The following is a 144,179-nucleotide window of genomic DNA, read 5'->3' on the forward strand; positions in this document are numbered from 1 at the left end:
GTGAGCGAATAGGGGAGAGCGTGCTGCGCCTATTAATCAGCTCCAAAGGAAATTGGGTGGAGCTTTTGCTCGGGAGGGAGGGCAGGAGGCATGCAGCCCGCCCCTCCCTGTGCATTTTGGGCTGGGGGAGGGGCGGAGCCCCCCCAAACGAATTTTTGAGGGGGCTCGGGCCCCCTCAAGCCCCATGGAGTCGGCGCCTATGCTAGTAACTGAAGGGAAATGATCCTCCTTCACATTCATCGGATCAACACATGCACACCCATCATTAAAAGACAGCAATGTCAAATGATCACTGTGCGATGACGAGGGCTGTCATGTATGAATGCAACAGCACAGGTAGAACACCATGGAGAGAATGTTCACGTTGCATCACCTAATTTCAGAAATCATGCTTTTCAAAAGAGTCATGTTCCCACATCCAGCCACTGGTCACCATGTGCACAATCATCAGGCAAGAGAACAAGCAACAAATGTGTGAAGGAGCCCATGGTTTTCTTGATGTCAAGTTCAAATAGGGTATTCTATTTTAAGTCTTTCCTCACTCTCTCTGGTTTATACCTGTGAAGAACTATGGCCCTTTTTTTTGCTATAAATTTCAAATTTAATTGCCTTTTGCAGTAGTTATTTACGTCTCATATTTTATTCATTTTTCAAATGTCAGGTAGGACACCAGGGATGCCTGGAATCTTTCTCCAAAGTCCCAGGTGAGCCTAATTAACATTCCTGGCACAAATGCAATCCTAACTAATTTGTTATTGAGCTTAATCAAGCTATCACATCTAATTTCATCTTCCTGTAAAAACTCATTTCAGGTGAAATTATTCCTCTGTGCTTCAGAAAGGGCAGCATTGGCATGAGCAGCATCAGTCTTGGCCCCCTTCTAATTTCTTGCTCTGGACAAGACCCCAACTTTGCCCTCTTACTCCACCCTGTTTTTCTAATTGTTGCCTACTGAGCAATTACTCAGAACCGTGGAGGCACACACACATGCAATCCGTATTAAGAACCAGTCACCTTTCTTCCCTTCTGGTATGTAATCATTTTTTTGATTATTGCATTTTTAAAGGTTGTGAGCTGTTTAGTGCCTCTGGAGAAAGGCAGTACACCAACTGGTATGTTCAAACCGCCGTTTGACTAATATCCTGCTTGTTCTTACAATCAAAGGGAGTATGATTCTCATTTTAATCCTTGGGAAGGGAGGTTGGGCGTTCTGTGTAGAGTTGCCAGCTCCCTTTTACTGGCCCTGCTCCCATGCTTTTAACAGTAGCATGATGCTACGTGTCTTTCTCCATTTCTTTTTGCCAGGAAAAGCTTCCCTTGATGAATTTCCTCACTTTGGCACAGGATGAAGGCAACTTGAATAGAAGTTGGCCACTCTTCACTACTTCTAATGCCTGTCATATCCATTGGATCTGATGGTTTGCATAACTTCTGAAACTTCTGACTCTGCTCCATTTTCTATGTATTAATTTAGAGTAGCTTTCCCCAACCAGGAGCCCTCCAGATGTCTTGGACTGCAGTTCCCATCAGCCCCAGCCTGTGGTGGCAAGGGTTGAGGAAAGATACAGTTCCCAAACACCTTGGTACCTGGACATTTTGGCTCCTGAACGCTGCAAACCCAGAAGTGAGTGTTCCGGTTTGCAAATGTTCTTTGGAACCCAAACATCCGACGGGGCTTCTGCAGCCAACCAGAAGCTGTGCTTTGGTTTCCGGACATTTTGGAAGTCAAACGGACTTCCGGAATGGATTCTGTTCAACTTCCAAGGTACAACTGTATGTTTGTATGTTTGCCACCAATTGCCAAAAGGCACAATTGTTTTTTGAGAAAAAGTTGGAAATGAGTGTGCTCGAGGCCTATGTTCTTGGGAGTGGTTCCAAGATGGATGCCAGACTAAAAGCTGCATAACAGAAATCAAAACCAGCTATTTCTCTTGTTTCTGGTGTAGCCTAGATCAGTGTTTCCCAACCTTGTGCCTCCAGCTGTTTTTGGACTACAATTCCCATCATCCCTTGCCACTGGTCTTGCTAGTCAGGGATGATGGGAGTTGTAGTTCCAAAACAGCTGGAGGCACAAGGTTGGGAAACACTGGCCTAGATCATAGCTGTCAACTTTTCCCTTGTCTTGCGAGGAATTCTATTCGGAATAAGGGAATTTCCCTTAAAAAAAGGGAAACGTTGACAGCTATGGCCTAGATACGTTATAGGAGTTGTAGGCCGAAACATCTAGAGGGCACCAGATTGGGGAAAGCTACTCTAAATATTAGTAGTGGTAGAATTTATTAATTTTCTATACTGCCCTTCACACAAAATATATAATATAATAATAGTACATGGAAAAAAAGACAAATACACCCCAAACACTTTAAAAGGCCATATAATGAATAGTAGCCAAAAAGGAATATTTTCACCTGGCAACTAAAGATACTCAACGAAGTCACCTGGCGAGCCTCCCCCTCAAATGGGGAGCAACCTCAGCAAAGGCCCATTCTTGTGTTGCCACCCTCTGGATCTCAAATCATTTCCAAAGCAAAAAAAAGGGGGATTTCTTGCTAGCCATTGAAGGATCATGTAGCTATCATGTTGAGATCACAGCATTATGTAATCAGTCATATTTGGCTTGGTGCTAGCAGCATGAAGCCAAATTAAATAGAGGGCAAGCTTCTTGTTTGCACTCTGGATGGGAGAAACATTTCACTCCATTTCCTAGGTCCAAACAATTATTGTCAAAATGTGGAGTGCATTTTGCAGGAAGTGTTTTTGTTTTGTGAAATGTGACCCCTACTATATTTTGGGCTCATCTCTACAATAGGCATGCCAGCAATGAACTATTATCTCTATTGTAGAGTCAGGGAGCTGTCCACTGAGATTTTCTGATGTGCAAGCCCTATGAAGTAAATGGGAACTGTGTACAAGAGCAGGGAACTGCTTCCGTTAGTTTCAAATAGGTTTGTATTGGATAGCCTCCCAGTGGATTATGTCCTCGGTGTATTTCATTTTCATTATTCAGTAAAGTTTCTTGAATCTATTCCCGGTGTCAGGTGGCGGCTGTTTCCTGAGATGCCTCTTTCCTGAACTTAAAACACGCACCCTGTAAAGAAGTGAAAAGTTTCTAAATAATTGGACAGATGTGTGCAAAACAGCAGAGTATTCCTGAACAGGAAATTGGAATTTGCACTACAAATCCCAGGAAAGGTCAGTCTCCTGATGGAATTGTGATATGTGTTAACAGGGGTTGGGGTGAGGGGAAAAAATGCTTGAGCATATCAAGGGATTGCAGAAGTGCAAAAATGTGCTGTCCCTTTGTGTTCTGTTTTTTTTTTGGGGGGGGGGACTTACAAAAAATGTATTTATTGCATTTATATATCACCTTTTCCTCCAGTGAGTTCAAGCTCATGTACATGGCTCTCACCTTCAAAGTTACTCCTCACAAGGTTACCCAGTGAGTTTCATGCATACGTTGAGATTCTAATCCTGACCTCCTAGGTCATATCTCAACACCAGGGCTGGTCCAAGAAGTTTTGCCACAGTAGGCAAAATGCCCCAGTGCTACCCTCACCCCCCATGCAAATCTGGGTACCTCTGCTCCCCTCCCGACCCCACCATCAAGTCATGACAAAGGTTCTTGAGAGCAGAAGCAGGCAAGGCCTAGGCAGTGCGGCCTACGAGGCCTACACAAATCTCTCAAGCCTAACTGTTAGCAGTAAAATGCTGTGCCACTGTGACTCGTGACTCATCTTGGGTTCCCTATAGATGTAACCAGCCATCTCTGTGGGCCTCAGTGCAGTGTGTGTGTGTGTGTCTCAGCCAGTATGTTGTGTTGTTTGCAGACAGAGCGGCTGCAGGACTCCAGTTAATCATTAATTCAGATCTGTGCCTCTGTGAAGAGTCAGCTAGTTATTATGAGCACTCTGTGTATGCTCTTTGGCTATGCTGTTTCTGAGCAAGTTTATTTTCTTCAGTAAAGTTTCATTCTGTTTATGAAGAAGACTCTGCGTTGATTAATTTACTGCTGCGCGACACATCATGCCCCATCATCACAATTGTACTCTCACCTGCAGCTGCGCCCATGCAGTGGCACAGAGCAGGCGGGGATGGGGCTGGTGCGTGTCCTGGGGTCATGGTGCGCCACCCACAGGGTCGTGGCGCGCGTCCTGGGGGTGTGGACGGCTGCCTGTGGGGACATGGCACCTAGTGCAGGCAGGGGGGCAGCCACTATGGCACCCCACTGGGATCGCGCTGCCGGGGGTGGTGCACTCCCCCCACATTCCTCTTCCTCCGCCACTGTGCCCATGCTGCCACCATGCTGCATTAGCAGTAGCAAGGGCAATGGGGCTGTGTTGTTGGCATGGGTGATGCTCCAGTGTGGCTGGCAGCACAATGGCAGGGGCAGGATCTGCCGCTTGAAGCAATGGATTTCACTTTGCCTAATGGATGGGCTGCCGTTCCTCAACACTCAGTTATACCACACTGACTCTTAATGGCAGAATCCGTCAGCAACTGATGCTTCTAATTGTTTGGCATTTCATGATGTATGGAGAGAAAAGCACAGGCCATTCTGTTGGCATCTAAAGCATTTCTTTCCGTCCCCCTTGTACTAAAAGTATTGACAATGGAGCCTGAAGTAGTTATCTCTAGTGAACAGAGAAGCATTTCTTTTCATGTGGGTGCCCTTAATGGTTCATAAATGTCTGCATAATAATACATCTGTTGACTTAACATTCATATTTATTTATTTTAACCATTCCTGTCTGTTACTTAAGTTGCTGTATGGTGCAAATTATTTGCTGCTCTGAAGAGAGAGGAGGAAAAATATTAGCTTATCTCTCGACTTTCCACCACAATCTCTTTGCATATTTTTCACTATGAAGCCTTTGCTTTTGTGCCTTTCAGAAACGATAGATTGTTCCAGCATTAACTGAAAATAATATGCAAACTGTACATTTTCATTTTAAGAGTGGTACAATGTAAAATATGGTCGTTCTAGGCAAGTTAAAATAACTGTTGATCATTCCCAAGTTTAACTACTGATCAACAATGGCTGGTAGGGCTGGCACCTAGAGCTTTCCAGTTAAGTTTGTTGCTTTTTAGAATGATTTCTATTATAGAACTGAATAGAGCAAAAGTATTTTGCTTTCCAAACCTTCCCATGCAGTCAATGAAACATGGAATTGATAGAAGAAGAGTGGTCAATATCCACTATTGGCAGTTCATTTGCACTGAAGGTGAGAGATTGCTAATCTTTTTAGAGGCTGGGGGCACATTTGGAATTTTGTGAGTGTCATGGGTGCTTGCCACAGAATATCTGATGTGGAGTGTGTGTGTGGCAAAACACAAAATGGCTGCCACATCAAAAAGAACAGAAAAAGAGACAGGGAAACAAAATGGTGTAGGCATGTCCCTGGGGGAAAGAGAAAGACACCTACATCAGCCACTACTGCACAGAGACAAGCTATTTGCACCTCAAAAAGGGAAAGGTGGGTGGGTGTCTAATCCTTGAATACAAAGAAATGTGGGCATATTTAAGGGGCATGTTAAGTGTAGGGGTAGCCAAACTAGAGCAAACAGAAACTGAGCAGGAAGCACAAACAGTCTCATGTACATTGTGGATTTTGCGGAAATATTTATTAAGACCTTTCTCAAGTGCAACAGAATGTACTGTTGGCCTGTTTGACATTGGGATGGATTGGTTTGGAAGATGGTGGACTCTCCTTCATTGGAGGTTGTTAAACACATGTTGGATAGCCATCTGTTAGGGATTCTTTAGCTGTGATTCCTTCATTGTAGAGGGTTGAACTAGATGACTTTTGGCATCCCTTCCGACTCTACAATTCTATGATTCTATGAAAAGCTCCAGGTTTGTTTGGTTTTTGTCTTTGGTGTTAGGGAAGGGGTAGTACCTCTGGTGGGGGACATGTTTCCTACCTCTGGTCTCCACTCTGCACTTAGCTCACAGCTGGGGCTCCTAGAAGCTGTCAGCATGCGACACTGGCAACACCAAACGAAAGGGTTTTGATTGGCTGGCTAAACCAAGTGAGGGTAGCCAATGGGTCTCAAACCTTTGGTGAGTTAGGGACTTCCCTTACATGTGAGCCGACAAGACCAATAGGGGGTCCAATGATTCAGAAGGCAGTTTGGAGCGAGGGGCAGATGAGGCTCATCAACCTAGGCAGGTAGCCAATCTAGGAAAAAGACAACTCTGATCCTAAACCTCCTCTGCCTTAAGGGACATCTTCAGGAGAAGAAAAGGCTAAACCCTGCACAGTCCAGAGGGGAGTCCCTGAGATGATTGGATGGCACCTTCTACGCCTCCTTCTGGCAACTCCTGCAGCCAAATGGATTGCTCTGCTTTCCTTTGGACCACATCAGCATGGCTAAGAATGGGATCTTGGTCATCTGGGCAGCTCAGGACCTCCCTACACACTGCCCAGACTTGCACTCCAGGGAAGTCATTTCAGTGCTGCTAATGCAGTGGTTTGTCTTCACCCCCAGAGGTGCACTCCATTGTCTCCCGAGACAGACAGATTCCAACAACAACAGTATTTCTCCAGATGGCAATGATGCACTGACATTGGGGAAGCATTGCAGAACAACTACTAAAGTGAAATGATGTATTGAGGGTCCGGTAAAAATCCTGTCATTGACATGTTGGCGAATCTGGAGGGGTCCATGATTCTGCTGGCTTGCAATATCTGCTGCTATGGTTTTCGGTTGCTATGACTGTTTCAGATTTGGTTAGACCTTCCCATAGCATTTTCCTGGCTGTGATGATCAGATCACCTTCACTCCAGATGGTTAACACAGTGGTGCTTTTTTGACTGTACAGTAGTAGCAATAGAACGAAGCAGGAACCATTAGGAGTTGTATAGAAGGAAACAAAAGCAAAAAAAGAAGCCCAGGTTTGTCGTTTTCTTATGAGTTGCACAGTGTGCCTTGCTTTTCGATTGAGGTCAGCCGTGTGCATAGTTCTATAATCCTCTGGGGCAAAATGCTCCTGTGGGCTTTGAAAGAAGAGTTGCTATCTGGCCCAGCCGTATAAGGATTCCATCAGTTTTATTTTTGTGCCACACATTGCTGATGCTGTATTATATAACTTAGTTTTAATGATGCAGTAAAACTCTGGAACAGGAAATGAATGGGCAGGAAAGTGATAGCTATTTAATACAGTTCTAAAGGTTGTAGGCTGGGTGATAATGCTGAATTTAATTACATTCACTCTGTCATAAACTATGATTGTTAGTCATAATATTATTGTACTCTGGTGTGTTTTAATCAGAACATTATTATTTTTTAAGTGCAGTGGACTGGATTTGCACTAAAGGCATAAGATTGTAAGAAGAGCTTTACTGGATCAGGCCAAAGACCTTATTACTCCAGCATCCAGTTTTTTCAGTGGCCAATCAGATGCCTACAGGAAGCCCACAAGCTGTATCATATCTTTTCTTTTAAAATTTTGTTATGATTTTCAGTTATATACATTTCAATAGTTTTACAATCATTTAAAAAATTCAAACTTGACTTCCTTCCACCTCTTTCTGCAGTTCCTTTAATTTTTTTATGTTTCCTGCATATTCCAGATTAACTTAACCTATTCATTTATTCATTTTGTTTTAATATATACTCTTATAAAACTGCAGGTTATGACAATAATCCTGCAAAGTTCTTATCTGTTTATTGTTTGTTTGTAAATATTCAATAAACCATTTCCATTCTTTTATAAAAATTGTTATATTGATTTCTTATTTTTCCAGTAAGTTTTGCCATTTCTGCATATTCCATAATTTTTTGGATCCATTCTTCTTTCGTCAGGACTTCTTCTTTCCATTTTTGGGCAAATAAAATGCTTGCCATTGCAGTCGCATATATGAATAAATTTATATACAGTTTGGGTAGTTCTCTGGCCCAATAATTACCAAAAGGAAAGCTTCTGGTGTGTTTGTTTTTGTACAAATATTATTTTAAACATCTTTTTCAATTCATTATATATCATTTCCCAGTAAGCTTTAACCTTGCTACAAAACCACTACATATCATTAAAAGTACCTTCTTTCTCTTTGCATTTCCAACACTTGTTTGATTTTGATTTACACATTTTTGCCAATTTACTTTGTGTTAGATACCATCGATATAACATTTTCATATAGTTTTCTCTTAAACCATAGCATGCTGTGAATTTTATATTCATATTCTACAATCATTCTCATGCTTCCATATCTATATTTTAAACAATATCTATTGACCAATGTATTGCTGAGGATGTTACTTGCTCATCCTTGTCTCCCATTCCAATAATACCCCAAGCTGTATCATTGGATAGGTGTGAAATGGAGTGGGAAAAGGAAGGGATTACTTAGATCTAATGGAGTCAGAAGCAGGGATGGTAGAGAAACTCACACCACTTTGTGTGAGAACTCCCAGAAGTGCAAGCTGGATTTTGAAGGGGCAGAGGAACCAGAGACCAAATTGCAAACATGCGCTGGATTATGGAGAAAGCTAGAGAGTTCCAGAAAGACATCTACTTCTGCTTCATTGACTATGCAAAAGCCTTTGACTGTGTCGACCACAGCAAACTATGGCAAGTTCTCAAAGAAATGGGAGTTCCCGATCACCTCATCTGTCTCATGAGAAATCTCTATGCGGGACAAGAAGCTACAGTTAGAACTGGATAGGGAACAACTGATTGGTTCAAAATTGGGAAAGGAGTATGACAAGGCTGTATTTTGTCTCCCTGCTTATTTAACTTATATGCAGAATTCATCATGCGAAAGGCTGGGCTGCATGAATCCCAAGCCGGAATTAAGATCGCCGGAAGAAATATCAGCAACCTCAGATATGGAGATGACACAACCTTGATGGCAGAAAGTGAGGAGGAATTAAAGAACCTTTTAATGAGGGTGAAAGAGGAGAGTGCAAAATATGGTCTGAAGCTCAACATCAAAAAAACGAAGATCATGGCCACTGGGCCCATCACCTCCTGGCAAATAGAAGGGGAAGAAATGGAGGCAGTGAGAGATTTTACTTTCTTGGGCTCCATGATCACTGCAGATGGTGACAGCAGTCACAAAATTAAAAGACGCCTGCTCCTTGGGAGAAAGGCGATGGCAAACCTAGATAGCATCTTAAAAAGCAGAGACATCACCTTGCCAACAAAGGTCCGTATAGTTAAAGCCATGGTTTTCCCAGTAGTGATGTATGGAAGTGAGAGCTGGACCATAAAGAAGGCTGATTGCCGAAGAATTGATGCTTTTGAATTATGGTGCTGTTCAGAGTCTTATGGACTGAATTATGGTGCTCTTGAGAGTCTTATGGACTGCAAGAAGCTCAAACCTATCCATTCTTAAGGTAATCAGCCCTGAGTGCTCACTGGAAGGACAGATCGTGAAGCTGAGGCTCCTATACTTTGGCCACCTCATGAGAAGAGAAAACTCCCTGGAAAAGACCCTGATGTTGGCAAAGATGGAGGGCACAAGAAGAAGGGGATGACAGAGGATGAGATAGTTAGACAGTGTTCTCGAAGCTACAAACATGAGTCTGACCAAACTGTGGGAGGCAGTGGAAGACAGGAGTGCCTGGCGTGCTCTGGTCCATGGGGTCACGAAGAGTCAGACACGACTAAACGACTAAACAACAACAACAACCTAATTTATGCTTTCTAAAACATCTATAAAATGCATGTATTAATGACAATAACATACAAAAATGCATTTTGTTTAGGGGAAAGTGCACCAGATTTTTATATTTTTAATATTTTTAATTTTTTTTTTGCATATTAGGAAGAATTGTATGCAAATAGGTATATGAGGAGAAAAATTCACACTAAAATGCTGATAAATTTCCAGAAGGATTCTAAAGAAAGAAATTAGTAAACTGATACGGAAATGTGAAGAACAGAACTGAAGTCTGTAAAAATGAGAAAATTGAGAGAAATCATAGCTGACAGATTTGCCCATCCCTAGTCACAATGAAGATGAGAGGCTTTAATAATTTGGGGTGTGGATGAATTGTTGCATGCTGTATTTACACACACACACACACTCCACAAAGTGAGCCTTGAATTAAGGTTGTAGCAATATCTGGTGCTTTATTTATTTTTAATTCCAAATGGCAAACAAGCAAATGTTTCCAAAGTTATTGCAGATCTGTGAAAATGAAAGAAACAGCTGTGACATCAGCCTTGGGAGCTTAAAACCTGAGATGTCTCGGTGTCAGTTGAGGATTGACTTATTGAAAATGTATATTGGTTTAGTAGCTTTCCAACTTCAAGGACAATCAAAAAGTCAGGTGAGGTGGGGGGAGAGTTAGGTTTCCTTTCTGGAACTAAAGTATGTGCGTGTACCTGTGATGGAAAGATACCTAGAGCTTATTGTTGAAGTTGGAAAGATACACGAGTGCTCTTGATTTTCTTTTAAGCTCCCTAGAACTGCTTATGACTATGATTTATTTATTCACTGTGTTTTTTATCCTCCTATTCAGCAGCTATGTGGTGCAGAAAATTTTCCAGTGATTTATTTTTCCACAGGAAAACTGTTTCATAAATTCATTAGTAACAATGAATGGATGGCAAATTTGGCAGTTTCAAAGTTTTTAGCTGTGCTTAATAAACACAAGTAAAGTAAGCTTGATGAGGTTGATCACTCTCTGGGGTATCAGGAAATTTTCTGATGCAAACTGATTTCTTTCTTTTTTTCCTGCTGCAAATTGCCCTATACAAATTGTCCTAATTTGCATAGGAGTTCCACCTGCCCTGAAACCCACATCACTGCTTTTCAGGCGATTTGAGAATTGTAATGAATGATTTATTCACATGGAACAGTGAGAATTTTATGGGTGAGTTGAGCTGCATCTACTAAAGCTGGCCATGAGCATCCTTAAGAGGTTGAATTTACGGAAGTGATTTTTCCATGTTGTTAGTAGCCCATTTTCATGCATTTACTCATCCTTGAAGAGGAAGTCTGGGGGTGGGTGGCAATATTCATATACAGCATTCCAAATTGGAACTGGAGAAGCTAGTGACTGTTTCAAGATATGTGTAGCTGTTGTTTTGTTTGGCTTTGTCTCTTTGGAGCAGAAGCTATCAGGTGCTACACTACAAGGTCATCACAGAATCATAAAGTTGGAAGGAACCACCAAGATCATCTAATCCAATCCCCTGCAATGCAGGAACATTTTGCAGACCTTCCAAGTGTCCCTATTTTCCAGAAGGTCACGCTTCCCTTTTTTAATCCGAGAAATGTTGGAGGGTATGCTTTTGTCCAAGAGACGCGGGTGGCGCTGTGGGTTAAATCACTGAGCCTAGGACTTGCCGATCAGAAGGTTGGCGGTTCGAATCCCCGCGACGGGGTGAGCTCCCGTTGCTCAGTCCCTGCTCCTGCCAACCTAGCAGTTCAAAAGCACGTCAACATGCAAGTAGATAAATAGGTACCACTCCGGTGGGGAGGTAAATGGCGTTTCCGTGCACTGCTCTGGTTCGCCAGAAGCGGCTTAGTCATGCTGGCCACATGACCCGGAAGCTGTACACCGCCTCCCTCGGCCAATAAAGCGAGATGAGCACTGCAACCCCAGCGTTGGCCACAACTGGACCTAATGGTCAGGGGTCCCTTTACCTTTACCTCCTTTACCTATGTTTTTGTCCAACATGTGCCTTGAACCCACAGCCTTGAAATTAAGAGTCTCAGGCTCTACCAACTGAGTTATATGCATGAGATGTTGAGGTTACAACTGAAAAACTAGCATGATCCTAGAAACAGCCCCTCAGAGGCCACTGAGGCCGTAGGAAGTCTGTGGAGGCAGAGCAAATGGCAGGTAGAGCCAACTATTTTTAGCTTTGTCCCCATCCTTATACCTGTTGACTTCAGCAGTTGGCAACACTGAAACTAAGGAGGAAGAAACTGACTAGCTGTGCCACCCACTGGCAGACTATAAAAAAAGATGGCAAGTAACTGGGGGCTGACTGAGGACAGACTGAAAATGGTGAGTCAGGGCCCCCCTTGCCCTAATGGACCATCCTCTTCTACAAGGACCAAGCTGACTAAGGTGTTCCACCTTCCTCAAATTCATAGGATCAAACAATGCAATAACATTTCTCTGCATGTTACTCTAGTGATATGCCACCTTACTTCGGGTTTGTTTCTTTGGCCAATTTCAAGTGCTGGTTTTGAACTTTAAATGCTCCAAATTGTCTGTGACCAGGACACCTTAAGGACCAGTAACTATCTACCTATATACCTGGATAGGAAACCTCCGGGCCCTGAGCCTAATTAGGTGAGCCAGCCCTCCCCATTCAGTCTGACAGGCCATTTTGGCCAAGCCATGCCCACCTATCAATCACCTGTTGATACGATATCACATGTGGGCTGTACCAAAAGAAACTTCAAAGAACAGCACAGGGTTCTTTAAAGCCCCTTTCAAAGAGCCCTGAATTGCACGATGAAGCCCAGGCAATCAGAGGTGTATTCGGACTTCCTAGTGCTGTGTCAACAGGTGACTGACAGGTCGGTAGCCCTACTCACCTGATGAACTTGGCCCACAGTGGGTAGGAAAGATACGAATATGGCTCACTGGTCAAGACCCAGTAGCCCACCCTTGTTATATATGAACTTGCTTGGTCATAATGTGACGAGTCTTGGCTGGCTGTGTAGATAGGGCCTTTTAAGTGCTGCCACATAGAAGTTCGAAAGCACCTCCGGGTGCAAGTAGATAAATAGGGACCGCTTACCAGCAGGAAGGTAAACGGTGTTTCCGTGTGCGGCTCTGGCTCGCCAGAGCAGCGATGTCACGCTGGCCACGTGACCCGGAAGTGTCTCCGGACAGCGCTGGCCCCTGGCCTCTTGAGTGAGATGGGCGCACAACCCCAGAGTCTGTCAAGACTGGCCCGTACGGGCAGGGGTACCTTTACCTTTACCTTTACATAGAATGGAACTGTTTCAGGGGGAAATTGGGGTAATAGATAATTTTGTGACCCTAAAGCCCAACCTGGTGATGTTCAGCTTGTTGGCTGTCACTTGTTTTGCTTTTATGAAGTTGCTGTTTCAACATGTTTATCATGTTGCTTTGTTTTATGATTGCTGAGCTGCCTTAGGAACCTAACGGGTGGCTTGCCATTACTAATATTTTAGATGCAGATTTCTATTAAATGTAAGCTGGCTCTCATTGACCTGACACATGAAACAGTGGGAATTTGTTTGGTCTTTTAACTTGATCTACTTCCCCCTATATTTTGCTTTCATTAAAATCTGGTATGGACTACTGTGATCCAGATAAAAGGATTGTGTTTCTTTTTTCCTGGTTTCTCTCTGTGTGTGTCTGCTGGGTCTATGCAAAGCCTAATTATCAGTTGCCATAATTTCCAGATTCGCTCAGAAGGAAAGCCTCTGCTTTGCGTCCCTTTATTTGTGTAGCTGGCTGCTGCTGTACCCAGAAATAAGGCAATAAATGCTTTTAGCTTCCATTGCTGCCAAGCAATATTCCGTTTGGAAATAATCCATTACTTAGCAAATACACTGCAAATATGAGGATGGCAAAGGTACAGCCATGAGATGAGACTACAATATTGGGGCTTTTGGATGTGGAGCTCTCTGGCCTTTGGATTCTATCTTTCATTTTTTAGGTACAAATGTGAATTTGATATAACTCTTTGTTGAAAGGATTCAGTTCCTTCCCCTGACAGTAATCCACCGCTTCGCTCTTTGTTCAAGGCTATAATTTATCTGCTTAACAGCAGCAACCATCTGTTAGAAAAAAAGGACTGAAACCAAAGCTTAGGTAGGGACAGAAAAAGAAAACAAAACCTGTATAGCAGCAAAGCAGGATTTGTAAAAAGAATGGTAGCAGAAGATTGTACGAAAGGTCCGTTTGAGAGCAAATGATTTTATTTTGGGGAGGCGACTCACAAGCTCAGTATGAATGCTATAAGTTAGGGGTGAGGAACCTCAGAACCTCAGCACCAGTTTGGTATATATATTGCAGTGGCATGCAGAAATAAATAGTGTGATAAAACTACTGGTTGAAAGAATAAAGAACGCTGATGGTATAATACTCCTGACAGACAAAGCCATTTACATGTGGTCAATATGGAGCAGTTAATACTAGCACAGACAAACAAAGGTTATGGGTAACTGAACTTGGAGAAGCCAGAAGGAAGTAAAGCTTGATAAAACAATCTACCAACAGGTATTTAATGAAGAATCAGCAAAAGAGGAATAGGCTGCTTCTCCCCACCACTCCCCAGTTCAGGTAACGTATTGCAAGGGCTGTTGCTTTATTCCCAGTGCTAAGCATGTTTACCTGGGTAGAAGAACGTGTCCCTGAATTGTGATATTGCCTCTTGCTTCTTTTGATGAAGAGGCTGTGTGTGCATTCACAGAACCTTCTGACTTTTGTGTGGCTGAATTGAAACCTACTGTACAAAGGTCAGGGTTGCACCCATTGCTCCACCCTTTTGGCCACTGTCCCTGCCCACCACTAGAATTCAGCCTCCAGAATCTTGCTCATGAAGGAATGTGTCAATTGTGGGATTAAGGATCCCTATCCCTGTTATAGGTAAACTGAGCATCTCAGGAATACCTGGAGCAGATCCACACCATATGTTTAAAAGCACATTCAATGTGCCTTTAAAGCACATTAGTTCCCCCAAAGAATACCAAGCACTGTTGTTTCTCCCTCACATAGATACAGTTCTCAGGCTACATTTCTAAGGTTCTTTGGTGGACGTCATGTGCTTTGAATGTGCATTGGATGTGCTTTTAAATGTATGATGCAGCTCAGCCCAAGGAAGAAAGTAGAAGGACAACACATATTGGAGGCCTCTGAATGACAGTTGCAAGAAATCACAAGTGGGGAGAGTGCTGTAATGCTCAGGTTTTGCTCTTGAGCTTCCTGTAGGCTTCCCCTGTTGACCATAACCTTGTGCGGAAATCTGTTGACAGTTATTTTTGTCTGGAGTTAAGTGCTCAGTGTAGAATTTGCAAAACATTTGGCATTCATAAAGGCATAGCACGGCACGGTGCCATAGATGCCATTTATGACTCCTCAGACCTGCTAGGGACCTGTGGGTGCAATCCAACCAATACTTGGCATGACATTTAGCCTGCATAATAGACTTCATTCAAAAGACACATTATACTAAACCAAAATTTAATATGCACTGCTGTATGCTGGACAAGCACTGCCACTCCCCGCCCCCTCCCTTAATGGAGGCTCTGTGTCTGCCTGTCAGGCAGACAATCAGTAGATTAAGCTAGTGCCCTTCAGTGCACCACAGTATAGAATTGCAAAATTCAGCCCTGCAAGTGGGAACTGAAGCATTCAGTCCATGATTAAAATATCAGATGTGACAATGAAGGTGGGTAAAATAACTACTCTGAAGGCAGAGAAAATAAATGAACCTCCCTGGGATCTATGGATTAGGGCGCTATACAAATTTTTTAAAAAACAAAAACAATAATAAAATGTATTTCACTTTTCAAGCTTTAGAAGGGGCTAGAAAAATTCAGTTAGGTTTTCCAATAAGTTGCTATATGAAACCTCTAGATTCAACAGCAGTATTGAATGCAAGATGCTGTGGAGCAACAGGAGAGGTCTGTTGGCTTCCCAGAGATACCAGGTTGTTTACTATGGAAAACAGAATGGCAGGTCAGATAGATCTTTGAACTGATTTAGCGGGGCTCTTCATCTTCTTGGGCATGCTATGCTTGCTAAGTAGATACAAATTAAAGATGAGCCAACATTTCTCAGAAGATATTTCACTGACAAAGTTTCAGGTTTTCTTTTTTCTCAACACCACCCAACCCAGAAAAAGAAGGCAATTTTCCAGAATATTTCAGAATAAAGAATTTTGAGCCACAGATTACATTACCAGCATTTGCCATCCAGGTGCCCTCCAGAAGCTGTTACAATGCAACTCCAACATCTGTTGTCCAACATCTGTAGGACACTAGGATAGTGAAGGCTGACACATATGTAATGGCGTTGTTCTGCAGAGAAGTTCCCAGTTTCTACTTTTGCAACTTTATTTAGTAGGATTTTGGGTAGCAAGACTGAAAAAGGTATTTCTGACAATTTGCAATTGTAATGCAGTAAACTCACAACTTACCCAGAAGTTGCGCATTTGGTTCAAAGGCAGATGGGATTGTTAATGTCATTTATCCGAGGATCTGGCCCCCTTTCCATCTCCCCCTTTAATTTTTATTTTTGTCATGTGCATAAAGCTGAATGTTCACAAGTTAAATGTGCATAAGTTATGGCCTTACTGTAATCACGTTTGGGAAATATGAGACCATGGTTTGCCTCTTTAAGATGGGTTGGGGAGGATATGTGGCCCTACGTTGTGTTTCAAAGAGCCAAGCCCAGTTCTTTTGGCAGCTGACTGATTGCAGCCAATTAGCATATGTTGGTCCAGGAGCGCCTCTTGATTAATGCCAATTGTTTGAATTATAGAGGAATCAATGACAAATCATGCCGGAGATGGAGGCTTGTCTGTGGCAGGGACACACTCCTAGGTTGCACTTGCTCTGCCTTTCAAGTTGGCAGGCTTGAGAGGCACAGTGGGATTCACTGAGCATCCCTGACCACACTGGGTAACATTGCCAGGATTTTTGCCTCATGAATCCTGGCTTTTCCTTGCCTGAACCTGCTCACTGCCTGTGGAGGGCAGTGAGGAGTGACCACTACTGACTCGTGACGACGCTGGAAACCTGAGATGGCTTAGTCCTTAACCCACTCTATTTCGAGCATAATTTGCAAGACCCCAGCTAGTCCCAAGAGACTGCAAAGAAGACTGAATCAAGAAAGTCAAAGAGCCTCCTAAATACATAAATAAAATCTCCAACATATTTTACAGGGACAAGAACCATTTTGTCACAGGTGTGTGTGTGTGTTAGTCACTATGAAAAACAACAACAGTGTCTGTTGGGCTTGTAATAATTGCTTTTATTAGGGTATAAGTGAGAGCTGGACCATAAAGAAGGCTGATCGCCGAAGAATTGATGCTTTTGAATTATGGTGCTGGAGGAGACTCTTGAGAGTCCCATGGATTGCAAGAAGATCAAACCTAGCCATTCTGAAGGAAATCAGCCCTGAGTGCTCACTGGAAGGACAGATCCTGAAGCTGAGGCTCCAATACTTTGGCCACCTCATGAGAAGAGAAGACTCCCTGGAAAAGACCCTGATGCTGGGAAAGTTTGAGGGCACAAGGAGAAGGGGACGACAGAGGATGTGCTGGTTGGACAGTGTTCTCGAAGCTACCAGCGGGATGCAGTGGAAGACAGGAGTGCCTGGTGTGCTCTGGTCCATGGGGTCATGAAGAGTCTGACACGACTAAACGACTAAACAACAACAGGGTATAAGGTTGTGTAGGTCAAATCCTACACACACACACACACACACAAACTACATATACCATCTCTATCTCTATCTCTGAATGATTTTATTGAGGTTAAAATAATTACAACAGATCTTATAACAAAGAAAACAACCACAGTTTTGTCTCCATGTGTTGTGGGGTTATTATTGTTTTGTTGTGCCAGCCTGAGATTGTTTTGTACTTAAATTATTTGGTTCATGAGATTAATTACTTTATGATCTGTAATTGGATGACCAGGAAGTTGAGCCGACGACTCTATATCTACATTGTGTCTGATTTTTCACTCATGCATAGGTCATTCCACTCCCCACCCCACAAAATTGGAAAGTCTACACCCCCAGAATAAGGAAATTCTTTTGTCTGCATATGCCCAGTGGGGGGGGGGGGGGATAGTACAGAGAACCTACTTAACGAGAGATGCTTTTGAAAGAGCTGTTAAGTAGAATTTAAGTACTTTAAAAGAAACAAACACTCAGCAATTCTGTTGTGAAGAAAAGCCAATCAATTGGAAAGTTACAGGAAAGGATTTAGCAGGCACCTGAGATTGAAAATCGGTAGAGGCAAGCTGCTTTATGATCTAGCTTGAAAGCACTTTAGAAGTGTAGAAAATTTGTTCCTTCCTTAACCACAGGGTACAAAGTTTTTGGGCTACTCTGAGAGGTTATTGTCTAAACTATTGATATGAATATATCAGACCTTCCAAATGTCCCTATTTTCCAGGGACAGACCTGGATTTACAGAAGCCATTCCAGTTTCTGGTTTGATCCCAGAATGTCCTGCTTTTCCTTAAAGGTAAAGGTATAGGGACCCCTGACCATTAGATCCAGTCGTGACCAACTCTGGGGTTGCGGCACTCATCTCGCTTTATTGGCTGAGAGAGCCAGCGTTTGTCCGCAGACAGCTTCCGGGTCATGTGGCCAGCATGACTAAGCCGCTTCTGGCCAGTGGCGTAGCGTGGGTTGTCAGCACCCGAGGCAAGGCATGTAATTTGCGCCCCCTAACCCGTGGATTTGCGCCCCCTAACCCTAATGCCCAGATGTTGCGCCCGGTGCGGCCGGCCCCCCTGCACCCCCCACGCTACACCACTGCTTCTGGCGAACCAGAGCAGCGCCTGGAAACGCCATTTACCTTCCCACCGGAGCGGTACCTATTTATCTACTTGCACTTTGATGTGCTTTCGAACTGCTAGGTTGGCAGGAGCAGGGACCGAGCAATGGGAGCTCACCCCATCACGGGGATTTGAACCGCCAGCCTTATGATCGGCAAGTCCTAGGCCCTGTGGTTTAACCCACAGCACCACCCGCGTCCCTTTTCCTTAGGATGTCCCTATTTTCATTGTAGAAGTGTTGGAGGGTATGGTATATATGAGCAGTTATACTTTCTGTTGATTAAATGGGACCGAACTGCAACTAACTTGGTCAGCCCAGCCCAATATTTTTCTTCTTTATTTATTTGGAATATTTATACCCTGCCTATTGATCAAAGTTGTTGAGGCTGCTTATAATATATTTTTAAATGAAATGAAATTAATTAAAACAAATTAAATTAAAACAAAGAAGAGTTACTCGGAACTGTGATCTAGTTGATTGCAAGGGAATGCATCTCAGGATCCTCTTTCAGGATCCTTGCTTACTCTAACAAGTGTATGAGGTGATAACAAGGCTTTAGAGTGTGGCATTTTTCATTTACCAATAAAAATATTGTTAAAAACTTGTTAAAAACAAGTTGACATGAATTTTATATAAATGTAAGTAAAACCAACTGTTTTAAAACAAATATACCTTAAGAATTACATGCTAAAATTATATGGCTGGGTAGCCTTGCCTAAACTGAAGTTTTTAGCAGGTGTGGGAAACAGTACTGTGAAGCTGCCTGCCTAATATCAGTAGATGTTGAATTTGTGTGTTTGCTGCACTAGGTACATTTGGGAAGAATGGTAGGATAGACATTTTATTAATAACAACAAGCAAATGTTTTATCAGGCATTGGAAATAGTACAATGAAATCACCTGCTTAACATTGATAAGCAGGAAGTTCCAGAGGCTAGGTGGTGCCACTCTGAAGGAACAATTCCTTGCAAGCATGGAACAAAAATTATGTGGCACTTGTGAAAGTGCCAGTTCCACAGACTAAAGTGGTCAAGTGGAAACTGCCTGTCTAGACAGATCCTATACAATCATACCTTGGAAGTTGAACAGAATCCGTTCTGGAAGTCCGTTCAACTTCCAAAATGTTCGGAAACCAAAGTGCAGCTCCTGCAGGCAATCAGAAGCCACAGAAGCCCCATCAGGCATTTGGCTTCCAAAAATAGTTTGCAAACCAGAACAGTCACTTCTGGGTTTGCGATGTTCAGAAGCCAAAACATTTGAGAACTAAGCTGTTTGAAAACCAAGGTAAGACTGTACAATGGTACCTCTGGATGTGAACAGGCTCCATTCTGGAGCCTCATTCGCATCCTGAAGCGAAAGCAACCTGTGTCTGTACGGGTTGCGATTCGCCACTTCCGCGTACGTGTGTGACGTCATTTTGAGCGTCTGCGCATGCACGAGTGGCGAAACCTGGAAGTAACGTGCGGCTTTACTTTCTGGTCGCCGTGGAGCGTAACCTGAAAATGCTCAACCTAAAGCACGTTTAACCCGAGGTATGACTGTATGTAAACTGGGGGGCCTGCAGTATGTTGTTCTTCACCTAAGCAAGCAAAATGTATTGGGCTGTCCTTGGACTCCATAGCCTAATTTGGAAGGGAAAACATTATTTTTGGGGGAGGGGGAGGGGAGGGAAAGTGCTGTTAAAGAATTGAGAGTTGGCATTTTTGTGGTGACCTAAAGGGACGCGGGTGGCGCTGTGGCTTAAACCATAGAGCCTAGGATTTGCTGATCAGAAGGTCAATGGTTCAAATCCCCACGACGGGGTGAGCTCCTGTTGCTCGGTCCCTGCTCCTGCCCACCTAGCAGTTTGAAAGCATGTCAAAGTGCAAGTAGATAAATAGGTACAGCTCCAGCGGGAAGGTAAACGGCATTTCCGTGACTGCTCTGGTTCGCCAGAAGCGGCTTAGTCATGCTGGCCACATGACCCGGAAGCTGTACACCGGCTCCCTTGCCCAGTAAAGCAAGATGAGCGCTGCAACGCCAGAGTCGGCCACGACTGGACCTAATGGTCAGGGGTCCCTTTACCTTTTTACTGCAAATCACACAGATATCTACTGGTAAATCCTCACCTACCATCTACCCCTCCAGTCTAAATTTACCCAACTGCATCACTGAATGCTGTATTTTGCAAAAGGGGAAATTCTATAAAGGGAGTTGGCATTTGAGAAGTCTCTTCTCTCTCTCTGACATCCTTGATCCTTTAAGTTGATAAAGCTGCACTTTGATCAGGCTGGCTCAAAATCTTTTTGAAAGGATAAGATATCCAAAAGACTGCTAAGTCTTTTTTAATGATCTGTTAATTGTTTACATTCAGTCTGAACCTGTCCAACAACTTGTGGCATTCTCTCTCTCTCTCTCTCTCTTGCTTTTGCCAAGGCATTTTTGGCCCTCCTGCTCTGTTCACCCTCAGGCAGAACACCCCCCCCCATTGAAGTGCAGGTGTGCTTAGCAGGTATCATAAAACTATCATAAAAAGTGCAGATGCGCATAGCATGCCTGTCAGGTGACATGCTCCTCTACGTTAAAAAGACACTGGCTGTGTATAAATTAAGAACCAATTTGCTAGCGTGCCACCTTTCTGATTGCCCTGCCTGAGTAATTTTCTCTGCAGCCCCAGACTGAATATGCTATTTCACCAGAGCTGGCTATGACTCATTTCCCTGCATTAGTTTCCTCTCACAGATGGCATCATTTCATCTCCTGCATTGAGAGTGACAATTGACATTGTGGAACTGAGGCGGCAGAGAGTACCTCCATGATGAATATATAATCTGCATGATAAATTTTCTCTAGTTTTGTGTTTTAGGGAGCGGGGGACAGCGGGGGGGATTAAAAACATAAATGTGCACATATGCGCATGCAAGCGGGCTCACACATATCTAGAGAAAATGACTTGAAGCTGTTAATTTGATTCCAAAGGCACTTGGTGATATGGATTGTTGGTCTCTCACATGCCAAAAATAGGCTAAGGGGAGGGGAGAATGGCTGCAAAAGATGTGAGGATGATCCAGTTATTCTTGGTGCATGAAAGTTGGTTATTTACATCTATTGCCTTCTTCTTCCCTGTTTACCCCACTGCACCTGACAGTTTCTCTTGAGGTCATGTTTCCTCTTGGACCCTAAAGAGTGACATCACTCTTTGAAATGGTGACAAAGCAAGCTGATTTTCTTGGCTGCTGAAATAATAGCCTTCCCAGGAGCTACTGTCAAAAGGCATAAAAATGTATCTGAATACATTTGGGCAAAATATCCCTCAATTGCAGGGAGCTGGACTAGAGGACCTCTCTGACCCTTACAGTTCTACAATTCTATGCTTCTAAGACGATGTTGAGGGACAGTCACAATTTTGGACTCTTACGTTCCATCTCTTTGCTCTCAGATATGCATGTGTTGGCACCATCTCAAAAAGAATTTCTGGAAAGGGGTGTGTTTGCCAAAAATGGCTCCAGCCTCTGCTGAAATGGTTGGATGTGGTTATAACACGCCTCCTCCTCCTCAGCTGGAAGCAGCTTTTTCATTACAGTGTCTTCCTTGATTACCTAGGTTGAGCATTGCTTCTTTGTTTAAATGGATGGATGTGCAAAACAACCAAGTGTGAAGATGCTGGGTGTATTCACTTCTGGGCATCAATTCAAGAAAGACATTGACAAGCCAGAGGTGATTCAAAGCAAAGATTTAGAAGGCACTAAATCTATCCTTGTTGCTGTTTATATATATTTTTTCTTTTCTTTTCAGATTTACATCCTAATGCCCACTTAGCTCCTTAAGCCTGCTAGGCAACTCATAATATGGCACAGCTTATTAACACAAGAGAGGTGGTTGTTATGGAAAAAGTCAGCATGGGGTAAGAGTAGTAGACTAGGATTGAATTGGAAATCCCATTCTGTTATGAAGCTCATAGGAAGTGGGGAGACTAGGGAAATGGCATGGGAAGAAAGGCTCTAAACACCTCATCTTGCAGAATATAAGGCTGGGGTAAGATACACATTCCACAGACTTGGAGCCACCACCCAAAAGGGCCAATGCTCTGCAGAGTGGGGATGCACTTTTAGCCCCATGTCCTGTAACAACCGCGCACTGTGTATGGTTATCTGCAGAGAAATCTTAGTGAATGAGCCCCAGCACCTAGTTGCATGTAGAAGATCACATTTCAGAATATCTCTGCAGACAACACATGGTTTTTGCAGGAAGGTGGTGCAGTTTGTGGTATGTGTGTGCTGAAACACACAGGCAACATGGCTATTTCCTTGGTGTAAGCAGGAAACATCAGGCTAGCTTGGATGCAGATATCAGAGGAGCACAGTGCTGATCTTTGAGGGGCACAGTTTTATTCAGATTAGTTTTTGTTATATCTTATAAATTCCCAATAATATTTTACTTTTATATTTTGAAGGATTTTATCATTTTTGCAGTAAATCATACATTAGAGTTGTTGTTTTTTAAATGTATATATGAAATAGAGAACTTGTAGAGCTGAGTGGAGGTCAGTGCAATATAGTGAAAATGCACTTACTTTTAAATCTTGCAGTCAAATCTTAATCTTATTTAGAAAATGCATTCATTTTTCTATGAGCTATGGGTGATTTTTTTTAAAAAAACTATCTGGCGCTCGGTACTGGAAACGAAAGGCAGAAAAAGCTAAAGAGCAAGCAAAGCAAGAGGGGTTCTTCCTGCAATGCCTTTGAACACAGAAAGCCATTGAAGAACAGCACAACTATACTTTTGTTGAAACTTACATAGAGGGAGCTGAATGTAGTGTTCCTACTACCAATGATGTAAACTCTAAGACAGAAGTTTCACAAATTGGAGATATTTCTAGAAAACACACAGAGAAAAAGGAGGATGTCAAGAAAAGTGAAAATACTGCAAAGTCTGCAAAGGAAGATTGTATTGTGCTTGACTTGAATTACAGGGACCCTGCTAACTGGCCTAACTATTGCAGTGATAATTTTCGACAGATTATGACACAACACGAACCACAGCAGATAGTATCACATGAAGTGTGATATATTCAACTTCAAAATATGTGAGGTTTTTTTTTTTGATAGATGGTAGTCAGATTGCAAAGGAGCAAGGAATCTACCAAACTTTGTGACGGTAGGTTTCTACAGTGCTATATTAGACATAGCCATACATTCTGTTGAAGAGAGATTCCATCAGTTACAAATAAAATAAAAATAAAATCTACTGAAGATGTACTTAAGGCCTACATGAATTTGGAAAAAGCACTTGATGCACAATGGAAACAACTATATTGATTCTGAAGATCTTTGCTGTGAACTTATAGCAATAGCTCGAAGACTTCCAAAGTCTATGCTGCTTCAAGGAGTACTTCTCTTCATACTACAACAAAAACACCTGGATAATATGCCTAATGTTTCTGTTGCTCTAAGGATTATCCTCACATTTCCAGTGTCTGTGGGAAGCAGTGAATGCAGGTTCTTAAAGCTCAAACTTATAAAAACTTACATACACTGAACGATGTTGCAAAAGAGACTAATTGGCTTGGCCGCTATATCAGTTGAAAATGCCCAAGCACCAGCACTTGAGCCGAAAGAATTGGTGACAAATTTTGCAGAGGAAAAGGCATGGAAAGTAAGATTTTGATGTGCCTGAAACTGAAACTTAAATGTTAACATCAAAATCCACAAGATTATTCAAAATTATTTGTATGCTAAAACATTTTCTTTTGTACAGTATTTGAGAAAGGTAATCAAAGATGGTTGTATTACTTATTCTCGCAATTTAAAATAAATTTAGCAGTTTCAAGTTTTGTGCATTTCATTTTTTCTACAATACATATGTTTTGAAAATTGAAGTTAACTCTGTGTGTGTGTGTGTGTGTGCATGCGCACACCTTACCTAAGCTGCAAAATAGACTGGCACTGGCACTGGTGGATGAAGAGGAGTGCGGGGGAGTGCATCACCCCTGGTAGCATGATCCTGGTGGGGTACCATCGCTGCTGCCCCCCCGCACTGGGTGCCATGTCCCCGCAGGCAGTGCCCCCTGCCCCACCCCACCCCGCCTGCTCTCCGCCCTCTTGGTGCTGGAGCATGAAGCTCTGCCACTGGGCACCAGCACTGTAAGTATCCCATGGAAAGGCCTTGTAATAGATTGTAATCTGGCTTCTGGAATCTGAACATGGGCCTCACTTAAATAGGAGGTTCCTATGGAAGAGGACGGGATGCGGGTGGCGCTGTGGGTTAAACCACAGAGCCTAGGGCTTGCTGATCAGAAGGTCAGTGGTTCGACCTTCCCGTTGTTCAGTCCCAGCTCCTGCCAACCTAGCAGTTCGAAAGCATGCAGTGCAAGTAGATAAATAGGTACCGCTCTGGCGGGAAGGTAAATGGTGTTTTCTTGCACTGCTCTGGTTCACCAGAAGTGGCTTAGTCAAGCTGTCTGTGGACAAACGCCGGCTCCCTCGGCCAGTAAAGCAAGATGAGCGCCGCAACCCCAGAGTCGTCCACGACTGGACTTAACTGTCAGGGGTCCCCTTTCCTTTACCTTTGTATGGAAGAGGACATTTTAAAGTTCTGGTGCCATTTGTGGAATTCTCTCTTTGAGGACTTTCACTCAACATCTACTGTTATCTCTTCATTGCCAGGTGAAAACCTAATTGTAGGTTTCCCATACTTGCAAAATTTGCTAGAACAGGCATCAGAATCTCACTAATGGACACCTATTTTAGCCACTCTTTTTTGTCACCTTTATATCCATGCCATTCTTGCTCTGGGTGATAGTGTGCACAGGTTGAGCCAGGTTGATGACTCATTCATGAATCCATCAGCGGCCAAGAAATACAAGATGCAAACCCAATGTGGAGTTAGTGGTGGCCTGAGACACCTGTGCTTAGGGGGTTAACCCTGAACAAAAGGAACATAGTAATGATAATAATCATAATCCTCTCTCACTTGGTGTCTAATTATGGCAATATCCTATTGATGCCCTCCATTACTACAGCCAGTTGCAATTACTCTTATCGGTTTTCTGCCACAATTTAGTCCCATTGTCAAGTCTGTAACATTGTGGAGTTAAGTAACGTTTTCCTTCCCTGTTGATGTCAGTTGCCAGGGTAGCTGCATGCATTAAACTTAAAGGTTACGCTTTCTCTGTGTAAGAGATTTCTCTGAAGTGTTGAACTTTAATCTTTCCAGCACCAAACGTATCGGTGAATGTGTTACCTTTCATTTTTCTCCCCTTGAAGTTTGTGCAGCAGAGGTTACATCGCTGAAAGCCTGCACGTTTAAAAATAAAAGAGGGATTTTTTTGTTTGTTTGTTTGTCTGAAAAGAAACTCTTTCAGCTGCCTTTAAACCCACCCACTCCACCCCTTGGCAGACCATGGTCATTGCAAACCTGCTGTAGCCTTTTCCTCCAGCACGGATATCACCCCTGGGGCAAAGTTCACACCTTATTTTTAAGTGCACACCTATGATGTTTTAAAGGCATAACTTTGCTTTATGACAAACAAGGTTGAATCCTTCAGATTTAGTGTTTTGTTTTGTTTTTTAAGGTCACATCCACATCATACATTTAATTTTGGGAATTGTAGACCTGGGCCCTTGAAGACATCCTTTTTATTGTGCATTCATGATTATTCATGCTCATGGTGCTATTGGGGCAGACATATGTTTCCTGCTTTCAATATTGTTTGTGCCTACAAAAGTATTTGGATAGTCACACTGCAGTCATACTGCTTCATTTCCATCTAGTGAATATGTAGCGCAGCCGGCTAGTTTCGGGCAGGCTAAACATATGGCTCAGTTCCCAGTAGAAGGAAATACTTGCTCCCCCGCCACAGCATTCAGCTCCTAAACTGATTGCCTCATTCTGACTAATGGTAGGCCTGGCTGGCCTGTGGCCCTCCAGGTGCTGTTGGATTCCAACTCACCACAGCCCTAGCCAGCATGGTACTGGTCAGGTGTCAATAGAGTAGTAGTCCAGCAATAGCTAAAAGGTAAAGGTAAAGGTACCCCTGCCCATACGGGCCAGTTGTGACCGACTCTGGGGTTGCGCGCCCATCTCGCTTAAGAGGCCGGGGGCCAGCGCTGTCCGGAGACACTTCCGGGTCACGTGGCCAGCGTGACGAAGCTGCTCTGGCAAGCCTGCACCAGCGCAGCACACGGAAACGCCGTTTACCTTCCTGCTATAAAGCGGTACCTATTTATCTACTTGCACTTAGGAGTGTTTTCGAAATGCTAGGTGGGCAGGAGCTGGGACCGAACGACGGGAGCTCACCCCGCCGCGGGGATTTGAATTGCCGACCATACGATTGGCAAGTCCTAGGCGCTGAGGTTTTACCCACAGCGCCACCTGCGTCCCCAGCAATAGCTAAAGAGTCTCAAAAGGGCTTCCCATAAGACCATTAAATTCACAGCCAGCACCGGTTACCTGATCCTCTTAATTGAAACTAGCAGGATTGAACCTGGGATTGTCTACAAGCAAAGCATATATTGCGCCATAGTTGTTATTATTTGTATTTATTTTTCATTGATGAATTGCTTTCCATAAAGCAACCTGAAGAAATCTATAGCACAGTAAATGCCCCCCCCCCCATGGAACAACTGCATATATAAAAACCGCTAAAACATTTGCATATATACTGTGGGTATCTAGGATATTGCAGTCGTACCTTGGAAGTCGAATGGAATCTATACCGGAAATCCATTTGACTTCCAAAACATTTGGAAACCAAGGCACAACTTCTGATTGGCTGCAGGAAGCATCGGACGTTCGGGTTCCAAAGAATGTTCGCAAACCGGAACACTCACTTCCAGGTTTGTGGCTTTCGGGGGCCAAAACAGTCAACTCCCAAGGCGTTCGGGATCCAATGACTGTACTTGATTTATTCCCCATCATCCGGGGGGGGGGTATCCTTAGCTGTCAGCTGCCTCCTTTTTAGTCTCAGTGTTGCCCATGTAGGGAGATGGAATGGGATAAAACTTGTATTAGTTGACTTTGCCTGTCATTGGCTGTTGCTTCACGTAGTTCTGGTCTCCTTGCCTTCCACTCTGCCAGGTGCAATGGGCACCAGCTATCACTGCAATGTGGTTTACACTGACAGCGGGTCTCCAGGATTCAGGCAGGATTCTTTTCTAGCCCTCCCTTACTCAAAATGCTAGAGATTGAATCTAGAACCTTCTGCAAATTAAGCTATGGTCCTTCTCCTTTTTTCAAAAAGTGGAAAAAGGAAAAGGACTGCAAATGGCAGATGACATGATCTAGTCCAAGTGAAGTCTTTTTTTTTTTTTAAAAAAAAATCCCATTAGTTTTAACAGGAAAAGTTCAAAGCACCTGTTTAACACTTTCATTGACATCAACGGCAATTTGAATTGCCTAACTTTTGACAGCATCACATCCTCTTTGTCTTTAATTTAGCTTTTGGGTGACCTCTATAAGTTTTATGCATTAATTTGTTTGCAGTGTTTCCATAATGAAAAATAAAGCTAAGTTAAATAATACTTCCCCTACATTTTATGAGCTCCTTTTATATTCTGAAACAGAAGCTTAATGGTCTCTGACTGTAGCCATATAAACTAATGAGAGCCATTAGAAGCTACTAATCTTCCAACAAGAACTTGGAAATGTTGCTCAACACTGTCAAGGCTGTCAACTGAGCAAGCTGGACAGCCACCCGTGTCTCCTTGCTTGGGGATCAGTTGGGGATGGTGATGGGGAAAGCAGTCATCAGTTTGACCCTCTGCTCTGCCTATGAAACTGGTTCAAAACTGCAACTGGGGGGAAAAGAGGAATGATAGAGCTGGAAGGTAGCAAGAAGTGCCAGCACTAAAAGCAGGAGGCATTGTTTCTGTGGGCAGCAGCCCCATGTGGTGAGCCGGAGCCGTCTTTCCCATAGGGCTTAGGGGTGTGTTGTGCCAGGGCGCCGGCCTCTCATGGGCACTCCAGTGAGTGGGGGAGCTGCACAGCTTTGCCGGTGGCCTCCCCTTTCCCTCCTGCATGCCTGCCAGCTGCGCCCCATCAACCATATGGTTGGCGGGCGTGCAGCTTGCCTCCCAAGCCTCTGCAGGAGGAGAGCGGTCCCCGCAGAGGCTTAGGATGGAAGCTACGCCATGCCAGCTATATGGCTGGCAGATGTGTAGCTTCCTTCCCATGCCCCCTGCAGGAGGAGAGTGATCTCTGCAGAGGCCTGGGAAAAGGTCAACAACTCTGGGAAACGGGGGGGGGGGGCGTAGGAGGGATCTTTGCACCATGGCGCTAGGTATGCTTAAGATGGCCCTGTGGTGAGCTATCCAGAATGGCAGCTTAGAGGATTTTGTGGCCGCACACACACACACAGACCATTGGGTCTCCCTAGGCAGGAAGGACAATAAAGGGCTTCCTGTTTGGGTTGGGATTTTGCCTAACCACCTATGATCTTGCTGGCTATGATGGGTTTCCCCATCAAACTCTAGGTTTGGTTCCTCTGTCCAGGCTCAACTCCCAGAAGTGGAACTTAAGCCTAGTGCCCATGTAATACACGTGGTGTGGTAGCTATAGCAGGACTGTTCTTTCCAGCATCTCCGGGGGAATGAGCACTCACACTTTACATCGTGGGTGCCCTTTGCAGGATCGCGTGCGGCACTTTGGACTCCGGGGAACGTACCGGTTGTGTGGGCTGGCCTGCATCTCAGGGTTATTCTTTGGAGGTTCACGCCCAGCCTCAGTTAAGTCAAATTACACTGCTGGGAGGTGAAGCCAGTCACATAAATAGGGGGTGGAGCTGGCAGCAGCCAGGCAGTTGTCTCAGGAGCTTCACCCACCCAACCCTCCCTTAGTTTAATGTTTCTTGTTTGCAAATTAACCTTTTTTTCTTTCTGTTTAACGGGCACTGCTACGGTCTTTGACTGGTTGCTGTTGAAGAACCGGGAAGAATTTTTCCTGCATTGGCAGGTTTTGTCTTCCCTGTAGCAATTCATCACAACTTTGGCGGTTTAAGACCTTGGGCAGAATCCTTTAGTCTTTAATTCCCTAAAATTGGGGGAGGGGGTCTGAAGTGGTGCCCCCCCACACGGCGGCAGTGATTCTAGGGTCCTTTCTTAAAAGGGGTTGTAATATGAGTGTCACTGGTCATACACTGAAAGGTTGTCAGTGAACTACCCTGCGTGTGGGGATATGGGGTGGGCTGCCTGCTTACATGTGTGTCTTGCAGGGCACCCCCATATCCTATTTACCCTGAGGCGCCCCAGCCAAGGTCTTCCTACATTTGAAAGTTTAATAAAGTTTGTGGCCAAATTTTAATTCCATAACACGTTGTCACAAGTCATTATTCCTTTCTGGTGGTCCCTGGGGGCTGGGGCGGTCACTGCCTGGTCACACAAAGTAAGATTGTTCACAAAGAGCCCGCATGGTAGTTCCGACTAGAATGGCCACTTACAAACAGCTGAAAGAAGAGAGGAAATGCATCACTGAAAGAAAGAGGACAAAAGAGGATGTTCATTTGTGTAAAAAAAAATTATATATGCCCCCAAAACTCTATATCTCTTAACAACTCTGAGGGCTAGAGACTTAAACCATCTTTTACAGCGAGATCACCAGGAAGCTAAATTCTGTGCCAGATACTAAATGGAACTTGGAACATATGTCTGAAGTTGAGATTACCTTCCTGGAAAGCTTATTGGTTACAATCCTATCTGGATTACTGTAAATGCGCTCTACGTGGGGCTGCCTTTGAAAAGTGCTTGGGAAATTCAGCTGGCTCAAAAAACTGCAGTCAGATTGTTAACTGGGGCTGGTTACAGGGAGCCCCACTGACACTGGTGTGTTTCTGGGCACAATTCAAAGTGCTGATTATGACCTATGAAACCCTACATTGCTTATGTCCACACTATCTGAAAGATGATATTTCCTTATATGAACCTGCTCCAGTTTTGAGACCTTCAAGGGAGATCTTCTCTCAGTCCTGCCACCCTCACAGGCATGCTTGGAGGGGATGCAGGAAAAGCTCTCCTTGGTGGCTGCTCCTAGACTCTGAAATTCCCTCCCTGGGGAAGCTAGACTGGCTCCTTCCTTGTTGTCCTTCTGCCAACAGGGGAAGAAGCCTTGTTCTAACAGGCTTTTGGAAATTGACTGCTTTTAATCAAAGTGCTGGTGACATGATTTTATTGTAATTATTTGTATGTTTTAAAAAGAGTTTATATATGTATATTGTTTTAATTCTATTAATGTTCAGCTGTATTTTTAATGATTGCTTTTTCTATGTTTTTAGCAATTCTTGTTTTTATGTGTAAAAAGGAAAAAGGCAGAGTATAAATAAATATATATTAATTAGTATTATTATCATTGCTTAGCAAATCTGTAGTCAAGGATACTGGAACCATTCATTTCCACACTGGATGCTCACTTTCCTGGACTAAACTCTTATTCTATAAAATCAGAGTTGCATGTCCTTCTTGGCTATATGTGACTTTCACTGTTTTTCTTTCTTTGTTTGTTTTAATATCGCTTATCCAACTCTGTCCCCAGACCACATTAAAAGCTTAACTACCTGATACCTCTGTATGTCAGAGTAACTGCCTCATTTGATGCTCCTGTAGATCAGCTGATTGCCTGGCTGAATTGCATAATTCACCAATATGTTAGCTAAACATATGAGTTCATCACAACATACATTCCAACAAATTAGCTAGCCTTGGTCAATAGACATGAAAAGTTGATAAATCTCTTTAGGGCTTCATTAAATTAATCTTGCAGGGGCACACATTAAAATTGCTGAATTTGATGTTATCTGTCCTTTAATAAGGGCAGCATTGGTTGGTAGGACTGTAATCAATAATTAAAAGATGTTATCTATTTGTTTGTAGTGTACAATAAACAGTTTCTGCGATTGAGTAGCAATCACTGCAAAGCTGAGGCATTTAATCAATCACTAAACTTGCTTCTTGTGAGTTTACTGCAAAGCAATATAGATTATAGATAGCGGGCCAGAGCTGCAGTGAAATTGCAGAGATGCTTTTCCAGGGGACATAATAGTAATCTACATAATATTTGCAAAGTATAACAATAAGGATAAGAAATACTTCATTGTAAAGGATGGTCATCACTATCTCATGAAAGATGTGAGGGAGCAAAACCTAACGGTGCAAGACACATTTGATGGGCTTTGGAGTTAAAGCTCCACAAAGATTAATATCATCTGATATGGACTGCTTACTTAAAATGTGTATTGTTTTTCAAATATGTAGAAGAGCACTAAAACGTCAATTCCATACCTTGCATTTATGTGTCTAAAGCATCTTCATGTTTTGTTTTATTTGCCCTTTCAGTTCTTGTGCTTTCCATCTCTTTCAGATATAAAATAAGCCTGTCTTTCAGAGAACCTTGCCCACAGATCTTTCTATCAGTAATTAGAAGGATTTCAAGTCACCATGTCTGCGTACAACTGGTGACTGGATTATTGACGTAACCAAGGCCTTATCTGCACTACACACTTAAATCAGTATCACACCACTTTAAATGGTCTTGGCTTCTCCCAAAGAACCCTGGACACTGTAGCTTATTAGTAATTATTATTATTATTATTATTATTATTATTATTATTATTATTATTATTATTATTATTTTATTTGTACCCTGCCCATCTGGCTGGGTCTCCCCAGCCACTCTAGGCGGATTCCAACAAAGATTAAAAATACACTAAAATGTCACACATTAAAAACTTGCCTAAACAGGGCTGCCTTGAGATGTCTTCTAAATGTCAGGCAGTTGTTTATCTCTTTGACATCTGATGGGAGGGTGTTCCACGGGGAGGGCGCCACTACCAAGAAGGCCCTCTGCCTGGTTCCCTGTAGCTTTGCTTCTCACAGTGAGGGAACTGCCAGAAGGCCCTTGGCTCTGGACCTCAGTGTCCAGCACCTCAGTAATAGTGCTGAGTGTTGTTAGGAGACCACTGTTGCCCTCACAGGGCTAGCGTTCCCTGGGAAAAGGGACTTGCTGTTAAACCATTCAAGGTTTAAGCTGATAATTAAGCAGCAACAGTCCCCATGTAGGCTGACACTATGAAATGCAAAATCCCATTTCTGCCTCTATCTGTTTTCATCTGCAGCTTTCCTTTTATTTTGGCATTGGAGTAAACAATAATTAGTGTGTGTCAATGTGTATATGTATGTAAATAGATGGGGATGTGTGGAAGGAAGGAGGAGATGTCTGTGGATGGGTGGGGATGTGTGTGTATGAAGGGATTTGTGTGGTTAGATGGGGTGGATGTCTGTGTTGGGATGAGGGGATGGTGTCTACAGATGGATGCATGGATGGATGCGACTGTATATATGTATGGACTGGAGGATGTGTGTACATGTGTCGTTGATTTAGGAGATGCGTGTACTGGGATGAGGGCATGGTGTGTTGTGGATGAGGGGATGGTGGCATGTCTGTGTGCATAGATTAGTGGTGTGTATGGACTAGGGGGGTTGTCTCTGGGTGTGCATTTGTGATGTGTGTGCATGCATATGCTATGTGCTTATGGATGGGGAATGTGTGAGTTGTGGTGAGGGCTTGGTGTGTGTATATGGACAGGGGTGGTTTTGTGTGTGTCTATGTACGAGATGGACGGGGGTGGCGGCTTACGGTTTCCTGACCATGGGGAAGGATGGGTGTGTGCTTGAGTGTGCATGGACTGGGCTGGGATGTGAATCCCAAGTTTCCTCAAATGCTTATACTTATCATTTATGCCAGAAACCTACAAACAAACAAAAAAACCAAAACCAAAAACCAAAAACAGTATCAATATTTTACGTGATAAATGCTTTTGCCTGTATAACAAAAGAGTGCAGACAAATCTAACATGTCAATCTACCTATTAAACCAGCTAACAAGATTTACAGATGGAAATCTGAAGGACAACCCTTTAAAAGTAAGGTCCTTAAAACTCTATTAAGATCAAATTATTCTAGTTTCCTTTTTTTGAAGGCCTGGAAAATATACTAACTTCTCACAGCTCTCCATCTCTAAAAGTTAACCTGCCAAAAACTGCTTCCTGCATTTATTCACTGTTTATGAAGAAAACCTGCAATAAAAAGTATGACTATTGTGGCTTTTCTTGCATGAAGAAACACAGTCAAATTTAACCTTCATACTCACCAAATCTCTTTACATAAAGTACTAATGTTTTAAATGCCAGACCACTAAGCATAGCTGTGAATATATATAGAGAGAATATAAATCCAAAATCTAAATATAATACATAACTAAACTAACAATGAAGTTAACTAGCTAATGGATTTAAATATCTAACAGGTCTGTAACCCAGTATGCTCCCCAGCTGTACCTTTAGCTCATTTAGAAATAGGATTGTGTGATATCTGTTGTTCCTTCCATATTTGCTCTGGGTATATACATCAAACTAAACTCCACCTGTGAACACAATTACTAATGAAGTACATATAAATTTAACTAATTCAAAATATATAACCAAAGTAAATGAATGAAGCAGGTAATTATTTCAAAATTAACCATCTCCTTAGCAAACACATCCAAGCAACAACTGCTTGGTGACATCAGCTCCAGATCAGAACATCGTTTTGCAAGCATTGTTGTGACCGTACACAGTTAACACAAGTATTTATTTTAAATGCATGTGCTGCTTTTCTGCCACAAGAGCAGGGAAGGCCTCTTACACTTTAAAAAAAATAAAAAATCCAACCAGTAGACAGGAATTTTGCCTGGTTTGCTGATAGTAGATGCAAAGCAAGGGATGCTGGAGGCTGGGCATTATTTGTGTGTGTCTTGGGGGTGATGGAGGAAGTATCTGACCAGCAAACAGGGTATGAACTGCAGCAAGCATCATAGGGGCATCCCCAGAAAGGACAGATGTTAGGGAAAGTACAAAAGGTCAAGTGAGCTGGTGGGCAGATTGTGTGTTAGCGGGACTGAGAATCCAGATTTCCCTAAATGCTTTTTTGTATCATCTATGCAAACACTTTATAATTAATAACTGCCTAAGGTATTTAGCTGTACAACTGTTGGTATGCCTTCTGGGAAGAGCACACAGAGAAGAAACACCATGGTGCATCTGTAACAACGAAACTGGGTGGCTTCATCTGCCTCAGCTGCAACAAAACATGTCTCTTCTGTATAGGTCTCTACAGCCACAGCAGGTGCTGTAACTCTCCAGTGGCTTCACTTCATGCCCCCCCCCCCGATGTGGCACTCTTGCATTGCATCTCATGCTGGACAGATGCCAACAAGCAGGTATAAAGGAAGTAAACATTAACCCTGTCTGTAAATACAGTGCCTAGACAAATGCTATCTGCAACCCAGTTGCAAGCTAGTTGTTATAAATGAAAAGCAACAGCTGGGGTGATGTCAGTTGGAACTCAGAGCACTGATGTTTGGCTGAAAGCATCACTCAAAGGCATGGCTTAGTTTTAAAGTTATAGCTCGTTTACCCCTCTGCAGCAGTCTGTGAGGCAGCTTACAAGCTTCAATGAACAACAACAACAACACAGAGCCAGAGACATTGTCTAATTTTTGCTGGCTTGCTGTAAGATGAAGGTTTACTCCAATGCCAAAGCAAAGGAAGCTTGGGATATGGGTGCCTAGGGCTTGCCGATCAGAAGGTCGGCGGTTCGAATCCCCATGACGGGGTGAAGTCCTGTTGCTCGGTCCCTGCTTCTGCCAACCTAGCAGTTCAAAAGCACATCAAAGTGCAAGTAGATAAATAGGTACCGCTCTGGCGGGAAGGTAAAGAGCATTTCTGTGTTCTGCTCTGGTTCACCAGAAATGGCTTAGTCATGCTGGCCACATGACCTGGAAGCTGTTTGCGGACAAACGCCGGCTCCCTTGGCCTATAGAGCGAGATGAGCGCGTGACCCCAGAGTCGTCCGTGACTAGACCTAATGGTCAGGGATACCTTTACTTTTACTTTACACAAGAAATGAATGAGAAGAGCAAGAGGCAGTGGCACTTCATAGTGTCAGCCCGCCATGTTAATCCCAGTGGCATCAGGATCAACCCAAAACGGGAATGGCTGACTATAGTTAAGCAGGAATGACATTAACTAAAGTGTTTACTTTTCTTGCTCTTCTGCCCACAAGATAGTGCTCCACTGTTGGGCTTCTTGCCATCTGTGCTACCAGTTGCAATGGGCATCAGCCAGCCCTACTGTTAGCTTCAGAGAACAGATACTGCTTTGCAAGCTGGCATTTTCTGCCTGCATGTTTTTCTGTCTCCAGTGAATACACACACTCACTCTCTCATCACATGGCAAGACTGAAAAAAGGTGAACCTTGTGTCTTACTACTTAGAGAAGCAGAGGTGGTGGTACTAATTTCTTGTAACAATATGGAATCCACCTACATTTGAGTAAAATAGCAAGTGTCTGAGAGTAACAAATAATGTATCACTTCCCTTGTTTCTTTGGAAAAGCCTATGTGCTCATTGACCTTTGACAACTGCTAAAAATCTTACCACAGTAAGGCTAATGCAGAGCCCTTCTTATTTCCTTTTATACATTCAAATTGGAGCTGTTTCATTAAATGACCATTTGTTCTCTCTCTCGCTTAAATGAATTTACATTACTTGGGGATTGCAAAGACAGCCTTTAACAATGAGTGCTGAAACTCATTTGATTTAAGCAGGCATGGATTTTATGTTGAAAGTTTGATGGGCTTTTGGTTTTGCAGGATGACTTCATTAAATGGATCGTAACTATATATTTTAAATGCACTTCTTTATTCGTCTCCTTCTCTTATGTTGTACGGACATAAGGCATGATGGGCTATTTTCACTGGATGCCCTAAGTTCACTAGAAAATAATTTGAGCAGTGTGCTGGGTCTTGATGTGTTGTTCCCTCATTCAAGCCTTTATATGTGTCTAAACACACAAATACACACAACATTTTACTAATAGAGTCTAATTAAGACTGCAGTCCTAACTACTTACCTGGGAGTAAGCCCTACTGAGTTCAGTAGAATCTGCTTCTGAGTAGACATGATTTGGTTTGGGTTGGGTTGTGCTGTTACTTATCTTTAAAAGAAAGTGAGATTGTTATTATTCCAATTGAATGTGTGTGTGTGTGTGGGGGTGGGTGGGTGGGTTATTGTTTATAATGGCAGAGATACATTTATGCTGGGATGATATATTGAGGTCTATAATAAATGTCAATATCAATTGCTATTATATTTCAGTGGATGCTGGTCCATTAGGGCAAGCAGGGTGGTAACCAACCAACCTCAGTATGCTCTTAGCCAGCCATCACTTGTCTGTCTTTTTATTTACTACCAGTCTGGGGAGGGTGGTAATAGGGCACAAGCTGTCAGCTTTCTCTGTCTTAGTCTCAATGTTGCTGTTATAGAACTTAGCAGCAAGTAGGCTGAGGTCAAAACTTTGGGGAATTAAATATCTGAAACCCTGTGGACCCACATGTGTGGGTGAACAACAAAAGAAGTGGCTGTGTGCCTGGATTCAAAACATGGGCCTTGCATACAGAGAGCCCCAGTAGCAGAGTATTAAACTCACAAAAGTTGAGCAGTAGTATAGCACTAGGAATATAGGTTGGTAGACCTCTTTATCTCCCTTAGCTGCATTTAGCCCTTTTGCAAGGAACAGGACACACACTGCTAAGTAAGTTAAAAATGCTTTGCTTACAGATATGTAGGTCTGGTGCATGTGTTGTTCCATGCAGCTGTAAGGAGAAACACAGGCAGGACACTCTTGGGTAGAAAGTACAGAATATAGTTCCAAACACATGCTGTAAGCTTGGGAACAAGTTTAAACATGAAATTCTTGTTACATGATGCCGAGGGAGAGATGAAGAGGAAAGGTTTCAATTCTTCTCCAGTTGAGAGGGAGCATAACCTGAGTCTATCTAGAATTACAACTCTGTAGTCTTTAACCCCTTCGTGCACTAACTAGCAGTCATGCATAATTATGTTTGACTGTAATCTCCCACAAAAACTAGTTGGCTCTGCCTGTCATTGGCTCTGCATCAACTCCTGTTGGGCTATCAGCCTTCTGGCCTACTAGTCTCAGTGGCCACCAGCCATTCCTGAACATAGATTGCCAGATCATTACTCATTCCATTCCTCTCTCCATAGCACACCTTTCTCCATCAACCTTTTAGTTTTAGAATAAGCTAATATATTAATTTGATCCATTGGTTTGAAGAAGAGAAGCTGATCCATAGGGAGCCCAGAAGGGAAAGTGGCTGCAAAAAATCACTGCAGAGTAAGCAGTGCTTTATTTCCAATCAGTGCATGCCCAATAGGTTCCTGCTAAAATAATGTGACTCGTTGTGTCACAAATGTTCCAGGTTATTCTTTCCTCCTGCTTTTGTTGTACTACAGTGCAAGAATGCCCCTCCAGCTGGCAATAATGAGATAATACTGAGAAAGCACCACAGAACAGTTAATAAAGTGAAATGATATCTGGATGGTCTAGTATGAATCCACCACTAATGCACCATTATTGTGTCAATGGCATGTTGCAGAAAACACCCACAAAAAAACAAAGAGCAAAGTAAACAAGTACCAGTGCTGAGGGACACATACACTGAAGGTGAATGAATAAGATCCTAGGAGCTCTTTGCTAAGCCCTATACTGTACTATGAGAACATTCACACTCACTGTATTTACAGCCAGGATAAGCCAGTTTGTTCAACTAGCAGCGACAGTTGCAGTAAAATGATCAACAGTATTTTAATAGTTTGCAATCGGAAATAACTTCCTCCTCCAGGGTGGAACTGTTTTAACAATATAGGTGTTACTTTTAGAAAAATGTTTTGGCTAGCCAGCCTGGATTTCAACTGCTGTCAATCAGTGGCTTAAACAGTCTGGATGGCAAAACTTAATTGAAATATTTTCTCTTGTGTCTCATACCAAGTGTCTGGATATGAGACTTGCCAAGGTCTTTAAAAAGAAGAGGTAGACAGATGGTACTCATGCCTTGATGGACAACGGCAGAATGCCAAGTTTTCAGCTTCCAAAATAGCAAGGTATTTCTTGAAAAGCTGTTATATTCCATTTCTTGATATTCTTTTTTGCATGAACTTTCAGTTTTTAAGTACACACACACACACACACACACACACACACAAATGTACACACCAGCATGGAGTACTGGCACCTTCTTCTACTACTTACAGAAGCATGGAGTAGACCACCAGTGGTCTGTGAGGTTCGTTTAGGTGGCCAGTAGCTTGTCTATGTTAAATATTCATATTGATTGGAATTGCATTTTTATCGCTTCTTTTATTTCTTATATTGAACTGCAATTCAAATTCTAGGAAATGCAAATTGGAATAGAATAAAAGGCAATGTGAGGATAAAAGAAGTAAAAGGAACACAATTAAAAATCATATAGCACCTAGCACATTACAATTGCTACCACAGCCAGAAAAATCAAGTAGTTTGCCAAGACCCTCAGCAGTGGTCTGTAGTATATGCAATATAAGACACAATAGAAACAATACTAAATCATTGAAATGATTGGCTGAGTTTATACAATTAAACAGTTGCATAAGCCTGTCTATATAAAAAGTTATTCAAGACACTCCTGAAAATCAAAAGCCTGCTGAATCTCTGCTGGAAGTGCATTCCACAGCAGAGGTCCAGTGACACCAAATGCCTGAGGAGGTACTATGTGGTTGAGTATTGTGGCTGAGTAGCTGATTTGAACCCTCCACTCCAAGTCTGGTTGGCTAAACACACACACACACACACACACACGCGAGAGAGAGAGAGAGAGAGAGAGAGAGAGAGAGAGAGAGAGAGAGAGAGACTCTCAAGACTGGCTGTCAGACTGGTCTCACACATTGCAAATCTTATTGAAAGATAACATTTGGAGAAGAACGGGAAGCATTTTCCATCTGTACCACTGATGGTCAAAAATACCCACTCTGCTCTCATTTCATGGAACTTTATGCTACACACGGCACAACACATCTCAGAAAGATGTAGGCTTCCTGGGCCGCCAAGGGGAGGAGTGCGAGAAATAAAATTTCACAACTTCTGCAAGAGTTCTAAAACAGACAAATCATAATTAAAGCAGGAATTATGGCATTGCTCTGCCTGCCCACCCCCTACCAAACACTCAATCCCAAATGATTGCTTGTTATACTTTAAATAAATAAATAAACCAAGACAAACCAACCAACTACTGGGACTTAAGTATTCATGTCAGTAGCAAATAAAATAGCACAAAAATCTTGGCAGAATTACCCTTTGACAACAGAGAAATTTTCCATCCCAGCTGGTCATTAGGCCTTTCCAACTGTCAGTGTCTCCTGCAATCTGCTTTAATAGCTGCATATAATTAGCTTTGTACAGATCACAGGCTTTGGGGGGTAATATTCAATCCAAATATCAAAATCCAAAGAAAGATAACTCAAAGGGACATATGTTTGAGGCAGCCTCCTCAGTGCTGTCTTTACTCCTAAAGACTGTAGTTGTGTTGATTTATGCATATTAGCTTTGAATCCTGATATGGAAATCTATCAATTACTTTCCTTACAGGAGTTCTGGAAAGAAATATAGGATGCTGATATAAAAAAGCAACATGTCACCTGGATACATAGATATCTTTGGGGGATATAATCCAATAATGATTTCAGAGGTGAACCTGATTTCATTAATCTCAAGGTAGAGGGGTTTTTTTTGGGGGGGGGAGGGTTGGGGAGTGCGGCAGACTTGTAGAAGAGAGCAGTTCTGTTTGGGATTCCCAAATTGGGATTAAAAAGTTTCAGTGTTTTCACCTGAACCTAATGGGTATTCACAGACCAATTATAATTGCTTCACCATGTTGAACTTGGGTGTCCATTGCAATAGCTAGAAGAGGCATTAGCTAGAAGACACAGCCAAAATGGTGCCCCTTCCCACCACCCTTGACCATTGGCCAGGCTGCTGGGACTGGTGTGAGCCCAATAACATCTGAGGGGCACTACATTTGCTGTCCGTGAACTGCATTGTAAATATTTTCTTGAAATAAATACAAACTTTGTCTGATGGGATTGGGTCTTTTCAGAAACACAGAGGTTGTGGAATGCATTATTTAGGGAATGCTGTCATTGTGCAAAGTAGATGAAAAGTAGAAGGGACTCAGGAGTCCACTGCATATTCCTCTGGCATTTCAGAGACCAAGCACGTGGTTCTAACCATGTCTACTCAGAGGTAAGTTACATCTAATTCAAAGGGCTTACTCCCAGGTAAGTGGGGTTATGATTGCAGCCTAAAATAGGGACATGCTTGTAACATTTCAGTTCTCATACTAGGAATCCAAGCCCAAGAACTCCCTGCCGCCACCACAATAGGTTCTAGTCTGCCTTCAGTAGACTGCCTTTAATCACCAGTATTCAACCAATTTGAGTCAGCAGGGGTGTAGTGTGTGTGTGTGTTGGGGGGAACAGTGGGGAAGTGCAGTTCATAATTTTTTTCAAAGCAGGAGTGATAACAGCCATCTGAAGGAGCACTAGGGCAATTTATGGATATAACTTGCTTTGGCAAGTGAATGAAGTGATATGAAGCTTTTATGTTTGTTTATGACAGATTTGCATAGAAGAAGCCAGTGAATGGGGGGAGGGGAATCAAGTAGAGGCCATATACTTCTTTCCTTTGATTGGGTTCCTACTTCACACTAATGAAGCTGAAAGGTTGCAATTTTTCTATATGAAGATATTTTGCTAAAGCTCACTATTGCTTACAAGTTTAAGAGAGCTTATGATCATGTAGCTATTTGGAGAACCGCAGTCATGTTCAACCTAGTCAAGTGGGGCATAGCTATGGGTTTTCCTCTGGTGCTGTCATGATGTACACCTGCACTTCAACATTACCACTGCACCATTGAGAGCCAGGAAAGTGTTCATTCTTTAGGTTCAAGCAGAAAACAAAGGGTTATATCCAGCTGTATTCTACTCCGAATAGACCCATTGAAATAAATGGACCTAAATTAATCAAGTCGTCAACTTCAATAGGATTACTGTGGGAAATAACCTATAATAGTGTGAGAATTGCATTGGTTGCCTATATGCTACTGGGCTTAATTCAGTGTGCCTATGTTAGCTTACAAAGCCCTAAATAACATGTGACCCAAATACCTATAGGTGTGTCTCTCCCTATATCAGCCTGTTCAGGTCTGATTCTTGAGGCGTTCCCTGGTCTGATTCTTAACTCATTCATTGATAATGTGAGAGAGGACATCCTCTGTAGTAACACTTTGATTATGCAATTTCCTCCCCTCAGAGGTGCATACAACACCTTTGCTACTAGGGTTTGATGCTATTTGAATATACATCTTGTTACCTGGGCTTTTTTTTGGGGTGGGGGGGCAGAAAACGTCTGGTGGTGAAAGATGTAAGATGCCTTAGTCGTGCACCTAGAGGCTCTGGTTGAAGATCCTTGATGCTTTTGAGATTCATAGATTTATCTGTACTACTTTCCAAAGCATCCTGGAAACTTCAATTGTTTTCAGCTAGATTTTATTTGTCTTTTCCCCTTCCTTCTCTCCAGATGATGCCAACTTTGCCTGATCAACCTTGGCTTGTCCAATTGGCATCCTCACAGAGGCAAATATTGTTTGAAGAGGCATGCATATTGACTATGAGACATTTAGAAGGCTGCACTACAGTGAGTAGATTTCTGAAAAATGATGTGTGTCGTCGTATTTTTCTAAATAAGGTACCCCCTAAGTGGTGCAATTTTTAAAGTCTGCAGGATCGCCTTGGTGATTCAGGCAATCCTAATGCACCACAGCTTTTATTTCTTTAATAAAAGGATAAAATTAAGGGGGGAATTATTTGCCTTCATCATGTTAATCTGTCTAAAACCTTCAAATGAATTAATCACAAAGTATTCTGCCAGCAAGGCTGGTTCTGCAATATTGTTTTGCGCTTTGTAAAAGTCTTAACATTTTAATCTGCAACTATAGATATAAAAATAAATGTAATTGTACCATAAAAATCCACATCATAAAAATGTTAGAGATATTAAAAAGTGATGGCTAATTAAAAGTAAAAAAGTTGGGTGAAATGGAGTTCCAGAAAGTGCTAGGATTTCAGTATAAGAGTAGCTTAATCCTTGGGTCTTCTTGGAAGCTGCTCTCTCTCTCTCTCTCTCTCTCTCTCTCTCTCTCTCTCTCTCTCTCTCTCTCTGTGTGTGTGTGTGTCTATATCTATCTGTATCTATCTATCTATCATCTATCTATCTATCTATCTATCTATCTATCTATCTATCATCTATCTATCTATCTATCTATCTATCTATCTATCTATCTAATCTATCATCTATCTATCATCTATCTATCATCTATCTATCTATCTATCTATCTATCTATCTATCTATCTATCATCTATCTATCTATCTATCTATCTATCTATCTATCTATCTATCATCTATCTATATCTATCTATATCTATCTATCTATCTATCTATCTATCTATCTATCTATCTATCATCTATCTATCATCTATCTATCTATCATCTATCTATCATCTAAGTGTATACTTCTTTATAAACATACCTTTATGGCTAATTTGTGACCACCTTTGGGACTATATCTTTGAAACATACCAATAATACTAGTTATGGATCTAAAGAAAGTGGGTATTCTAAAGAAAGGATCTAACGGATCTAAAGAAAGTGGGTATATCATATCAAAGGTAAAGGGACCCCTGACCATTAGGTCCAGTCATGACTGACTCTGGGGTTGCAGCGCTCAGCATGTTTTATTGGCCAAGGGAGCCGGTGTACATGTGGCCAGCATGACTAAGCTGTTTCTGGCGAACTAGAGCAGTGCACAGAAATGCCGTTTACCTTCCTATTTATCTACTTGCACTTTGACGTGCTTTCAAACTGCTAGGTTTGCAGGTGGGGTATATCATATATCTCATTCCAAAAAACTGGAAGCATTGGATATCCTCAGAATATATGGTGAAAATCTGCCCACAATGAACTAAACTTTTATCAGTCTGTACTAACAGGGCTGGCTCTATCATTAGGCCGAGTGAGACAGCAGCCTCAGGCAGCAGATGCCAGGGGGTTGGAGGGGGGGCAGTGACAGCAGTCTTTCCAGCCCTGCCCCTGCCTGCTCTTCGCCCCGGTGCCAGAGCATGAAGCTCCGTCACTGGACTGAAGTAAAATTCAACTGCCAGCCATGTCTAGACATTCCACCCAGTTGATCCCTGTGCTCTGCAGGTGAGGGTGACCTGCTGAAACCATGGATACAGTTATACAGCTGCTAATAAAACGTTTTAAGTGTGTTTTTAGTGTAGTATACAATGTGGCACTAGACTGAGAGGGTGAGCCTATATGGAAAATTCAATGTATTTTAAAAACGCTTTTAAAAATATATATTTCAGAACGGTTTTTATGTGTGTATATTCCACCCATCTTATCAGGAACCCCATTTCACATGGTACAGGAATGGGGACACCTACCCTTTGGATTCCCCCTCCCATTAATATATTAGGCAGGTGCCACTTCTGTTGTCTTTTTGACTTCTACTGAAGGCCTGCCTCCTCCAACAAACCTTTCGAGTAGATATATTTCCCAGTCTGCAGCTGTATTATAATTGTTTTAGATGTTTCCATTACTTTATTGTTTGTGTGTTCACTGCCCTGGGTGCCTTTGGGTGGAAGGGCAGGAAAGCAAGCAAGCAAGCAAGCAAGCAAGCAAGCAAGCAAGCAAGCAAGCAAATGTGTGTGTGTTTGGAAGGGGGGCACCATATTGTCCTTTGGTCTAGGTTGATCCTACTGGCTAAAGTTGCTTTGAAGTGAAGGGCACAATCCATCCCATGAGTTTCACTGCTGTACTAAATAATATTGACGGTCATGTGCTATGGGCAATTATGTGAGCGCCCCCCCCCCAGTTGTTGCTATAAAAATGAATATAAATGGCAAGCCAATGTTCCAGATAGCTTCATAATCAAAGCAAACTTCACCTTCTTATCTTTTGCTTGCTTTTCAGCTGAAGGTTCAGGTTAAACACCCAACCTGGCAATGAAAGTTAATGGCCAGCGATTTTTCAGATACATTACTGCGAGGCGTACTCAGTATCTGTATGGATAGAAGCAGAGAGAAAAGGCAGGAGAGGGAACAAATGTAAATGGTGAGCTCATTTTCTCCTGCAGGTGTATTGATTTCTTACATCTCCTCTGATAGATAGTATGACTAAGCAGAAAACTACATTCAGAAGCATCTTTTCAACAGGAAATGGGAGGGTGGCAGGAGTGGAGAGGAATGATGAATGCTGCTTCGTTAGAGGAAGCCAAAACGCAATCCTTCTTCATGAGGGATTTATCATTTCCCACCTTGTTCTGCAGTCATCTTAATAAACATTTGATAAATGCCCATTTAGTGGTAACAGAAACATCATGCTCAGAATCCCAGTTCATGGGTCATCTTTCAAAACAGCATCTCTTTCCAGGCCTGCTTAATGTGTTTAGGTTTCAAAACAAGCTCTGGGAGAAAACTGTGTGTGTGTGTGTGTGCGGATCTGTGTCTGTAGGTTGGTAGTAGTGTCATTTTATCATGAGTGACAGAGTATTTGTGGCAAAATGGAGCATGATATGTTAATAAGTGTATATCTATGTCAGTGCCAGACTGCTTATGTGAAAACTGCAGTGGAAGAATTGGTCTCAGTGGAAATGCATGTTGTTAAAAGTAATGTGTATTCTGGATAAATGTAAAACTATCCTCAAAAGGGGCTTCTGTGGTATTAAATGAGGACATTAGCGAACACTGGGCGGTCAAAGGGATGATAGGAAAGATGTCTCTACAAATATTTCTAACAATTGATTTAATGTACCGGTCTTGATTTGCTAGCTTATGGAGGCTTAGAGGAGAAAGAGAGATAGATAGATATCTATTACTGGGCCTTTTTCTTAATGCATTCCTCCTATTGCACCAACATCCTCCTAAAAGCCACGAGGGAAAATAATAAGATAGCTTCCTTTCCCTTCATTTCAACACAACACGATCAGGAACTCTCTGCAGGGATAAATCTTGAATTATTATTGTTTTTTAAAGTCTTTATGGAATATACAGATGGTGCAAAACAATGAATAATTCCATTGCACGTAACATTATAAATTAGGTTGCAAACCATTTTGAGAGCTGAAGAGTTGTCTAGCTGACTTAAGGAGCCACATTCTCCCTTCTCCTTTGAATAGCTGAACCTGATGGCATATTGAATTCTATATTTGGAATGTCATATCAAATACTACCTTCCTTCCTTCCTTCCTTCCTTCCTTCCTTCCTTCCTTCCTTCCTTCCTTCCTTCCTTCCTTCCTTCCTTCCTTCCTTTTTAAAAAAAGCATAACTATAAAAAAACATGTCTAACAGCCCAATCCTATACATGCCTACTCAGACATAAGTCCTATTGACCTCAGTTAACTTACTCTTAGGCCAGTGGGCATAGAATTGCATCTGGAAGTCCCATAGGGCTTCATTCAATAGTGCTTTGGAACCTTGCCCTGTTTACTATTTCAATATTATTTAAATCACCCCCCCCCCAAATCAATACATTGATTTCTGCTCGGATTAAGAGCATTACATGTTTGTCTTCTCTCTTTTTATCTTTGTATAAACTAATCACTTGTGACATTATAGCTGTATTTCAAAGTTTATGAAGCCATTTGATAGCATTGTGAGCTTTATTTAGCTTTTGCTGTCTGGCAGAATCAATTTTGGCCATCTTAAAGCATCAGTGTCATAATACAGCAAGGGAGATTCTTGATGGACCAAGGGCAGCACAAAAACAACAACCGGAACACAGATTTGCACGGTTCTCAGTGTTTGAGCTACTTCTTTATCTATGGGGATTTGAGTGGCTTTTAAAAAGTTAAACAATGATATTCTAATATGCCATCCTGCTTGACTTGATAATCATTCTGGTATTAAAACTCATGAGGAAGTTAAAAGAACTTTCCTCTTTGAGTCTTGTAGCCCATTTCTAAGCATGCTTTCTTGAGAATACAGCTATGAATAGGCAGGACATCTATCACGTGATTGTCTCTTTTCCACTTTACATTTGAGGGGTGAGGGAAGGACTGATCCAGACTGAAACCATGGAGTATGAGTAGCTTTTTAAAAAACCCTTCCTCTGTGCAATTATTCCCAATTAAATATCCCCCTGAAGTTTCCATTTACCTTCACTCCTGAAAGTGCTATTTGTTGAAATGACATATTTGTGTATGTTTAGGGCAGAAACAGTGTGGTGGAATGCTGTCTCTGTCTCCATGGTCCTGATTCATATCTCTTTCCCCTTGTCTATGGCTGCTTTTTCTTTTAAAGGCCTAAGATGATAGATGATAGATAGATGGATAGCTGATAGCATTCATAAAGTTGACCAACTGATATAAATGAACCTAAGTTAGTTGTGTCTATTAACTGGAGAGCCAGTGTGGTGTAGTGGTTAAGAGCGGTAGTCTCGTAATCTGGGGAACCGGGTTCACGTCTCCGCTCCTCCACATGCAGCTGCTGGGTGACCTTGGGCCAGTCATACTTCTTTGAAGTCTCTCAGCCCCACTCACCTCACAGAGTGTTTGTTGTGGGGGAGGAAGGGAAAGGAGAATATTAGCCTCTTTGAGACTCCTTAAAGGGAGTGAAAGGCAGGATATCAAATCCAAACTCTTCTTCTTCTTCAATCGGTGGACTCTGAGTGGGACTAGAATTGGATGCAACCCAGCATGTCTACTCTGAGTAGGACTTAGTGTGATTTAACCCATTTTCAAAACACATTGTCCATTCTGAGCCTAAATTCCACAAAAATCAACATTTTATTATTAATTTTTACTTTGCACATAGCCAGAGGCTATGGGAACATGTTTCCAATTTTAATGGAGTTAGGAATAGAAAGTATGGGCTTAGAAAAAAGGTTGTGCTCATCTTTCCTCCTACCCAAAACATGTAGTCAGAGCAACTTGTACATAAGAGATTTTTATTCAGTCAAATGGTACAGCCTCAGCAGCAGAGTGCTCAGGAGTCATGATTCAGGAATTCAGGAGCAGGGCAGGGAGCTCAGAACTGAACAGAAGCAACAAAGATATCCTAGCAATTTTTCTCTTTCCTTCCTACAAAGCTTTAAAAAATGAAATGTGGCATGCCTACTCATGAGACTCTCCCAGTTTGCAGGAATGCTGAGCTTGCATGCTTTGCTGGGTTGAGTGGGTCTGCTATCTGCAGAGGTAGCACCTACTGTTCGGTCATGGCCACCTCCTATTTAACCTCTCCCATCAGCTGATCAAAGCCTTCCCCAGCCTCCACTGACTCCCTCCTCCAGAAAAGGGTTGGAGGGGAGACCCGGCATCCCTGTTTCCCCTTCCAAACCAGCTGAAGTTAGGACAGAAAGGGGAGATTCCCATCTCCAACTCAGGTTCCTGCAGTTCAGCCCACCTCTGGTTCTTCCTCCTTCTCCATCTGGGCCTGCCAATCCAAGTCCAATTCCAACAGCACTGCAAGGCTTATCACAGTGCTATTCTTGCTGAGGAGTTGGCATCTGACTAGAAACATTTGGACTTGGAGCATTGTATCTAGCATTTAGTAGCACTTATTCAAGGGCAAAAGTGTTTACAACCCATTTTCCCCTAGCTTATAGTTATGTGCTCCCAAATTCTTCAAGTGGGGAAAATTGAGCACACTGCTTTATGGAAGTGAATTGTGGACAACTTACACCCACCAGGAATGATGCCTCAATGCCTTCCATATGCTCTGTGTCAGGAGGCTTTTGGGCATCACATGGCAGGACAAAGTTTCAAAATAAGATGTGCTCTTCCAAGCCCACATTCTCAGCATGCTTGCACTTCTGCCTCTGCAATGTCTATGCTGGCTTGGTCATGTACACAGAATGGAAGACGGCAGGATCCCCACAAGCTGGCTTGAGGCACCAGGTCTGTTTGTGCTACAAAGATCTCTGCAAATGTGACGTGAAGGCTGGCAATATTAACCCCCGCCATGTGGGAATCCCTTGCAGATGACTGCAGTGCCTGGGGACACACAGTCAGTATCCAGTGACCAGAGGAGGAATGCCCTCTGGAAGGAGCGCAGAGAGAAAAAATGCCATGGTGCATCTGTAACAGTGAAAACAGATGCCTAACTGCCTCTGCTGCAACAAAGCCTATCTCTCCCATATTGGTCTCTATAGCCACAGCATGCTCTGCAACTCTCCAATGGTGTGACTTTACCCCAATGGGACATTCTCCCATTTTCTCTCGAGACAGATGGATGCCAGCAACATGTGAGAATGGCAAGTTACCACATCAGAGAAAATGCTAGTTATTAAAATGCTCTCTGATGTGGTGGTACATAGAATGATAATGAAAAATTCTGAGTATCAAAGGGAAAGTCATGTTACCTGGCCTTATGATTCTGCTTCCATTACCTGTCCTTCTACTTCTATACTGAATTTCATACACGGCTGCCTAATATAGCCTCATTACCTGTAATCACAGGCTACAAAGCAGACTTGGTATTGTTTGAAGGAATCTGAATGTAGCAGATTTTCTTGTTTGCTGACTTACTTTGACTCTCTGTCTCCATTTCCTTTCAACTATTTTTGGCAGTTGGCACCTGAAGATAATTGTTAGGTATGCATATGATAGTCTTGGTTAGCAATGGGATTCATCACAAGCTCACAAGGAAATGCCAGTCTTTGATCACCCCATTTGGAAAAGTGACAGATTGACATGCAGATATTTTTTTTTTTTGACCGAAATAGATTCACAGCAGTTAACCCCCTCAACATGGCGAGGGATATCATGTGGTTTCTTAAGACTAGGACTTATTCCACAGCTTGTACATTTTCAGGTGGGGTTCCTCAGCCGTGCATCTTCATATAGCTGCTGTAAAGCAGTGTTGCCATATCGTTGGCCCCGGTGAAGCCATTTTAGGCAAACCATGCCCACCTGTCAATCACCTGACATTCTAGGACATCAGGAGGCAGAGATCTGTTATCTCAAATCTCAGTGCTAAAATAAGAGACAGTTCTCTTTGATCTTAGTGCTAAGCACCACAGCACTGAGATCAGAGATAAACTTAGGGACAGGTTATGGTTCCATGGTCCAAGTAGTTAGGAGGATGAAATTCTTAACAAAGCAAGAAAGATCACATGTAGTAAGAGTCTATGAGACAGCACTAGGACTGAAAAAGATAAGCAGGTTACGCCCTTCTCAACTCAGGAAGGATGTGTGGCCTGCTTGTAGACAGGATAAAAGCAAGTTGTTTGTTTTTAAGCATAAATAAGGAAAGTAGATGCAAGAAGAATAACAGTATGTTTTCCCTTAAGGATTTGAGTGTAGGGAGCTATCCAGAATGCTGTGGTGCTGAAATCAGACTACATCTTGTCAACTTGTTTGCAGACCACATTGCATAAAACCAGTAGTTGTGTGTTAGAGAACAATACTTAACTTTTGTGGGGAATGGAGAAGAAAGCATTCTAAAGCTAATGCTGAGAATGAAGAGTACAATTCTGTGTACATTTACTCAGAAGTAAATCTCACTGTGGGCCTTAAAGGTAAAGGGACCCCTGACCGTTAGGTCCAGTCTTGGCCGACTCTGGGGTTGTGGCACTCATCTCACTTTACTGGCTGAGGGAGCTGGCGTACAGCTTCCAGGTCATGTGGCCAGCATGACTAAGCCGCTTCTGGCAAACCAGAGCAGCGCACGGAAATGCCGTTTAACTTCCCGCCGGAGTGGTACCTATTTATCTACTTGCACTTCGACGTGCTTTCGAACTGCTAGGTTGGCAGGAGCAGGGACCGAGCAATGGGAGCTCATGGGGATTTGAACCGCCAACCTTCTGATTGGCACTCCCTAGTAAATATGTTTAGGACTGTGACCTGAATTAATATAGCCTTATTCACAATATTGGGACGCAGGTGGCGCTGTGGGTTAAAGCCTCAGCGCCTAGGACTTGCCAATTGAAAGGTCGGCGGTTCGAATCCCTGCGGCGGGGTGCGCTCCCACTGCTCGGTCCCAGCACCTGCCAACCTAGCAGTTCGAAAGCACCTCCGGGTGCAAGTAGATAAATAGGGACCGCTTACCAGCGGGAAGGTAAACGGCGTTTCCGTGTGCGGCTCTGGCTCGCCAGAGCAGCGATGTCACACTGGCCATGTGACCCGGAAGTGTCTCCGGACAGCGCTGGCCCCTGGCCTCTTAAGTGAGATGGGCGCACAACCCCAGAGTCTGTCAAGACTGGCCCGTACGGGCAGGGGTACCTTTACCTTTACCTTTACCTTTACCTTTACCTTTCACAATATTATGATTTAATTCAGTCCTCAGCATTAGCCATATAAACTTCAATATCTTGTTGTCAGCAGTGTATAAAATAATAATATATACTCCAATCAGGTTTATCCATTCCACTCATAAATCATAGAGAACTTGGTTGTGTAATGGAAATGTAAGATTGAATTGTAACCTTGATCTTCAATCAGGAAGCATGCTTTAATATTGATTGCAAGAGAGTTATCAAGTTAGGGAAATGATTTGTGGAGGAGCAGCACAAGGAGAACACTGTGCTCTCCCTCATTGGTTACTTACATATATCTCCCTTCTAAAGAGCGGAATTGTACATATTTTACTCAAAATGCTTGAAAGAATAATAATAATAAAAAGATTCTCAGTGGTAACAGGAACATATTTTATTACTATATGCTATAAAGTTGGGGTTTCAGCTGAGAATGGGCTTAACTGAGTTGTTCCTGGATCTGATAATATCATCTGCTGTTGCCACATCACATAAGATATCTAGGGAATTGTGGACTGGTGTTTTTTTGTTTTTTGTTAGTTTCACCTTGAAAATTTTTGGCAGCTACAAGATACTGGAGGGAAAGGTGATTTCTACAGCAAGCGAATTGACATGGATTTTTTTTTTTTTTTTTGCAGGCCACTAAAATATCAATATTGCAGAGCATATCTCAGTGTGAGAATGTCTTTCACTTGATTATTCTTGGGGCAAAAATCACGGAACCTATTTGCCCCCTCTGCCACCACTGCTGACAGAACTAAAGGGAGGAAAATAGAGGGTTAATTCTTCTCCTTTGCAATTCTTCCCTGCCTGTTAGGTTGTTACAGGTCCCCTCAATACAGGTCCCCTCCCACAGTCTTAAGCCAGAAACTTGGTTTCTATATACATTTCTCTGTATTAGTGCTGAATCTGCCCCATTCCTGCCACATGGTTCATTATTACGCCTTTCTAGAGAGGCCATGGAACTGTTTGGTGGGTTTACAGACAGGACCAGATTTAGGTCTGATGAGGTGAGGCCCTAAGCTACTGAAGGTAACGGGGCCCTTTATATGTCCAGCTGTCCTTTGTCAACAACAAATTGTTGCAGTTTTTTGTTGTTGAATATATGCTATATGGTAATTTATGGACCTAATAGGTATCTAAAGCCATTTGCATGTAACAAAATATGTGATATTTTAGGGAGCAGGCTAGCAGGCCAGGCACATTACTTACATCATAGTAGCCTACACAACACAAAACACTGTTGCTGTATGTACGCTTTATTTTATTTATTCTTTATCTTATATTTTGGAAATGTACATCCAGGTTTTTTCCTTTAAATTTGTTGGGAGCCGCCAAGGGAGTGGGGCCCTAAACTATAGCTTGTTTAGCTTATACATAAATGCGGCACTGTTTACAGAGCAAGTCTCAGATAGCTATCTTGCAGGGGGCCCGGTAAGATAAGGTGCTGCTTCTGCACTGGGTGGGTTCTGTTTTTTTCTTTTGAACTCATGGCTTCCTTGAGCAGTTTTTGCTTCTTGCGTCCCATATGTACCAAGGCTACCTATATGGTCCCTCTCTTCTTCCGAGGTTTTGTTTAATTCAGGACTGGTACTACCAGGAAGATGGTGGGACACAACAGAAATATACCAGCATCTGGAGGCACCTGACATTGGCCTGGGAACCACACTGTAACCACACAATCAGCTCTCTTCAGACATTGGCAATGATGTTGCTGTGTAATGTGGCATTGCTGGTAATATATGAATCAGACTTGAGATGCTGAGCTATTTTCTTAATAAATGAAATAAAAATAATAAATAAAATTTCCTAATAATAAAATGGACTATAAAATAAATAAATATATTAGCTATAACTTGTTTATTTTAGGATTTAAATGAGTAAAACAAGCTACAAAAAACCCTCCCCTCTAAAAAGTGATTACAGACAAGTGGCATATACCTGTGTGAAATAATTGGATGTAATTGGTTCCTTTAACACATTTTCTTTTAACATTTTTAATCTTACTTAATTTTTCATTCTCCTCATGTGCAATAAAATTTCATTTTTCAAACACCTTAAAAGAGAAAGAAAATGTCTACCTTCTATTTTTTTCTTCCCTAATTATGTTTTCTTCTTCTGAAATGGGGCCAACATGGAAGAAAAAACCCTACATGTCTATTTTCAGCCAAGTACCCAGGATCCATGATTATTATTAATTCAGAATAATCTTGAGGGGCTGGGAGCTGGGGGCACTGTCCTACAGTGGTTCCGCTCCTTCCTCCTGGGCCGTGTTCAGAAAGTGGTGGTGGGGGATGAGTGTTCAGACCCCTGGGCTCTCACTTGTGGGGTGCCTCAGGGTTCTGTCTTCTCCCCCATGCTTTTCAACATCTACATGCAGCCACTGGGAGAGATCATCAGGAGGTTTGGGCTGGGTGTTCATCAGTATGCAGATGATACCCAGCTCTACCTCTCTTTTAAATCAGAACCAGTGAGGGCAGTGAAGGTCCTGTGTGAGTGTCTGGAGGCGGTTGGAGGATGGATGGCGGCTAACAGATTGAGGTTGAATCCTGACAAGACAGAAGTACTGTTTCTGGGGGACAGGAGGCGGGCAGGTGTGGAGGATTCCCTGGTCCTGAATGGGGTAACTGTGCCCCTGAAGGACCAGGTGCGCAGCCTGGGAGTCATTTTGGACTCACAGCTGTCCATGGAGGCACAGGTTAAATCTGTGTCCAGGGCAGCTGTTTACCAGCTCCATCTGGTATGTAGGCTGAGACCCTATCTGCCTGCGGACTGTCTCGCCAGAGTGGTGCATGCTCTGGTTATCTCCCGCTTGGACTACTGCAATGCACTCTACGTGGGGCTACCTTTGAAGGTGACTCGGAAACTACAACTAATCCAGAATGCGGCAGCTAGACTGGTGACTGGGAGCGGCCGCCGAGACCATATAACACCGGTCTTGAAAGACCTACATTGGCTCCCAGTATGTTTCCGAGCACAATTCAAAGTGTTGGTGCTGACCTTTAAAGCCCTAAACGGCCTCGGTCCAGTATACCTGAAGGAGCGTCTCCACCCCCATCATTCTGCCCGGACACTGAGGTCCAGCGCTGAGGGCCTTCTGGCGGTTCCCTCATTGCGAGAAGCAAAGCTACAGGGAACCAGGCAGAGGGCCTTCTAGGTAGTGGCACCCACCCTGTGGAACGCCCTTCCAGCAGATGTCAAAGCGATAAACAACTACCTGACATTCAGAAGACATCTTAAGGCAGCCCTGTTCAGGGAAGTTTTTAACGTGTGATTTTACTGTATTTTTGGTTTTTATGGAAGCCGCCCAGAGTGGCTGGGGAGGCCCAGCCAGATGGGCGGGGTATAAATAAATTATTATTATTATTATTATTATTATTATTATTATTATTATTATTATCTAACACCCCCTGGTTCTGTTTTTTACTTTACTCTTTCACCTCCTTTTTGTGAGTTTAACAGGTACTGTGTAATAGAGAGCTAAGCTAATCTATTTTGTTTGTTTGTACAGTGGTACTTCAGGTTACATACGCTTCAGGTTACAGACTCCGCTAACCCAGAAATAGTGCTTCAGGTTAAGAACTTTGCTTCAGGATGAGAACAGAAATTGTGCTCCGGCAGCGCGGCAGCAGCAGGAGGCCCCATTAGCTAAAGTGGTGCTTCAGGTTAAGAACAGTTTCAGGTTAAGAACGGACCTCCAGAACGAATTAAGTACCTAACCCGAGGTACCACTGTACAGGTTTTTAGTTTTTTAATGGAATAAATAAATGATGGGGAACCTGTGGCCCTTCAGATATTGTTTGACTCTGAACTCCCATCAGTCACAGCCTGGCCAATAGTCAGAGATAATGAGAGTTGTATTCTCGCAACAGTTCAAAGGTTCCTTACTCCTGGAATAAAGTGCCAGTTTTTGAATCATTTTTCATTGTCTTATTTGAAGATTAGCTGTGTCTTATTTGAAGATGCACTATATTCTGTGGGGCTTTCTCCCTATTAGGTTACATGTAGATCAAGCTGCACCCTAAGATAGAGTGTGCATTTGTCTAGGGAGAGCAAGTTGAACTGTGAATAGGTTCCTATCCAAAACGTAACATTGAGGATATGGAGGGAGTCCTTGATACTGGAGGTTTCCCCAGGTATAGTTATGGCAGGGGTGGGGAACTGGATCTGGCTAGTGGATCAGACCCTGCAGGCCATGTTTTTGATTCCGTAGATTCTAATACTGATTGATTCCAAAAAGTAGGACCCCCCCTGTTTCCAGGGAAAAGGGAAAGACATAACATAGTTGAATAGTATCTGCTTTGCATGCAGAAGATCCTAGGTTCAATCCCTGACATCTCCAAGTAGTGCTAGGTGAGCATTCTTCCTGAAACCTGGAAAGTGGTTGTCAGTCTGTGTAAAATGCACTGAGCTTGATGGACCACGGGGATGACTGGTGGACAACTGTAATTTTCTATGCCCCTAAATTTACCAGCAGTGGATTTGATAGCAACTTCTCCACCTCTCCTTTTTCACAACTTTCCCCACATTCTTTTCCATTTGCATCTGGGTGCACTTCAGAACTTACATCTTGTAGTATTTGCTGGAATTGGTGTTTAGGAGTTCCAGATTAGACATGTAATAAGGTAAGATGAAGTATACATGATGGAAATCTCTTACTGCAGGATGAATTAATTTATCTTGACTTTCCTATTACTTTGGGGATGGGAAACCTGTGGCCGTCCAGATGTTGTTAGAATTTGCCTCCCATCAATCCCAGAGAGCATAACCAATGGCAAGAGATAATGGGAGTTGTAGTCCAAAGATGTCTGGAGGGCCACAGGTCCCCCACCCCTGTATTGATATGGCAGAATGGAGCCAGAGTTTTAGAGTATGATATCAGGAGTGAAAAGTATGCTGAAGAGATTAAAGAACAATATAAAGAATTCTAAGCAGCTTGAGTATTTAAAAAGCTCCTTGCATGTGGAATTTAGCAAATTATGCTGCTGAGGATTGAGAAAGATTTAGATGGGAATTAGAGCTGTTTATGATAACAAGCCAAGCAAATGATAAGCCAGATGTACAGAAAATAACAATATTGCCAAGCGGTGCTGGGGAAGAAATCATCTATATTTTGTTTTTAAGAAATAAATCAGTTATGTAGTGAAGCTTGCAGCACTTGAAGGAAGATGTAATGAAACCGTAATAGAAGGGAGGGTGGGAAAAGGGGCAAAGAATGTATCACATTCCTAGGGACAATCAAGCATAAGATTATCCATCTTTGTTCTTTTAGGCAAGTGTGCTGTAGAAAAGCACATGAAATATTTGTACCCAGGCAATCTAAATCACGAGATGAAAAACTGAAAGCTGCAATTTGATCTATTCTGTCCTGTTGCTGTCTGGTCTGGTCTTATTCTGCTGAAGACAGCCTAGGGCAATGCAAGTTGGGTGCTTCAAAAGCAAGGAGAGCTCCTAGTAAGAAACATGCTGTACCCCCTTATGGGAGAAATGGTGTCTCTTAAAGAGCCAGCTCTCTGGTCTGAATATTGTATTGCTCCTGTGCTCTATGACTTCTTACCTGGTGTGCTCTCTGCACCACTGAAGTGATAAGGTAGCATGTAAGTCACTTGATTCATTGGGCCAAGAAGAAGATGCTCAAGAGGCTCCTGGCTCCATATCTATATGGGTATGAGATATCATTATCACTAGCGTCTCATCAATTTATTACGGTCAGCATACCAGAAATACAGTCATACCTCTTGTTACGTTTGCTTCAGGTTAAATCTTTTCAGGTTGTGTCCCATGGCGACCTGGAAGTAACGGAATGGGTTACTTCCGGGTTTCGCCACTCGCGCATACACAGATGCTCAAAATGACGTCACACGCATGCGCAGAAGCAGCGAGTCACGACCTGCAGACACACAGACGCAGGTTGCATTCTGCTCAGGTTGCGAATGGGGCTCTGGAACGGATCCCGTTCGCTACCAGAGGTACCACTATACTATGATATGTGGTTCAGCAGACTCCTGCCTACCAGGTTGAGTGGCCCTCTGATTGGCAGCCTTAGGGTGAGACCCAGGAGCTCATTCCTTAGCTGGCAACACTGTAGCCTTGGATTCAATGCTGGAGTCATTCCTGGAGTCATGACAGATCCATGTGAAATGAGAAAATGCCCATGTTCCCTCCTAGATTCTGGACCATGCAACTGTCATCCCACTTCCCAGCTTCTGATGCAAGCTTCAGATTTCTTCATTCAGTTATGGTGATTCAGCTAGCTCTCCTACAAGATCTAGATTCCTTTCAGGATACAGAATCTCTGTTTCACCTGCCCAGCTAGTTGTGCAAATGTAAGAGAGGGAGGCAGCCAGCCAACTGCTTTGCTCTGATAGAGGGGACCAGGTAGAAGGTGGAAGACTGTAGCTTTTCTTCTCTTATGAAGGATACACACCTGAGGTAGTGGCATGCTCAAAGCCAATCTGAATGAATAGCATATTCTACTGTTATTCACTGGCAGGGAAAATAATCTTTTTTAAGAACACTAAGCCCCTTCCCCAACCCCCCCTTCTGAGATGAAGCATTGAACCCACCACCTACCTGTATGCCTTTATTTTAAACTTCATTTAAAGCAAACTGAAATATGGTGCTCTTGGGTAACTGAATTATGTGCCCAAGGTCACATTTTATGCAGTTTCTTACCTGCCACAGATTCAAGTTATAAACAAGTTATAAATCTACCTCCTATTTTTGAAACTAACTTTTTACTCCACCCCTCTTCCATTTTCTTCCATCTTCATGGCAACCCCATGAAGTAGTTTAATCTGAGAGATGGTGACCTCCCCAAGGTCATCCAGTGAGCTTCATGGCTGAGTGGGGCCCACCTTCTGGAGCTAGTCCAGAGAGCTAGCTTATCTATGATACTGACTAAGCTTGGAACTGTCCAAGCAGTTCAGCAATGGAACCAGTTACTGTGGGTGTTCACTCTCCCACAACAGAGGTTTTCAAGTAGAGGCTGGACAGCCATCTGTTGTGGGATGCTGTAGCTCGGAATTACTGGCATCAAGCAGATGGACTTCTGGACCCTTGCCAACCCTATTTTTCTATGACTCTGCATGTAGAAGCATTATGGCTCTTCGCAGAATATGGCTGTGACAACATACGGGAGTTGATGGCAATCTCGGCAGAAGTTTTATTGACATGTGCACTCCCCCAAGTCTATAGGAATTGCTAGTGTTTTCTAGGGAGAAAATGTTGGATGTTGGGTGGAGAAACTCAGCTTGAATTCCCAGCTCAGATGGTACAACGTGGCTTCTTGACTGGACAGCTCCTTTCCTGCTACAGCAAAACTTCCCAAGGAGCTGCCCCTTACCGTGCTGGACAGCTCCCCAACCCGACTTGTTAATAAAGAGGAACTTGAGCCACACCACTCAGGGTTGGCAGAAACAGGATACTTGTCCAAAGGCCCCTGGAATCTGAGTGCTAGCTTTGCTTATAAAAAACGAGGGGAGAGAGATTTATGGAGCTTGCAGGCAGCTGGATATCAGCTTGTGTGTCAGCTGGACACATTTTTATCACTCCAGTGTCTATACAGTTGATGGCTGTAGTCAGATAACAATGGAAAAGTAATAGCCTGGCAGGCAGGCAGGCAGCCTAAGCAAGTTATGTCTATCTAATGGGGACAGATTGTCCTTGGTGAAAGAATTTCTAAACCATTGGATCCAAAACAATGACTTTCATTAGTGGAGAAAGCCAGCCAGATCTGTCACAAAGCAGTTTGTGTGTGTGTGTGTGTGTGTGTGTGTGTGCGCGCGCGTGCATGCATGCATGCAAGACCACACACACACATCAGCATTTTCCCAAGTGCAGAGCAACCAGAATTGGAAGATGGCTTGTTGACTCAGCATATTAATTTACCACAGCCCGTTGCCAAAAAGACTGGAAATCTGAAGGCAGATGATTTTCAACTTTAGGAGAGGAAAGAAAAATTCCACTGCCAGTTGTAGGCTTTAAAGGGCTGTATCTAATTTATCACCCTCTAAAAGCTGCAATAACTCCTCAAGGAGGTAGTTAGGGTGGGTAAAGGGAAATCCTTACAGCAATTCAAAAATAAAACAAGACGCCCAGAGAGAAGAGCCTCTTTACTTGCAGGATCCAGAAGAGTTTCAGCAGACCTGTCCAGGAATGCTTTAGGCATAAGCATTATTCTTGTAGGACAGAGGGTCAAGCTTACTACAGGTCATGACCTTGGGAGTATGTCAGGCAGGGATCCAGAATCCTTGCCATGTTCTGGCCAAAAATGGGAGCTACAAGGTATCAAGTTTGGCCTCTCCACAAAAAATCTCTTGAGCATCAATTGGCCAGAGCAAATTATGTGACAAGGCACAGACATATATTCAAGCCATTGGTCCATCTATGGTCTGTTCTGGCTTGCAGCAACAATCCAGGGGAATTTTCTAGCTCCTCTACCAGAGATCTTTTGAACTATATGTACTGGCTAGTGAATCTGGCTTCCTATACAGTCAAAGTACATACTCAGCTGCTGAACTACAGCCCACCCACCTTTAAAAGCTTCTTGACAAGGAGTAACCTCTGTCCTAAATGATCAAGAAGGGAAGTTAGCTTGCTCCTTACATATTTGTCTGCCTCACTCATTGAGAGTCATGCCCACAGACTGAACAGTGGGTTGTATCTCAAAGCAGGGGGTGACCTATTCTTAACCTTTGATTCTTTTAAGGGAAAAAAAAAACAATTTCTGAAGTTAATATATTTTTTAAAAAGCTTTTATGGTTAAGGTAGGTCTCCATTTCTGAGAACTGCAAAATGCCGGTTAAGCCACAGTTGCTGAATGATCACAAGAACAAAAGAAAAGTCTGCTGGACCAGGCCAGGCTGGATCTAATCCATCATCCTATTCACTCTGTTGCCAACCAAATGCCCACTGGAATTCTGAAAGCAGGACCTCGGTGTAATAGCTCTTTCCCCACTTGGTATTCCCAGCAAGGGTTATTCAGAGGCATACTTCCTCCAACCATAAAACATAGTCATTGTCGCTAGTAGGCATAGTTAACCTGTGGCAGTTGTTCTCGGCCCCCTTTTCAGTGGTTGCCCTATCCCTCTATAATACCCTCCCTTGGAATATCCATATACAGGTGGTACCTCGGGTTAAATACTTAATTCGTTCCGGAGGTCCGTACTTAACCTGATACTGTTCTTAATCTGAAGCACCACTTTAGTTAATAGGGCGTCCTGCTGCTGCCGCGCCACCGGAGCCCGATTTCTGTTCTCATCCTGAAGCAAAGTTCTTAACCTGAAGCACTATTTCTGGGTTAGCAGAGTCTGTAACCTGAAGCGTATGTAACCTGAAGCGTATGTAACCCGAGGTACCACTGTCCCTTAGAAGATTGGAAAAAAGACTTTTTTATTCTGGTTTACATTTGGGTAGCTTTATGGTTATTGTTGTTTCCTCTTAAGAACTTACCGGTAAATTTTATCTAGTTACTGTTTTCATGTTGTTAACTGCTTCGACTGTTATTTCAAATCTTGGCATTTTAATGTTGTATTTTATTAATTATTTGTAACCCACTTTGGGAAGGTGTATAACCTAAAAGGTATGTTAGAAATCAATTGTGTTAGTGGTGGCGGCAGTGATTAATCATCCCAATCATAATCAAAAGCTGATAATGCAATCTACACTGCATGAAACATTTGCTTTGCTATGCTTACCAGATGCCTTGCAGAGGCTTGTGCAAAACTCTCAATGAGCTTGATAAACTCTTCCCTGGATATTCTGTTTCCTTAAGTCTCAACTTGGTGCCCTACAGATGTTTTGGGCTGTGATACCCATCATCACTGGGCATTGGCTATTCTGACTGAGGCTGATGGGAGTTGGAATCATAGAATAATAAAGTTGGAAGGGTCAGCTAGTCCAACTCCCTGAAATGCAGGAATCTCTTAACACACAGTCCCCCTTACAATTTGAAACCATACCGGACCCTGCTTAGCTTTGCAAATATGCTAGTAGTTTTATTGCTGCAATTAACCCTAATCCTTGCTGTTGTCCAAAATGACTGCAGGGTTGAGGAAGGCTGCTTTAAGCTATCCAATATTCCCCTAGGAGTTGCTCCTCTCCACTTCAAGCCTATGTGGCTCTTCTGGCTGACCCATGACTAATGTTGCTGGAATACAACTCCCATCATTTATTTTATTTGAATAATTTATATGCCACTTTTCATTCAGAGAATAGTAAGGCAGTCTAGCCAGCTATGCCGAATGCCACATGAACAAGTCTGCCCACACGTAGCAGAATCCAGGAGTAACATGAATTTTTTTAACTTCCTGAATTGCTGCTGAAATGGTTGCTTTAGCTCCACGTGGTATTTTTTCAAGAGGACTGCATTGGAATTTGCAACATTTATAAATCGAATGACTGAGGCGCCTTGTTTGAAATGTATGTTCCGTATAAAGAGTATTCCTTTTTAGCTTTCTGTGTTACATTGAAAACAGTTCATGAATGAAGGAATGGAGACCAAAATACATGCTTGGTGGCACTTGAGAAAGAATCTTGCAAGACTCCTGGGAGGCACATTGCTGCAAATGAATTGCAATGGCAGAATAGTCAATGTAATGGGGGAGTTGAAAGTGGGTTTGAGGATGTTAAACATTGGTGCCTGATTTCCATGCAATAAGAATGCATCACTGTATGTTTTACTTGGGGAGAAAATAATCCATACTAAAGGAAACTGCTTCTTAAAGCCCTAATGCTGCTTTGATTTGCCAGATGAGGAATGCATATCATAATAAGCCTGCATCTACTATTTTTATATCATTACATTATTGAGCCACACTTACTATGGTTATCGCATCTGAATTTTTAGAATTGTTTCACATAGATGTGTACCATTGAGTGTTTCAATTTATTTTTTCTCTGACTCCACCTATATTAGAATGGGAGATTCATAGGTCATGATTTAGTGCGCCTGGAGGCCCACATGTTCCCATCCCTGTCTATCTTATTGCAATCATATGGACCATAAACAGACCAAAACACAAGGGAAGCTCTTCATGAAGGAACAGTGACCAGCACTGCATAGAATCAGATTCTCCATCTTAAGCAGAAGAATCCAGTTCCTGTTCATCACCCCTCTCAACCCTATTTTAAAACCCTATTTTAAAGGTAAAGGACCCCTGACAGTTAAGTCCAGTCACAAACGACTCTGGGGCTGCAGCGCTCATCTCACTTTTCTGGCCGAGGGAGCCGACGTTTGTCTGCATACAGTTTTTCTGGGTCATGTGGCCTGCATGACTAAGCCGCTTCTGGTGAAACCAGAGTAGCGCATGGAAATGCCGTTTACCTTCCCGCCGTAGTGGTACCTATTTATCTACTTGCATTTTGATGTGCTTTTGAACTGCTAGGTTGGCAGGAGCAGGGACCATGCAACAGGCGCTCACCCCGTTGCGGGGATTTGAACTGCCGACCTTCTGATCGGCAAGCCCTAGGCTCAGTGGTTTAGACCACAGCACCACCTGCATCCCCCTTCTGTGTGAGGCAAGGGTTCAGCTCTTTGAGAGAGGACTTTGCCCAAGTGCATTTTCTTCCTTTTCTCACTCTTTCTGTTTTCATTTAGATTACTTTGTTTCTTATTGTATTATGAAAAAGCCTTAATAAAATTTCATGAAAAAGAAAAAGTGTGGAGAAGTTTTTCTGCTTGAGAATCACATTCACTTCTGGGCCGCCTATGGGGGGAGGGCAGGGCCAGGCCGGACACACATGCCTGTGGTAAATAAGGCCGTAGCAAGAAAATATGAATCTTGATGTGTGTAGCTCAGACTCTTAATATCAGGGTCATGGGTGTGAGCCCCATGTTGAGCAAAATATTCCTGCATTGCAGGGGGCTGGACTATAAATGGCCCTTGTGGTCGCTTCCAACTCTATAATTCTATGATTCTTCCTTTGTATAGAAGACTAGCTTGCACACAAACTCACATACTCCGTTCTGCCTTACAGCCAGGCAAGCAAGAAAAGCATGACTATAGTTCATGGACATATTCAAGCCAGGCAAAAACACTCAAGGAGCATGCAAGGCAGAGCGAGTGAGGTTTGCAGCTTGAGAGGAGGGGTGATTTGAGGAGAGTCCTGAGGACCAGATACTGGAGGAGCTGCATTTTGCACCTGGGCCTGAGGTTTTTCATCCTTCTGTTAAGTCCTAGTTCCCAGAGGGCTGCTGGTGCAGGGGGCACTCTTCTTGATATACTTTTTCATGGTAGAAATAAATTGTTCAGTGTGTGCATAATGTCTATGTCAGTGGAGTGTTTTAACAGCCATCTTTATATCATACCTTGAATAAGCTGCACTTCTTATTGTGTGAATAAGTGATAAAAGGGAGTAGTAAAAAAGAAGGAACCTAGGCTGCCATGATATTATACACATTTATCTCCTGCTGTAAATTAGATGCCGTTCAGTACTGCAATTAATAGGTAAAAGAACACACAGAAAGAAGGAAAAAACACATTAAGGGATTATGACCTAGGCGCATGCGCGCATGCACACACACACACAATGCACACACTCTCTCACACACATAAATCTGGCTTCTTTTCTTAGACCTCTTAAATATTCAGGCTTTGTAATTCAGTTGAAGCAGTTTAATGCCTAATATTTAATGTAACACTTTGAGCCACTTAATTTCATATTCCAAAGCTTTAATGGGCATAATACTAGATAGATGATTGTACTATTAGTCTAATCTTTGACAGTATCCATATGGTGCTCTGGAAATGATGTACGTGTTTGGCTTTTCAAGCAGGTTTTTGAATTCAAAATAATGATAACCACTGAAGGTGTTTCTGTCGTAAAAGTAAGTTACAGTGTGATCTTCAACTCTGTATTGCCTTATACATGCCCTTTTATTTTATCATTATTTTCACAGAGATAGGGAACAATGAATCTTTTCAAGATCTAAACAATGAATCTTTACCAATCATTTGGCAGTCTATTATGAACTAGGGTAATAGCAATGATATCTGAGCCTCTGAAGTAAAGCATCCCTAATTCCTTTGATATTGACTCCCTCAAATTTTGTATTTTGGGTCTGGCAATGGTGGTTCATATTGACTGAAAAAGGTTCAGGATAGATGATTGCTTTAACTATATGTCTAAAGACCTTCACAGCAGATCACCATTGGAAACAAGTTTAAAAAGGGAGAAGGAATCTGTGGCCCAGCAAATGTTGCAAGACTCTAACTTATATCAGTTGCAGCCAGCATGGCCAAATAGTCAGAGATTATAGGAACCATACTTGAACAACAACTGAAGAGATGGTGCAATCATTGAAACAGCTCTACTGCAGGCCGAACAGCCAAGAGGTACTGGAATATTCACAATCAATAAAGGAAATGTTTTCTTACTTGCTTGTTTTATCAAGTTGTTTTTTAAAAAATAATCCACTATCAATCTAAATCTATATCTGCATCACCTATGTTGTGTCTTGAAGCTGCGTTCATTTTGAAATTTGGATGCCAACTGGTGACTTAATCATTTGGCATGTCACTGCTTTCCTCAGTGCAACTTTGAGATGTTACAAATGGGGAAGGCCAGAGCTTAGTGGTAGAATACCTGCTTGTTATATAGAAGGTCACAGGTCCAATTTCTGACACCTCCAGACAGGGATGGGAATGTCTGCTGCCTGAATTTTTGGAGAGCTGTTGGAGTAATTATGATTTTACTTATGCTTGTGGATTTAAATATGTTATAAGTCTTTTGGATACATTTTTGTATAGCAAGCGGCTGTAAGCTTAAATAATGACAACAATAATTACAGCTGAAAGTGTTGCGATTAGGATACAGTTGTATTTTTCTTTAAGTTCTCTTTGGAATGTTGCTTGAATATTTTCAATCTGGAGTCAAAAGAGTTGTGGCTTGTTTGGCTGCTGACAATCATGAAGGGTGAATCAAAACCACCTTGAAAAATAAGCTGTCTCAATAGATCATACAGACAAACTCTAATTCTCACAAATTTTGGCAGATGTAGACACTGGTGCATCGGAGTGCAGTCATTCTGCCACAAATACTTTCAAGGAAAACTTGTCAAAATTGCTGCCAATTTCTTCTGCGGCTAATGCAAGAGATGTGATTGTCTTCAGAACAGAATCCTCACATTCAGCAGTAAATAAGCATCATTCTTTGGTCACACAACTCTCAGTGAAGAACATTATTATTAAATTTAATTAAAGCATGTAAAAACCATCGGAATTAACAGTACTTTTCTTGTTTGCAAACCAAGTTCAATTATTTTATTTTCCTGGACAAATACCTCAGTTTGAACTGGTATTGCGCAAATTGTGAAATTAATCAAATTGAAAGTTCATGGCGAATATTAATGTCAGCTGCAATTAATATGTTGGAATGAAACTCATTTCCTTTTGCCTTGAAGCAGATGGAAGCTGGGCCAGAAAGCAAGAGTCCAAATATTTACTAACTCCAGCAACAAGTTTAGAAAGGAAAAGGTTACAGCAATATAATTTGACAGTTTGAAAATGTATTCCCCCCCCTTCATTTGCTTACTCTTTCTGTCATGAACCTGTTTGCCAGTTAAAGTTATCGTCAGAGTATCTTTTCAAGTCTTCTCTACCTCCAGAGTATATGAGTAAATGATCACTCCCCTGGCGGAGGAAGAGGAGTGCAGGGGGAGCGCACCGCCCCTGGAAGCACGATCCCGGTGGGATGCCATCGTAGCTGCCCCTGTCCCTGCACTGGGCACCATGCCCCCAGGACACACACCATGCCCCTATGGGCAGTGCCTCACACCCCCAGGATGCATGCCAGCCCTGGCCCCGCCTGCTCTCCGCCCCCCAGTGCCGGAACATGAAGCACTGCCGGAACATGAAGCACTGCCACTGGGCATGCCAGCTTTGGAAATTCTTCATTAGGGTCTGTCCAAGCTGGGGGTTTTTTTTGGGGGGGGGGATGGATGGACAATGTAGGTGTATGATGCAACATGCCACTCACGCAATAATAGTGCATTAATGGTGGATTTATACTGGATTGTCCACACATCATTTCACTTTCTTAGTTGTTCTGCGATGGTTCCCCTATGTTACCATATTATCCCCCATTTAGAGGGGCACTCTGGTACTATAGCACAACAAAAGTGGAACAAAAAGGTGGTTTGTAGTCTAAAAAGTTACAGGATTTTAGGAAGAAATTATAAGACATGCATCTGATGCAAATGAAGCAAGAGCTTCATTTTTTTACAAGAGCAAAGTATGATCGCCTATACAGTCATACCTCGGGATGAATATGCTTCGGGTTAGGCAAATTCGGGTCGCGCTCTGTGGCGACCCGGAAGTAATGGAGCACGTTACTTCCGGGTTTCGTCACGCGCGCATGCAAAGACCATCAAAATGGCGTTACGCGCACACGTAGACATGCCGTCAAGTCTTGCATTCCATTCGGGATGCAAACGGGGCTCTGGAATGGATCCTGTTTGCATCCTGAGGTACCACTGTAAATTTAATGATAACATCCTGAGCACAAATAATCATGATTCTTCAATAGAAAGGACACCTGGAGGGGACCTTTGGGCTGCTACTGCTGTGGCTCCTTTCCTCTTTATCATCTGCTCCTCTTAGAGGAGGGGAGGGGAGCCAGTCCCCCACCCACGATGGTACTGAACTACAACTCTCATCAGTCCATGACAGGGATGATGTGACTTGTATCCCAGCCACATCTGGAGGACCAATTCTGTCTTAGAATCTTAGGCTTCTTCAACTTTTACTCCTTTTAGACCACTTGCCCATTTTCAGTCTTTTATCTTTTGCCTCCACTCTTGTTATTGCCGAAAACAAAACAAAAAATGCAAGCTCTGTTGGCCAGCGTGCTTTTGATTTTCCCTGGAAATTTTACCTATATTTTGTTCAAATCCCTTTTTGGCGCAGCAAAGTCCTTGTATTGTATTGTTCTGTCCCTTTTCTGAATAGGTGAACTGTGGGCTGTAGGCCTGCTGAATCTCTGTACAGACTGCTGAAAACCTGCTTCCTTCCAGCTCCCATCATCTCCTCCATGGCCCCTTTCTCTGCTATGCACACACACAGAGAGAGAGCTTTATTGCAGTCCATAGACCCAAAATACACAGTACAACAGTAGTACATATCTACAGTTATTAAAGTGTAAGATTGGCCTTGCTAGCCATATCTTCTAGCAATAATTGTAGCCACTTACATATAATGTGTGTGTGTGTGTTTTTGTACAGTGGTACCTTGGGTTACATATGCTTCAGGTTACAGACTCCGCTAACCCAGAAATAGTACCTCGGGTTAAGAACTTTGCTTCAGGATGAGAACAGAAATCGTGCGGTGGTGGCGCGGCAGCAGCAGGAGGCCCCATTAGCTAAAGTGGTGCTTCAGGTTAAAAACAGTTTCAGGTTAAGAACGGACCTCCAGAACGAATTAAGTACGTAACCAGAGGTACTCATTCATGGCACCCACATACAAAACATTAACTTGTTCATAAATAATATAGTTTGGGATGAGCAGTGTGGCAGCCATGCTTTCTGATGATACCAGATTGTCCAGTCAGTTAAAACAAAATGATCTCCAAGAGGATTGCTCCAAACTGGGTGAATGGGCAGTAAAATGGAACCCACAGTTCAATGTAAGCAAAGTAAAAGGGTACAGATTGCACCATTCTACTCCATTCAAGGGATAGATCCCATCTCCTTTCACCCGAACCTGGCTGCATGCAGTTTCCATGGCACTGTGGCTTTCCACTTCCCTTTAATTCCTTTCTGAAAATCAGTCACATAGATTACAACGTGCAAGAGAGAGAACGTCGCTAAAATTGCTGAGGCCCCAAATCATGCAGAGCTGATGTTCAGAAAATATGCACATTCACGCAGCACTGTCATTTGTTAGCAGAGATGCTTAAAATATGATGTAAGGGGAAGCCAGGCTGCCGAACTCCCTTCAAACGTGCCTAGGAATTACAGCAGTCTTATGCAAGCAAAGGAAAACTTTAAACCAATTACAAATCTTGCTTGGAAGAAGGGCCTCTTAAAAATAAGAACTGTTTAAATGTCAGGTATTAATAAAAAACCCTGTCAATTTTAAATCCTATTTAACTTTCATGTGCTGGTTCCTTGTTGTCATAGCTGCTCATTAGGAATTTGAAACAAATGGGGGGGGGGAGAGAAAGCTCTGTGGAATAAAAGCCACTGAGTAAGAGAATGAAGCAGTGCATACAAAATATAGTAGAAAGTAGCACAGCAAGGTATGAAATCGTTAAAATGCTCTTCACAAATTTGTTTTCTTAATTATGATTTTAAACTATGAATGCGTTTACATAAGCAATGTGGGTTTTCACCCAACCAACAGCCTCTTTCCTTTATAAATTTTACAGCTCTATTAATTACTCTTTAGAAAAAGCATTGTTCTGAGTTTTATATATAGAGAGAAACGGTGGTAGGGCTTATTATTTTTTTATATTCTTTGCAATTTTATACCACCATTCTTCCAAGGAACTCAGGGTGCCATATATAGTTGCTCTGTCACAACAACCATGCGGAGTAGGTTCAGAACCTAGCTCTAAAACTGATTTCTTTTTAGGACATGACCCTTGTTTCCAACCACCTCATCCTGGTTCTACACCTCTGTTAACTGCAATAGGAACATAAGTAAAGCCTTGATGGATCATTCCAAAGGGACATTTAGTTCAGCATCCTGTTCAGACCTCCTGTATTCAGGTTCTTTGATCTCATGCACTTATTCCACCTTCCCTGTGTTCCGTCTGGCTCTGTTATCCCAAAACTGCTGGCTACGAGCTTGTTACCAATATTAATGAATGATGGACATTCATTTATATGAGAGTGTGGCACTAGAAACTGGCTCTTTTATGTACGGAAAGGTCATTAATTCAATATTCTAGGGTCCCTCCAAATGTTCTTTTTATTGTCCATTCATGATGACGTGCTGATATAATGGCATGGCCCTTGCTATTAATACTGTTTGCAACTGCATAGGTTTTGGGGCGAACATACTGCTTTGTTTCCAATTAGTTCATTTTCCATATCTTCCTGCTGAAATTCTGTAACTCTTCATGTCACAAATGTTCCAGCTCAGTCATTAATCTTGATCCTTCCTTTGTTGTTCTATACTGCTAGATTGCCTCTGCAGATGGAAATAATGTGGTAACATTGGGGAACCATTGCAGAACAACCTGTAAAGTGGAATGATGTTTGGACAGTCCAGTATAAATGCATCACTAATGCAGTATTATTGCATCAATATGTTGAAGAATACACCACACACCTGGCTAGTGAGACTTCCCACCCACTAATTTAAGTTTGAAAACCAAAAACCTTGGAATTTCTTTAAAATAATAAGAGGTGAATTCTAGGTTGGCTTATGTGTGTCTTTTCGTTTGTTTTCAAAGTTTCCAATCCTGCTGTCACCATGTAAGGCTCCATTTTGTCCTAAAATAAATCCTCTCTCATACATAATAACCCCCAGTTGTGTTAACTTTCCTTCCTTAAAGTAGCCAAAAGACAACACCTGTCTCTCACAGCAATTGACCGTGAAAAATGTAGGGCATTTCTCTTATATGTTTTCCTCTCCTTCCTTATGGAATTAATAATATCCACCACTCTGGTGTGCGTTGCAGATCTTTCAGCAGATTTAATCTGCTCTACAATCTTTTCTGTTGCTCACTTATTCTTTTTGCTTCCTCCTTTGAAAAGATTGCTGATCTTATAATCTTTAGCAAAATTAGGTAATTTTAGGCTAATTAAATAATCTATGGCGTTTTAAACTGTGTGTGTGTATGTGTGTGTATTTCTGCTTGTTTCTATATTGTGAATTTTTGTGTTTTTATATTGTAAACCACCCTGTGATCCTTGGATGAAAGGTGGTATAGAAATTCAAAGAATGAACAAATGAATGAATGAATTTTCAAGGGATAGTGGCAAGCAGGCTAGACTTTGTTTCCAGTCATTTAGGGTTTTGTGTGTTTTTTAAAATCTGAATGGCAGTTGCCCAGTTTTGAGTTCAAATTCCAATGGCTGCAAGTATCTGGAACACAAAGAAATGGACCCAGTTGGTGTTTTGAGCCCAAACATAGGAGCAGCTCAGCACTGCAAATCTGGCACAACCTTGTGGATCCTCTAGGGTAGATGAGAGAATCAACCAGCAAGATGGTTAGAAAGGGGGCAGACTGGGAGTTGTACAGAAGATAGCCTTCCCACCTGAGGGAACACTCAACATGAAGCCAAGGTCTTAAGTTAGAAATCTGCACTGTAATTCTTCTTAAATAATGCTTGCACTGACCATGCACACTTACTTGGGAGTACGTCCTCTTGAAATCCCTGGGAAATAATTCTTAGTAAACATGGAATAGGTTTGCATGTATGAAAAAATAATAATTCCAAGGAGGACATTACGAAGGCAGCTTCAGACAACATGGTATTTGGCCTTGGGAGGCTGAATAGGTCAAAAGTCACTCACCTGCAGGCAATCATGATTCACAATCACCTCTCTCTCTCTCTCTCTGTGTGTGTGTATGTGTATGAATCATAAAATTGTATAGTTGGAAGGGACCCTGGGGATCATCTGGTCCAACCATCTGCAATGCAGTAATCCTGCACATAGCTGTCCCTGGGCCCAAACCACCAACTTTCTGGTTAACAGCCAGGCACACTAACCCATTGCACCACAACATGTGTGTGTGTGTACACACACACATTTATACACACACTTGTAGCATACTCAAGCCTATTCTGGCTTCCCAGTACATGTATACATAGCACAACATGAGCTATAGAAATGTAATAAATAAACGTGCCAATGTTTGTGTATGAAACAAGTAGTGTAATTACAAGCGCCTGCATTTTCATGACACCCCCTCCCTTTGCCCAAATAAACTTTCAAACTTGCCTTTAATAGTTTATACATTGCTTCAGGCACTTTTCATGTTGTTGCTGTAGTGGAAGAGGCAACTTATAACACATTTTACAAATAATGATAAACATCAGCTCGCTGAGCCTGCGAAGCTTTGAATTAATTCTGCTTTTTGTCCCCTACTGCAAATGACTTTAAAAATTCATTTGCTAAGTGTTACATAGCTGACCACAGGCAGCTGGACTGAACAATCACGCCAGATTTCTCTCTGCATCAGAGGCAAGCGCTGAATATGCTATTAGCAGCACATTGAGCCTCTGTAGCTCGGTATTGGACACAGATGAAAAACCCTTCCAAATGGCTTTCCCTTTGAATACAGCACTTCCCTGTGGATCTTACCTAATACAAATTCCTGGATGATTTCAGCTGTGAGATACAGTATTGGATTATTTTGCTGGGCATGTCTGTTTTATTGTTGTCGATAAAGGCTCCAGCATGGAGGAATAGCACTGTTCATGTCTCCTGCGTTGCCCACAGCATGAACTTGATTGTGCACTCCATTACTGAGAAAGTCAGGGGAAATGAAAGATCTAACTTGTGAAGCAAAAGCAACCCCCCCCCCCACAAAAAAGCAGAAGAGGTGTGTGTGCGTGCATGTGTGTGTGTGTGTGTGTGTGTGTGTGTAGTGTCAGCATAAAGGTATCCCAGAAATCACTGTGCTCTCAGAATACAAAGGAAGAAAAGGCATTTGCTTCCATTGCATTCCTGCAGTACTTTTGCTAAGAGCTAGAGCTGACAAGGGCAACATGTTCTGGCCACCGCCCCAGACACCACCACTTCATATTTCCTCTACACTTGTGCCTTTCCACCATGGACAACCTCAAAGTGGGCTGCACTCCCACAACCAGGGAGATATCTAAAGCATAGAGATACCTAAAGCAAGCTCTCCCTCCCCAGCCATGGGCAGGGGGTGAGGAGAGAGTGGGAGAGAGTTGTGCCAACCAATACTCCCTCCTTCCACATGACAACAGCAGCAGCAGCAACAATGGCAACAATTTCTATCCTGCTCTTCATCCAAGGATACAGGGCAGTTTACAATTTAAAAGCACAAACATACATAACAACAGTGGCGTGTGGTCAGTACACTGGGGTCCACTAGGTCCCTAAATGTTCGCCTGACATCTCCTTCCCAAAGCCCAGGAAGCTTCCTTCTGGTTTTGGGAAGGAGGCAGGGGGATGCAGCATCCTGTCAGAGGTCTGGGTTCTCCTTCCCAAAGCCCGTGAAGTTTCTGCCTGGCTTAAGGAGGGAGGTACAATTCTCGTGCATGCAACGTCATCATCCCCACCACACAATCCCCCTTGCAAGCTGGTCCTCTGCCCCTAACTGTTCTCCTGTTCCCCACACACCACTGCATAAACATGGGAACAAACCAAAACAATACCCCTCAACAGTTTAAAAGGCCTTAGATTGTTTAATAAGCCAAAGGCCTGGGAGAAGAAGAAGGTTTTTGTCTGGTGCCTAAAGATGTTTAACAAAGGCGCCAGGTGAGGCTCCCTAGGGAGAGCAGTCCACAAATGGCGAGCCACTGTTCTCGTATTGCCAGCCTCTGGACCTCTCATGGGGGGGGGGGCACACAATGAAGGGAATCAGATGATGATCACAGTCTAGGTTGTATCATGTGGGGAGAAGCAGCCCTTGATGTATTGCAGTCCTGAGCCATATAAGGCTTAATAGATCAAAATTGGGCCTGGCAACTAATTGGCAGCCAGTGGAGTCAGGCCAGTAGTGGCATAATATGCTCAAATATGTGTTCTTGCACAATGAGCCTGCTCCACATGCCATAGCTGTCAACTTACAGATTTGAAAATAAGGGACCAGCAGCCAAAATAAGGGACCTGCAGCCTCACCTGTTCCAGGCACTCCAGTCTTCCTGTCCTCCTGCACTCTGGTCAAACTCATGCTGGTAGCTTCGAGAACACTGTCCAACTAACTTTGTAACCAGAGGTTCAATAGAATCTGAATCACATGTAGTACAAGGCCTATGCAGCCTCAACTTAAGATGGCCTGGCTTTGCACTGCAAAGTTTGCAGCAGCACGTGCAACAAAATGGCGTCCAGCATTCAAAAAAATCCTCAGCTTGCATTAACTAGCCACACACAAGGCATGCAAGCTCCACCCTCCAGTCGTTCTTAGACTTCTTATTGGGTGAGCAACACAGCCAAGCAACACAGTTGGAGCCTCCCTCCTCCCTGGCCGGCAGGGAGGGAGGGAGAGTGCTTCCTTTGAAATTTAAGGGACATCATTTAAGATACATTTAAGGGACATCCATCAATGAGGGACAGCAGCGGGACATGGCGCTGGAATAAGGGACTGTTCCTTTAAATAAGGGACACTTGACAGCTATGCCACATCCCCATGAAAAGAAATAAGAATTTTTGCAAGAAGGAAAGTTACAGGAAAATGCAGTAGAAAGTGGTGAAAAACAATTGCTTGATGCAACATTGTGTAACCTCCCAGGTAACAAATCAGAAACAGTGTTAACTGAGCTTCCTACAACAACATCTCATCTAGAAACAAGCTAAAAAAAGATGATTTTTTGGGATATGGAAAGGCAGCTTGTATATTCCAAAATAACGTTTATTGAAATTCTACCCTCCAAAGAGAACTCCACTATATTTTAGGGTTGGGGACACAGCCATGTTTGTCTTGGTGAAAATTATTCTCCCAGGGAACCCAAGGCAATTCCCTTGATTAAGGTTCTTGGATCCCATGCAGAATTAATCAGTGTGAAATTACAGGAAAGTCTGCTCTCTGCCCTGTACTGGCAGCAGGAACACTGCACAAAAATAGACCTGATTCGTGACTTCTGCCTCTCTGCAGCTCCGAATGGATTAGCAAATTAAAGTGCCAGGAGGGAATTCTATCGGCTAGTGAGAATTTCAATGTGTTAAAGGCAACCTGAGCTAATGGTTTGAAATGTATGAAATGGTTCTTTGAGATACTTGCTTTCAATATGCAACCTAACCATCTGGGCGGTGCTGGGCCAAAACTGGACAGAGCAACAAATGTAAATTTACCATTGGCAGGTAGTCTACATTCCACACATGCTCACCCAGCCCTGTCTGTCACCATCCTGACAAGCAAGAGGCATTATCAGAGTTCAATGACATGTGAAGCAGGGACATTGAGGAGTGTGTCCTGAGCAAATGTTTGATAGCCAGGTGTAGAGGCCTGGAAGATCACGTTCAGCCTCTGGGTCCAAGGTTTCCCATGCTTGCTCTAGAGATCTTTATTTGTTTTTTGAGGGTGTGATTGCACTCCTTCTTGTTCATACTAGTGATGGAATGTGTCTGGAATGAGGCGTCTTACATCACACCTCTCCCATTGTATTTTCCTTCTACTAGTAAAATTCATATTTACTGGTGTGCACCTGAGTTATTGACAGATATTTGTATTTAGAGTGGAACCTCGCAGAGGCAGAGCTAGCTGCTCTGGCACCCAGAGCAATGCACATGCTGTGCACCCAGGGGTGGGGTGATCTGCCCATAGGGGTGGGGCAGCAATGTCACCCCCCTCACGGATGACACCTGGGGCGGGCCACATCTCCCTCCTCCGCCAGTGGAACCTTGGTTTTTGAGCATCTCGGAAGCTGAATGTTTCAGTTTTCGAATGCCGAAAACCTGGAAATGAATGCTTCTGTTTTTTAACATGACTCAGAAGTTGAATGGCTTCCGAAGTGTGTTTCTCCATTTTCTCAATGGAATTTGCTGACTGCCCATTGTGCCTTGGTAGTTGAATGTTTCAGAAGTCAAATGGTCTTCTGGAATTGATTACATTCAACAACCGAGGTACCACTTTGTTAAAAAAGGGTAATACCCAACTAAGTTTTACTCAGAGTTTTATTCTGAAAATCTGTCCCACCAGGTCCTCCAGAAGATCAGATGGAAGAAAGAAGCATTCACCATACTGAACAGTGGAGGATTTGTTCTATTCAGAGTCTACCTGGAGCTGCTGATTAATGAGTAGGCAATGATTGGGACACAGTTGTGACAACTGCTGCAGAGGGACCTCAGTATCTCCCTGGAAAAAGGCACCTACTGGAAGTTGCAGAAAATGTCACCTATCACCACAGTGACTCAAACACTAGATCACTAAATGTAGATGATTGTTGCATGCTACCCCAAGTAGTGTGAGATTTCAGGGGTTTGGGGTGCTTACCCAGGAATCAGTTTCCTTGGAATGAGGGACAGTGGAGACTGTTTTATGTTATATGGTTTATTTACACACATATGCAACCTGAGTCTACAGTGGAAGGCTCATAACATTAATGGCCCAAGAAGGTCTTGCTTCTTCCATAGCCACAGCCTTGTATTCTCTCATCTGCCCAGCCTGCAACCTGCTTCTAGCTTCTAGCTCTCTCACACAACTCTGGATTCTGTTCTTCTAACTAACAGCCAGGTGAGGGAGCGGGGTCCACCCATTTGTCCTCTGGCAGAGTAGCTTCCAGTTTTTTTTACCTTAATGACCCATACTTATGCCATTATTAAGAAGTTGGCCTGGCTAGTCCAGCAATTGAATCCTTGTTGGGTTCAGGAATTGGAAGGGACTCAGGTATGCAGCCCTCCCACAACAACTCACAACAGTATTGTGGAAAAATCAAATAACATCTACAGCAGGACAGTTACATAACACGAATACAGATAATTCAGAAATGTCAGATTCTTTTGTAGTAGGAGGAAAAATAGGATTGTATGGGAAATAAACTAGAAAAACAACACAACAATGACAATGTCACATTGCCCTCAGTAAAAAAAATAAAATAAATACAAATTATAAACCCAAAATGAAGAGGACAATGCTATGAAAGTAGATCTGTAGAAGCTCCCAGTCAGCTGATTCTCAGGGGGAGGAGTATGCTTTTTTAGGTACTTGGGATACAAGTACCTAAAAGCAACACCACATGTGCCCCAATATCAACCATCTTGGGCTTCTATGATCAGCAGGGAGGCAATGTTTGTGGTGACACCACTGGGAGTTGCCCATGTTGGTGGTAACTTATGACAGAGGCTTCTTGCTGGTGGTTCCTTGTTTGTGGAACATTATCCCTTGGCCAGTGAATCATTTGCACTCAACTTTTTAAAATAAAAGTTCTAATTATATAGTTTTAATATGGGCATATTTGCCACCTTGGGCTCCTTTGGAGGAAGACCGAGTGAGCCAATGTGAACTGAAGGATGGAACCAACTGAACCCAATATGGAGAAACGGACTCCTATTTTCAGGACATCTAAAACACAACAGTCAAGCAGAGAAGTGAGGCTTTTAGGGTTCAGGCTCTGAGTGTGTGGCAATCACTAAATCTGGAGAAGCAATAGGCTTTAACTGGCTGAAGTGGTGTGCAAACAGTGGCCAGCAATTCTTCTTTCCCTTCTGAAGTCCTGGATTGATGTTTAATATAATGCTTTAATCGGGATGTCAGAGAATACGACACAGCTGTGTCAAGAAAAGCATGTGTCCCAATGAATGCAAAATAATGTACAACAGCCACCTATTTTAATGCTGCTGGCACAAACTAAACAGGACAAATGTCCCAGAGAACAATCCCTTTGTGGCTTTAAAGAGGAAGAAGGGATAAAATAACCCCCTAAGTACCTGTTATACTGAAGGAATTGCTGAAAGAAGAGACTTTTCTTTTCTCGCTTGCAGGACTCCTCAGAACTGGTAGTGGCACATCTGGGACCACTTGTATGGTGCATCAACAGACAATGCAAGGTTTCCATCTCTCCTTTTAAACTTGTATTTGCTCTGATATAAAAGGCTGTAAAGATCTGATGGTTAAGGAAAAAATATAAAAAGTCAGCTTCTTTCAAGAGGAGCTTGTCTTTGTCCTTTACCTGGTCGTTGTTTTTTAAAAAAATGTTTTATAAATTACTGCATACAGTACAACAGGTAGTTTTCTGTTGCACCAACCCAAGTGCATATAATCCTACACAATGAATTGTTTGAATTCAATACATACTGGCCAGAATTGACTAGAAAGCAAGTGATGCAGTTTAGATTTGGAATGGGGGAAACTGGAGCAGAAAGTTTCCTAGTTCAGTTTCCTAGGTAGAGGATAACCACAGACTACATTTGAACATCTCAGCTCAACAATATTTAGTTTTCAAAACCCTAGATAAAAGGTAAAGGGACACCTGACCATTAGGTCCAGTCATGGCCGACTCTGGGTTGCAGCGCTCATCTCACTTTATTGGCCAAGGGAGCCGGCGTACAGCTTCTGGGTCATGTGGCCAGCATGACTAAGCTGCTTCTGGTGAACCAGAGCAGCACACGGAAAAGCCATTTACCTTCCCGCCGGAGCGGTACCTATTTATCTACTTGCACTTTGACATGCTTTCGAACGGCTAGGTTGGCAGGAGCAGGGACCGAGCAACGGGAGCTCACCCCTTCGCAGGGATTCAAACCGCCGACCTTCTGATCAGCAAGTCCTAGGCTCTGTGGTTTAACCCATAGAGCCACCTGCGTCCCCAAAAGTACTCCTTTTCTTGTCCTAATGGAACCCCTCCTCTTTCTAGGGCAGATACAACTTTGTGGGGAGGGACTTTCACAGCTTAAGACTTGCTGCAGAAAAAAAACCCTTCCAGACTTCCAACCCTGAACTCCCAAAGATTATGGAACTACCAAGAGAATTCCCTCTGCCAACCTTAACTCTTGAGCAGTTGGTTGGAATGTGTGAAGTATCCTGCCTTGATGGAGGATAGAGAGTGATGTGTGTTTGACCACACCCACTTCTGGCATATTACCTACTGGCATGTGGTCCCTGGAAAATTGTCCAAGGGGGAATGCAGCCCTCAAACGGAAAAAGGTTCCTCACTTCTGGTCCGTTATATGTTGTTACCCAAGCACATTTCCCTGCTCTTCAGTGGACCCTTACCATGACCCAACCCTCACTCTTCGGTAGGCTATTTACTCAAGAAGTCTCTCTCAGGGTCAAGGGAATGGATTTATTGGTAGAGTAGAGTTTCCTATCTTTCAGGCCTGCTGCCGCTTCCTCCTGCAGCTCTCCTTTCCACACATACCTTTGCCTTTTACTCCCTCCCACTTTTACAGACCTGACCTCATTCCTGCATCTGGAGGCTTTGGTAAGGTGGCACTTGATTCCACAGTAGGTACAATAAACAACCTTCATCAACCTAGTGCCCTCCATATGGTCTGGTCTGCAACTCCCATCAACCCCAATTCCTACTCTACCAGATATTGCCAGGATTTGAAATTTGGATCTTTTGCATGAAAAGCATGTGACCTACCACGAAGCCCTTCTCCTTCATTAGGAAGAACATATGAGTCATTTCCTAGTTTTATGGTTTCAGTTGTTGTTTCCTAGATTTTTGTTCTATTTTGCAGTTGTAACTGTGTTTCACTGCTCCCAGGCAAATGACTTAGGTCCCAAATAGCTGAAGAACTACTTCCAGGCTTTTATCAAAAGACAGTCTTTAGAATTTAAAATTACCAATGAAAACAAATATTTAAAATGTGTGTGTGTGTCTTAGTTATTTTAAAGCTATTATATTTACTAAACTAACACGTTAAAATTATTGCATGCTCAGATTACATGCCTGGGTAGTCTTGCTGAGTTTAATTATGGAGGTCACTTGAAAAGTAGGACATAAACATATTAAAAAAATAAATTATAGTAAGCTTTAAAAGGCTGTACCTGAGATACTAAAGAGTGTGGGGGGGAGACGAATTTTGCAATTTAGTAAATCACGCAATTCAGTTCTCTTGGGTCTTTGCTTTAAAAAACAAAACAAAAAACCCTACTTATTAAGTATCCAGCATATAGAAATGTGTAACAGATTTCTAGTTTTGCTTGAGCTGTCTGAAGTGCCCTGGTGATCAGAAAAAAGTAATTGCAATAATAACCTGACCAAACTCTGGAGGTTGTTTTCTGAGGCACATCAGTGCCTTTGAGATTTTCAAAGATCCTCAGGCTTGCAAGCAATAATCCAAATTATTATGCTGCATGTTCTGAAGTGTGTATAACATTGACTACCTTATTTTTTTTAAAAAAAGATGTCTCTTTTTCTGTTTGTTTATGTGTGTGTGTGCTCCAATAGATTTGTTGGAAATGTTAATAAAAACTATTTTAGCATAATGAGGAGGATTATCCTATTTTAGGATAATGTGCAGACACGCAACAATGTGTGTATATATCTATATATAAGCATGGGAAACAATCTGAAATGGTTTAAAAAACCTTGCGGCCTTTCGAAATTATGAGGTTATTCTCACTGTTCTGTCTGCTTTCCATGGTAGAACTCTTCCACTAGTGGTTCAAAATCTCTGCAAAAATTGCATATGTAAACTCCTAATTAAAGCTATTTGGGGATTAAGTTGCCATCAGTCTGAAAGACCACACACACACACACACACACAAAACTGCAGAAGAAAGAAGAAATAGAAAAGATATCCTAGGTGGGTATCACACCAAAACGTAGTTGAAAGATGTCAGTTATACTGAGATAATGTCCTCCAATGAGGCCGGGTAAGCAGCCACTTTGAGGCAGTACCCCTGTGGGTGCCCCACCCACTCTACTGCCTCTGCCACTGGTGGAGAAGCAGCATTGGCAATGGTGCTGATTTCTGGTGGGATCTCGCAAGAATAGATCAATTGACTATCAAAAAAAAAAGTCAGTCTTGGCCTAACAGTCTACACCTCAGAGCTAAAGGGTTGGCAAGCTTTAGACTAGAAGAGATGCTAAGTATATACTAAGTATAGTGGAGTGCCACCAGTTCCCAAATCATAACCATTTATTGATGGTGCTCTGTTGTTGGCTGCCCTCCGATTATCCTTATGATATGGTTCAATGTGTTTGGGCAGTGCCTGGGCTGTGGGTGGCAAACCTACAGAGTGCACATTTTTCTTCAAGCCTGATCAGATGTTCCACATGTTCCACATTGTTGTTGTTTAGTCATTTAGTCGTGTCCGACTCTTCGTGACTCCATGGACCAGAGCATGCCAGGCACTCCTGTCTTCCACTGCCTCCCGCAGTTTGGTCAAACTCATGCTAGTAACTTCGAGACCATCTCGTCCTCTGTCGTCCTCTTCTCCTTGTGCCCTCTATCTTTCCCAACATCAGGGTCTTTTCCAGGGAGTCTTCTCTTCTCATGAGATAGCCAAAGTATTGGAGCCTCAGCTTCAGGATCTCTCCTTCCAGTGAGCACTCAGGGCTAATTTACTTAAGAATGGATAGGTTTGATCTTCTTGCAGTCCATGGGACTCTCAAGAGTCTCCTCCAGCACCATAATTCAAAAGAATCAATTCTTCGGCGATCAGCCTTCTTTATGGTCCAGCTCTCACTTCCATACATCACTACTGGGAAAACCAAAGCTTTTACTATATGGACCTTTGTTGGCAAGGTGATATCTCTGCTTTTTAAGATGCTGTCTAAGATGTTCCACATTACAATGATAATTCTTTGCTTGAAGAATTCTGGTTCAAGAACAGTCATCCAGAACATAGAAAGATGCCTTGTACTGAGCCAGACCAAATGGTCCATTTGGCTCACTCAGTACACTGACTGGCAGCAGCTTGCTGGGGTTTCCAGTAGAGGCTTTTCCCAGCACTACCTGGAGATGCTGGGGATTGAATCTAGGACCTTCTCATGGAAAGCAGGATGCTCTACCACTGAGCTATGACTTTCCCTTGTAAGAAGGGAGAGCAGAGGCCTGATGTTGTCTATCCATAGTTAGCACCTGGACTGCAGCCCACACGGGTCACCTAGTCATGTTCCCCTCCCCCCATACATACACCCTATGTATTATATTTTTTATTTACAATATAGTAATTATTTCAAAAAATTCATCTATACATGCAAATTGGCACGTGCAAATCTTTTGCAAATCTGACCCTCTTCTACAGTGACATTAGTAAGTATGTATTATTGTAAACTTTTCACTTGCAAATTGTGTCATGTTAATTTGCAAGGACTTAAGTTTAACTGTGTGCTCATATTTCTTTATCTGAACTCTAACAGAAATTAATTGGACACCATAAATTCCTTAGAACCAGAACAGAATGTTACACTGTATTTCTTGAACTGAGCTACTTCACTGTGTTCACTGTGATTGGGAAACGTTTACTCTTCAGATTTCAGACTGTAGCATGTTGGACACTATACATTCCCATGTGTACTTGGCACATATGGTAACTCACCATGCATCAGAAAAGAACACATTGCAGCCTCTCGATCCATTATGCTTGGATGTCATACCAGATGACAGGCTGTTGCCCTAGTATGCAGAAGAATTGCATCTTCAAACTGCATACTTCCTTCTGTGATCTTTATATTCCTGGATGAAAAAAGAACCTGTAGCTACATGGAAAACGGCTGTTAGCTATTGATAAATGCAAATTGAGAGAGGAAGGTCAATATGACTGACAAGAGCTAGAACTACTTATATTGGTCTTGTCATGGAAGACCTGGAAATCTTATCTAGATTCTCTCTAGCATCAACTGGTCAAATAATAGTCGTATGAGAACATTTGTGCACATTGATAGGTTTTATAGTGCCATGTTTTGGGATAGTGTTTTACAGAATAATTTTCCATTCTTCCTACTGTTGTATATAGATGGCTTGAGAAGAATTCAGTTTATGATTTTACGCTAGAAAAAATGGCTAGAAATAAAAGCATTTTCTGATTATTGTCTATTAAAGAAACTCTTCTAAAAATACCCATGCATGGGACATTCAAACTGTACAGATATATATAGGACTTTCCAAGTTGGCATTCATGGACTAATTCATGGAGGAGAAGGTGCTCAATGGCTACTAGCCATGATGGCAGCGTAATGGTGATCACTAGTTGCTGGAAAGTGCAAGAGGGGAGAGGGCTCTCCTGCTCAGATCTTGCTTGCAGGCTTTGCTTTGGGGCATTTTGTTGGCTGCTGTGAGAACGGGATGCGGGACTAGTTGGGCTACTGCCCTGACCTGGAAGGCTGTTCTTATGATCTTAAACTGCTGTTAAGGGAACAGTAGAAGTCGGCAAATTTGTCCTATTTTTTGTTCTTCAGAATATGGCAACTCTACATAACAAGAAAACTACGCAGTAAGCTGAAAATGCACCTGATTGCAAAGAGCTGGGCCAAAAAGCTGTATTAGAATTCAAGGCATGCATCCAATGTAGTACTAAGTGTCCTGCTAGCACAATAATTTCCGCTTATGTTATGGGACTTTCTTCCTCTTCTACCTCCCATGCACAACCCACACCCTTCCCAAATCTGCTCTGGGGGTCTGTGAGAACCCCCCAGAACAGTTTTAGAGGTTGCATAGGGAGAGGAGAGGGGAGAAAGTCCTATTGCACAAGTGGAAATTCTTGCATGGATGGGACATTTACTTAGCACTGCATTGTATGCAAGTCTATAACCATATGTGATAAGTATTTCATCATCATGCAGGGCACAAACACAGTTGCCTGAAAATGTAGGACTTGACTGTGACAGGCAAGGGAGACAAATGTATGTATGGGGGAGAGAAGATTCAAATTCACACAGTTTGGATTGTGTACTGCTGCCCTTGCCTTTGCATACATTACAAAATGTGCTGCCCTTATGTAACTTTTCTCATTGCAATCTGGATGGTGTCGATTTTCTCAGAGCATTGAAAAAACATTTAACTATACCCAATACTATAAAATACTTTGCTAACTACAGAGGATGAAACTACAGTTTGCTGCTATCCATTTAATGGACATATCCTTTGCTCCATGAAGCCTCTTTTCACCCTCCACTCTGTAGGGTTTTGTTCCTTCCTGAATCCATGATCCTTTGAGCCTCTGTTTCATTTTTATCCAGGGACTTGGTTATTAGTGGACAAAGTGACAAGTATGAATTGCCCAATCAAGCTTTATGTCTTGAGAACGAAGGGCATATTTGCAGAGATGTTTTATGCATACGTGCCATGCCATCAAAATCAGTGGCATTGTTAATCGTAATTAGCAATGATAATTAGCCCCACATTGGTGCCATTTGTAAGATCGGCTGTTGTCTTCCTGCCCATTCTGTACCAATGAATATCTTTCAAAAATGTAGCACTGTGCTAAAGGAGAAAGCTTATAGTCCGATGCAAACGTACCATCGAACTTGATTGGAATGACTTCTGAGTAAATCTGTATAGTACCAACGTTAGCCTGTTGAAATCTGTATAATTCAGTGTTGCTCTTGGTGACATTTGCATCCAGGTCTCTAACACCAAGGAATAAATGGCACAACTGTTTAAAGTACTGTTGACTGCAGTGACAGCCTGTCATCTGGTATGCCATCCAAGCTGAATAGACCTGTTCTGATCCATCTGCAGCAGATACCCATGAGGCCATGGATTGTTCCAAGTGAGTAACATACTGCAATAGAGATTGGCTGTGGGCTGAAGCTTTAAGTGTCCATCCATTTGAACCCCATCTCCTAAGCTTCACTCCCCTGCCTGAAGTGGCACCTGCCCTGTGGAACGCCCTGCCATCAGATGTCAAAGAAAAAAACAACTATCTGATGTTTAGAAGACATCTGAAGGCAGCCTTGTTTAGGGAAGTTTTTAATGACTGATGTTTTAATGTATTTTTAATCTTTTGTTGGAAGCCGCCCAGAGTGGCTGGGGAAAACCAGCCAGATGGGTGGGGTATAATTAAATAAATGATGATGATGAAAAGTGTGAATGTGTAAAACCAGGATGGGGCCTGTGGCTTTCCTTATGCTATTGGACTGCAACTCCCATCAGCCTCCAACCAACATGGCCAATGGGAAGTGATCATGGGTGCAGTAGTCTGGGAGTGGATGGAGATAATAATAATAATAATAATAATAATAATAATAATAATAATAATAATAATAATTTATTATTATTTGTACCCCGCCCATCTGGTTGGGTTTCCCCAGCCACTCTGGGCGGCTTCCAACAAAGAGAAAAGATACACTGAAATGTCACATATTAAAAACTTCCCTGAACAGGGCTGCCTTCAGATGTCTTCTGAATGTCAGGTAGATGTTTATCGCTTTGACATCTGATGGGAGGGCATTCCACAGGGCGGGCGCCACTACCGAGAAGGCCCTCTGCCTGGTTCCCTGTAACTTGGCCTCTCACAGTGAGGGAACTGCCAGAAGGCCCTCGGAGCTGGACCTCAGTGTCCGGGCAGAACGATGGGGGAGGAGACGCACCTTCAGATATACTGGACCGAGGCCGTTTAGGGCTTTAAAGGTCAGCACCAACACTTTGAATTGTGCTCGGAAACGTACTGGGAGCCAATGTAGGTCTTTCAAGACCGGTGTTATATGGTCTCGGCGGCCGCTCCCAGTCACCAATCTAGCTGCCGCATTCTGGATTAGTTGTAGTTTCCGGGTCACCTTCAAAGGTAGCCCCACGTAGAGCGCATTGCAGTAGTCCAAGCGGGAGATAACCAGAGCATGTACCACTCTGGCGAGACAGTCTGCAGGCAGATAGGGTCCCAGCCTATGTACCAGATGGAGCTGGTACACAGCTGCCCTGGATACAGATTTGACCTGTGCCTCCATGGACAGCTGTGAGTCCAAAATAACTCCCAGGCTGTGCACCTGGTCCTTCAGGGGCACAGTTACCCCATTCAGGACCAGGGAATCCTCCACACCTGTCCGCCTCCTGTCCCCCAAAAACAGTACTTCTGTCTTGTCAGGATTCAACCTCAATCTGTTAGCTGCCATCCATCCTCCAACCGCTTCCAGACACTCACACAGAACCTTCACCGCCTTCACTGGTTCTGATTTAAAAGAGATTCCCCACCCCTGACTTAAAAGACTAAATTCCTAGTCTGTGAGCAAGTGCTTTGCCTCCTTTTGGTGGTGACTCACATGCCAGCTGCAGTGGCACAGAAGCTATTTGACTCCACACACTAACTAGGCTTGGGAAGGCCTACAAAATGGTCCTGACTTGGATTCCACATTCTTCTGACTGCAAGTTAGAGGTTCTGTAGCAGGAACCCAATCCAACTCTTCAGCTAACACCGTTGCATCTCTGAACTCAGCTCACTTACCTCCTGCTCATTCCGAGACTGGAGCCAAAACAGGACCTAGGGAGTCAGAATGTATTCCCTTGATGATGCACATGGGGGAGCTATATGACCCAGCTCCCCATGGGAACAAAGTATTCACAATGTGCTTTTGTATGAACTTGGGAAAGTAGTTGCAATTCCTAGAAATCTAACTCAGTTAACTTATTTGTGAAGAATGTTCCTCAGCCCTGCCCTAATGAATGCTGGTTGGCTTGCTAGACATAGGAGTTCCCTGTTAGTGCTATCTCCTTAGGCCTAGTTCAGATGCTTCCCAGGCTTGCAACTACATCTGAAAGTGACTGTGTGTTAATCTCTGCTGGGTGGAGTTTGGGCTTCCACAGAGAACTGCAATGTCTATGAATGACCCAACGAGCAAATGGAGGGCAATCCTGATAACAGCCAGTGATCTTAATAAACAAACCCCATAAAACAGAAAAGCAAAGCAAACAAAAGTAGTACTTGGGCGTCATTTGTTGACTTTATGGCAATTAGATCATTATTAACGAACATGTATCCCAATTACCAGAGCTGAAAATATGCTTGTCTTAATAATTTACCAAACTCCTTTCACTCTGTCACATTTACATATATGCTACTGCAGTTTAATTAAGGGATGAATGGGAATATGTTATTTAGTGTTTCTTTCTTTCTTGCTAGCTGCATAGTGATACCAAGAGGGCTGGGGGTGGGTGGGAAAACCTAGGCACAGGTCCAGCCCTACTATGAAGTATGGTGAGGCACCTGTTTCAGGCAGCTGACAGTTGGTGTCATTAAACAACAGCAAATGACTAGTTATTCAATTTATTATTCTTGTATTAATAATACTTCTAGAGAGGGGTATTTGTGGGATTTTCTGCCCTGGGTGTCAGTCTTGGGTCCCATGCACCATAACTGGAGGAGAGCAGCTTTTGTTCTTTTCCCTCAGGCACATAAGAAGTTGCCTTACAACAAGAGGTTGCACATAAGAAGTTGCCTCACAGGGTAGGACCCAAACCAATGGCTTCAGGTTACAAGGAAGGATATTCTGGCTAAGCATCAGGAAGAACTTTCTGATATCTGAAGAAGTGTGCATGCACACGAAAGCTCATACCAAGAACTAACTTAGTTGGTCTTTAAGGTGCTACTGGAAGGAATTTTTTTATTTTGTTTTAACTTTCTGATAGTGAGACCTGTTTGACAGTGGAACAGACTCAACCAGAAGGTGGTGGACTCTCCTTCAGCTGAGGTTTTTAAGCAGAGGTTGGATGGCCATCTGTCATGGATGTTGCCATTGAGATTCCTGCATTACAGTGGGTTAGAGTAGGATCTCTTCCAATTCTATGATTCTACAGTTTGTATCATGCTGCAAATTGTAGTCCAAAATAGAGAACCTATTCTCTAGAAAACTGATGGGAGAATTAGTTTTTTTCCTCATGTGTTCACCTATAACTCAGTTTTGTCCCTTTTCGGAATAAATTTGCAAGAAATCAGCAGTGAGAGGGGTGGGTGGAATGGCAGAGCAGGAGCAGAGACACCCTCCAAAAATGGTTCTATTACATCCCAGGATGGGGATTGGTTGCCATAGGGCAGAGATGAGATCAGGGGATCTCCAGATTTGTGGCAGTGTGGCTATGCAGATGTGTAGGCAGCTGCAGGTCTTCTGCCAACCTGGAATTCCCCCCAACTTTGTTGCTGCCTTGCCTCAACTCATAGGCAGGCATGTGCTGCTACCTGTTGCACAGCAACTGTTGCGCAGAATTCCCCTGCTGTGCAATATTAAAACTCAGGAGTCTGCTTGTGCAAGAGCATTTGCACCAGACAACATTGCATAGACCCCTAACCTCCATTTAGTTTGATGGAAACGTTCTGATAGATGATGTGTAACTGGAGCAGCTGTCACTGGTCACCTTTGTGTAATGCCGCTCACTTCTCTTGCCTTAGCTATGTTCATTATTACAAATAACTGTTATCTTGGACAAACTTCCTGATAAGCGCAAGACTCTATTGGTGGCTGCATGGGGGGTTTCCTGATATTGAAGAACAGCGAAGCAAAATGGTCATTGATATACATGCTTAGCTTTTGCTTGGGCGTGGACTGCTGCGGGTTGAGTACTGGGCTGTAGAATGAAACAAAACTGATAACAGATGTCACACTGCCACCTTCTGGCTGCAGAATTAAGTATATCCTGGTTTAAGGGTAAGAACCTGCAAGCCAGCTGTGCCGCAGCAACACAGCTTGCAAAGATAGATGGCTGAAATGAAACTGTTCAGTAAGGGTAGAGCCTTGTTCGACAGATTCCACTCCCCCCTCAACTTCCATATCATAGTGATGCTTGAAAAGACTGTATTATGTTATGTTCTAATTATGTTTTCCTGAGGAATGAATTACGTATGCATTGTGCAGATAGTATGAAGGCTACCATGGTTACCAATGTGAACCTGGCAACATCTTTTATACACTTCCAATTAATCTGAGGTAATATTGGAGAGAGGAGGAGGTTGAGAATAGAATGCTAATGCCTCAGATGGAAGCTGGCTTTTAAATTACAGCATTTGGTTTCAGGCCTCTTCAGGGCTTCTTGAGGACAGGGCAGGTTGAACACTTTAAATTAGGAAAGAAACAGAGATCAGCATGGCCTTGTAAACTGGCCCAGCCTCTGGCACAATATGGAGATTGGTAGGTTTCAGTCATAGAGGAGAGACAGTGGTTCTTGAAATGTGGCCCATGAGCTCAAAGCCAGGAGATCGACAGAAAGCTTGCAAAATAACAGCAAAGTAACTTGGCCTTGCACTTGATTTATTTTAACTGACTTTGACAGTTGAGGCCATTTTCACCACAGACTAACAAAGCTGTTCATAAATAGGGTCCATTTTTTTAATAATACAGAGCTATTATTTTTCCTTAGAAACTTACTAGTTAAAGGCAAGACTACAGCTATTAAAATATGAATTATCCCACTGAACCTTGGTTCTCAAACTTAATCCATTCTGGAAGTCCATTCGACTCCTGAAACTGTTCAGAAACCGAGGCGCAGCTTCTGATTGGGTGCGGGAGCTTCCTGCACTCACGTGGAAGCCATGTCAGACATTTGGCTTCTGAAAAACATTCAAAAACTGGAACACTTACTTCCAGGTTTTCAGCGTTTGGGAGCTGATTTGTTTGTCAACTAAGCTGTTCAAGAACCAAGGTACCACTGTACTTACTTCTACTACTGCAGTGGTACCTCGGGTTACAAACTTAATTCGTTCTGGAGGTCCATTCTTAACCCAAAACTGTTCTTAATCTGAGGCGCACTTTCGCTAATGGGGCCACCCACTGCCAGCGCACGATTTCCGTTCTCATCCTGGGGCAAAGTTCTCAACCCGAGGTACTACCTCCAAGTTAGTGGCGTTTGTAACCCAAAGTGTTTGTAACCTGAAGCATTTGTAACCCGAGGTACCACTGTACTAGCAATAATGTACACTGATAACTGATGGAGTAGAATAATAGATTGGAAAATAGGAAGCTGTCTCATATCAAATAAGAATACTGATCCATCTAGTTCTACGCTAACTAGCAGTGGCTCTCCAGGGTTTCAGGCACAAGTCTCTCCTAGCTCTACCTAGAGATGTCAGGGAATGAACCTCAAAGCAGATGCTCTATCACTGCCCTTCCCCCCCAACAGGTAAAACTCACTGGCTGAAACACTGGAATCTTATTACTACCAACCCAAGGAAAAACCTGCCAGCTGAATGTGAGTGTCTGTTATCAAACAGAAGCAGATTGTTCCCATCTTAACTTCTGTTGATGTTTAGCACAATGCGCTGAACTCGTGGGTAAATCCTGAGGGATTTCAAGTTTCCATTGCATTTCCTTTGCATTGCAATGAATGGGTTTGGTGAAATGTAATGATGACATAGTTTATGTTATTTATACAAGTAAATATGTAGATTATGCAAATTATGTCATTTTGCCATAGTGGACAGCTAGATAAATAAACAAGATTTTTTTGAAGAAAACAAACTGCAGCAGAACAGAAACAAAGATCCCTGCAATGAAAGCAGAATGGAAAGGAAAATGACACCTTACACCCTATAGTAAAGGTAAAGGGACCCCTGACCATTAGGTCCAGTTGTGGCCGACTCTGGGGTTGCAGCGCTCATCTCGCTTTACTGGCCGAGGGAGCCGGCATACAGCTTCCAGGTCATGTGGCCAGTATGACTAAGTCGCTTCTGGCGAACCAGAGCAGCGCACGGAAACGCCATTTACCTTCCCGCCAGAGCGGTACCTATTTATCTACTTGCACGTGCTTTCGAACTACTAGGTTGGCAGGAGCAGGGACTGAGCAATGGGAGCTCACCCCGTCGCGGGGATTCGAACTGCCAACCTTCTGATCGGCAAGTCCTAGGCTCTGTGGTTTAACCCACAGCGCCACCCAAGTCTCCACATCCTATAGTAGATCCATTGAAAACAATAGTCACAACTAATTTTAGTTCATTGAGTTCAGTGGGTCTGCTCTGGCTAGGACATCGCTGGACACAACTCTTAGACTTTAAAAATGTGCTCATGTTTTCTAGACTGGTGAACCATTTCTAACAGAATATCTACATTTTTACATGGCCAGCAGCTTGAGCCAACCAGATAAGCTGCTGCTAATTAACAGTGCTGTACTGTAATTCACAACAATGGTTGTATTCCTCTTCCATTCCCCCTTTTTATGCAAATGTCACATTAACAAATTAGATCTACTTTAATTGCTTATTAATTTATTGTTGCTGTCTGTTAAAAATGTATTTGCTATTGATGACAGTAGGAAATATATATACCACTAATTAAAAGAAGGATTTTCTCATTTTTAGTTTGGAATATGAGGAAGCCCATGAAGTCATTGTACTGGTGCTAGACTGAAATCAGTCCTCCATTACTATTATTTTAATGTTTTCTTTCCTTTTGAAAGAGGCTTCTAGTTTTCTCCTTCATTCTGTGGGTACTTTAGAATTACTCTGGGTGTGAGGTTTTGAACTTACCTTAACTTTGTAAGGTGGCCAGGGGTGATGTGGGTATTTTTCTTTCCAAGAAACATTTGTCCAGCAGTCTGTAGCCTCCATAGCTGCTGATGTTTCCTGATCTGAAAAAGCCTCATGGGAAAAATATGTCTCACTATGTCTTCCACTAGGCTTCAAATCCCAGGAACCTGGGGCAGTTGAAGAGAGCAGACTCAATTCACGATAATTTTGGCAAAATTTTCCACCCTGTTTTATAATTGTACAGTGCAATAAATTGATGGAGAAAGGCTAAAAAAAAAGAATGTGCATGACACTAAATTGTACAGTATTTTAACAGGGATATAAGAATTAGTGGAGACCAGCAGAGAAAGCTGGCCCTGGTTTTTGAGCTGGAGGACTGACTCACTGGGTGCTCTTGAACTGGATTGTATTAAGTGCCATCTATTTTGTTTTAATGTGGTGCTATGGGGCAGGCACCTGCTAAAATGTTCCTTAACTTTCTAATGCAACACTCTTCCCACTATTTATCCAATAGGCACCGATCATGTCCCACTTTCATGTGGAACTTGAAGCCCCCCCTTGTTGCTGGTTACAACGGAGTTTGTCTCCTTTATGGAAGGTCCAGGATAATTCTGGATAGCTCCCATATAATTCTGGATAGTTCCCAAGCAGCTGGTGAAAGCTCTAAGGTGGGTATGGGGAACTTCTGGTCCTTCAGATGTCCCCAAACTACAGTTCCTATCAGCCCCAGCAAGCATGACCAGAGATGAGGGGAGTTGTAGTTCAGCCACATCTGGGGGGAGCAAAGGCTCCCAAAAGCTGGGCTTTGGACAGCATGGTCCAAAGAAAACTGCTCCTGCAATCCTCCATTGGATGCACCACTAAATGTCAGCTGGGACAGCAGCAATGCTCAAACTGGAATAGTTGGACTCATTTACAAAACAAGGCACAAGTTCTCTGAAAATAAGACATACAATGTAATTCAAGCAAATTCATTAGTGTTGTTCAGCCCCACACTCACATTTTTCACATTTCCATTTCTGTTCCATGCACTTGCCTCTTTCTTTCTCAGCATATCATCGGGGCATCCATGCCCAACTCTGTGCAATGTGTTTGGGGCTTACAAAATGCAGAGCACAGAGCTTTGCAAGCCTTGGCAATCAGCTGAACATTTCAGCTTCCATGCACAGGGCTTTTGCAAAAATAGGTCACCCAACATTGTTTTGATATTGGATGGTTGAGTGGTGTGCAGCCTCATCTACCTGGTATTGCATGGTGTGGGGATAAGGATCTGATCCTCTGGCCAGATTCATAGCTGTCAACTTTTCCCTTTTCTTGCAAGGAATCCTATTCGGAATAAGGAAATTTCCCTTAAAAAAGGGAAATGTTTGACGGCTATGGCCAGATCTAGTCCTCCACCTATACCCTAGGTTATGGTTTGTCTACCTATAATTCAGAGAATTACACCCTCTCTGAGGTATCACTTGTTGCAATAGAGATGCCATCTGCTCCAAGGCCATTAAAAAGAAGAGAAAGCTTCTGGATCTATAGATTGGAAACTCTGATACCACATGACTTTGACCTAAGGTTAACACCTAACATCACCCAGTTACCGCAGCTGTGACATTTCTGAATATTACATCCTCGGTATTCTATAATGATAACCTTGGCTACTGCTTTCATTCACATCAGAGTAGCTGAAGCAGACAGAAGATGAAATATTTTGCTATGAGAAATTAATCTCTTTTTTTGTTAGTCAGTGTAATGTGTGTGTGTCTTGATTCAGAAAATCAGTTTCCCCTGATGGATGTAATAATCAAGATTAGGTACCAAATGAAACTTAATAAAGTTCCTGATGGGAAAAACTTTTCAACAGTGGAAATAAGTAAAAACAACATTTTTTTCTTCCAGACCGCTCTGGAAGCTGGTGGATTCTCCTTAGATATTTTTAACAGGAACATAGGGAGCTGCCTTATACTTGATTCATCTAGCACAGTATTTTCTGTGTTGACCAGCAGCAGTTCTCCAGGATTTCAGACAGTGACATTCTCCAGCCCTACCCTGAGACACCAGGGATTGAACCTTGGACCTTCTGCATGCAAGACAGATGCTCTACCACCAAGCTATGGTCTTTCCCCAACAAAGACTGGATGATCACCTAGCAGGGATGCTAGAGTAGTGGTTTCCCCGGATCATGAAGGATTAGATGACCTCTCAGGTCCCTACCAACTATGATTCTAACTGAAATGGGCCAATGACTGATGGGATCCATAATCAACACTGGTTCAGCTAAGATGAAGAGGGTGTTACAGATTCTCTCAAGTGCAATTGTGCATTCCCAGCTTTATATTGTTACAGTCTTTTAGCTTTAGTTGTCTAGGTATCCTTTGACTTCCATCATTTGGTGACTCAGGAAAAAATGCAACTATGATTGTGTGAATAGACTTTGTAAGTGGGGTGGAAGGAGGGGAGAATGTAAACCATATGCCAACCTTTTCCTTACCTCTTAATTTCTGTGGTCTTTCTTTTTACAAGATCATCCTAAATGAAAAAAGTACCTTTTCATCTAATGAAGTTTCAAAATGTTGTACCTGACTAGGTAGAAAAACAATTGTTTATATTTACAGATAGATGGATGACTCTCTTTTTTCTTCTCTTCAGGCTCAAAATGGTTAATTATAGAAGCAATATATCACAAATATTTGACACATCAGGCAAGGTGGAAAATGTGTTTGTTCAGAGCAGCTGGTTCTGTGGATGGATGAAGAACCAGATGGAGGAGTTCTGAGTGAATGAGCATTACTGAGGTTATGCAGAGAGCTGGCACAAGTTTGCCTCCATTACAGGAAGGCTGCAGTGGATCTGTAGGCCATTAACAGTTAAAAAAGCAAAACAAAAAACAACCCTGGTTGTTGAAAGGTTGAAGAGAATTGAGTAGGAATATGGGGGAGGGGAATAAAAGCAATCCAATTAATAAAGAATGACTATTCTTTATTAAGGTAATGTTTAAATTAAACCTGGAAAGCAGGTCATTAGAATTGGAGGGGGTGGTGGGAGAGAAACAAAATCGAATGACATGTTGTTTTGCATTCATTAGACACAGCACAGAGTTTTATGCTTTGCTTTGAATGACAGAGCTGCCATAATGCAATCGGGTACTGGATTTCACAAATGGAGCTGCAAGAGGGTTAATGGCAGCAGGTGAATCTTGGCAAGACTTGCTTTGTTCGCAAGCTTTTTTGGAGTCATCTGGCTGTACACTGCTGGAAAAAAGGTGGATGCCTATCTGGATCTTTGTTCTGATCCAGCAGGCTCCTATTCATATTCTGCCTCATTCAAAAACACTGTCCCCATTAGTGAATGTTTGCTGTTTAGTTGTTTCTGCATGGAAGCTGGAATGGATGCCTGGGAATGTTTTGACTTCCATGTTTTTAAAATGGGTCTTTCATATCTCTCTTCCACCGATGCCTTGGTCAAGAGTTGGAATGAGTTGCAGGGCAAATTTATATATTTAATTTTATTTATGACTCACCTCCCATGAAACATCCCAGTATGATTGTCAATACAAATATTCAATACAGATGCAGACTAGGAAAGCGTGTTCTCCATCACGGAGAGCACGTGTTGCGGTTGGGGATTCCAAGACACCTTGCTGTTTCTGGGCAGATGGTTTGGCCAACTCGTAAGCAGGGGCGGGCTGTTACTGGGGAAAATTACATGTTGCCATTTAGTGATTGACAGCCCTATTTGTTAAATACAAGGCACGCAGCAACAGACGTCCTCTTTCGCTGCGTGCTTCGGATCACCAGGAGCACTTGGACCGTGCAGTTATCTTCTCATTGTCTGGTTACATTTCTTTATTTCCCCCTTCTCTTTAATCCTCTATAGTCCTGTAGCACCCTGCTTGTGGTTAACGCTTAGCTGGAATGAAATATTCAACGCAGCAATAGAGAAATTAAAATAATAATTTATTTGTCAGACAAATAAATGAGAGACACAGTGGTATATGGTTACCAAAGCTCTGCCCACTCCAGCCCTGATGGTCAGCACTTATATTTCCTCAGCACAGCCCCCTTGCTCCTCCTTTGGCTGCCTCTATCCAATCAGCCTGGTTGAAATTCCTATTGGCTGTTTGCTAGAACCAATCATAAAAGATACACCCATTTCCTATTACCTTTTAGGGGAGACAAAGAGCTATATTTCCTTCTATCCATAAAGGTCAAACAAGTAGCCATATATCTTACATTTGCCTCAACAAGGCACCTTAATTACCAGATCACCTTTTGCCCTTATTACCCTATTCACTCCAAAACAGATGGCTAAAACAGATCTTGGGTTCACATTCTCACACACCATCAATGAAATAAGAATCTAACATAAGAATCTAACATTTCTTCCTTTCTAAATCCTTTGCATAATTACATTTAAGCCAATATATTTCATACATAACATATATAGATTTTTAGAATCAAAGGCCTTTTCAAAGTAAAAAGGAACTTATTAAAAACACTTTCCAAAAGCAACTCCTTAAATTTACACCCCCTTTCAAGCCAGCTGCTGTTTCTATTAGCTCTTGCCCTTTAACCTTATGAAAATGTGGCTAAAGCCTAATGGGAGGCACATGGTATTATTTTCTGTTAAACAATAAATCCTACTATTTACTAACAAACTGCTCCTTTTTGGCTATTCTGTTGCTTTGTAGTTCGGCCCATTTGCGATAAAAGAACTTTGGGTTTCTTGAAGGGGTGCTTCCCTCTAAAAGGGCAAGCAGGGGTACCTGGACAAGCTGTGGGCTACCTCAACTCTGCTATTTCACTGGAAACATTTATGCCTGGCCTAGCAGGTGATCCTAGGGCTTTGCCCTAGAATTCGATGGCCTGGAAGCGTTTCCGGCCTGAATAGTGTCCCCATGCAGGAGGACTTGGATGAGTTGATGGCAGCTCTCCCTGGACTCAAAATAATTTAAGGCATTGGTTCAAGGTGGTCTGGAGGGGGGTCGGAGCACCTGTCCCCTCCAATGCACAAAGGTAATCCTTTAAAGGAATCCAAGGATTCGCCATGCTTTTGTCGACCCCTTTCAAGGGGTAGGGCCACGCAAGGGTCCCTGGAGCATTTGGGGTGCACTTGAGTCTGATCCTGGTTCATTGCTCCCCCACGATGTTTGCTTGTACTGACGATATCGTGGGGCCCAGTCGTCAGTGCTGCCCTGCTGAGGTCAGGTGCAGATAGTCAGAACCAATGCCTAGACAAACTACCACCGAGCAGGCCATGTTAATAAGGCGGTGGAAAACAAAACAAAATACAATAAATAAAATATAAAATAAAATAAAAAATAAAATAAAATAACATAACAGTGGTTCTGTGATATTGCACCCTGCTATTTCCTTCAAGGCTGTTGCCCTCTTTAGGGCAGATGGGGTGCATCTTTCCCCTATTGGGAACGACACCTGGCTGGATGTGGTTGCTTTGGGTTTGAAGGAAGGGTTGCATTTGTGAGTGGTTTGGCGGTGAGCTTCAGTGCTCAGTTGGCGGTCATTCATTGGTCTGGAATTGGTTGCTGGGGGGGTATGGATTCGGCTATGCCTGCCCCCCAAAATGCTGCTGCCGGTGGAGGGGTATGGATTCGGCTGTGCCTGCCCCTCCAAAATGCTGCTGCTGCTGCTGAAGGGTTTTACCATTAAAGGAACCCAGGGGCTCCCCCATGCTTTTGTCCGAAACCCCCTGGCAAGGGGCTAGGGCCATGCAAGCCCCTGGGAGCATGCTGGGGAAGGTGAGCCATGGTTCCCAGTCCCGTCTCTCTCCCCAGGTGACTTACCCTTGCTGACTTCGCGGGGGATGCGAATGTCAGAGCCTTCCCCGTGCGGGGTCAGTTAGTGCTACCAATGCCTAAGCAACCACTCACATTGCTGTATTTGAATAAAGTTGTGGCCAAAATTATGCCAAAAACCTTAAACAAAAATTAAGTGTCAATTGTGTTTTCCTTTGGTGGGTGTCTTGGGGACCTCGACACGCAAATACATATTCACTTAAAAGACTTACTGGAAAAGTAAGGTGTTTAGAAGGTGCTGAAAAGGCAAGAGAGAAACATCCTATTTTATATGTAATGGAAGGGAGGTCCAAGGGGCTGCACTACACTAAGGGCCCAATTCCTATATTTTAAGGAATAAGATGCTATCTGCAAGAGGCCCTCTCCAGGAAAGGATAGTGCATATGACCATTTCCTTTGGCATAAACTCATCACTGGCATGAACTATAGGGGATTCTGGCAATCATGACTCAGTAAAATTTAGGACAAGCCCATTTTTCAAAAATGGGTTGTACAGGGTTGTGATCCCAACCCATGACAGCATATTCACAATATTCATTATACACCATTAAGCACCAGGTAAAAACACTCTTCTTCAACCAGGCCTGTGGCTGATTAACATTTTATACCCTTTTTGAGTGTGTTTGGGGGAGAGGGTGGGAGGTTGCGGGTTTGTGTTTTTATATGGTATTTTATGTTGTGAACTGCCTGAAATCTACGGATGATGGGTGGTATGCAAATTTAATAAAGAAGAGGAAGATTGGGCCATGATGCCAACATATTCTGAAAAATCCATTCATTGTGTTAAAAAAATGGTGCTAAACTTGCACATAGTTTCCGCTTGGTACACAATAACTATTTCTGGAAGGGACTTGTCAGGTGTCTCTAGGACTGGTATTTAGAGGTATGTTACACCTGTACATTTAAAAAGAATTCTGAGAATGAAGAATAAATATAGAAGCCACTTTCATGGGAGAATAAGTGGTTCAAGAAAACAAGAGGACAATTTTGGCACAGTACAATATCCAACCATTATAGAACTATCTAAACACTTCTAGGAGTGACAGCAACAGGTGTTACAGTTTGTGGGTTGGATCACCTGAGGTCAGTGGCAATACTGAAGGACATTATGATGAAATGAGCATCAACTTGTGTCTTTTTCGCTTTCCTCTTTTGATTATTGAAAGCCATTGATTGAAGAAGCCATTGCTTGTTTGTGCAGCTGTGAATGGAAGCAAAACTCTTTGTGACAAGGAAGAAGGAATCAGATGGCCTTTTATGTTTTCCATTCTTTACCAATACCTTGAAAGAAGACTCTGTTTTGGCTAGTTCTGTAATTGTAATAAACCAACAAAGTACTGTGTTAACTCCTGGGGTGTGAGGACCTCATTAACTTCATTCTAATTGCCCAGCACTGCTTCATAACCATCTCACAAATGGAGAAGAACTGAGTCCAGCCAGCTGGACCTCATGTTTGAAGCCATGTTCTTCATTTATTCATGTGTCTCTTATGTCTTTGCATCCCCCAAAACAGCTAGAAGTAGACCTGGCAACAAAGCAAAGTATTCAAGGGAAATCTGTACACATGAACAATTGCAGCTGGGGGAGGGGTGTGTGGTAGGCAATAAAATGGCTAAGACCATTGGGTTTAATTATAAATGCACTTCTGAGCTGTGTTCTAACTCTCCTGGTTAAATATATTAAACTAACTCTTCTACTGCTTTGCATAGTACATTAAACAACTTAATCATAGTCTCCCCTCTTGCATCAATAAACTTATCATTTGCATTCTTTTTGCAGCAATGTTTTCTTCTCTCGTACTGTTTTACTTCCTGTTAGGAATACAGATCTGAAACTATTTCCATTTTCGTCAAGCTTGATTAGTTGAAAGTGAAGCCCAAACTTTTTTTTTTAAGTGCCACCAAACTTTTTAAATGAGTGCCTCAAACAGGGTCTCAAAAGCAACAAAAATGTGCTAGGGTAGCAAAAGACTTTCCTTCCTTCTCGCTTCACTGCCAGCAAGCGCTGGGAAGGAAAATTACAAACGTTTTCAGATTTGTTGTATTGCAGACGCAGAAAATGGTTGTGTTAGAATTTAGATAAATGGTTGGATGTCAAAGAAAGCTTGGATTTGATCATGAAAATCAGGAGCACTGCGCTGCCTTTGAAGGGTGAGGGCTGGGATTGTGTCTCTTGTTCACACCCATGATCTCTGTGCACAGGAAGTTGAAAGTCTAGCCAGAGCTGACAGGCAGTGGTGGACCTTGGGATCTCAGATTTCAGCAGTGCCCTGTGCAACACTAAAATCCAGCCCATTCCCTCCTCTCACCTTCCATGCAACAACATAGGTGTGGGACCCCCTGTGGCACTCCTGAGGCTCTGCACCAAATCAGTCACGTTCCCCTAAGTCTGCCTTAGCTGACAGGTATATAACCTGCTGACAGGTATATAACCTGTACACACACAGGCTCTGTATGTGTTGATGGAGAGCTTTGATCATCCCTCACTAAGTCCTATTGACCTAACTTAATAATGTCCATTAATTGTAATGGGTATACTCTAAGTAGGACTAATATTGGATAAAACCCATTGCCTTTTCCAATAAGACTGCATGTTTGGTTTGGTTTGAGGTGGTGCTGTGTCTAACTTCTTCAATCATTTTTTATTCAAGAGGTATTTCTTAAAAACAACAAGGCATAATTTGTTTGAGGAAATGCAATTACAGTGGTACCTTGGTTCTCAAATGCCTTGGTACTCAGGCAACTTGGAATCCAAACACTGCAAACCTGGAAGTAAGTGTTCCAGTTTGCGATCTTTTTTCAGAAGCCAGATGTGCTCCATTTTGAGTGTTACACTTCTGATTTGAGTGCTACACTTCTGTTTTAAGTGTTATGCTGAGGTCTGTCTGTTTTTGCTATTTATTTTGTGTGTTTGTTTTTGTGGCTCTTTTTGTTTTGTTTTTGTGACTGTGTGGAACCCAGTTCAGTTACTAGTAACTGATTGTGTGACTGCAGTACATTGTTTATTGCTTTCATTTTATGGATCAATGGTCTCATTAGATAGTAAAATTCATGTTAAATTGCTGTTTTAGGGTTGTTGGTTTTTTTTAAAGTCTAGTATGGATTAATCCATTTTGCATTACTTTCTATGGGAAAGCGCACCTTGGTTTTGGAACGCTTTGGTTTTGGAACAGATTTCCGGAACAGATTAAGTTTGAGAACCAAGGTACCACTGTAGCTAAAAACTGGGGCACAATCTCCTCTGTTCACTTTGCAATGGTGAAGTCTTTCCCTTGAAAGTAAGCAAGCTGCCTTGAGCTATGAGAAGGTTAGGTAAGAAACAAAGGATGGATGCTCCTTGCTGGCATAATTATAACTTCATAAAAAAGTGGTCATATGAAACTCCTTTACTGAAGTTAGATCATTGAACCAACCAATCCTACATTGTCTACTTTGACTGGCAGGGACTCTCCAATGTTTCCAGTAGAGGTCTTTCTCAAAACCTGCTATATCTGATCCTAAAAACAAAACAAAACCCTGGAGATGTTAGGGATCAAACTTGGGACCTATGTTCTACCTTTGGACTATCCACCATAATCATTGGTGGAGCAAAGCCAAAGCTCAGAAGGCAAAGCATTTGGGCTTTGGGTCCACTGAGCTTTGGGCTTTGCTTCTACACCAATGATTATTGGTGCATAGTCCAAAGGTAGAACATACATTTCTTATCTGAAAGTTTCCAGGTTCAGCAAGGTCTTAGCATCTGTAATCATGGGCAGCAAGGATAGGTGTCTCAGAGAGCTTAGACAAATGCTCTGCCTGTCTCAGAATAAGCAGCTTCATATGTAGTGATGTGATGATGGGCACCACCTTAGATAGTCTAAAAGGGACTCACAAAGAATAAGCCTATCAATGGGTGCTAGTCATGCCTTCAGGATCAGAGTCAGCATGCCCCTGAATACCAGTCTCTGGGGAACAACATCCAATCATGTCCAGTTTGTGTACTTCCTATAGGTCCCAGGAAGCAGGATGTTGAACTAGATGGGACTTTGATTGCACAGGGCTCTTTTGCAACACCATGCTTTTAACAAAGGCTTACCTTTCCCATTTCAGCTGTTAATTGTAGCCAGAAAGCAAATTATTTTTACTTACATTTTACTTTAGTCTTTTGTGACCAGGGCAGGGTTTGCTGTTGTGTGTAGAGACATGCAGAATGACCAGGCTCATTACGGTATGCTAAAACATGTCTAAAACCATGCTTTCAAATCATTTTAGATATGATTTTCAATCCAACTAAGTTCTACCAATGTGAGGACACAGCCTTTAGTATGTGTCATTAGATGGACGGGGAACCATGTGAAAAAATAACAGCTATGCAGGCAGGTCCTATCCATCATCTAGTAGCTGGAGTACAGGCCTGCTGAAAAAGCTAGAGGCCTGTTGTGGAAGAAGAGTATGTTGGTGTTGGTGCTGCTTATTCTGTGCAAGTTTTCGAGGATCTGTGAATCAAGTCTAAGAATTGTGGAAATCTGCTACCAGTTCTATGGGATATATCATGATGGGATGCAAAGAGACTCTTGTCCCTGCATAATGCTGAACTGAAATGCTGCCCACCCAAATTTTAACACTACAGTGGTGCCCTGCAAGATGAACGCCTCGCAAGACGGAAAACCCGCTAGACGAAAGGGTTTTCCGTTTTGGAGGCGCTTCGCAAAACGAATTTCCCTATGGGGTTGCTTCGCAAGACGAAAAAATCTTGCGAGTCCCCGCGGGTTTTTCCACTCCCCCCCTTTTCCTAAGCTGCTAAGCCGCTTAACAGCTGATCCGCTGATAAGCCACTTAACAGCTGATCGCTAGAAGCTGCTAGACCGCTGTAGCACTAATCTGCTAAGCTGTCAATGGGCTTGCTTCGCAAGACGAAAAAACCGCTAGACGAAGAGAATCGCGGAACGGATTCTTTTCGTCTTGCGAGGCACCACTGTATATGCAGTTGGCGTGGGCATTTCATGTCGAGGTCCTCAAGGCACCCCAAATAATTCACACATCACACAGAATTTTTGTTTAAGGTTTTTGGCATAATTTTGGCCACAACTTTATTAAAATACAAAAAAAAATGTGAGTGGTTGCTTAGGCATTGGTTGCGACTATCTGCCCCCGGTGGGGACAGACTGACATTTTGCACGCCTGCGAAAGTCAGAAAAGGGGAATACATTTTGGGGATAGTGACGGAGCAGGGAACCTGCCCTCAGCCCTCCCCAAATGCAACCAGGAGCTCTTGCGTGGCCCTAGCCCCTTGATAGGGTTCAGACAAAAGCAATGGCGAGCCCCTGTATTCCTTTAATGGAATACCCTTGCAGCAGCAGCAGCATTAGAGCAGCAGGCACAGCCAATCCATACCCCTCAACCAACCAAACCAAAACCAATGCCTAACCGTAACCTTACAAATTGTGATGATTTGCTACACAGTAGGCAAAAACCAAATAGCACCAGCCACTCAGCCAAATGGACAAAATTCCTACCGGGCCCCTGCCCCAAGAGCAGACGACCCCATGACAGGCATAGCAAGGTCAACCCGAACAACCCTAAATATAGGGAGGGTGGGCAGGTGATCCAATGCGTGCAGTGAAAAGAGGAAGCTCTACGCTTCGTGCAGGGAGTTTTAACATTTCTGGCTGTCGATCACAAAATGGCAACATTAACTTCTTCCCAACAACAAGGGAAGCCCAATCACAACAGTGGCCAATGATCAGTTAGCCCGCCCCAAAACTTTGGAATGTCCTGTCGGCCCCCACTACAACACGTGCTCTCCATGAAGGAGAACGTGCTTTGTGGCAACTTGGCTGGGATGCATGAACAGGGACAAAGTGTTGGACCCATATGTGGATGAACATGCCATTTCTTCAGTGCTTCTTAGCCTCTTCCTACCTTGAGTAGTTTGAAAGCACACAGTGCAAGTAGATAAATAGGTACCGCTCCGGCGGGAAGGTAAACGGCGTTTCGGTGCGCTGCTCTGGTTTCCCAGAAGTGGGTTAGTCATGCTGGCCACATGATCCGGAAGCTGTACGCTGGCTCCCTCGGCCAGTAAAGCAAGATGAGCGCTGCAACCCCAGAGTCATCCGCGACTGGACCTAATGGTCAGGGGTCCCTTCACCTTTACCTAGAGTAGTAATCAAGGTAGACAGTACTTCCTGTTTCTCAACAATTTCCAGGGAGCCACAAGTAATGCAGTTGTATCACTCTCAAACTATATGCACAAGTGGCTGTGATTGCATATCAGTGGTTTGTAACTTTCCCCAGGTTCAAGTTGAAAAAGTGGTTCAGGTGTACTCCTGTATTGTGTGTGTGTGTGTGTGTGTGTGTGTGTGTATCACAGTTGGAAGCAATAATGCTTCTCTTGTGCTAGCTATCCTGCTTTAGGATGTCCTACACAAATCTGGTTGGCCATTGTGAGAACAGGATAATTGGTTGACGGGTCACTGGCCTGATCCAGGCAGAGAGAAAAGCTTTCTATAAAACAAGGGCAATAGAGGAAAATGCCCTTCTTTGGATCACTGCCCTATGATATTAGCTAAAATCTCACTCTTGGCTCTCTCTATCTACTGATTACAAGAGTTTCTACTTTGGGCTCATTCTCCACCTCATAATGTCACATTGACTTGGCAACATCATTAAGTAAAGAAGTAGAAAACCACACATGCCTAAATGATGGTTTTGAAGACATTTCTGAGATCTTTTGGATAATGTAAGCAGATGCAGTAATTTGGATAATGGAACCAGAAGGGAAAGTGGGCTGTCATTGGTATAATTCTCAGCTTTGTAATAGAAAATGGCAGGAGCACTGGTAATAATAATGTGAATGAAAATGGTGGGGGTTTAAGGTTGCATTTATAGTTTTTTTCTCTTCTGGTGCGTAAGAATATGTTGAAGGGGAAGCCACATACAGAGTGCCAGCTGAATGGAATTCATGTATCTTATATGCTGAAGAAACAGACAGAGAGAGAAGTAAGTGTTTGTGTGTGTGTGTGTAGAAGAAAGCTTTAATCAGTTTGATATATTAATGGCCCAAACGCATCAAACTTAGAAAGCCCCAAATTTAAGATCTGCTAAACTCTCCATTTGAGTTTGATTTATGAAAATCCTTGTGTCACAATAATCATGCTGGAACTACTTGCTGCTATTATTATTACTCAGAGGCAGGTACATGTTTTAATACAATGGTTTAAAAAATAAAATAAAATCCTGCCTCATTATTTGCATAAATATTTGCGCTTTTGTCCTCATTAGGCTTTATAGAACTTTGTGGGGATGATTCTTCAAAAACATAATGAAGTAAGGAAAAAGAGGGACCATTGCCCCATACCAGCCTTTCCCTTCAAGTTGGAGCCACAGGTGAATTGTGTAGAAATCACCCTTTCCCTAAGAAGATCCATGGAATAAATTTCCACATGTCATTGCAGTTCTACCCTCCAAGAAAAGTGGTGTGCGGACTTTATACCCTCAGGGAACTCTAACCATCAGCTCAATTGCTTAGGAATCTCCCACTTTCCCCCACTCACCTCTCTGTTTGGAATTCCAGAATGTCACAGAAGGCCATGTTCTAAGCTGCACTGTATATTTGCACACCCAGGCTATTCTCACAACCTGAAAATGAGTGCTGCAAAACGATCAGTGCTCTCCTGCAGCTGTCAATTACAAGGAAGTCTCTACAGTGGTGGGCAGGTTATATTGTCAGAGACAGGGAACCTACCAAACAGCCATTGTGTTTATAAAGCCTTAGATGCCTTCAAGTTCTTGCTGTGGCAATATCTCCTCAGTGTGTTCAATGAGGGAAGAAATGCCAGCCATGTCTGAGATGCTGTAAGCTCTGTGATTGTCCCTATACCCACTGAAACTCTACGGGGGCATGGCAAGTACCTGCTGTAGCCATACCTGCTGTGCCTATGACTGCTCCTACTGTTACAACCCCTAGTATGCCAACTGCTGTTCTTCCCCTGAAGTACATCCTGGACCATTGGAAAACAAGATAACGAACCACAAACAAAAACAAACAAACAAACGGCAGGCAACCTAAACATATAGAAAAGATGAGTGCAGTGACTTCGATTGACTTCCCATTACAGTTTTCTTGCTGAGGAACTTCTGATAAACTTCTAAAGAACCTCAAGGTTACCTGGGAGACTCTTTGCATGAAAACCGCTATATTAATCTAAAAGTATTGAAATTAAACCTCTCTATGGACTACTGGCTTTCAGCAAGCATATTGACTTCTGTTTAAAAGGCACCCTTTTCTGTAGAAGAAATTGGGAAAATGTGTGTCCAAGAGGAATGGAAAATAGATTTCCCCCACCTGATTAGGGGTACACTTTTGTTGCCTTTCAGCTTCCATTTTGCCAGCTGAAGGTCAGAGAAATGAAATCAATTATTGTCTTCCAAATTCCAATACTGTATTGAAAAGCTCAATTTAGCTGCAGCTGCCTTATTAGTAACCATCCTTGTGCACCAGTGGTATGTCTTCTGAACTATTCAGAGGGGAGAAGCATTGCATTGAAGAAAAAGCCACTCTAATTGTGGAGGCCCTTTCCAAGAGGATGTGTACATAAGAAGTAATTAAATGTAATGGACATTGCAACCTCTAAACAATAATAATGGTATTAGTTAAAATCAATGGGTTGCTACTTGTACATTTGTTTACCTGTTGTTGAAGACAAGAGTCTAGTTGGGAAAAGGGAAATAAAAGGTATTTTCTGTTTCAGCTAATGATGAAAAACTGCAAGAATGGTCTTTTGTCTGTTCTGTGCTTGTACAATTCTCAAAACAAATGTTAGGGATGAAGCGTTCTAGGGACTGTGATGGAAGTGGGGCCATAGCTCACTGGCAAAGCACATGCTTTGCATGCAGAAGGTTGCAGATACAATTCCTGTTATCTGGTGAAAAAAGAACCAGAAGTAGATGAAGAGATTTCGGGGAAGCAACTTCCTGTATGAGTACATAATTCTGCGCTATATGGAATTTTTTTCTCCCCTGTTTAGGGCCTATCTTATGTGTGTCTGCCTGCCATGGAATCTCAGCAAGTAGTAAACTATTATGATGTTCTAAGCTGCACCTTGTACATCTGCAGCCAGGCCATTGCTCTTCACAATGTGAAAATGCACCAAGCAAAAAACCCACTTCTGCTCTGCAGCTGTGGACTGAAAGGAAAGATTAACACTGGCAGCCTTTCCAGAGACTAAATTAAAGCCTGCAGAGCTTGTCTTGCCTGCTTTTATTAGGCCTTAGATGGCTCCAAGTTCTTGCTGTGGCGACATATCCCCATGTTGTTCAATGAGAGAAGAAATGCTAGCCAATGAATAGAGTTTTAGATTTAGATATCAAAAACCTAGGTTGCCACACTTGTTCAACTCAGCTCATTTGAGAAACAATGGACAATAAATCTACATATCAAGGCTGCAATTCTAACTCCACTAACTTGGGAGTAAGCCCTATTGAATTCAATGCAACTAACTTCTGAGTAGGTATACAAAGGATTGAGCTGTAGGCTATTTGCAATGGTCCCATTGAACCCAACAGAGAAAATTAATCATGACTTGGCCTCCATTGGCATGAATGGCACTTAAATTGAACAGTCTGAATCTGGATCCAACCCACTGAAATACATTCTGTTCCTGGTTCTTTAGCATCTGTTCATTAATAGTTTTTGTTGTTGTTTTTTGCTGTTGCTCGCATTGTACTTTCCCCCTTGTCTTCTAAATCATTTGGTATTACTTCATAATCTTTTTGGGTTGTAGGTTGTGTTTCTTGGAACTTTTTCCCGTATCTTTCTCCTGTACATATGTGGTGTTTCCTTTCCTTCTTTCTTTTCTTCCCTCATTCTCTCCTATTTTTCTTGTATTTCTTTCCTTTCATTATGTATGAATAAGGTGTTCCTATGACATCTGTTACCAGAGGTTCCCATTATCCATCTTCTCACTGAACCCTTACAGAATCTTCTTCCTTCAGTAACTTCCTTCCTTAAGTAATTTTGCACTTCTGTCATAATATGTTTTCTGTTTATGTTTTCTGAGTTTATTATTTTCTTCTCATCTCCCTTTTGGATGTTAGCTGAAAGTAGTTTATTTGTGGTTGGAAGACTTCATTTCTTTCTCTTGTTCAATAACAGCTGGGCTGGAAATGTGCCTTGCACTATTGGTGTGCAGTCCATAAGCCTGTGTATATGTCTTAATTAGCATAATTAGCTTTTTTCATCTTGTTGCTCATAATGTGTACTTTAGTTCAACTGTGGATAGTATGTGGTCATGATGTGGTTTTAAAACAGCAGTGTTAGGTGAAAGCTGAAAATTCAGCAGATATACGTTGTGGCCTGTTACCAGTTAGAATTCCATCACATAGTCCATGTCTTACTAGAATTTACTAAAGGGACTATCCAGGTATAGTGGTACCTCTAATTACGAACTTAATTTGTTCCGGAGGTCTGTTCTTAACCTGAAACCGTTCTTAACCTGAGGTACCACTTTAGCAGCTGCGCCGCCAGCGCACGATTTTTGTTCTCATCCTGAGGTAAAGTTCTTAACCGAGGTACTACTTCCGGGTCAGTGGAGTCTGTAACCTGAAGTGTTTGTAACTCGGGGTGTTTGTAACCCGAGGTACCACTGTATCTGGTATGTCTGGATACTGACTGTAATAGGCCACAATGAGCAAATAATTGTTTCCAATCACATGTGAGCAGTTTCAGTTTGTTACTATGGCCTGGCAGGCATCATTGGTTATTTTTTTCCTTTCCCTTTCCCTTTCCCTTTTCTTTCAAAAATGTGGAACACTTATATAACTGTCTGTCCTACCCGTGGACAATATAGGATGTACCGTGCTTGTCTCTGTGCCAAAATAGCCTATAACACGATTGGTCTTAATGATTTTAGGCTGATGATTTGATATTACCAAAGTCCATTTTCTGTTGCTGATTCTGCTTTGACAAGCCAGCCTGGATAAGCAGTAATGTATGTGATTCTCATTTAAAATAATAGTATCCTTTGTATATCATTTTGTGCAAAGTCAACCAGCCAAAATATGATTATAAAAACAGGCAAAATAATAATTCATGGTAGCTAACTTTCTTTCTACACTTTCTCTTGGATTGTGAATGCATATGCTTGAACATAAATTCAAATGAAAAAATGAAAACAAAACAAAACAAAACTGCACTCCATAGCTTCTTAATGCTCCAATGCAGTTCTCAGCATATGCATTTTGATAAATGACTCTCCTTGCCCTCTGTGCTTTTAGTTATTGGGGCTTTTTTGTCTTTCTTCTGCTCAAGATGCTTTTATATATTGATCATACTGTTGATGGTCTTTCTTTCTTTCTTTCTTTCTTTCTTTCTTTCTTTCTTTCTTTCTTTCTTTCTTTCTTTCTTTCTCTGATTTTAAATTGTGAACCACCCAGAGGACACAGCTGATTGTGCAGCATAGAAATACCTAAATAAATAGATCAATTTCAATGCAATATTTCATACATATTTTCGCTGCCTTCTCCACTGATTAATGGGGGGCATAGAACAGAACAGACTTATGGGCAAGGATATGTGAATGTAAGAGACGGATCAAAAATAGACTGCTCTACCCTTCACTATTTAAAACAGTAGAATGGGAAACCTGTGGTCCTCCAGATGTTGCCAGACTCCTAATCCCATCAGCTGCAGACAGCATTGCCTATGGTCAGGGATGATGAGAATTGCAGTTCAGTGACAACTGGAGGGCCACAGGTTTTTCAGCATGGCTTTAAAACTTTTCATTAACTGCAGATTTTTTTGGGGGGGGGTATATTGCACACTGTACTGTTGTCAACCCCAACGTTAAAGGAACTTATTTTGACTACCGGAATTAAAAGCCCCCATAATATCTAAGCACTAGTAAATCTCATTGCATGGGGCATGGGGTTGGACAGACTTCAGACCCTGCAGTTTCTGCCAGTTGAACCACTGGAATCCAATTCTTTTTAGCTGACAACTTTTGATACCTTTTGTATGACTGCTCTCCTATGCTCCCCAATTTCTATCTATCTTGACATGTCACAAAGAAGAAGCTGTGGATTTTGTTATATAGCCTTTTCTCTGCTTGGTGAACATGTGCAAAAAGAGTGAATGGTGCTGTTTTTCAAGGAGAATTCTTATTGTTCAGATATATATATATATATATATATATATATATATATATTCTTCAACAGTTTCAGCAACCATTAAAGTAAAGGTAAAGGTACCCCTGCCCATACGGGCCAGTCTTGACAGACTCTGGGGTTGTGCGCCCATCTCACTTAAGAGGCCAGGGGCCAGCGCTGTCCGGAGACACTTCCGGGTCACATGGCCAGTGTGACATCGCTGCTCTGGCGAGCCAGAGCTGCACACGGAAACGCCGTTTACCTTCCCGCTGGTAAGCGGTCCCTATTTATCTACTTGCACCCGGAGGTGCTTTCGAACTGCTAGGTTGGCAGGCGCTGGGACCGAGCAGCGGGAGCGCACCCCGCCGCAGGGATTCGAACCGCCGACCTTTCGATCAGCAAGTCCTAGGCGCTGAGGCTTTAACCCACAGCGCCACCTGTGTCCTTCAGCAACCATTACTCCATGTTAAATAATGGTAAATCCTTCCCTCTCTGAGCATATAGGAGTCTCTCCACTGCAAACATATATTGAAACAATAATTATATATATATATATAGAAACAATAATCCATATCCATTGGTCTACACTCAGTTTCAGTTTTGTATGTTCAGTTTCTACTTCCTGTTGTATTTGGCATGTTTTTCCAGCCTTATGTCTCCCATTTCCATTTTTTCTATTATTTTTTGGAAAAGAATGCCAAGGATTAAATAGCTTTATCCCCTGGCATCACTCCAAGTCCTAGGTAGAACTCGTTCTCTCTAAATGTCAGATTATCCAGCTATCTCTCTATCACTCCATTTAGAACTTCATTTTTGTTTTCAAAAATCTTAGCCTCAACAGTTATTCCTTTGAATTTTGCAAAAATTGTTCCATCTCTCAGTCCTGCCAATTCTTTGTCATCTAGAGCCTCTATGTCATTTCTGATGCCATTTTCCAATTCAATCATCTTTAGTTTAGTTTCCATTCCTAATTTCATTTAGTGTTCTTTCTAATTTTGTCAATTTTTAATCTATTTTTTCTCTAAAGCCTCTGTTCTTCCATTAAGAGACTTGGTTTGTTCTGTCATCATCTACTTAAAAATATCCACAACAAGCAAGGATGACATTCTGTATATTGAGGCTTTTCCTACTTCACTTGAAAAAATAATTATTATTAGGACTTTTGTCTTTATACAGCTTCCATCACATCTTTCACGTCTTGCAGCTATCATGTTTTGATAACAGCACAAGACAATAAAATTCAATTCCTAGGAATACTGTGTCAATGGGCAAAGGAGCATTCAATTTCTTAGACACACTTCTGTCGAAGAATAAAAAACAATTCGCTAAAAGGTTCACAGAGATTCCCCTTGTCCATTTAAAACATCAGCATTTTTTGTCATAAATCCAGCTTTTTGTTGCTTTTTGTGATCACATAAGCAGTAACTTACTTTCCTTCTCCTTTTTTATTATGGAAAGCAGTTAACTGGCCACGTGCTGGTTTTTGCTGACAGATGCAGAAACTGTTAAGTTGCAAATTATCCCCTTTGAAAGATACCGTAATTAAGAAAGGGAGGTATTTGTGATCCCAGTGTCCATAATAGGACTGCTGCGTGGTTTGGGCAAGATGGTGGTCCTTGGCTTCCAGTCGCTCAATCCACAGGGCGGGACAACAACCCTTTGGCAGTCTCCCTATCCTGTGAGAAACAACTTTTCAAACAAGAGAAGAGTAATTCCTTCATTCAAAATTAATTTTGGAAGTGAAAGCTGACGGCCAAACTTGTGTCTGGCCAGGCATGCCAATTCCAAGGGGCTGAAGCTTCCCACTCCTCGCAATGTCCACTGGGCAGAGGAGGCCTGGCAGGAAGTCACACTGGGCCATGTAGTTTGGATTTGGATTTGATATCCCGCTTTATCACTACCCGAAGGAGTCTCAAAGTGGCTAACATTCTCCTTTCCCTTCCTCCCCCACAACAAACACTCTGTGAGGTGAGTGGGGCTGAGAGACTTCAGAGAAGTGTGACTAGCCCAAGGTCACCCAGCAGCTGCATGTGGAGGAGCAGAGACACGAACCCGGTTCCCCAGATTACGAGACTACCGCTCTTAACCACTACACACACTGGCACTGTAGCATTGGGAGGGCAAATGTCACATTGGGAGGAGGCCTGGTTGGCCTCTACTGATGTGACAGTCATCATACATGTCACGTGCATGATATGTGTTACATCCACACACACACTCGCAAAGTCGGGTGCAACATGATGCCTTTGTGTCTAGTATCATCCAATGCCATGGTGCTATTTCTGACAAACAACCTTCAGTTTCCCCTAGAAATTGCTCCTACCATTCTTTACTATGGGCTACTTGGATGAAGATCATAGTTTGGGAACCCATGCTACACAGGATTGTTGTAAGGAGGGCAATTAGATAATGCATGTGTGGCACCCAAAGCACTGTACAAAGTATTGGTGATTAAGTTCCCACTGTGTTGATTAGGACTCAATGCTAGCTATGTGCACATAGGACTATAGTCTTATCTAGATAGTGAATCATTACAGATTTTCAAAGATGCTCAGAATTTGGTATAAGCTCTATTCCTATTCCTACCACAGCATTTAAACTTCCTTCTTTTTCCCAGATTCCAAAACACTGAATTTGGTTTGCTAATTGACTCAGGTTAAAGATTCCTTCCCAGGCTGGTGTATGCATATGATCCTTTGTTTAACGTCATTCTTTTCAAAGCAGGAGCTACAGCTTGTCTTCATCCTTATAATTAACTTGTCAGTAACTTAATAAACATCTTGCATCATCTCAGTGGGAGTTTAAAGTCATCAGGATGAAAAAAAAATTAATCCCATAGAGCCCTGTATTATAGATGCAAAGTATAACCTTGTGTGCTGTTAACAGTCTGGCAACATTTTCCATGAAAAAGGGAAATAGCAGGTTCAGGAAAGGGACACACAGGCAGCAAGACAAATAGCTAGTTCATACTAATGTCCTGGAACATGAGGAAGATTCACTGACCTTGTGGCCAAACAACACTCATGCAAAAGAAATTAGTGAACAACCTCAGAAGTCATAAACCAATATAAATTTTCAAAGTGCTGCTGTATAAAATTAATGTATAAAATTGCAACCATCCAAACTGAAGTTAAGTCATCCTCATGCTACTCAGCTGAAGAAAGGGTTAAAAAGATTTGGTAGAAAGGCTAATGCATCACCAAATCAGGCTTCTGACGGGTCTAGTGAAGTAGTATTCATGTTTTGCAAGCTGGTATCCATTTATTAATTATGTCAAGGGTGGTCAACCTGGTGCCAGTTCCTTTCAGCCCCAGTCATCATAGCCAACGGTTGGAGATGATGAGACTTGAAGTTCACTAACATCTGGAGGACGTGGGTGGCGCTGTGGTCTAAGCCACTGAGCCTCTTGGGCTTGCCGATCAGAAGGTCGGCGGTTCGAATCCCCGTGACGGGGTGAGCTCCTGTTGCTCGGTCCCAGCTCCTTCCAACCTAGCAGTTTGAAAGCATGCCAAAAAGTGCAAGTAGATGAATAGGTACTGCTCTGGCGGGAAGGCAAATGGCATTTCCATGCGCTGCTCTGGTTTCAGTGTTCTGTTGTGCCAGAAGCTGCTTAGCCATGCTGGCTACATGACCTGGAAAAACTGTCTGTGGACAAAGACTGGCTCCCTTGGCCTATAAAGCAAGATGAGTGCCGCAACCCCAGAGTCATCTGCGACTGGGCTTAATTGTCAGGGGTCCTTTACCTTTACCTTTTTTAGCATCTGGAAGGCACTTCATTGGCTAACAATATGCTAATAAAGCTCCTCCACCCCACACCTACACATGCTTCACTTTGAAGGGCTTCTTTTACATATGCATTATGATAGTCACAATTGTATTGCTGATATAGGCCTTCCCTTATTGCGCGGATGTAAAAACTATTGCCCTACAAGTATTTTTGTAGTACATAACATCCTGACATCATGGGCCCCCAATTCCTGTCATAAGGAAATGGGTACTTAGCAATACTTTCTAGAGTTCATTCATTGTGAGTTGTTTGCTTTTTGTTCATTTATCAAAACCAATAAAAATATTTCCTAAACACAAATCACATCCTGCCATCTTTGTTTAGCCTTGTACACATGGTCAACAATGTGCAAAGAAGTTTAAGGAGATCCAATCTGCACACACACACACACACACATCCAGCCAGCTACTCCCAGGTGGATAACATCTGCTGTACTATTAGTAATGGAACCAGGCCCATGCAGAGCTTGATTGAGGTGTGGGGCAAGAGTCTTGTTAGAATAAAGTTATAAACTCAGACTAAAAAGCAGCCTACTTAAAAAGTAGAGACATCACCTTGCCAACAAAGGTCTGTATAGTAAAAGCTATGGTTTTCCCAGTAATGATGTATGGAAGTGAGAGCTGGACCATAAAGAAGGCAGATCGCCGAAGAATTGATGCTTTTGAATTATGGTGCTGGAGGAGACTCTTGAGAGTCCCATGGACTGCAAGAAGAACAAACCGATCCATTCTTAAGGAAATCAGCCCTGAGTGCTCACTGGAAGGACAGATCGTGAAGCTGAGGCTCCAGTACTTTGGCCACCTCATGAGAAGAGAAGACTCCCTGGAAAAGACCCAGATGTTGGGAAAGATGGAGGGCACAAGGAGAAGAGGACAACAGAGGACGAGATGGTTGGATAGTGTCTTCGAAGCTACAAACGTGAGTCTGACCAAACTGCGGGAGGCAGTGGAAGACAGAAGTGCCTGGCGTGCTCTGGTCCATGGGGTCACGAAGAGTCGGACACGACTAAACGACTAAACAACAACAACAACAAAAAGCAGCCAGGCCCTGGCATGTTCCCCTACCCCAGCTGGCTTAGCCATCTGAAGCTTGGGACAAGTGTACCTGGCTGCCCTCCCTATGCACCTACCTGGATGGAACCATGCCAACCAAAAACAACTTTACAGTGTCAGCAGCTCCTACCCCATTGCCCTTGGAACAAGGCTTCAGGCCCTGACACCCGTGGCCACTGCTCCACACAGTTGCCTAGCAAATAGATCTCACTGGATATAGTAGCAGCACTGAATGTGGAGAAGAGGTGTGGCCCCAGCTAGATGAGTTCTGCAGCAGCCATCAGTGGGTGCATAGGGGAGAGAGATGAGGCAGAATCTTTCAAGGGGCCACAAAATCCTGGAGGCCAAACGTCGAGTCCCAGAAGTTGTACAGATTTCTCTATGTTCATAAATACTAAAACAAAATACAATGGAGGGCAGAGCTCCTGTACATTGAATCTGCCAAAGTCTCCTCTTCTGTGCCTTATTACCTTACCCCTTTACATATGGCTATCTTATATCAGGTCCAAACATTCCAAAGTTTCAATCTTGATGATCAATAGGTTCCTAACCTTTTAACTGGAGATGCCAGGAAGTGAACCAGGGACTTTTTGCATGGAAAGCACGTGCCTTCCCACTGAACTATGGCCCTGCCTTTCCTTCCCTTGGTCACCATAAAACACAAAGGTTTGTATCATGATCACTATTCCTCCCACATCAAACAAAACTTTGAAGAAGGGGGGGGGGAATCAGGTAATGGAAAACATATTTAATAAACTTCCACATTGCCTCTTTGAGTTCTCACAATTGCACCTTTAATTTCTGGCTATTCCTGGGTCATCTCAAAATCAACTTGTGTAGGTTTTCCAAAAAGAAAATCTAGAAAAAACAATTTGCATCTAAATACAACAGAATGGCTAGCAGGGTTGTAAAACAGAATAATCAATCTGCTGGATAGAATGAGACTTTTATCATAAATACTTACTAAAGAAGGAATATCTGACAACAGATCAGTTCAATTAATATAGCAAAAGCAGCAAGGTCTGTCTACCTTTGCATTTTGTGTTAATATCCCCCTTTCCTTGCCTCTATATTCCTCTCTAGAGGCCAATCTGTAAGTAAAGCTACACTGTGTCTGCAGAGTAATCTGGATCTGGCTGGCAGCCTATGAAGGAAATCCGGCATACTGAATATTTATACTGAAGATTATTTAATGCTGTATTGATCTGAAGCTTCTATTATAACCTGGGAAATGTAGATGTTATAGCCCGTGGCTCTTGCTACCGTGCATAGCCATTGCAACCACACATGGTTGTTTTGCCTAGAGTTTCCACATACTGAAAAGCAAAAAAAGAGGACAGCCCAAGCCACTGCCAACCCAAGCTGGGGAAAGAGGCGTGTGGGTGCAGGCGCGCAGGGCCACTGTGCCCATGCTCCTCTTTCCACAGCTCGGGCTGGCAGTATCACTGATGACGGAAATTAGGAGGCAGAGCATTATAACATTAAAAAAGCCTGCTGGATTAAGCCCAATGGTCTCTCTAGCCCAGCGTCTTTTCTCACAATGGCCAACCAGATGCTGGTTGGAAAACCAGCAAGCAGGATTCAAGCACAGGTGAACTCTCCTCTCCTCTGGTTTCTAGCAACTGGGATGCACCTGGCTCATCCGTCTTTGCCCTTGGATTGTGAAAAGATCTTCATGCTTGGGTGGCATGGTGAGTAGGAACCAGGCAGAGGGCCTTCTCGGTAGTGGCGCCCGCCCTGTGGAACTCCCTCCCATCCGATGCCAAAGAGATAAACAACAACCTGACATTTAGAAGACACCTGAAGGCAGCCCTGTTTAGGGAAGTTTTTAATGTTTGACATTTTGATGTATTTTTAATCTTTGTTGGAAGTGACTGGGGAAACCCAGCCAAATGGGCTGGGTACAAATAACAAATTATTATTATTATTATATAAATAATCACCTCATTTTCAGAACTGTAACTTGGTCACCTAATTGTCATAAGTCACGCAAGATAGACAGGATAAAATAGGGAGGGAATAGCCACAATGACTCAAGAATTGGGGTTGGGATGTGTATAATGGGGATGGAAACAGCACTGAATTAATTGAATTTTATTTTATTTTATGGAAGCTGTCTTGGGTATCATCCTGTATTAAAGAATCACAGTGCATTGGGATTTTTGCTCAAAATTTGAAGTTGCGTAAATATGCACATGTTTTAAGTTACCTTAGGATGCACATTTGTTAGGTACAATCCTGGGAGTGATTATGCAGATCTACCAAGCAGCTCAAAATGGTATACTTAGGGCCACTGTTTGTCAGCACTTACATGCTTGTTCTTGTTTTGAGATAGGACTGCTAGGTTGAAAGCCAACAACTCAAGTCATTCTAGCTTGACTTGACAGGCTCCATTTTAAAGATCTACAAGATGATAAGTGTCTGAAAACTCTTTACCAGATGCAAATGAAAAGAAGATCCACAGATCAATGTCCATTTAAAACTCCCATTTTTGAAAACCTTTCTATTTCTATGCAACCTAAACGCTTAGTAGCTCATCATCTGGTGTTGCCTCTGTCATCAAATGTTGATTCACCAACACCTTGTACATGTTTGATTTCTTGAACATGCACTGACATTTATGCATGCACATAGAATCAACTGATTAGGGCAAATGGGTGGGATTATGCAAGGTGATGCCTTTCTCAGTTCAATTGATTGAATTGTATTTGTTTCATATCCTGGCTGTTCACCTCTTTCCCAAGACAACTTGCAGATCTGATGCCAACGATTCTTTCCTTATGTAAAATGTAATGGCATGGGCTCATATGGAAGATGAATGGGATAAACTGTAAAGCACTTTCCCAAACGAAAGTGCTATATAAATGATAAACAATGATGTCTGGTAGAGACAGGCTGTCTGCATGGTTTATAGATAGCTCAGGCTTTTGATCTGTCACTGCAGAACATGATTAAAATTGCTGATGTTTTTGGGAAATGGTTCTACTTTTCCTTAGCTTGGTGATCCAGAATCATAAAAAGCTGCTCATTAGGGAAGCATAGATTATGTAGGGAAATTCTATGCCTGTTTTGAAGGATGGGACATTTTTAGGTATTCATCACCTTTCCTTGTATAGCTGAAGTGTAGTGGGGCGTAACTCTCCATGGTCTGATTGAGATGTGCATTTTGCAGTGATAATGGTCAATCTCTCCTGAAACTGGAGGTGATGTCTGAAATACTGATTAGTTTCTGTAATTGGATGCCTGGCAATTTTGTTTCATTTGTCTTAAGGGAAAATACATTTCGTCTGTCCACCAGTGCAGTTTACTCATACAGCAACTTCGGGAAGTAAGGCACATTTACTTTTTAAAAATTGCACCCCAGGTTATAGACAGTGAACATGCTAGTTCTACCCAGAGTAAATCCACTGAAATTAACAAACATGATAAATTTAGGCCTGTTATTTTCAATGGGTCTACTCAGAGTAGATCCACTGAAATTAACAAATATGATCAACTTAGTCCCATTACTTTCAGTGAGACTACTCTGAGTAAACCTTAATTGGATACAGCCCATAGTATTTAAGGACTTGATGAGATCCAGATCAGGTGCTGTGGGGCATATAATAACACAACTGTAGGAGAGAACAGGCCTCCTACTGTATATTTCTGGTACTATACTGCAATTATGGAGAAGCTTACACATCAAATCCATGTCATCAAGGGACAAGAGAAACAGAATGCCTGCTTTTCAGAATAAAGCAGTTTTATATTTTATTCTAATAAGGCTGACAGTACAAGGACACCTCCAATATGCAAGAATTTGGAAAGATAATTAATGATTCAAGTGTCTGGAGAATTACCATCAGTTAATGTTATTTATGATGCCTTATGTCTGTCTATTTGACAATATGATAATGATGATTGTCTTCTCCATAGCAAGAAAGGATATTGGGTGATATAAAACTAAGTCATACTCTTTAGTATGACTAACGTTCAATGTTGCGCATTATGTTGATATTGTAGTTGTCACTGGTCTTTTTCTCTGGCTTGGAGTTTTATTTGCTTTTTGGTGTTTCAATTTAATACCTGTAAGTAACTGTAGTTCTCAAAAGAAATATGGGATTTGGATCTACCACTCTGAAACTGATCAGATCTCCCCTGCACTGCTCAGACAAGTGAGAAATGAGAGTGGTGAAAAGGGGGCTGGACTGCATGGGGAGGGGAGTTAGAAGCAAACAGGGAGGAGAGCAATGATAGGACATTTCTGAGCAAGAGAGAGAAGTAAACTTATGTTTCTTGGAGACTTTGCATACTAACTGGAGAACCTGCATATTTCCTGGAGAATGTACAAAATTCAATCAACATTTGCACATTCTACCAGGCTGGTTGGAGAGTATGCATAATAGCTGGAGAATGTATAAAATTCAGTTGATATATGCACATTCCCAAAAGCCTATTCCTCTTTATGGATGGATTATGTGCACATTCTCCATAAGGCCTGATGAATGTGCACAACTCATATAAATGTCTTCACATTGGGTTCAGATTGTCAAAACAGTGTTGCCTTGTCCTGAAGCCTCACAATTTAAATTCTACAATTGGGTAAGTAGCTTAGAATGTTATTAGTCATAGCACTGAGAGTGGCTGTCTGATGCCCGATGGCAAGGCAGCTTTGATTGACTTCTCATAGCACAAAGATGTCCTGAAAAGTGTGGGATCAGGTTTTCTTTAGTGTTAAGTGAATGGAATGCTTGTATATGGCACCATCTGGCAATACTGAAAATTGAAGTGCCCTATTTTATCTGCAGGAAAAGGTGCAGGCTGAAAACTAGGTATATAAATTCATGTTCCCTTGCAGTGTGCATGCAATGTGCCTGAGGCCTAAAGCTGTCCAGATTGTAATGTACGACATGGCCTGAAATAGGCACTTGCGTGACGACATGGCATTCTGCTGTAAATTCTTGACATCCACTGTTTTTCTGAAAGACAGCAGCATGCTAGTATATAACAGACAAGAGCTCTAAAGGATGCTGGGTTTTCTCAGGAGCTGATGGGGCTTATGGTATATAATTACCATAAGAAGAGTCTGCTGGATCAGGCCAATGACCCATCTAGTCCAGCAACCTGTTCTCAGATGGGCTAACCAGATGCTTATGGGAAACCTGAGAGCAGGACCTGAACACAACAGCACTCTCCCAACTTGTGATTCATGCAGATGTATGCTACCCCTGACAGTGGAGGTAGACCACTCTATAGCCATCATATGTTCTTAGCCCTGACTTGGTACCAGACACAGAGTCCTCCAAGGATGAACCAGATGTCCCACAGGTCAAGGGCCTTTTAAGAGAATCAAAAGAATTGTGATAGATGCATCATTACTTGTGCAGATTCACATAAACAATATTAGCCCCATTGTTGTCTCTGGTTAAGAGGTCTTGAAGGTTCCTGAAGTCATCTAAATCTTGTGAAGCCTGTATCTCTCATATTGCTTTTAGCACTTTGGGACCCTTCGTGTTTGACTAAACTTAAAAATCTCTTGATTTTCTTTCTCCAATTAAGGCTCCAGTTATGAAATGCAACCATCAATTTCTTCAAGCTTCTTTCTTTTTAGGCAAAGGAGCCAAAGAGAATTCCACCTGTTGTAGGCTCAGAATACATTCTACTCTCAGTTTCTCCATATGAAACCAGATGCACACTGTGCAAACTAAGAGATTAGTTTGAAAGGCATACTTGTAACCCCCACCCCAATCCAATCCTGGTGCTTGGTGTTACTTTATGAGATTGTGCTGTGTTTTCATTATCTTATCATTCTGGGCAGCAGCACAATATTATGAACTTGTAATGCAACCCTAGAACTCATCAAAATGTGATAAATAGCAATTTCAGAATCCAGATAATAAATGCATGATCCCAGTTCCCAGAAGTGAACAGGAACAAAGTGAACACTGAGTATCAGTGAAGTTTGTAAATCAGCAGGAACATGCTGTGATATCTGGGTTGTGTATATTAGAAGGAATTGGAGTTCTTGTGATTTTATTGAGAATCTTAAAACATTCACATCTTGTAATGGGAGTGGGTGGAAATCTAAACAGCACATTAAATCATTCACCAAAGATATTTAAAATTAAGACCCAGCTCTATGATTGAGGTTTATCCTTTCCCTGGTGAATATTTATCACAAACGACAGTGACATCTTTGATTTTTATATAAGCTCTCTACTCCATGGATCTGTACTACCTTCCCTGTGATACAGTTTATTTCCTGCATCTCTGAATGTTACGGGGCTATATTTCTCAATGGCACCGAAATTGTACTAGAGTGCTTTTATTAATGGCGGTGCAAACACCTTTTCCTTCAGTCACCTCTCAAGCAGCATTGCAGATGCAGTGCTGTGGCTTGATAAGATGCCCTAGTAGAGGCATCATTTTCAACAATGTGCAGAGCCCTACTGATAAACACCCAAGATGCATAATTGCATGTGATAGTAACACTTTATAGTAGTGTTAAGGGTTTAATTTAATGGTGCTTGAAGAGTCAAATGAGTGTTCTGTTGATGCCTTGAGTAGTAGAAAAGGAATAATCATCACTTTATGGAACCTTTACAAAACTCCATTGGGAAATGGCTTGCCATTGTTCTGGGCATACCAAGAGGAGATCAGGGGAATCTTCTATTATCCTTTTATTGGATTTATTTCCACCACCCCCATCCCATAACATGCATCTTCAGAAAGGTAGAAGTTCAATGGTCTTGAAATCTCAGCTTACGATACACAAAACAGATGCAAACATAATTGGTGAGCTTTAGAGACTTCATAAACTCCAGTAATAAAGGGCAACAGGATGAAAAATTAGAAAAGGTCACCTTTCAAATGAGGTTTATAAAAGCCTGATCCTAAAATTTGCTTCAGTAGCACATAATTGATTAGGATGGGAGATAAAAAAACAGCTGCACTAACACAACATTGCAACATGTGATGGTTATACCGGTGTCACAAAGCTGATGTAGCGGTGTGGCAGATGGATACAATGGCACAGTAATCACCAAGCAATAGCCAAGAACTTTGTTGTTGGCTAGCTGGATCCCCAGTTCTCACTGGAATATTTTCAAATGCATAATTACACCATAGGATGGAATCTGCTAGGCTTGTCAGCTGTAGCATGATTGGTAATGTGGTTAATCCAACTCTAGACTATGCTAGGTATCTTTGTCACCTTTTGGGATCCAGAGGACATGCATTTCATATTGATAGGAACCAACGTTTTTTCTGGTCACTTATCTAAGTATCTTACTCATGGAGGCTCCCTTTCATGCAGTGTTCTAAACTGTGTGGAGAACCTCTACAAGTTCAGAAATCTCCCTCCTTCAGACCTTTGCTCCCCACCTAAATTGGTGGAGAATGATGGGGAGCTTGGTATACTCATCCCCACTTACAAGTACACTTTAGACACAAGCCGACCACCTGCATAGGGTTTTTGTACACAGTACGTGGGGCTCTAGCTCAGGGCATTTGTATTCTCTTCCACATGTTTGGAAAGTATGCCTTTATTGTCACAATTCATAATAGCAGGATCACACAACGGAGCCCAGATTCTGCTAATGACAATGCTAATTCACAGTAGGAAATTATTGGCTGACAATCCCAGTTAATATTTGGCTCATTTCCACCCCACGGTTGAGATGGGATAGCTGGAACGGGATCAGACAGATCCCCACAGTTCAGTTGCCGCCATGGTGTCTTTTGCATACACTTGGGTAGCTTGTTGTTTGCTCAGTCATATCAAGGCTATTTAATTATTTAAATGATCAAACAGTTTACAACCAAATGAGCGCTAATGACACGAATATAGATGAGAGTTAATTAACACGCTGGATAATTTATTTGACTGTAGAAGATTTCATGCTAACAATCATCCTCGTGCCCTTGTGGTGTTTGTTTCAGACATTTCACATTTGCTCACCTGTTGCCCGGGAAGATAGCTCAGCAGCTTGTGTTTTTAACTAGTCAGTTGATAATAGGGCATAACTGGTTGCCTAGGATTCTGTTGTTGTTGTTTAAAAAATGCACACCAACCACACACACACAGAAAAGCAGTAGGTCGACAAATTAATTAGAGCAGAATTGTACATTTTCTGCACAAGTAAATGAAAACTGACTGTTTCACATATTGTGTGGGGTTATAAGATTTTAGGAAGCAGGGGGTTGGGGAATCTAAGCTAATGTAAAACAATGGCTGTGCAAGAGCCACCTGGGAAATTCATAACAAGCTAGCAGACTACAGCTAAGTTGCATACGTACAATTAAATACTCCATTAGCAATTTTTAGCATACCATTTTACATGTTCCTGGCAGAGAACAGGGCGACATTTATTTATTTAACAGCAATCCTAAACAGGTTTACTCAGAAGCAAGATCTTCTAAGATCAAGGAGACAAGGTGAGGGGACTTATCCTGACTCAGAACCTAGTCCCTGAGAACACCTACCAGAGTGTGACACATAGTACTGAGATTTCGATCCTTTTCAAAGACCTTGCTTTCTATCCCACCAGGGTGGCTGCAGAGTTCCCTCCTGCAAGAAGTTAGACTAGGTCCATCCTATGAGGCTTTTAAGGGTGTTTAACTAGAATTCTGCAGTTTTAATTGCCTGCTCACAATGTTGCAAAATTTTATAATGTTTTAAACTGTCTTAATGATATTGTAAACTGCTCCCCCCCCCAGGGGAGTGCTAGGACTGAGAGCTGTCTAGAAACACCAAATAAACATTCATGCAGTGGTTCCCACAGAGTCAGGCAACATACATAGGAGCCCCATAACACCTCTCAAAATGGCAAGGAGGATTTATCTCACATATCACACATAAATCTGGAAAATTGGGAGAGTAATAAAAAAATGTCATTGCTTTCAAGAATCAACACAGCTGGCTATCTTTGGAGGATCCACCACCCCAGCAAGGGGTCCCCTGGTTTGAAACCCTGGATTTGCCCAGTTGCCTTTCACTTTGGCCCAAACAATAGTGGAAGTGGGAAGAGAACCTGTTGTCTGCTTGCTCATTCTTTAGTTCACTGTTGATTTTAATTAGTTTTTTTAATGTCTTTAAACAACTGTTTTAGCAGTCTTATTCATAATCTTAACTTATTTTTTGTAAAGTGCTAGATCTAGGGTACTGTTAGTGAATGGTAAAAAATTAATGGTCAGGGGTGTTGCAGGTGACACTAGCCTCTGTCCCTCTTTCCTTCCCTCCCTCCTCTGATACCCTCGCGTGTCTCTGCCTCCCAAAGGCTACACAGCTGTTTGTTGCAGCAGTCCTGGCTATAAGCTCCACAGGCGAATGGTACCTCTGGGGTTGGCCAGGGGGTGCTGGTTGCCAGGAGCTGAGGTGGTCTTGGTGTAAGCAAGCAAGTGGGAGGGGGATCCCAGTCAGCCAGACCACCAGCCTTTGCTGTTGGGAATGGACAGACTAGTGGGAGGCCAGGCAGGCAGGTGCTGCTCTGAGCTTTCTTGTGCTTGCTGTGTGCAAGGCCTGGCTGGAAGCTGAGTGCCCACTGCTGCCACTGCCACCTCCCAAGATAAGGTGCTGGCCTCAGGTTCACATTTGGTCAGTCTCTGTTGGGCTACTAAGACTCGGGGTGTCTTCTTCCAAGGCCCCTGTGGGGCAGTGTGAGGAGGAACCTCTCTTTGGAGTGTGGTGAGGGCAGCTCAGAGACCAGGGCAGCAGCAGCAGCTGCCCAGAGGATTCCTGAGGAGAGGAGGCTTGGGAAACACTCCACAAGGGTGGTTGAAAAAAGGTGAGAAGCAGCCAGCTCTGCAGGCAAGGGGTGACATAACTGGCTCCTGAGTCCCACAGGGATGCCACAGAAAGAAGGTAGCTGGTCAAGGGAGCTGTGGACTCAGAAAGGTTGAAAACCTCTGGCTTATGCAAACCAGCAGAGCCATTTAGAAACAATGGGGAACCATTGGAGGACAATTGGCCATTCATTAAGCTGTCTTCCCCAGCAGACATGGGAGCTGTTCTTCAGGAACATCTTTCTCAACCTGTGAGTCCCCAGATGTTGTTGACCTACAACTCCTATCACCCCTAGCTAGCAAGGCCAGAGCTCAGGGATGATGGGAGTTGTAGTCCAACAACACCTGGGGACCCACAGGTACAGGTTCCACTTCCCTGCCACCGCTACTTAGGAAAACACCTTATACCAGACCAGCCTCTACTCATCTACTCTGACTGACAGCAATGCTCCAGGCTTCCAAGTCATTTCACAAAATTCTTTTAGCTGGAGCTACTAGGGATTGACTCTGGGATCTTCTTCCTGCAAAGCACATGCCCTTGCACTGAGCTTTATCCCTTCCCTTAATGCCACCCGTTCAATACCAGCTGTGGGCTCAAGTCTCTCCTGCCACACATGTACTACAGGCCATATTCATCCTCCCTCCTACTACTCAGGAAAGTTAAAACTCTGTAGTTCCTCAGCAGCCTTTGGCAGAGGAGAAGGTGGGGGCGACACATAAATGAAAACTCAGCTTCTTCGCCTCTGTGCAGCTTGGCTGCCTACCACCCAATTTACATCCCGTGAAGCTGTTCACCTGCAGTGTGAATCCTTTATTTTCCACTGAATGCACCATGGCTTTTAAAACCACTTCATGAAGTGACATCATATCCAATTACGTTATAAGTAGCAAGAGGGGAAACCAGGGATGCAAAGAGAGAGTGAACAAAAATTGTTCTTGATATCATCATTACCATCAAACAACTTTGTACTGAAAAGGGAATGCGTGAAAGAGGCTTGGGATATATATATTTCCTGATTGCCTCCATTTAAGCTAGGTTTGGTGCTGAGCTGGTACCTGTGCTTTCCTGAAAACTAATCAACAGACCAGTCACAGCTTATGAAGCATGGATTCCAGGCATCTCCGATGATGAATAACTGGGAGCTGCAGGGTAAACACTCAAAACACCATGAAGGGGTCCAAAACAGCAGTCAGTCATGGCTCCCGGTCTGTCAGTGCAGCCTCCTCCAGCCAGTGCCAAAATGGTTCTGCCTACTTCCTCATTGTTCCCAGAACATATTGGATTTCAAAAAGGATACATTTTTCCTGTGACATCATGCCCACCCCATCACCTAGGCCACTTCCCAAATCTCTTGTCTCTGCCCAGACCTCAGAGCAGGCTGGGGAAGACTAATTGAACTGGCAGGTTAGAGTGGGCTGGTGATATTGCATATCCCCTATAGCAACTTTTGATCAGACCTTCTAAATGCCTTTTTTTATTACACTGGGCAACAATTTTTTACTTTTTGAATGTTGTCTAGATTTCTACAACTGATTTATGGTATTTTTGCACTGCTGAATCAGGAAATGGCATCCGTTTCTCTCCATCAGGTCAGGTTTTTGTGCTATGTTGATTTGAAAAAAATCAGATCTTGTGACAAAATTGATTACATTTTTGTGGCATTATCAGCTGATTTTTGACAACACATACCATCCTAAATATGTTTTTAAGAGAAAAAAATGTTTTTCCAACAATATATATTGATTACCTGATAGAAACATTGATTACTGTAAACTGAATGGTGGGCATTGATAAAGGTAAGTACACGTAAATTGCATGTTGCTTCACCATTTTTCAAACTTCAGGGCTTGAACTTCCGTTTCTTGGAACTCCTGGAATGCTCAGCGGCAGGGACCTCTCTTCAGAGTCCAACAGTAGTCAGCCATCATGACTGCGTCCCAGCGACCCTAACACCTGGTCTCCATCTCTTTCATGTCCTGATGGAATATCTCCCCCTGCTCGTCACTCATTGAACCCAGGTTCTCAGGAAACCGGTCCATATGTGAAAATAGGTAATGCATCTTGATGCTCATGTTGCAGCCCAGGTTTCTGAAAGCAGTCAGCATGTTGTTGACAAGTTCTGCGTAGTTTCTGGCCTTATTGTTGCCAAGAAAGTTCTTCACTACCAGAACAAATGCCTTCCATGATTCCAGTTCCACTTCGTTCATTGAGTTTCCGAACTCTGGATCTCTGATGAGCTGACGGATCTGAGGTCTGTCAAAGATGCCAGCTTTCAACTGCTCCATGGTCAATCCTGGAAAAGCCTGGCACAAGTAAGTGAAGCAGTCACCATCCTTGTCCAGAGCCTTGGTGAACTGCTTGATTAAGCCAAGCTTGATGTGCAGCGGTGGGAAGAGTATTCTGTCTCTGTCCACCAGAGGGTCGTTGATGACGTTCCTTTTTCTGCAAGGCACCAATTCCTCCCGCACAGGCCAGTCCTTCTTCGTGTAACACTGAGCATGGTCCCTACCATCCCACATGCACAGAAAACATGGGTACTTGGTGAAGCCAGACTGTTGTCCCAACAAAAAGTTCACCATCTTCAGGTCAACACAAATAAACCACTTATGATGATCATAACCAATTTTCTCCAGCACTTCACCCCTTCATAGTTCTCCTTCAGTGTACTCGAGTGAGCCAGGGGTTTTGATCCCCCAACTTTATGCTTTGCCGCACCAATTTATGGAAGATTTCAAGGTTTTATGACTTCAAACTGATCCCTTTTTGACATAATCACCCAGAACTATCGGACCTGAATACTTCTTGTCATTAAAATAATCATTTCCAATCAAAACAATTATTCAACATGGCATTTTACCCTCACCAACTTCTTCTAAAATGCTCCACACAAACGTTAAAAAATGACATGTGGCCATAGCTCAAAAACCTGACCTGATTGAGCAAAACTAATGTGATTTTTGGATTCAGCACATCAGATTTGTCCTAAATCAGCTGAAAAAATGCAGACAACAAATTTGTTGTTGACCAGTGTTATGGAACACCTCCACTTGCCCCGCTCCATCACTGTTTTCCCGCTTGAAAAGTACTTTCCCCCCTTAATGTTCCAGTAGGCTTTTATATGTTATACAGTAGACAAGTGGTGCAGAGGATAGGATACCTGGGTCCCACAGAGTCTCTCCAGTTCAACACTCCTTGCCTCTTGCACCCTGTTATCTAATGAGACATAGCATCCATAGGTTTATGTCATATTGTGTTATTATGAGGTAAGTTAGAAGGAAGGGCATTTAGGACATATACTGAAGTCTTCTAAAACCAGGACCTGTACATCCTGCTTGTTGTCTTCCAATAAGCACTTGGTTGGCCATTGTGGCCAACAGAATGCTTGATGAAATGGACCTTAGGCTGAGTCAGTAGGGCTCTTTGGATATTATTAATCCTAGGGACTTTAAGGGCTGCATTTGGTCCCCGAGTCTCTCTTTTATGGCCCTCACATGCCTCCTCAGGCCACACAACTCTCAGCAATGCTTTGAACCTTCCTGGTTGGAATAAATCCTTGATCTCTGATGACAATGATCTTAAAAAAAAAAATCCGGGAGAGAGAAACTCAAAGTGATTTACAAAAAACATTAAAAACAAGTGTGAAAAATGGGAACTAAACAACATAAAATACACCAGCAATATATATGTGTAGATCAAACTAAACCTTACTCCATGTTAAAAATAATGCTTCTTGCTTTCCTGAGTGGAAGATAGAGAGGAATGTGTGAGTGTGAAGAAGCTATGCTGCTGCCCAAAGGTTAAATTCACCTTTGTTGTTCTGCCAACTTTTGCTTCCGGTCCCTCCTACCACTGCCACATGACCCTTGGAAAGTTGCCTAGAGTAAACTGTTCTAGTCTTAACATTCAGCCTGCTCCCATAGGGGGGAGGACAGCCTTCAGGCTTATGGGGTCTATTTTGCCTTTTGCTGGGACTACTGAAATCCATGAACTGGAACCAAATTGGTACAAAAGACATGCACTTGCCATGAAAGAAGAAAATGTATCTAAGCAGCTGCTGAGCACGGGGATTTGTTTTATCAGAAATGAGTCCACAGTCCTTTTTCCACAAAGACAGAAAGAGAGAGAAAATCCTGGTTACCCAAGCTTTCTTTATTTCCCAGCAGTCTAATTTAGCATTGGCAGGGGTGTTATGTTATAATCATCGCTAAACCATTGGGAATCAGAATTCCTTGCTGTTCTACTGCAAATCATCCATTAAGTACAGAAGTGTACAGTAACTAGGGTCCCTTGTGCTCCTGGCTATGAGTTGTGTTGGTGCCCCCCACAGGGGGCGGGGATTACTTAGCCAGATTAGAAATTACTACATTTTACATGAACCAAGTACCCAAAAGAGTGAGGGCAAGAAGGAGGGGAAAATACTAATAATAAACACACAATTTCATGCCATGGTGTAAGAAGGACAGGAAGCTTCTCTCTTGTTTGATCTCGCTGCAGTAGTGGTGGCCATAGGAGTTAACTTCTAGGGGCAGAGTTCCCTTTGGGCCTCCAATAAAATATTTCAGGGGGCTAGAGCCCCCCCCAGTTGATGGGCATTGCCATTGAAATGGTGTGTGTATAGCATGTCATGTGAACATTCAATATTTTATTCAAGTTGGCCACCCCTGGTGGTGGCCTTTAACCACACACATATGTCATGCACTACATAATCTGATGGGTGATTTGTGCACCCTACCTGGGCCTGGGCCCCTAGCAGGGGCCTGCTTCCCCATCCCTAGGTACGCCTCTGATTAAGTACGATCCCCATATACACTCTGCTCACCCTTGTATGTACGTCCCACAAGTACATACAGATTTATTTGCAAGTCCATATATATAATTTACTTTTTTCAAGAGATTAACCTGAAGTATGTGACTAAAGGTTCCTCCCCCATCCCCGGCAACCTAATATATGATATTTGAATTTTCTTGGTGCAGCCACTTAGTTTAAAAAGGACAGGGGGAAACCAGGTATATCTATCATCAAATAAACCAAATTAAGGTGTTCATTCGTGCCACTTCAGTAGAAGCGGTTTCTGGGTCTCTTGGTGGCCAAAACTCTGTTTTGTATTCATTCCTGCCATGTGCATCTGATAGCCTCCCTTATTGTAATTTATATACTGTTTCCTAAAATACTGAACAATAAAGCAAATTATTTGAGGTGCTTGAGTGGATGATGAAGAACGACAGAGGAAAATGTGCATAAATTGATTAGCCTGCCATTAAATGATGTACAGGCTAAGGCGATAATAATACTAATTTAGTATACAAATAAACTTGATTAACAATAAGAGTGAAAACACTTAATAAACTAAAAGGGTATGCGTCTCTGACATAGTCGTATTCTGTTTGTCTGCTGCACAGCAGATTACTGTATTGTAACTAAAGCCATTTCCTTCTAAATATATTTCTATGTCACAGTTGGATTTAGCTTAAAAGGGTGATATCTAACTAAGTCAGAGTTGAGTGTAACTCTGAGCATGACTCACATCTTTTTTTAACCATTCAGTGTTGAGGGGAAGAAAAACCACACTGTGTGGAATGTGTGTAGACCCTAGATACGATTTGTGATTGTGGTGTCAGTTGAAGCATTCCTGACAATGCTCAAACGCCCAGAACCAGAAAACAGTCACTCAGAGGAAACAGAATTGTTCTGTTGAGCAAATGTTGGCCCTTGCCCCTGCAAACTGAGTGGACAACACAATTTCTGTTCCTTTACTAAGCTGTGATGTTGATTTTCACTCATCAACCATTACAAACAACAAGAGCAACCCTTTGAAGTAAAAATGTATCGAAAATATTGTAAACTGCCTAGCAAAAAAAATAATCCCTGTATTTCAATGGAAAACTAAGGTTAACAGTTTTTAGGATGTTTTTTTTCTAACCCCATGAAGAAACTTGCAAGAAAACCAGCCTTGGTGAAAAACATGTCCCCAAAACAACACCATGTAGTTTGTGCCAAGCCACTGAGACTTTCTTGATTTTTCCCTAACCATTTGTCTATGAAAAAAGGATTAGGTATTTTACTTCCTCAGTATTCTAACACGCAATGGCAAAATTCTGGGGTACTCTATGTTACAGGTATTTTTTTCTTTCCAGAAGTAGTAACTGGCTGTAATTTTGGGCTTTATATATTATTTATTTAGGAGCATTTATACCATGCCTAACTAACCAAAGTTCTTGAGGCATTGTTGTGAATTTGGAAGAATAATATGCATGATTGTAATTCCTGGGGTCCTGGATCCAGCAAGGATTAAAATATAAGGAGGATTCCATTGTTGAAATAGCCAGGCAAGGGTCATGCTTACCACATAAGTACAGTTGTTAGTATAACAAAGAAATTGGCTTTGTAAAGGTAAAGGGACCCCTGACCATTAGGTGAACCAGCGCAGCGCATGGAAATGCCATTTACCTTCCTGCCAGAGTGGTACCTATTTATCTACTTGCACTTTGACGTAATTTTGAACTGCTAGGTCAGCAGGAGCAGGGACTGAGCAACGTGAGCTCACCCCGTCGCGGGGATTCGAACCGCTGACCTTCTGATCGGCAAGCCCAAGAGGCTCAGTGGTCTAGACCACAGCGCCACCTGCCTCTGGCTTTGTGCCAGAGGGCAAATGAATGCTAATGAATGTGTGGGCTGGGCTAGAAGCCGCAGAAGCCAGAGAGTAAGAGCCATTCCTGATTTCTGCTTGAATCCAAGGCTGTGACTGTGGAAGAAGCAAGATCTTCTGGGGGTGTTAATGTTGTGAGCCCCTCCACTGTAGGCTCAAGTTGTATATTTGTGTAATTTTTAAATGAAATTTTATGACATGACTAAATAAACCATATATCATAAAGTGGCAACAGCATCCACTTTCCATCATTAAAGGAAACCAAACCCTGGAACCCCCGGAATCTCACACCACTCAGAATTTGGGATGGCATGCAACACTGGTTCCAGAGGTTGGATTTGTGTTTCCCGGAGGAATGTGTGAGCGCGGTGTGCCTGAACTGAAATGGAGGGAGAAATAGCAACATTCCCAGAATAGATAAAGCTGATGGTGGAGCAGTGAGGCCAGCTGCTTGACAAAATGGAGCAGCAGCAGAGCCACTGGTTTGATAAATGGAGCAGCTGCAAGCAGGGATAGTGGTGAAATGGACTGATGCCTGAAGGAGCCTCCCTGCCTTGGGAGGGAGCCCTCATAGCACATGGTAATGCAGGCCTTTATCCATCATGCTAATGATGCTGGAAAGGCTCACATCTGTTTTTATGTGTACTTCTGGCTGCTCCCTGAAGGAACATCCCCTCTCTAAGGCTGGGGGAAGCTACCACCCAAGGGATTGGTTGGCCTTCCTGCTCAACTGTAGCCTGACATGTGTCTGTTCTGTGATATCTGCCTGATAGCAAAGGACAGTGCACTAAAGGTTTCTAGCATGGAACTGTATCCATGGTACACAAGCCATGGATTTGATCATGGACCTCTGTAGTTAGGCCTGCTGAAGAGTGTCCATCCTCTTTGCTCTCAGGACCTGATGGACCATCCTCTGAATCTTGTCAGTGTGCATCATGCCTTGCTTGGTGTCTATCACCACTCCTGCCCTCCTGTGGCTTCCAGCCACTGGTATTCAAAAGCACCCTGCCTCCAACAGTGGAGGTGGAATATAGCTATTACGGCTTTCAGGCACTGATAGCCGTAATCTTCCATGAAAGGACCTTCTGCATGCACTCTTCCACTCTTCCCTTTCCTCCCCTCTTCTTGAGAGCCACAGGTTCCTCATCCCTTGCTCAACAGTTAGGACCACCCTGCTCTTTTCTCATTTAGCTTCTGTTCCATTGTGCATGATTCAGTCCCAAAATTTTGTCCATTGCCTTCCTTCCCCGTTGATTTTAATGCATGTTTTCATCTGTTTCATTGTCTATTTCTAACCTTTCCCATGCCTTATTGTATTATTCCTTTGTCCTCACTCAGCAGTGCTTTACTGTTTGTTATCAGATGCACATTTAATTAACGAGCTGCTGAATAGCTTTCTCGAAGCCAGTCAATATTCTATCTTCCAGACAGTTAAAAAAAGAGATGCTGAATAAATAACATATTTGGAGCTTTACACCCCAGTCACTTGCTGCTCAGTTGCCCCAGTTTGTGAGTTGCTCTTTTCTTTATGACTTCCAAGTTCTCCCACATCCATTTTACAGAAATAGCTTCTGAAAAAAATCAACAACAATAATCTTCTAAATTGCTTCCATTTTTGTTCTTCCTAATTGATTGCACAATGAAGTTTAATAGTGCAGGCATTTTCAGAATTGTTTAATTCTGTCTTCCTCTTAATTTATTAAAGAACTTGCATCCTCCGAGGAGTTTTCCCCTTGATATATATGTTAACGGCTGCTGCTCTCCCTAACTCCTTAAAGTAAAATTAATATCCTTTCTTTCTTATCTTGCCTTGTGAAATAGGACAACAGAACCAGTGCACACACACCCCAGTGCCCCTCACTTATTACATCTTCAGCTAGTTTTCCCCCCCCCTGTGCTTCTCTTATTGGTTCCAAAGGGTCTGCTTTGACTTGAATTTGTGTTTCTCTTTCGTTCTTAGAAGATTAATAGCGAGCAGGTCACATAACTATTCACATATTTCCCCCTTCCTTTATTAATAGTCTGGAATATGAAATATGGGCCGAAGAAAGCATATGTATTGTTATAGGGGTGTGAACAGTGCCTAGGGTAGGAAAAAAAGCTCTATCAAAGTAATTTCTCTTGTAAAAAAAAATCTTTATGGCTGTGCACTGGCAGGAAGTGGCAGGTTATGTGCCCAGATGCTCCAGTATTTGTGGACATGTCTGCAATTTTATGATGTGCATGTACAAGCATGCAGCACTCCACATGATTAGGGAAAATGATTTCTCAGGAATCCCAATTGTGTGGAATCCTGTCTGTGCTCATGGCACTTCCAGACATCCTTTGACTTCACATTCATGATGATTGATGCTCTTGATACCATTGGGATGGCCATCCATGAACCCACTTTCAATACTTACTGCATCTGCAAATTTTTTGGAAGCGTTACACTGCTTCATTTCCCTTCATTGCACACATTTCATAACTTTTTATATTTCAGTGTTTGGTCTATTTTTGTTCCAGTTTTTGTTGTGCAGTAGCCCACATCAGTGGTGTGGTAGCATTGGGGAAGCATCGCAGAAGAAACTAATGCAGAATAAATCTACCATTAGCATACTTCCATTGTGTCAGCTCAACTCAGAGATCAATAGAAAGACAAAGCGTGAGTTTAGAATTGAGTCTAGAGTGATGTGACCTAAGAAGCAAAGGAACAAGCAGAGAGATGGAGAGATAGAGAACCATTCCAGATCTCTGAATCCAATGCTGCAGTTATGGTAGAAACAAGATCCTTTTAGGGTGTTACTGCTGTGAACCTCTCCATTGTAGGCTCAGGTTGAATATATGTGTAAATAAACCATAAAGACACCACAGTCTCAGCTCTGCCCCATTTCCAAAAGGAAACATGAACCCCAGGTAAGTGCATGGAACCTCTGGAATCTCACACCTCTTGGAGATTGGGGTGAATTATATTTCCCCTTAACCTTTACTTCTCTAGTCTAAACACGTCTAGCCCTTTCAACCATTCCTCATAGGAAGGTTTCCACAAGAATTCTTGGCCCCCAAATAATTCCATTTATGCGGAACACATGTTATGCTAGAATGCAAAATATGATAGCATTCAACATATTCTAAACTGATGATACCTTTGGCACTGTCTTGGCACTGTTGACTGATACATGTGAGATTTCCCTTGAAATACTTCCAAGAGGACGAGTTAGCTATCTACAAGTTCCCAAAGGAACATAGTTATGACAAAATACATAATGTAAGATACACAAGGATACCATATAGTGTAATAAAAAATTGTCTTGGCACAGAGAAACGTGAAGAGACACTGTCAAAACTTATTCATTACAGAATGTTATCATCAGAATATTTATTTATTAGTTATTTATATCTTGTCTTTCAGTTTACAAGAAACACCCCCCCCGAATCCCACAGTAAACAATATGAACATAGAAAAAATTACCAGGGTCCTTCTTGTAGTGCAGTTGGTGGTAGATGCCCCTATGAAGGGCAAGAGGGTAAAGACCAGCTAGATCGGTCTCTGGGGTGGTTTTTGCCTGCCTCTGTCTCTGGGAATCCTCCCCAGAGGATGGTTTGTTTATTTATTTTTACATTTATATTATATCCCTCCTGTCCTCCAAAGAGCTCAAGGTGGCATTCAACAAGCTTTCATGGCTGAGTGGAGATTTGAACCCTGGTCTCCCAGGTCCTAGTCAGACACTCAAATCGTGGAATACACTGACTTAGTTGATAGTAAATGGTCCAGGGGTAAGGGAGGCTGAGGGGTGAGGCCAGGCTTGTATTCTCCTTGCAGAGACTGTGATAGTGCATAAGGCTACTGAGTTTTTTTTTTTTAAAAAAAACACATTCCTCCCATACTCCCCTTTTACTAACCAGGGATGAGGCAGGGTTAGCTTAGAAAGAGAAATGGGGTGAACGGGCAAAAGCAGGGATGCCAAGTAGGACTGCAGAGCAGAACAGAGAAGTAGCTTCAGAATGGGGTTGGCAAGGTGAAAAACAAGCTTAGTGGTTGTATGGGGTGGGAAGGGGAAGCTCTAGGGCATTAATATGGAAGGAATGGCAAAAGGGGTAGGTAAGTAGAGTGTGTAGAGACACAGCCCCAAAAATATGTATATATACATATACAGACAATGACTGTTTGCATTTCTGACCCATGCACATGTTGGCAGATCATGTGGAAGCCCCCTCGCCCCACCCCTTTTCTGGCCACTTCCAGTTTATGGTGATGCACGTGTGCATGGTCACACGTGCTTTGAACATGCACAAAACGGTTGTTGCCTGTGCACACGCAAGCACACACAGCCTTGTGGATATACTGGATTAATCAAAATGGTGAACTGGCCTACTGAACTGTTTCTAATCTGGTTGTGCTCCACTGTTCAGAGGACAATGCTTGCACTTCCACCTTTCCTCCCAGCATTCCTTGTCATTAATGCCGTGGTGCAAAACACACTTTTATGAATGATTGTACCAATGAAAGTGCCAGTTTATTGCCAAGTCTTCTGAACACTGTTGGCAATAAATGAAACTCTGACAGAATGGTAAGGTCAAGATGCAACTCCATTTTGGCAAATTAAAGAAGAAGATAAGAAACATGAAACAACATGGCTTCTTTATAATCAGAAAGAATAGACAATATGGGGCTGGGTGGCACACCTCGTTCTGTTGCACTTCACTTTTCTGTGGTTTGCAGTTATTTCTCCTAATGAAGATGTAGCTGCAGTCATCCTGGTCCCTCCCAGGAGGAGAAAGCCTTTCTGCTGTCACTGCCTGTCTTCTGGCCTTGAGAGTGGAACTGGCTAGGGGTGGAGCCAGGGGCGAATGAAGGCGTCATGACACCTGGGGCGGAGCGTTGCTATGTAGGGCGCATGTGTTGCATCGCTACGTACGACATATGTGCCTTACGTAGTGATGCCGCACATGTGCTGTACATAGTGGTTTGCTGGCAGCGCCGCTCCAGCGCCTTACGGACAGTGCTGGGGTCCCTCTGTCGCCGCTACAGCCGAGAACGGAGGATCATCTACATGCAGCTGTAGCGGCGATGGAGGGATCCCACCACCATCCATATGGCGCTCAAGCGAAGCCAATGGCAAACTGCTATGTACAGCGCATGTGCGGCATCATTACGCACAGTGCATGCATGTAACGCCGCACATGCACTGTACATAGCAGTTTGCCGCTGGCGCTGGGATTCTCTGCTCGCGGCTGCAGCCGCGAACGGAAGATCCTCCACATGCAGCTGCGGCGGCACAATGGCTGCTTGCACTGCCACAAGCCCCCGTGGGGTGCCTTCTTGTCACCCCCCCCCAGACATGGCACCCAGGGTGCACCGCCCCCCCCCGTTGCGACGCCACTGGGTGGAGCTGGGTTTGCCCTTCCAGCCAGGGGACCTTGACTTAATAGACCACAGTATAATATAACTGTAATTTTAAATGCACTGGGAAACAAAAAATATATATTGTGTGACTCACTTTATTGCAATTTTTGCTTTATTGTGGGGGTCTGGAGGCAAACCTGCTATAGTCTGCTCAGTCTCACCTTTTGAGTTGGGTGTTGCACCTATACTGTTGAACAGCCTGGAATGTTTAATCCTGTACTGCTTTCCATTTCTTAGCCACTCTAGAATAGGGATAGGGGACCTGTGGCCCTTGAGATCTTGTTGGTCTTGAACTTCTATCAACCCTAGCTAGCATAGTCAAGGGTAGTGAAAATTATAGCCAAACAACCTCTGAAAGGCAAAAGTTCATAAGACCATAAAAAGCTCTACTGAATCAGGTCAAAGTCCCATTTAGTTCAGTGTCCTGTTTATACAATGGCCAACCAGATGCCCTTGGGGAGTCCACAAGCAGGGCCCCAGTCCAACACTGCTCTCCTCAGTTATGATTCCCAGCATAGTGCCTCTGACAGTGAACTAGCCATCATGGCTAGTAACCAATGTTAGTTTTATCCTCCATGAAAGATCCCCATCCCTGCTCTACAACATGGTAGATGTCTGAAAATTGAAGTAACAATAAACGACAAAAGTATGCTCATCAAATTTGCAGATGAAACCAAACTGGGAGGGGTAGTTAATGCTGCAGAAGACAGAACCAGAATTCAAAATGACCTTAACAGATTGGCGAACTAACAAAATGAATTCCAATAGGGACAAATGTAAGGTCCTTCATTTACGCAGGAAAAACCAGATGCACAAATATAGGACGGGGGAGACCTGGCTTACTTGCAGTACATGTGAAAAGGATACAGGAGTCTTGGTGGACCACAAGCTTAACATGAATTGACAATGTGATGCAGCAGCAAAAAAAGCTAATGCTATTCTAGGCTGCATCAACAGAAGTATAGTGTTCAGATCAATGGAAGTTATAGTACCATTCCATTCTGCCTTACAATACTATATCCAATTCTGGGCACCACAATTTCAGAAGGAGGCTGACAGGCTGGAACGTGTGCAGAGAAGGGCAACCAAGATGATCAAGGGTCTGGAAACTAAGCCTTATGAGGAGCGCTTGAAGGAACTGGGTATGTTTAGCCTGGAAAAGAGGAGAGGCTGTCACATGGAGGAGGGAGCATGCTTGTTTTATCCTGCTCTGGAGGGTAGGACTTGAACCAATGGCTTCAGGTTGCAAGAAAAGAGATTCCGACTAAACATTTGGAAAAACTTTCTGACAGTAAGAGCTGTTTGACAGTGGAACAGACTCCCACAAGAGTTGGTGTACTCTCCTTCCTTGGAGGTTTTTAAACAGAGTTTCGATGGCCATCTGTCAGGGATGCTTTAGCTGAGATTCCTGCATTGCAGGGGGTTGGACTAGATGACCCTTGGGGTGCCTTCCAACTCTAAGATTCTATGATTTTATGAAAAGTATGTGTGTTTTAAAGGAAGTATATCTATAATGTAACACTCTACAATAATAGGAAGTATTCCGTTTCTCTGTCTTCTTTTTTAAACCAATAAAAACATTTTCCACAGAAAAATAGAACTGTGCTGGGCAATTTTTTGTAAAGATCACTTGGAAGAAAGGACCAGGCTAAAAACTAACCACCACAAAATGCAAGAACCAGTTAGGCAACAGCAGGATGACTAGGAACAATCACTTGCATAGTTCTAATTCTGGCAAGGTCAGTGGAGGTTGCCTTCAGCCTGGCATTACAATTTAGCTTACTCATACTGCAGGGTGAACAGGAGAAGAGCTCCCCAGGAAGAGCGGAGTTTTTGAGATAAAAAGTGTTGCAATGAAAGGGACAAAGCAGTGATAACCCAGTGCTTGAAGAGTAAGAGCTGTGGCTAAAAGAAAACCAATTGGAGGGGGAGGGGGAAGCTCTTGTCATAGAATGAGATTGCTGTCACCTTGAAAATGAGCACCCAGATGTGAGGAGAGAACAGTATCTTGGCTTCAGCCAACCTGGCAGATGTCATTGGAGCAGCCACAACAGAGCAGAGGAGAATGAAACCTAAGATGAGATTATTTTCAGTGATCTTTGTGATTCTTTGGCTAAACTGGTCAGGTCAAGGTGCAAATGATGGTGGCAGTTTTAGGGACTGGCTCATTTAAGGATGCTTCTGCAGTTGCAGTTCTTTTATATGGCTATTAAGAGTAAGACTTGGCAGGAGGCCAGGTTGCAATTAGAGCAGTACCAGTTTTGACAAGTGCAATTTCTCAGACATTTCACTGACCTTGAAATCGGTTGTTTAGTTTCAAGTGTACATCAGTTGTATCCCATAGGAGAGGTGAAACTCTGTTGGTGGGAAAAGTGGCTGCCATTTTGTTTTCCTCAGAGATTTCTGTTCTGAAGTGCTTTTTGAGTTTTGGGAAATGGCTAAGACAAGAGTGGAGAACTGTTTAAAAGTTCAGAAATAAGCAGGCCTTAAAAACCAGAGGAAAAAAAGGGGGGTACATGTTGCTTAAAATAAGTTGAGGTGGGAAATCTCTCTCTCTATTTTTAACATAATCTTTATTATCATCACACATTAATGACATAAAACTCAACAAATATTACACAAAACATGGAACATACATTTCATACAATACCTACCCTCGTACCTTTACATTGGACATCACACCACACATATTTGACTTCCCACTTTCCTCTTAATGCTATGTTATCAATCTTAACTCAATGTGCTGGTCCTGGGGGCTAACCGAGAGGCGAGGTCGATGGTGTGGTATGGAGGCTGTCCGTCAAAGCTGTAGCTGAGTCCAAGGCAGGGAGTTGGGTGGGGTCAGGAACTCTGGCAGAAGAGCAGAACAAGGTGCAGGTAGGAACAGGCTAGCAACAATGTTGCTCCCGCAACCTGGGACTGGGGCTGACTGGCTTTTATCTGCCCCGAGGCATAGGGCGGCCCGGTCCACAGGTGACTCGGCTCTCCTGGCCTGGAGGCGAGCACTCCTCCTGCAGGAATTTAGTTACCTCTGCCTCTCTGCCCTGAGCCTCTGCAGCTCAGGAGAGGCTGGAGGGTTATCGGACCTAGAGGCAACCTCAGCTTCCTTTGACAGGGCTGAGAGTGGAGCACGTGCAGGCAATGGGTCCTCTACCACCTCAGGAGCCAGAGCAGACTCAGCTGATGCCTGCACCTGAGGATCCAGCACAGGTGAGGACCCTTCAGGCTCAGGCCCCAGCCCCGGCTCAGCTGGTTCTGGAGGCGGGGACTCCTGTGCAGGCTGGGATTCCTCAGGTTCAACCTCTGAGTCCGAATCTCAGGCCATCACACTCAATACACATGTTGCAGTGATTCTTCCACATTTCCTTTTGTTTGTCTATTCATATTTCACTGTATCTTCCCTCTATTTACAAGATTTAGTCTGAATCTGTTAGGAGATTTGAGTTGTCCATATAGTTTTTTAAAATATAGTTCTTTAAAGATTAACCATTCTTTATTAACTTTTTGAACAATGTTTCCTCTTACTCTCCCTGTTAGTTTTGCAAGATGTAAATATTCAATCATTTTAGCTAACCAGTCAGATTTGGTGGGGATTATGTTGCTTTTCCATTTTTTTGCTATGAGAATTCTTGCCGCTGTGGTGGCATACATAAAGAATGGTCTACACATTTTCTTGATTTCCAAGAACATGATACCAAGCAGGAATGCTTCCAGTTTTGTTTTGTTTTTTTGAAAGGGAATTTAAATATTTTTTTTCAGTTTGTTATAGATGATATCCAAGAACTTTTAGTTTTTTGCACTCCCATCACATATGTATGAAGGTCCCTGTCCCCTCTTTGTACCTCCAACATATGTCTGTACTGTTCTTGTACATTTTAGCCAATTTGGCCGGAGTTAAATACCATCCGTATTGCATCTTCAATATGTTTTCCCTAAGATTGTAACAGGTAGTGAATTTGATGTCGCTTTTCCATAACCTTTCCCATTCACTCATAAGTATGTTATGATCAAGGACCTAGGCCAAGTGTATCATGGCTGCTTTTAGTTCCTTCTCCTTTACTTCCCTTTCGAGAAGAAGATTATACATTTTTGATATAAATTTTCCTTTGGCTTGTATTTTTTTTTCTAATTTCAAAATTTCTTTTGCAAATCCTTTTTGTTTGTGTAATCCCAATCTTCTGTTAATTTGAAAATATTGAAGCCAATTGTTCAAATATGATAGTATTTCGTCAAATTATTTTATCTTTAATTTGTTATTTTCCTCTTTTAATATCATTTTTTATGTAGACCAATTTTCTTGCATATTTTTCTTTTTCACTGCCATAGCTTTTGTAGGTGAGGTCCACCAGGGGGTTTTCAGTTCCAATATATCTGTGTATTAAATCCATACTTTAAATAGAGATTTTCTTATTATATGGTCCAAAAAAACCCTGTGGACCTTCACTTTATCGTAAATTAGATATGTGTGCCATCCAAAGCGGGTGCCATAGCCTTCAATATCTAATAGATCCGTATCTCTCCCTCTCTGTCATTACCACATGTATATGAGGTGGTATCTGTGTTGATCCTCTCATGCATGCAATTCATCTCATGACGTTGCAGTCATCAAGTGATGATTTCACATGTGTGAAACACACTTGAATCTCTTGCAAGCGAATGAATATACGACATCGGTAAATGAACAGCGCTTTACCACGCAAAGACAGATCTTAGGGAAATGTTTTCTCTATTTCGCTTCATAAAATTTCCCCTGGCTCTCCACTCCCAAAGGATTCCCAGAGTATTTTGCAAATCAAACAGTTACAACAACAATAAGAAGATCAGTACACTAAATAATTTTAAAACTTAAAAGCAGAAAATCAAACATCAGAACCAGAACCAGGTAAGATAAAAGGCATTTGTTAAAACCTGGCTAAATTAAAAGGGTCTTTACCTGGAGCTGAAATTATAATAAAGGCATTCTAAACATAGGGCACCAACACTGAAAAAGCCCTATCGTCAGTCACTACACACCCGTCTCCTGAAAGTCTGAAGATCCATTGAGGGATCTCAGCTGAAGAACTCAACATCTCGGCAGAGCTTAGTGACAGGAGCAAGTGGTCCTTAATGTATGCTGATCCTATGATGTAAAGGTCTTTAAAGGTCAAAACCAGCAAGAGTTTAAGAGGGAAGGAATTAAAATACCAGGAGGCAATTACATATTTTATAATGGGCAAGATGAGCATCAGTTTTTCAGTTCACAGGGTTGTTGGCCCTGACATAAAGGACACCCTGATGTATTTTTGGGAAAGTTGAACTGTGTAAGGAACACTCATCTGTGACACTGGCATTAGAAAATTAGGCAGATTACTGAAGAGCTCTTTTTAAAAGATGGATTAATATTTTCTATGCAAGTAAGTGTTCCTACTCTAGGGCATTTGTTTAGTCAAATGAAGCAAGAAAGAAATGAGGTAATAGAACTATTTGTCACTTGTATGCTTTAAGTGGGGGAGAGGGAGCAGAAATTATGAATTTCTTTGGCACTGCAAATGCGTTTTACTAATAAAAAAATACTTGGTGATCTTTAAGAGAACACTTTAGAGAGGGCTGATTTTTAGCTTGTGCCAAATAAACTTGACTTCGCCGTAAAAAATAACCCGGAAAGAAATTGACTAATAAGTTTCTAGACCTTGTGAAATAGCGGCCTTCTCAGCCATGATGTTAGAGTCAAGTGGCATTGACATTATCACTCTCCTCTCCATCCACACTACCCAGCTGCAAATGATAGTTTGCATCATACACCTTAAAGTAAAGGGTCAGAGCATTTTCTCTGTTATGTCTGTAAATCTGCTTGTGCTGGTGTATTAAGATGCGTGGGATTTTCAAGCATGCTATCATGCTGATGTCTATTAATGGCATCAATCAATGGAATTCTGATAGATCCTAATGCATGCTTTTGTTGTTGATGATGATTATAAGGTTCTGCCTCTGCAGCCATCAATAGCCTTTTCACAGAAGTTACATATCTAACTTACCCCCCTCTCTCTTTATGGTTTACTAAAAAATTTCAGTGAGGGAGTAAAGTGAAAGAAAAGGGGGTGGGGGAGGAAACCCCCCCTGAAATTATGATACAATATGTGGGTACAGTGCTTTTTGTACCCCTAAACATTTTGTGAATCTAACAGGAGAAGAATTTTTTTTTTAAAAAAATTGTTTCTTCTCTAGCACAGTGAATTGTCAGTTCTGTTGAAAAGCACGCTGAATCGTCAGTTCCATTGCTACCCCCCAATGGCAGCCTCATTTCCTGTCACGGTGTTTCCTGAGTCTCAGATGGAAGCGAGCGTTTAATGTGTGAAGTAGGGGTTGGAATATAGCACAGTGATTGGTCATTTTCATTGTTAGTGCACACAACCTCATGCCAATGTGGAAGTTACTGTGTGTTGTCAGCTGTCTAATATGAGGTAATGCATGTTCTTTGTCCATTTGTCCATTTACTGTATTTATTTTTCCTGATTTGAAGTATAAAATGGTGATTTTATTGAGTCAAAATGCGAGTATCCCTAAACATATATATATTTTTAAAAAAGCACTGTGTGGGTATATGAATTTAAAGGGGGCAAGATATATGAATTTAAAGGGGGCCACATGCCAGTGATGGGCCAGAGGCAAAAGTGGGTGAAGTAATGAATACAAAGTTTACCTTTGCACAGTAGGATAAATTCAACTCACACACCCGTCTCCAGCCACCATCTGGGCAAGCAAGGGTCATGATCAGAGTTCACAGACACATTGCAGCCAGGCAAAAACATTTAAGGAGGGTGCAAAGAAGAGCTATTGAGGAGTGTGGCCAGGGGAGAAGGAGTCTTATGCTGAGAGAGTCCTGACGGCCAGATAGATAGGATTAGGGGCCGCATATACTCCCCCCCCAGGCCTCATGTTCTCCACCCCTTTTAGAGGTTTAGCTAAGTTTATATATTTATTTATATGTACAAATGGGAGAGCTAAGGTAAATCATACATTCGTAGCATTAGTTATCTCTAAAGGAACTTCTAAAAGTGTGGCACTATATGCAGGTTCTTCTACTGAGGATTTGTAATGGACTGCAGCCTCCTCCAGCCATTTTGCTGAACACATGATGATTAAAAGAGTGTTGGAAATGCCCCCCCCCAATAACCCTATATAATTTTTCCTAAAAGTGCCAAGTCCTGGATACGCATCCCAAGTGCTTGGCATAGGGCTTACAAAGCTGCTCCCTGGCTCAGTCATGCAGCTGATCCAGCCATGTCTCTACCTGCCATACACCTGACATCACAGGTGTCAGGTGTGTGACATGTGGGCATGGTTTGAGGAAAATGACCTCAAGGCCAAGCTGAGACCCATGCTGCACCAAATTTGGCCCATGGAGCAGAGTTTCCTCACTCTTTGTATAAAAAGGAAGGTATATCAAACTTCTTGTAAAACCTCTCTGAGAAATCACTGCATTCTTCTCGTTGCTGAAGGAATAAGGATGATTGCTACCATGATAGAAACTGCTAGGAGAGGCAGAAGTTACTTCACCAGTTTGAGCCATAGAAAAAAGTGGTTCTGGCTACTGCTGTGTCTCCAAAGGAGGAACCGAGATCCACAGGGTGTGTGTGCTCTCTGTCTCGTTACATGAAATGTTCCAGTTGCCATGGAGACCTGGCAGTTAATTTTCCATTATGATCAGGGTTTGTAAAAATCCAGAAGCTGTCGCAGCTGAAATACAATTTGGGGACAATTCTGTCAAATTAGAAATTGACTACATGGGATTTGAACCCACACGTTGGGGAAAAAATAAATATACGGCCCCTCAGAGTGCTCTGAATGCCACCTACGTTTGAAAATCAAACCTTTAGTTCAAGCAACTGTGCAAAAAATATTGGGTAAAAGACGCAAAGCTTTCCTAGGGGAAAAGGTGGTGCTGAATTATATCTGGATTGGGTCTGTTTCATCAAAATGTTCACTGTCTCTCATACACCTGGCATTATTAGATTTCTTCCAGCTTCTGAATGCTTTTAGAAACAACTTGGGCAGTGTATAATGCTAGGCTTGAACTTTTGCTGTTGACAAATTAAATACCTTTGCCATGTACTTTCAGGAGAATATATAGCTATTGATTCCCAGAATTGAAACTTTGGCCAATTTTCCTTGAATCTTAACAGGCCCTGAGAGGAATTAGTTCAGAACAAAAAAAGGCTGTTTGCCTATAGTCTGGGCCCGAGAGAAATGGAGGCAGGTGTCTGGGTGGAAGGCATTTTATTGTAATTAGACTGATCATTCTTCTTTTTTATTTTATTATGGATATTTAATCATCCTAAACCTAATTCTCTGCTTGTGCATTGGGGCTTTTGGATGGTTCAGACTTCACCATTTGCTACAGAGCTGTGATTCACTGTCAGTGTTTTAACAATGGACTATTAAAAATGCGTGTCCCTTCAGGCATTGAGAGTCTAGACACCAGTACTGTTGAAAAATACACTGCTGCGGCAGAGCCTAGGTGATTTCTAAGGCTTCTTTAAGGCTGCCTCTGACCGTACAAGCAAAGCAATTGGCAAAATATCCCCAGGGGCTATCAGTGAAGCAATGTCCCAGATGAGATGTGCACTCCAGGCAGGGCTGCTTAGAGAGGGACTTGAGCAAAATGCCCTCTGCCGGACTCTTTTATCCATTGTGGGCCCTGGGCAATAGCTTCCATCCTCTGTTTTGATTTCCCACACTGTTTCACATCTACATTATGGCACATTGTGGGCACTTAAAGTGGTGGTTGGACCCAGCCACTTGGTGTTGACTTGGAATAGAAATTTTTGCTACTTGTCTCAAAAAACTTATTTCCTCTTGTTTACACCACAGTTGTATATGCTCCACTCTAGCAGGAACCTTAAAATTTGCCTTGAAATTTTGCTTGAGGTTATGTTTGGTGGTAAACTCTATTGCCTACACAACTTCTCTTGAAAGAAATGTATGTGTGAGAGAGAGAGAAAGAGAGAGAGAGAGAGAGAGAGAGAGAGAGAGAGAGAGAGAGAGAGAGAGATATCTTGCTAAAAAGTCTACCTGCCTTATTTGCTTTTTTTTGAAAATTGTGAGTTTTGGAGCTCTTTTAGCTAAGTTTCCCGACAAACCTTGGCTGGCTCTCATCGCAATTCTTGTTTTTTTCCAGCTATTTGGTTTTTGGAATTTTCAAGATGTGAAGAAAAGTTTCACAGGACTGAACAGTCTCTAATGAAAGAGTCTGTCAACAGAGCTCATCCTTGTTTTGCTTAAGGAAAAAAATTCTAGGCATGGATATCCGACTGTTCACCTGCTGATTCTTAAACCAGTCTGTCACCAGGAAGGTTACTGATCCAAGGATCATCTGGGGGAAAGGATTTTAACTATTCTGAAAGCAATCCTAGCTAATTAAGGATCGGTGATACCTTGGCTGCAAAATCAGTTTCAAAAGTCTGGCCTTGTGTGCCAGAGTTCTCTAATTCCCTACAGGTGTGTGCGAGAAAGCAGATAAGTAAAGTATTTTGTTCTTAATCTTGGTTTCTGCGGCTTGCAGGATGCCTGCTGAAGCCAAAGAGCAATGACTCCAGTAAACACTTCTACATTATTAAAGTTCCCTCTCTCTTTTTTTGGCAATAATCTTCACAACTTGAAAGGGGGGAAATCTATCCGACTTTCATAGCTGGGGAATGAGCAGATGTTACACACACACACACACATTTGAAAGGATGACCTTGTTTACCAGAGACAGACAAGAATGAAATTTAAGAAAGACACATTAAATACCTAATAAAATTTACTTAAAATGAAATAAATCAATAAACATCATCATGTGGCAAAAAATCCCAGCTTGATTCCAACTTTCTTTTCTGCAACATCTTAGACCACATCCACACTGTATAAATGGCTTTCCCCCCAACAAATCCCTCATAGAGCTACAATTCCCCTCACAGAGCTACAATTCCCAACACCCTTAACAAGCTACAGTTCCCAGGATTATTTCGGGGAAGCTGCATGCTTTAAATGTTTAAATGT

At 42.5% G+C, this 144,179-nt stretch overlaps 1 long non-coding RNA gene across 4 annotated transcripts; it reads left to right on the top strand.

Moving 5' to 3' along the window:
• Positions 1-2,517: 2,517 nt before the first annotated feature.
• Positions 2,518-74,902, top strand: LOC309362177. 4 transcript variants are annotated; one of them, XR_014164842.1, is made up of 7 exons: positions 2,518-2,945; positions 38,322-38,433; positions 39,953-40,052; positions 40,461-40,606; positions 41,942-42,058; positions 44,396-44,536; positions 74,459-74,902. It is a non-coding gene; the product is annotated as an uncharacterized lncRNA (long non-coding RNA). The 4 variants fall into 4 exon arrangements; XR_014164843.1 differs by lacking the exon at positions 2,518-2,945 and adding an exon at positions 36,947-37,666; XR_014164840.1 differs by lacking the exons at positions 38,322-38,433; positions 39,953-40,052; positions 40,461-40,606 and adding an exon at positions 54,414-54,574 and having other exon boundaries at positions 2,518-3,192.
• Positions 74,903-144,179: the final 69,277 nt, after the last annotated feature.

This window comes from Podarcis melisellensis (assembly GCF_964234715.1).
Source record: "Podarcis melisellensis genome assembly, chromosome: Z".
Classification (NCBI taxonomy): domain Eukaryota; kingdom Metazoa; phylum Chordata; class Lepidosauria; order Squamata; family Lacertidae; genus Podarcis; species Podarcis melisellensis.